The sequence below is a fragment of the Nymphaea colorata genome, chromosome 2 (assembly GCF_008831285.2).
Source record: "Nymphaea colorata isolate Beijing-Zhang1983 chromosome 2, ASM883128v2, whole genome shotgun sequence".
Lineage (NCBI taxonomy): Eukaryota > Viridiplantae > Streptophyta > Magnoliopsida > Nymphaeales > Nymphaeaceae > Nymphaea > Nymphaea colorata.
Window position 1 is genome coordinate 1,431,153 of NC_045139.1, and position 143,218 is coordinate 1,574,370.

At 37.9% G+C, this 143,218-nt stretch overlaps 13 protein-coding genes and 1 non-coding gene across 18 annotated transcripts in view; 3 read left to right on the plus strand and 11 right to left on the minus strand.

Moving 5' to 3' along the window:
- Window positions 1-2,960: 2,960 nt before the first annotated feature.
- On the minus strand, window positions 2,961-3,368 carry LOC116249088 (uncharacterized). The gene has a single exon (XM_031622214.1). It carries the CDS (start codon window positions 3,366-3,368, stop codon window positions 2,961-2,963), a length of 408 nt encoding a protein of 135 aa, XP_031478074.1.
- A 6,243-nt stretch (window positions 3,369-9,611) lies between these two features.
- On the minus strand, window positions 9,612-13,365 carry LOC116248762 (uncharacterized). Its single transcript, XM_031621727.2, has 2 exons — window positions 13,015-13,365; window positions 9,612-9,884 (listed from the first exon to the last, which is right to left on the minus strand). Exons 1-2 carry the CDS (start codon window positions 13,291-13,293, stop codon window positions 9,741-9,743), a joined length of 423 nt encoding a protein of 140 aa, XP_031477587.2. The 5' UTR covers window positions 13,294-13,365; the 3' UTR covers window positions 9,612-9,740.
- A 2,971-nt stretch (window positions 13,366-16,336) lies between these two features.
- On the minus strand, window positions 16,337-16,759 carry LOC116249092 (uncharacterized). The gene has a single exon (XM_031622220.1). The coding sequence runs from the start codon at window positions 16,757-16,759 to the stop codon at window positions 16,337-16,339; it is 423 nt and encodes a 140-aa protein (XP_031478080.1).
- A 4,562-nt stretch (window positions 16,760-21,321) lies between these two features.
- Window positions 21,322-24,597, plus strand: LOC116249254 (uncharacterized). The gene is made up of 2 exons (XM_031622475.2): window positions 21,322-21,671; window positions 24,040-24,597. The coding sequence occupies exons 1-2, from the start codon at window positions 21,403-21,405 to the stop codon at window positions 24,473-24,475; spliced, it is 705 nt and encodes a 234-aa protein (XP_031478335.1). The 5' UTR covers window positions 21,322-21,402; the 3' UTR covers window positions 24,476-24,597.
- Window positions 24,598-25,319: 722 nt separating this feature from the next.
- On the plus strand, window positions 25,320-25,393 carry TRNAI-AAU (transfer RNA isoleucine (anticodon AAU)). Its single transcript has one exon. It is a non-coding gene; the product is annotated as a tRNA-Ile (tRNA).
- A 5,744-nt stretch (window positions 25,394-31,137) lies between these two features.
- Window positions 31,138-45,059, plus strand: LOC116248895 (protein ENHANCED DOWNY MILDEW 2-like). 3 transcript variants are annotated; one of them, XM_031621923.1, is made up of 20 exons: window positions 31,138-31,240; window positions 33,270-33,603; window positions 33,692-33,832; window positions 34,012-34,108; window positions 34,917-34,970; window positions 35,302-35,414; window positions 36,111-36,207; window positions 36,341-36,439; window positions 38,016-38,263; window positions 38,387-38,470; window positions 38,555-39,022; window positions 39,169-39,307; window positions 39,405-39,506; window positions 40,682-40,774; window positions 40,915-40,956; window positions 41,313-41,423; window positions 43,264-43,335; window positions 43,471-43,589; window positions 43,665-43,728; window positions 43,925-45,059. In XM_031621923.1, the coding sequence occupies exons 2-20, from the start codon at window positions 33,335-33,337 to the stop codon at window positions 44,897-44,899; spliced, it is 3,387 nt and encodes a 1,128-aa protein (XP_031477783.1). In that variant the 5' UTR covers window positions 31,138-31,240; window positions 33,270-33,334; the 3' UTR covers window positions 44,900-45,059. The 3 variants fall into 3 exon arrangements, with proteins under 3 accessions (XP_031477783.1, XP_031477784.1, XP_031477785.1); XM_031621924.2 differs by lacking the exon at window positions 31,138-31,240 and adding an exon at window positions 32,288-32,908; XM_031621925.2 differs by lacking the exon at window positions 31,138-31,240 and having other exon boundaries at window positions 32,288-33,603; window positions 34,084-34,108.
- Window positions 45,060-46,700: 1,641 nt separating this feature from the next.
- Window positions 46,701-107,362, minus strand: LOC116247056 (abscisic acid and environmental stress-inducible protein-like). Of its 3 annotated transcripts, XM_050075878.1 has the most exons (4): window positions 107,325-107,362; window positions 62,559-62,641; window positions 61,300-61,644; window positions 46,701-46,795 (listed from the first exon to the last, which is right to left on the minus strand). In XM_050075878.1, exons 1-3 carry the CDS (start codon window positions 107,336-107,338, stop codon window positions 61,394-61,396), a joined length of 348 nt encoding a protein of 115 aa, XP_049931835.1. In that variant the 5' UTR covers window positions 107,339-107,362; the 3' UTR covers window positions 46,701-46,795; window positions 61,300-61,393. The 3 variants fall into 3 exon arrangements, with proteins under 3 accessions (XP_049931835.1, XP_049931836.1, XP_031474865.1); XM_050075879.1 differs by lacking the exon at window positions 61,300-61,644 and having other exon boundaries at window positions 46,701-47,125; XM_031619005.2 differs by lacking the exons at window positions 61,300-61,644; window positions 62,559-62,641; window positions 107,325-107,362 and adding an exon at window positions 48,067-48,226 and having other exon boundaries at window positions 46,701-47,125.
- Window positions 77,623-78,613, minus strand: LOC116248502 (glycine-rich protein DC7.1-like). Its single transcript, XM_031621331.2, has 2 exons — window positions 78,454-78,613; window positions 77,623-78,195 (listed from the first exon to the last, which is right to left on the minus strand). The coding sequence occupies exons 1-2, from the start codon at window positions 78,539-78,541 to the stop codon at window positions 77,840-77,842; spliced, it is 444 nt and encodes a 147-aa protein (XP_031477191.1). The 5' UTR covers window positions 78,542-78,613; the 3' UTR covers window positions 77,623-77,839.
- Window positions 90,424-92,044, minus strand: LOC116248527 (uncharacterized). The gene is made up of 2 exons (XM_031621376.2): window positions 91,898-92,044; window positions 90,424-90,954 (listed from the first exon to the last, which is right to left on the minus strand). The coding sequence occupies exons 1-2, from the start codon at window positions 91,992-91,994 to the stop codon at window positions 90,623-90,625; spliced, it is 429 nt and encodes a 142-aa protein (XP_031477236.1). The 5' UTR covers window positions 91,995-92,044; the 3' UTR covers window positions 90,424-90,622.
- On the minus strand, window positions 96,135-97,572 carry LOC116249097 (uncharacterized). The gene is made up of 2 exons (XM_031622227.2): window positions 97,433-97,572; window positions 96,135-96,627 (listed from the first exon to the last, which is right to left on the minus strand). The coding sequence occupies exons 1-2, from the start codon at window positions 97,527-97,529 to the stop codon at window positions 96,290-96,292; spliced, it is 435 nt and encodes a 144-aa protein (XP_031478087.1). The 5' UTR covers window positions 97,530-97,572; the 3' UTR covers window positions 96,135-96,289.
- Window positions 107,363-110,537: 3,175 nt separating the features above from the next.
- LOC116246688 (uncharacterized) lies at window positions 110,538-111,991 on the minus strand. The gene is made up of 2 exons (XM_031618507.1): window positions 111,857-111,991; window positions 110,538-110,875 (listed from the first exon to the last, which is right to left on the minus strand). Exons 1-2 carry the CDS (start codon window positions 111,954-111,956, stop codon window positions 110,538-110,540), a joined length of 438 nt encoding a protein of 145 aa, XP_031474367.1. The 5' UTR covers window positions 111,957-111,991.
- Window positions 111,992-115,612: 3,621 nt separating this feature from the next.
- On the minus strand, window positions 115,613-116,521 carry LOC116248980 (uncharacterized). Its single transcript, XM_031622052.2, has 2 exons — window positions 116,395-116,521; window positions 115,613-116,157 (listed from the first exon to the last, which is right to left on the minus strand). Exons 1-2 carry the CDS (start codon window positions 116,489-116,491, stop codon window positions 115,613-115,615), a joined length of 642 nt encoding a protein of 213 aa, XP_031477912.1. The 5' UTR covers window positions 116,492-116,521.
- Window positions 116,522-133,412: 16,891 nt separating this feature from the next.
- LOC116248894 (glycine-rich protein 5-like) lies at window positions 133,413-134,511 on the minus strand. The gene is made up of 2 exons (XM_031621921.2): window positions 134,379-134,511; window positions 133,413-134,144 (listed from the first exon to the last, which is right to left on the minus strand). The coding sequence occupies exons 1-2, from the start codon at window positions 134,473-134,475 to the stop codon at window positions 133,642-133,644; spliced, it is 600 nt and encodes a 199-aa protein (XP_031477781.1). The 5' UTR covers window positions 134,476-134,511; the 3' UTR covers window positions 133,413-133,641.
- Window positions 134,512-141,012: 6,501 nt separating this feature from the next.
- Window positions 141,013-143,218, minus strand: part of LOC116247628 (ubiquitin C-terminal hydrolase 15) — a 9,260-nt gene continuing 7,054 nt past the window's right edge. The window contains exons 9-13 of the mRNA XM_031619850.2: window positions 143,213-143,218; window positions 142,854-142,938; window positions 142,550-142,762; window positions 141,995-142,056; window positions 141,013-141,865 (exon numbers count right to left, since the gene is read on the minus strand). The exon at window positions 143,213-143,218 is cut by the window's right edge and continues 152 nt beyond it. Coding sequence (XP_031475710.1) covers window positions 141,214-141,865; window positions 141,995-142,056; window positions 142,550-142,762; window positions 142,854-142,938; window positions 143,213-143,218 — 1,018 coding nt within the window. The 3' untranslated portion in view covers window positions 141,013-141,213. The remainder of the gene's footprint in view (window positions 141,866-141,994; window positions 142,057-142,549; window positions 142,763-142,853; window positions 142,939-143,212) is intronic.

Here is a 143,218-nt window from a genome sequence, read left to right on the forward strand (position 1 = left end):
TATCTTAAGAAGACAAGTAACAAGGGCATCATGATTAGAAGAAACAATCATCTTCAAATATATGGATATGCAGATGCTGACTGGGCAGGAAATCAAGACGACAGGAGATCAACCACTGGTTACTGTTGTTTCGTTGGTGATAATTTAGTCTCTTGGAGGAGTAAGAAACAAACGGTCGTGGCCAGATCAAGCGCAGAAAGTGAATATCGAGCAATGGCTCTCACTGTGTGTGAATTGCTATGGATAAAATACTTGCTACAGGATATGAAGATGAATGTAGAACAGCCAATAAGCCTCTTCTGTGACAGCAAGGCTGCAATTTACATTGGAAATAATCCTGTGTTTCATGAACGAACGAAACACATTGAAGTAGACTGTCACTTTCTTAGAGAGAAAATTCAATCAGGAATCATAAAAACAGAACATGTTGCCTCAAGGAACCAATTTGCAGATATTCTAACCAAAGCTGTGTGTAAAGATACATTTCACAAGTTATGCTGCAAGTTAGGTCTTCAGAATTTGGAAGATCTAACTTGAGGGGGAGAATGTTAGGAGGTTTGCCTAGAAAGTTTAGAATAAACAGCTGTAATATAGTTGTCTACAGCTGTATCCCATTGACAATGGGTCTCATACATGTATATACATCTGAGTTACACTGTATATATATATATGATAAATAAGAATACGGGATTTTAATCCCTCGCATAACATTGGCCCTTTCTCCCTGTTTCTCTGTTACCTTACGTCTCCAGTCGGTCCTTCTCTCTCAACTACGATCTTCCCCAACTTCAAGATGTGTGTCACCCAACAAAGTCTGTAGTTGACGAGCTGCAACTGCAACACATCAATTTAGTTGGCCAAATAAAGTAAGGCAGTGGAGCTTCCTAAGTTTGTGATTCCCAGGTAGCTGGTGGATGTTGATTATCCATCACCAGATAGGCCATTAAGATAACCACGCCCAGTTGAAATATTAATTGCATCCAACTGATTGGCACATGTTGCACTTGCCCTTGTCAATTCGTGGCCACACCATAGATGATGAACCCATGCATGGAATTAATTTCAAGCTCAATTGAAAGAGAACGTCGCAAGGAATTGAACCACCCAAAATAAATGGTGTAAGTGTGGCTTCTCATTCTTGATGGCGCATCATAGAAACTTTTAGATGTTCAAACTTCAAAGATGATTGTATGAAGCGAGACGTGATATTTTCAGGTGGATCTATCGTCTTCTATTAATTCATTATCCTTTTTCGAACATTTGGACATAGCCAAATTCTCGTCTTGTATATCAATTCATTTGTGTTACATGTATGTATGTACGTATAGAGAGAGAGAGAGGGAGAGGGAGAGATAGAGAGAGAGGGGAAACATAGAGTTATGTATAATTAGCATGCATGCATGGGCATCAGACTAAAGAAGAATTTGAGAACTAAGTACAGTGGGAAGAATTGACTAGGCCATGTGCAGATAGCATGGGTCATCTCGTGCAATCGTTTCAAGTTGGCCAACCTATTCAAGTAGCACATGTATCTGCACATGACATGCATGCATTTCATGAACTTTCACGTTCATTCTTAATGGTTTTCCGTTTTTTGGTGCAGAAACCTGACCATAAAGGAAAGCAATCGGTAGCATTTCATGAACTTTCACGTTCATTCTTAATGGTTTTCCGTTTTTTGGTGCAGCAACCTGACCATAAAGGGAAGCAATCGGTACACTTCATCTGATTAAATTGTACAATATTGTAGAGGCAAAACCTAAACATCTGCAAGTGAACAAAGTGATGAAGAGAGAAAGCTTGTATAAGGACAAAAATATAAAAAATTTACCTTTTCATGACAAAGACTAAAATGCCCATCCAGTACACGTTGCAGCAACTCCCGAACTTTGGTGATTAAGAACTTAAAAGGATTCTGATAAGTATCATGATATGCCATCAACAACTCTTCATCTACTTCTAGTCTTTAAAATGAATTGCCAGCAACTTCGAACGTTGGTGATTAAGAATTTTTAACAAAAAAAGACCACGATAATGTGCATGATCGGCCATCAACTACTCCTCATCCTCTTCTGAGTCTTTAAAAGGCAGATAATTTGACCAGGCCCTAATTTAGTATCATCATTTCGAGCAACCAAACACGCGGGAGGTCCCTTGTTATGCGCTAACAGAGGAGGGCGCGAACCAAAATGATGCACATCCTGATGTGCCCATGAATGAAGAAGAAGTCAGTTCAATAACTACTGAATCCACCCTTCAGAAGTCCTCCGTAATAACCTTCTGTATGTTTCCATCAGCTTATTGTAAAGGCATGATAGTCTGTTTAGAAATTTTAGTTCCGCGTTGATTTTTGTTTTTTTTTTTTTTAGTTCTACGTACAGTTTTGATATCCAAGTAAGCTGGTTTTAAAAACAACTTTCAGAATCTTAAGAAGTTTCAAATTGATTTTGGGAGTCTAAATGAACACATTTGTGAATTATTTTTGGACTTCATGCTTGTGGCCCTTCGTTTGAAAATGTGATAAACAATTGGTAAAGTTGTAGCATTGTAGAGAAATTCACCATGATATTAAATCTGATGGTCAATTGCTTTTCCTTTTTTGTGATTTAAAACGGAGAAAGAGATCAGACAAGGACATTACTGGATCTGGATTCAGTTTCAAAACTTCCGTAAGAGAAGATAGACTCCAGAATATACTTGAATATTGTATTTTATATTTTTAAACGCCACTTATATACTTGGCTGAAGTTTTCAAAATATTCACATCATGAATGAGAAAATTTCATCGATCGAGTAACAGCTTTATGTGAATCATAAATATTCATTTCACTTATTGCCAAAGAAAGAAACGAATACATGGTAGATTGGAATAAAAAATAAAGAAAGTAAAGCCCGTGATTGAAAAATAGTCACAAATTAAAGTCTTCGTGATTTCATTTCACTTCTTGTCACCCTCCATGTTAGATTACAAATGCTGAAACAGGAAAAGATCGGGAAATTCCACTGTGTGTTTTAAATTGGATATTCCCAGAATTTGAGTTCTCCACCAACATCTCGGAGACCCCAATCCAGAGAAGGAGCTCCTTTGCCTTCACTCCAGTCACCTTCCTCATCCGACGAGGCTCAATGAATGCCGTGACTTCTGCAGCAAATGAAACACTCCGACCAATTTGCTCAAAGTAATGGTCCTTCTTCTTCTTCTGCCGGAGCCAAATGAAGCCCTCAGATGGGACTAACCCGATCTCGACTATGTTGTCGAGAGGGAGGAGTCCTCTGGGGATATTGAACTCATCAAGGAGCTGGATGGCTCTCTTTTGGCACTCTGCTTCTCCTACATAAATTTCAGCCTTTTCTCTCATTGAATCCATCACTTGAGAAACCATTTTCTCTCGTTGGTTCCTTCGGTCTCTCTCTCTCCCTTTCTCTTTATGTGTATGTATGTAATGAGAGAAGGCAGTGATGAGCAAAGAAGCTTTGGTCATCGGCATATTTATAGGCTTATGCTTAGTCTTATCTCCCCTCTGCAACAACCAAGTTGGCATGAGGCAGTTCCTTGGATACAGTCAAGTGAAGCCTGTTAATTCAGTTGTTTTCATGGCAGCCCGTAGAAGTGTGCGGCCATTGCTAAGTTGCAGATTTCACACGGCCTAGTCAATTCTCTCTCTCTCTCTCTCTCTCTCTCTCTCTCTCTCTCTCTCTCTCTCTCTCTCTCTCTGTGGCCACACTAATTAATTAAAGGTAGTATTTTTGGCCGGCTACCTATTGAGTCAGATGGACATCGCGTTCATGGCTTGTAGCTAGGAACATGGATATGAATATCTTTCTTGGTTGATTCCATCACTTGATAAACCATATCCCTTTCTCACGCTCTCTCCCTCTGTTCTTGTGTGCTAGTGAACTAATTGATGAATGATCATTAATCTGTCTTCCAGTGTGCCATATTTATATGCATCTCTTTCTCTTTCTCTGTCTCTTAAAAGACAAAGTTGTACTGGGTAGATCCTTGTAAGCAGCCAAGTTAGTTGTATCCATCACTTTCATGGTGCATCGTCCAATAAAAAAGTTGGCGAAAAGGACCCGAAAAGATGAATGTTTCCACATGACTATATAAGCATGTTAAAGTTTCAGCTCGCTCACTTGAATGGGCTGGCCAAGTTGTAGAGTTGGATATACATAATTAGGCTCGCATGCGGACTAGTCAAACATTATTCTTCTCACGTGTACTAGGCAGCCATCTTAGGTAACACAAGGCCCAATTACCTCTAAATTTAAGGCCGCTTTGAGTGAGACATCTTCAAATTAGGTTTTCAGTCAACCCAATTTGTATAATCTTGGTCTTCTAACTAGGTTTTTGAAAATGTAGAGACTAGGTGTTGTTTATTAGGATGGCAACTGACAACCAATTATTTTCGCCTGGTGTAACTTGGTTTCTATTTGGATGACTAACCAGGTTCTGTGGAAAACTGTGGATTGAACAAACTTGAAGAGTAAGAACGATACCTTTTCGGATTTCAGATGCACAAATAAATTGTATGTCATGTTCAGGTTCTGAATCACAGAAATTTTGTATGTATGTGTATGAGGCACTTTTCAGTTTGTTCGAAAGGAAGTTGAGTCGATTTAGCTCTTGACATAGAAAAGCAAATCAGATCTGCACCTGCTTAGATTTTGGAATTTAAGGTGCTTTTGTCTCAGAGTTTTACAATGTCAATGAGTGCAGTGTACTAACTTATGTTGCTATAACCGTTAAGCATGCATGTTAGTACTAGTTTCCCTATTGTTAGAGAAGATATAGCAGTAAACATTTTATTACAGCTAAAAATCTCAAGTAACCAAGTCTACATCTAAAATCCACCACAGTTTTAACATGGAAACTTAGAGGAAGAAAAATTGGCCTCTAAATTTACTTCTAACATGACAAATATCCATGAGCTGCTGGCGACATAAATGCTTCAACTGCTCAAATTGGGGTTCTTGATCCTCACTTTTTCTGATCATCGTACGACAGGATCCCGCATATATAATATCCTTGTTTTATCTCCCAGCATTCACATGGTCATCCCGCCACTTGAAAATGAAATATAATAAGGTCTCTCTTTGAATGCAGACAACAACCGTATCCAATACCTTGTATAAGATCCATTGTAGTTTAGCTTTCAATGGATCTCTGATCTTAGCTGAAGTTTTTTGCCTTATATCTCGGTGTTCTGCAACCCTTAATAAACACTTCATGATTGCTGTACTAAAACGAGATGCAGGTGGAAGATTTGACAAGGCCATGTCCAGCATTTATGAGCCTGGTAAGATGATAATGAAAGTTAACAAGATTTGCTTGGCCTTGAAGCTACGATTGTTTAGGGGAATCCCATCACTTAACCATCGATTCAAAGCAGTTGAGGTGATGAACAAAAAATCACCTATTCCGATGTATCAGACCTTAATATTATGCAGCTGGCGGAGCATGTGTAGTAGCCCAGGTTTCAGCATGGATTGATTGTCATCAATATCCTCTTGAGAGAACCTCAGACATGGTTGGTAAATGAGTGGAACCGGTGCAGCTTCGCTTGTTCTTCCACTAGCTGGTCTAGTTAAGCTCATTCTACCTATGAATGGACCAAGTAAAGCGAGGCTTGAGCCATCCTGTTTCTGCAAGAAACAGACGAGAGCAGGTTCTAAGAGAGGCAGGGAAATATTGAATTCCTTCATCACACCACCAATTTAAAACTTACAACAGAAGAAATATGCAGCTTCTATAGAGGATCATAACATGGAAGAAAATGTTTGTCATAACAGAACTGATTTATCTCTACTTCATCAGGTAACTGAGTGCCAACGTCCTGAAAGCTGCTGCTGATGCACTTTATCTGGGGTCTCAAATTAATTAGCTAGTGGGTAGTCATCCGACAACGCCAACCTCATTATTTTTTTTTTTGAGAGAAACAGAGAGAGATCAGAGACAGTTCCCGAACAATGGATGCTCCATCATCTTAAAATCTGTGAGCTAAGTGTGAAAGAATTGACTAATCCATCTCAGCAATGGGGTGCTTCAAATTGCCAGCCTATTTAAGCTAGGACAGAAAGTATATCAAATACATTAAATACATCAACGTTCGTTCTTATGGTGGCGTTCCTTTTTCCAGAGAAGGATCGAAAAAAAACTGTTACATTTCTCCTTATCACTAATGAAATTAATGATGATCTGCATGCCTCCTGCCAACTTTGTTTGTGTAGAGAGAGATAGAGAAAGAGAGAGGAAGCATAGAGTTTTGTATAACTAGCATACATGCATGGCGTCAAAAGATAGCATGTGCAGATAGCATGGGTCACCTCGTGCAATCGTTTCAAGTTGGCCAATCTATTCAAGCACCACATGCATCTGTACAACACGTGCACGCATGTTCATGATCTTTCATGTTCATTCTAAATGGTTTTCTACCTTTGGTGGAGAAACCTGTCTTCATATGAAAGCTATCAGTACACTACTACACTTCATCTTGTTAATGTAGTTAATTAATTAAGAGAGAGGGAGGGAGAGAATGGGAGAGGGGGAGAGAGAGTATGTACAATATTATAGAGGCGAAACCTAAGCATCTGCATATGGAAAAGTGAGAAAGAAAGAAAACCTGTGTAAGCCCAACAATAGAAAGATGATAAAAAAATTTACCTTTTCATGACAAAAACAAAAGTTCCCATCCAGTACCTTGGTGATTAAGAGCTTTTGAGCAAAAAAGGGATCCTGATAATTATCATGACTTGCCGCCAACAACTCATTCTCTTCAGAGTCTTTAAATAGGGTTGCCAAAAGAAAAGATCCTGATAATTATCATGATGGGCCATCAACTACTCATTCCCCTCTGAGTCTTTAAAAAGCATATAAAATCCGAACATGACTATGTCGAGAGGGAGATAATTTGAGGCCTCAAGTTAGTGTCATGATTTCTTGCATCCAAACACGCGAGAGGTCACCCATATACTTAATTTGTCATGATAAAAAGCTTCGAAGAGTGAACTTAATTTGTTTTCATCATAAATTATCTAGAGATTGATTCAATAAGTTTTGTGAGAACCAGAGAAAAACAGGGCAAAGGAGAGAAAAAGCAGATGCCATGGATGTGAGGCCGAGCAGAGAAACTCACATTCTTTTCATTATAGAACTTTGAATATATAAAAGTCATTAACAGCTTATTACAGAGAATCAGCGACGGGGAGAATTTTGACGGCTCCATGATAACCAACTTATATTCGTGTTACAACAGATGAAAAGTAAATGTCTCCGGCAAACTCTCGAGCTTGAATTGGAGGAGATTTGCATAATTTTCTCTAGATATTTTCTTTAAAACTTAGTTGGAGACTGTAATGTGAAATTTGAGCTCGATATAGCTTATCATACTTAACCTCCTCTTAATCTTTAATTCTTGAGTTTCAAATGCTTACAGATATCTCAACATGGGTTTAACTCGATTCCAAAATCTTGGAATCTCCTGAGTCTTTAATCAATTCAAAGTGCAAATAAGAAGGCTCAAACGTGGCTTTACTTGATTTTTTTATAGATTGAGCTTAGACCAGCTTGTGGGAGGAACAGTTGAAGCGGCAGCAAAGCCTACTTTGTTCATCTCATTTACAACCACAACTGAGATTCTCTCACTGAATTTTGATTATAGTGTACCCCTTCCCTGACCCTTGTTACAGCACATGACCCCAACTGTGTACAATTAATGTGGGTACATTTCAATCGGTGATGTCTGTTCATCGCATCAAGTGCTTTCAAACCTTTGCTGGCGGAATGGACATCCTTCATCAAGTGAGACTCACCTAATAATCAAAGGCAACAAGGCGAAGCAAATCTTGCTAACTGTCATCATCATCCTACTAGGTCTACATGTTTCACGTGACCTTGTCAAATCTTCCAACAACATCAATATGCTTAGTATAGCTGCCATGAAGATGAAGTACTTGAAGCTATTCAAAACCAAGTCATAAGGCAAAGAAGCCGGCAGCTAAGATCAAGCTTTGGAGGGAAAATTCTAAGTGATTGAAACTGACACAGAAAACTAGTATCCAATTAATCTTACACAAGGCACAATGATTGTTGTCTAGATTCAAAGCAAGACCATTTCAGCTACCATTTTTCTTGTGTCAAACTGATCATGTGATCAGCGCAGGTAACTGAAGCAACCACAATGATCTGTTCAATTAACATGAGTAGCAGCTCACAGATTATCACATTAGATGTCATTTTCCAAATAGATTGATGACAATAGGTTGTTTGCGAAAGAAATTATGTCAATCTTGATCGAGCAAGTTGCATTTTATACAAGCATCACTCTTAGATTTTGGTTCATCGTGACTGTTTGCACAGAAAAGTATCTACAAGAAAGGGAAGCCATTCTTGGATCGGTCAAAGAACAGCATTTTTGGTGGTTTGGTTGCCGACTATTTAATGAACAATGGATCAGGTTTAATGCCCACTTTTGGTCGATCAACGTCTTAGAATTCAGATTATTATGCAGTTGCTTATATGGATGTGGCTTACAATTTAAGAAAATTAGGAGTGAAGCTTGATTCATCCACGCACCTATTGAACGACATTCTGTTCATAAATCTCAAAATTTTAGTTAAGTATTTTTTTTCTTTTGAGCACAATTTTGACATCAAAGTAAATTGGTTTAAGAAGTTATTTTCAGTTCTAAAGATTATCTTTGTAAAAGAACTCAAACAAATTATTTTTAATAATGCAATTTAACAGATTTGTGCAAATCACTTTGAATTTGATCCTTCCATCAATTTAAGAATGTGAGTATGTATGTGATAGTCGATTGGAGGGTCTTACCACTAATGTAGTGAAAACTGATAAAGATGGAATGGATATAGAATGAAATTATTCAACGCAACTTTCTATAAATCCTCAAACGCCTGCTATCGAGGTAGAAAGCCGAGCAAAAATTGGAAGACATCTCATTTTCATTCCTAAAAATTGTTTGTATCCCCAGAATGGCTAAGTTCTGCAGGCAGCTGCGCTTAAACAAAAACCAACAACATTAAATTTGACAGCCAATTGTTCGTTTCTTTTTGTAAATTTGCACATGGAAAGCTGTGGTGGATTTTAAACACGATTACTCGAGTGTTTACGTGTAATAAAATTTTCACGAGTATATGTTTTCTAACAATGGATAAACTGTAAGAAAACTCGGTGATCAAGCAGACATGGCTCTCATACCATGTGAACAGAGACAAACCACGGAGCATAAAGAACAGAGGAAGAACATCGCTCATTTACCACTCGTATTATGGGTCTTACTCTGTTCATATACCAGGTGATGTTTCATTGTCACCTACCAACCGATAGAAATACATTTCAAGACTCTTAGCCTGTAAACAATTTCGTTCGATCGGTGGACAGCCGAAAGGACATCCTTGGCGATGTGGGACTTCTAATGACAGAACATCAAGGTCAGGCAAATCATGTTTACCTTCATTATCATCTCACGGCCTTGTCGAATCTTCCAACCGCATCATGCGGAGATAGTAAAGCAACCCAGGAATTAACAGTGAATTACGTTGCTTCTATTAGACTTTGGTGCAACAGTGGTATCATCAGCTCAAGCTTGATGAATTAGAATATGAAACCTCTTGTCTATTATGATGAAAATCCAGATACATATTCACGATAAAAGAAAAAAAATACGAATACAAAAGTTTATCATGATTTTCATGACGCCTTTTAATTTTTTCTCGTCTTTTCAGTATACAAAAGCTGAAACAGGAAATGATCGGGAAATCCCAGAATGTGTTCTAAATTGGATATTCCCGGAATTTGAGTCATCCACCAACATCTCGGAGACCCCAATCCAGAGAAGAAGCTCCTTTGCCTTCACACCAGTCACCTTCCTCATCCTATGAGGCTCAATGAATGCCGTGACTTCTGCAGCAAATGAAACACTCCTACCAATTTGCTCAAAGTAATGGTCCTTCTTCTTCTTCTGTCGGAGCCAAATGAAACCCTCAGATCGGACTATCCCGATCTCGACTATGTTGTCGAGAGGGAGGAGTCCCCTAGGAATGCTGAACTCCTCAAGGAGCCGGATTGCTCTCTTTTGACACTCTGTTTCTCCTACATAAATTTCAGCTTTTTCTCTCATCGAATCAATCACTTGAGAAACCATTCTTTCTGTCTCTCTGTTCCTCTTTCTCCCACTCTTTCCAGATAAGTGAACTAATTCTTTGATTTGGTGAAGAAATTGGGAGCTCCTAGGCCTATTTATAGCAACCGCGGTCTGCCTTCTATCCATATCTCTCTCACTCTCTCCCCCTGGTTATGTTGAAGTATATCAGTTGCTTTCATTGACATTCAACTAACAATATGCCAAAGCAATTTTCTAGCTGCTTCACATGGCCCATCTTGATTCCTCTGCGTACTCTCTCTCTCGTCCGAACGCCACCAGCCAAGTTGCCATGTTCGAATATCTCTACTCATTAATTTTGATTACTCAGTGAGATGCATGGGTGGGAGGTAGCAAGTTGTAAGAGCACACGAATTAAAGGTCATGCACAGTTTTGAAGCCCACCTGAGAAGAGGTTACTGTGACATGATAATATCTATCCCCTCATCAACAATGATCGTCGGCATGCAGTAGCTTTCAGAACAAACTTTCAGCATCGTGTTGGTTGGCCAGTGGCTGCGATTCAATTTGTAAGAATTAATGCACAAATTCTTGCAGTCGCGCTGGAATCATGGCAGCCATATAATACAACAGCGGTTGCAAACATAAAAGTTGAGCCATTTTTGAGGGGAAAGCAACAGAAAATTAAAATAGCATCTTTTGAGTTGTGTTTCTTAAGGGGACTGCACAAATCTGCTTAAGGGAAGTTGTATTTGCTACAGAAAAGTACATACATTTTTTTAAGCCCAAAAAATCTGATGCATTTTCAGCTGCAAATGTAGCCGTTGGTAATAACCAGAGAAATTTTAACATCCATGCTGCACTTGAGAAACTCAAAAGCTGATTTTTATTAAACAAACCCAAAAGATTACATTTGTAATGTTTGGATTAAAACTTGTTCTAGATAAAACTTTTGACAGGCGTGCACACACACACACACACAGATACATATATATATATTAGAAGGAGAGAGGTTATCATGTTATGAGCGTAGTATGTATATAGTCGGCTCTTAATTTGCATTCATAACTAATGCTGATTCGTTTCTAAATTGTTAGTTGGATAACACCCCTGGAGCTAGAAAAATTCAACAAAGGGACACTAGTCATATAATTTAAACTTTTTAAGAGGCACCTGTATGTAAATTCAAAAACAACAATGAAATTTTAATATAAAAATAACCTTTTTTGTGGGTCTGTGTGGGCAATTGCCCACACTACGCCCACGCCTCCCTCCGCCCCTGGCAGAACCCTTTCTTAGTCAGGTGAAGTGTACCAACCACTTTCAAGGTATACAGATATGGGTCTCTGATCATTTGCCATTGCCAAATTAGTTGATGGAGATCTTAAGGAAAAAAATGTTGTTCAATAAGGGCCATGCTTGAGAGGCCTGAGTGCATGATTTGTTTACCAAATTGCATGTATTGATCAAGCAATTGCACTTATTGAGGCGGTCCAGCCTAACTTCAATTGGCTCAACGCAATGGAGCTTTCCAAGCTCGTGATTCCCAGGTAGTTGGGTGGATGTTGATTATCCGTCACCAGAGACTTAATTCTTGGCTACACCATAGATGAAGCACCCGTTCATGGAATTAATTTCAATCTAACTTGAAAGAGAACGTCTCAAGGAATCGAACCACCCTAAATAAATGGTGGAAGTGTGACATCTCATTCTTGTACATGATGGTGCAAGACATCATATTTTCAGGTGGTTCTATCTTCTTTTATTAATTCATTATCTTTTTTCGAACATTTGACACAGCCAAATGCTTTTCCTGTATATTAATTTATTTTTGTTAGTGGATATATTATATATATATATAGAGAGAGAGAGTCAATAAAATGAGAATATATATCAAAATTGAAGGACAAGACGTCCCCTAAGTACAAAAATTGGGGACAAGAAGTTTCCTAGTTACAGTAACAAACCGCAAGACAAAAGCAAAAGAAGAAGTATAAATACAACGTACAGAAAAACAAAAAAAGAAATAGAAAAAAAGTGAAAGGACGGACGACTAGAGAGAGAGGAATCATAGAATTATGTGTAAATTATAATTAACATGCATGCATGGATGAACGCTGAACAAAAGAAAAAGAATTGACTAGGCCATGTGCAGATAGCATGGGCCATCTAGTCCCTACATCACATGCATGTTCATGATCTTTCTTTCTCGCTCTAAATGTTTTTTTTTTTTTTGTCTTATTTGGAAGGGAAGCCTGTCTATATTTGAAAGCAATGGGTACTTCATCAATTTAAAGAAATTAAGTAATTAAGAGATAGATAGAGGGAGAGAGAATTTGTACAATATTATAAAGCAAAGCCTAAACAACTGCATACGAAAAAGTGATTAAAAAAAAAAGGAAAACCTGTGTAAGGACAAAAATAAAATATGATAAAAAATTGACCTTTTCATGAAAAAAGCTAAAATGCGCATCCAGTACAAGTTGCCGGCAACTCCCGATCCTTGGCGATTAAGAACTTCCGAGCAAAAAAAAGGTCCTCGTAATGATAATTTGCCGTCAACTCTCATGCTCTTTTGAGTCTTTAAACAGCTTCATGTGAATCATAAATATTAATTTCACTTGTTGCAAAGAAAGAAACGTATGCATGGTAGGTTTGAATAAAAAATAAAGAAAGCAAAGCCCGTGAATGAAAATCGTCACAAATTAAAGACTTCATGATTTCATTACACTTCTTGTCATCCTCCTTGTTAGATTACAAATGCTGAAACAGGAAATGTTCGGGAAATCCCAGTATGTGTTTTAAATTGGATATTCCCAGAATTAGAGTTATCCACCAACATCTCGGAGACCCCAATCCAGAGAAGGAGCTCCTTTGCCTTCACTCCAGTCACCTTCTTCATCCGACGAGGCTCAATGAATGCTGTGACTTCTGCAGCAAATGAAACACTCCGACCAATTTGCTCAAAGTAATGGTCCTTCTTCTTCTTCTGCCGGAGCCAAATGAAGCCCTCAGATGGGACTAACCCGATCTCCACTATGTTGTCGAGAGGGAGGAGTCCTCTGGGGATATTGAACTCGTCAAGGAGCTGGATAGCTCTCTTTTGGCACTCTGTTTCTCCTACATAAATTTCAGCTTTTTCTCTCATTGAATCCATCACTTGAGAAACCATTTTCTCTCGTTGATTCCTTCGGTCTCTCTCTCTCCCTTTCTCTTTATGTGTATGTATGTAATGAGATAAGGCAGTGATGAGCAAAGAAGCTTTGATCATCGGCATATTTATAGGCTTATGCTTAGTCTTATCTCCCCTCTGCAACAACCAAGTTGGCATGAGGCAGTTCCTTGGATACAGTCAAGTGAAGCCTGTCAATTCAATTGTTTTCATGGCAGCCCGTAGAAGTGTGCTGCCATTCCTAAGTTGCAGATTTCACACGGCTTAGTCAGTCAATTCTCTCTCTCTCTCTCTCTCTCCCTCTCTCTCTCTCTCTCTGTGGCCACACTAATTAATTAATCTGTCTTCCAGTGTGCCATATTTAGATGCATCTCTCTCTCTCTCTCTCTCTCATTCTCTCTTACAAGACAAAGTTGTACTGGGTAGATTCTTGTAAGCAGCCAAGTTAGATGTATCCATCACTTTCATGGTGCATCGTCCAATAAAAAAGTTGTTGAAAAGGACCCCAAAAGATGAATGTTTCCATATAACTATAAGCAGGTTAAAGTTTCAGCTCGCTCACTTTAATAGGCTGGCCAAGTTGTAGAGTTGAATATACATAATTAGGCTCGCAAGTGGACTAGTCAAATATTATTCTTCTCACATGTACTAGGCTGCCATGTTAGGTAACACATGGCCCAGTTACCTCTAAATTTAAGGCTTCTTTGTGTGAGACATCTTCAAATTTGGTTTTCAGTCAACCCAATTATATGTCTGCTAACTAGGTTTTTGAAAAAGTAAAAGACTGGGTTTCCTTTATTAGGATGACAATGACAACCTATTATATTCATCGGGTGTAACTTGGTTTCTATTTGGACGACTAACCAGGTTCTGTGGGAACGTAATAAACTTGATGAGTAAGAGAACAATACCTTTTAGATTTCAGAAGAACAAATAAATTGTATGTCATGTTGAGGTTCTGAATCACAAAAAAGTTGTATGCATGCGTGTGAAGCGCTTTCTAGTTTGTGAGAAATGAAGCTGAGTCGATTTACTCTTGAAATAGCAAAAGGAATCAGATCTGCACCTGTGCTTAGATTTTGGAATTTAAGGGGCCTTTGTCTTAGAGTTTGCAGGTATACTAACTTATGATGCTATACCCTCCAAACATGCATTTTAGTAACAGTTTCCCTACTGCGTAGTTTCCCTACTGCCGGAGGAGATATAGTAGTAAAAAATTTATTACAGGTAAAGATCTCAAGTAACCAAGTCTGTCTAAAATATACCACAGTTTTAACATGAATAATTAAAAGAAGGAAACAAATTTTCCATTTAATTTACTTGTAACGTGACAAATATCTATGAACTGCTGGCCACATAAATGATTCAAGTGCTCAAAGTGGTGTTCTTGGTCCTCATATTTTCCGACCATCATACAACAGGATCCCACATGTATAATATCACTGTTTCAGCTCCCAGCATTCACATGGTCATCCCGCCACTTGAAAATGAAAGATGATAAGGTTTTGCTTTGAATGTAGACAGCAACCGTATCCAACACCTTGTATAAGATTAGTTGAGTTTAGCTTTCAATGGATCTCTTATCTTAGCTGAAGATTTTTTGCCTTAATATCTTGGTGTTTTGCAGCCCTTAATAAATACTTCATGATTCATGAAACTAAAACATGATGCAGTTGGAAGATTTGACAAGGCCATGTGCAGCATATATGAGCCTGGTAAGATGATAATGAAAGTTAACATTATTTGCTTGGCCTTGAAGCTATGATTGTTTAGGGTAATCTCATCACTTCACCATCGATTCAAAGCAGTTGAGGTCATGAACAAAAAATCACCTATTCGGATGTATCAAACCTTAATATTATGCAGCTGGTGGTGCATGTGTAGTATAGCCCGGGGATTCAGCAAGGGTTGATGGTCTTCAATAATCACTGACAGAATCTCAGACATGGCTGCTAAATGAGTGGCACAGAGTAAGCTTTGGCGCAGCTTTGCTTGTTCTGCCATAAGCTGGTATAGTTAAGCTCATCCTACCTATGAATGAACCAAATAAAGCCAGGCTTGAGGCGTCCTGTTTCTGTAAGAAACAGAGGAGAGGAGGTTCTAAGAGAAGCAAAGGGACATTGAATTCCTTCATAATACCACCAATTTAAAACTTGCTGTAGAAAAAATGAGAAGTTTCTATAAAGGATCGGAACATTGCAGAAAACATTTGACATAACAGAACTGATTTGTCTGTACTTCATCAGTTAACTGAGTGCCAACGGCCTGAAAGCTGCTGCTGGTGCAATTATCTCAGGTCTCCTTAATTAGTTAGTGGGTAGTCATCCAACAACGCCAACCGCATTATTTTTCTTTGAGAGAAACAGATTGAGATCAGAGAGAGAGTTGCCTGACAATGGATGCTCCATCGTAAAATCTGGGAACTTAAGTGCGAAAGAATTGACTCGGCCAAGTGCAGCTAGCACGGCCATCTGGTGGATGCAGTGCTTCAAATTGGCCAACCTATTTAAGCAAGAATAGAAAGTATATCAATAACATGAACGTTCGTTTATATGGTGGCCTTCCTTTTTCCAGACGAGGATGGAAAATCAACTGATACATTTCTCCTTATCACTAATGAAACTAATGATGATCTGCATGCCTGGTGGCAACTTGGTATATGGAGAGAGAGAGAGAGAGAGAGAGAGAGAGAGAGAGAGAGAGAGAGATCAAAATGGTTTCTCAAGTGATTGATTCCATGAGGGAGAGGGCTGAGATTTATGAAGGGGAGACAGAGTGCCAAAAGAAAGCAAACCAGCTCCTCGATGAGTTTGGTATCCCAAGGGAACTTCTCCCCTGGAGAATTTAGAGAGTTTGTCAAGAATTAACAGCAAATAACTTTCCTTCTAGACTTCCGTGCAATGGTCAGCTCAAACTCAGTCGTGGAATATGGAACGTCTTCTTGTCCTTTATATATGATGAAAGCCAGACACATATCCATAAGAAAAAGAGAGAGATGCATGCAAAAAGGCATCGTGTTTTTCTTTATTTTTATCTCATCTTTTCAGTTTACAAAAGCTGAAACAGGAAATGATCGGGAAATCCCAGAATGTGTTTTAAACTGGACATTCCCTGAATTTGAGTTGTCCACCAACATCTCCGAGACCCCAATCCAGAGAAGGAGCTCCTTCGCCTTCACACCAGTCACCTTCTTCATCCGTCGAGGCTCAATGAATGCAGTGATTTCTGCAGCGAACGAGACACTCCTGCTAATCTGCTCAAAGTAATGGTCCTTCTTCCTCTTCTGCCGAAGCCATATGAAGCCTTCAGATCGGACTATACCAATTTCTACTATATTGTCTAGAGGGAGGAGCCCTCCGGGGATGCTGAACTCATTGAGGAGTTGGATTGCCTTCTTTTGGCACTCAAACTCTCCAACAAAGATCTCAGCATTCTCTCTCATGGAATCAATCACTTGAGAAACCATTCTTTCTCCCCCTCTCTCTCTTGTCTCTTCTCTCTCTGGATACGTGAACTAGTTTTTTTGGTGAAGGAATTGGCAAGCTCCTAAGCATATTTATAGCAATTACCACCAATCTGTGCTCGCTCTATCCTAATCGCTATCACTCTCCCCCAGATCATGTTGAACTGTATCAGTTGCTTTCATTGACATTCAACTAACACCATGCGAAAACAATTTTCTACCTGCTCCACATGGCCCATCTCAATTCCTCTTCATACTCTCTCTCTTCCGGCCGCCGTCAATCAAGTTGCCATGTTCGAATATCTGCCCATAAATTTTGATTATCCAGTGAGCTGCATGGGTGCACGGTAGCGAGTTGTAAGAGCACACGAATTAAAACTCATGCTTTGTTTTGAATCCCACGTGAGAACAGGTAGCACTGTGACATGATAATATCTCTTCCCTTATCAGCCACCATCGTCGGCTTGCAGTAGCTTTCAGAACAAACTTTCAGCATCGTGTTGGTTGGCCAGTGACTGCGATTCAATTTGTAAGAATTAATGCACAAATTCTTACAGTCGCGCTGGAATCATGGCAGCCATATAATACAACAACAGCGGTTACAAAAATAAAAATTAAGCCATTTTGGGGGGAAAAGCAACAAGAAATTAAGAGACAAAATCCCTGCCGAAGCTGCTTAAGGGAGGTTGTGTTTCTTACAGAAAAGTGTATACATTTTTTGATCCCATAAAATCTGATGCATCTTCAGCTGCCAATCTAGCCTTCAATAAGAACCAGAGGAACTTTTACATCCTTGCTGCACTTAAGCAACTTAAATGCTGATTTCTACCCAACAATGACATTCGTTATGTTTGGATTAAAAACTTGTTCTAAGGAAAAGTTTTGACACACACTCAGCCACATATATATACTAGTTATTAGATTAAGCTGGATGATCAGGAGTTTTTGTGTACTATATATATTACTTTTTTATAACTTAGCATTCTAAAAATGATATTAAGTTCGGTTATGAATTTTGGCAATTGAAAGGACTTTTTGATCATACAGTATACGACCCATAACACCATTTTTTTTCTGGAAGCAACATGCGATGCAATGCCATTTTCGTGAAATGTATTAGTTTCTAAAAAATTAGGAGAAAAGTTATCATGTCATCAGCGTATATATAGTCGGTTCGTTGCATTCATAGCTAATGCTGATAAGTGATACCTTTTTAAATTGTTATTTGGTTCACATGAAACCTTTCTTAATGAGGTGAAATGTACCAATCACCTTCAAGATATACAGATATGGGTCTCTGATAATTTGCCATTGCCAAATTAGTTGATGAAGATATTAAGGCCACAATATTGTTCAGTAAAGACTATGCTTGAGAGTCCTGAATGCATGAATTGTCTACCAACTTAAACTATCGCAATAGATGCTACCCATGTTAGCTACCCACATGGCTTAGTCAATTCTTTGCCTGTATTGATCAAGTAATTGCATTTACTGAGCGGTCCAGGCTAACTTCAATTGGCTTAAAGCAATTGCGCTTATAAGTAAAGTACTGGTCCATGCATGACAATAACAACTCTCTCTCTCTCTCTCTCTCTCACCCAACAAAGTCTGAAGTTGTGATCAAGCTGCAGCAAATCAATTTAGTGAGCCAAATAAAGTAAGGCAGTGGAGCTTCCCAAGTTTGTGATTCCCAGGTAGTTGGGTGGATGTTGATTATCCATCACCAGATAGGCAATTAAGATAACCAGGACCAGTTAAAATATTAATTGCATCCAACTGGATGATGCACCCATGCATCGAATTAATTTCAAGCTCAATTGAAAGAGAACGTCGCAAGGAATTGAACCACCCAAAATAAATGGTGTAAGTGTGGCATCTCATTCTTGATGGCGCATCATAGAAACCTTTAGATGTTCAAACTTCAAAGATGATTGTATGAAGCGAGACATGATATTTTCAGGTGGTTCTATCGTCTTCTATTAATTCATCATCGTTTTTCGAACATTTGGACATAACCAAATTCTCGTCTTGTATATCAATTCATTTGTGTTACATGTATGTATGTACGTATAGAGAGAGAGAGAGAGAGAGAGCGAGAGAGGAGAGAGGAAACATAGAGTTATGTATAATTAGCATGCATGCATGGGCGTGAAACAAAAGAAGAATTTGAGAACTAAGTGCTGTAGGAAGAATTGACTAGGCCATGTGCAGATAGCATGGGTCATCTCCTGCAATCGTTTCAAGTTGGCCAACCTATTCAAGCACCACATGTATCTGTACATCACATGCATGCATGTTGATGATCTGTCACGTTCATTCTAACTGGTTTTCCATTTTTGGTGGAGAAACCTGTCTTTATACGAAAGCAATCGGTACACTTCATCCGCATAATGTAATTAATTAAGTAAGAGAGAGAGAGAGAGTTAGTACACAGAAAACCTAAACATCTGCATATAAATATGGCTACCAAGAAGGCAAACTTGTCACTAACATACTAGCTCATTCACAGAAAGAACACAGAGCGAGCGAGAGAGAGAGAGAGATCAGAATGGTACTGATTACTTTTTTGAAATATTAGTGGATGGCACTCATTACTTTTTTGGTGTTAAAAGCCAAAAAGACACATTTTCGCTTAAATAAGTGCCTGTTCCAAATCACATGATTTGACAGAAAACCCTTTTTCTGCAGCTGTCAGAAAAGTGAGTCCTATATCAGGAAAATCTTGAAACATAATATGGTATCTAAGATTACAGCTAAACTGGTGGGTTCCACAATGAAAATTTCTAATGTAGAGTGCATGTATGCAAAGAGTTAGGCATTATGTTTGAACTTAATTATGGGTGTTCTTGCTTTCTTTAGTTATGGGTGTTTTTGCTTTCTTTTGCAGCACATGAAGCTAGACCTCGGCCCGGCCAGATTAAAATAAAAAATTATTGTTTAAAATATAACATAAAATTTTAAAATATAAAATACAGTTTTAATAATAAAATATATATTATTATTAACTAAAATAATAAAACACTTGAAAAAAAAATATTGGGTTAAATTGGGCTCCATCAGGCTGGTTTTTTCGAGCCCGGGCTTAGGCCCAAAATAGAGACTGATCTCTGCAAGCTTTTGTTTTCTAAGACCTTTATTTTCATTTTCATGCATGGAATGAACAGATACAGAATGGGTCATATTAAGGATACTGCCATATTGCCGGACTTGTATTTTGGATCCTTCTTAGTTAAAAAAACCAAATGCCCCGTGTTGACAACTGCCCACACGGACCGGCTCTATCCCACTGTTTGCGTTAAGATTGTGGCAACAAATGCCTCCAGATCTAAGTTTGAAATAAAAGATCCTACTCTCCTTTGAACCTTGAATTGGATATGCATCTAGTTAGGCACACCAAATTTCATATTAGCTAATTAGATCTGGATCAGCCACCACTTCGTGCTATTCGATCTGATCCTTTTGGATCTCTCATTCTTCGGTTGGGTTCACTGCAGCGGAACAGCACCCTTGATCAGCTCTTGGTCCGCGCAACACGTTCACCAGTGGCGTCTACAAGATTAGTGTCAAACTGTCAATGTAGCAGCAACCACCACTGTACTTTTGATGAAGGAGAGAAAGAAGAAGAAGAAATGTAGATTTCTGGGTTTGCTTTTTATGAGGCTCTGATTAGGGCGACATGTAAACGTAGATCAAAGAATCACTGGGCATATATAGTGTCGTTTCATAGGTTTTTCGTATCCTAGCGAGCAGTTACGACAAGCGAGAGATTGACGGAGAGAATTAAGCTCGTAACTGCGAATAGGCTCCATTGCAATTACGAGATAAATAGGTAGGGCTCTTGGCCACTGTCCAACATCTTCTTCCGCTACATGACATGAGACCCCGCTGATATACATGGCACTGAATCCATTGATAGAATGAGGCGGACTGCGGAAATATCATGATAATTTGCACGATCTTTTATCTTCTTGTTTATAATTTGCTCGGCTTTGCCGGTTTAAATCGCATGTCCTGAGTCATGCTTCTTATTTACTTGTTTTTACGTGTTTGGTGTTTTTTTTATGCATGTATTAACTCGCGGAGGAAAAAGCGCTTTAATTAACTTGGAAAATGAATGCTTATATAATTTCATGATATTGAGTGGCGGTCTCATTTAAGTTATTTTTCATTTTACGTTCACTTTTTAGGAAATTATATACAAGAATATTTTTGTTAGCCGATTTTTATAAGCTTCCTCTTTATATACACATGGATACAAAGATATGGTTATAATAGAATTTCTTGTAATAAAACTTAACATTTTGCATTTTTCTATCAAGAGATAAATGAAGAAATAAGATTTCGTTAAATAAAGATCGAAAATAAAAATGATCCTTTTGAAAAGTCAGGAGACAAAATTATTCAAGAAAACGGCGATCTTTACGAGAACGATCCGTTGTTTTTGGATCCAAATCGGTATTTTGGATCTGACATAATATGACCGGTACCCGCTCCGTTTCGGGTGCAGTTGAAGGGGCATTTGGGTAATCTCCCTAATCGAAGTGCCGCCAGATATCGCCTTATCCCTGCCGCTCCCTCCCGACTCTTCCCTGCGGATCATCCTCGCGTTTTCCCCTTTTCCTCCGAGCTCTTGCGTCTTCGCTCTCATGGCGTCCCTCTCCTTCTTCATCTCCGCCGTCCTCCTCCTCTACCTCTGCGGCGGCTCTTCGTCTTCCCGGCTGGCCCCTGTTTGGCAGCGAGGGAGTAAAGCGGGGTCTCTGCCTCCCTCGTGCGAGCGGATAGAGTGCCCGAGCTACGACTTGGTGCAGGAGGGGAACGGGTTCGAGATCAGGCGCTACGATTCCCCTGTTTGGATGACCACCTCCCCCATCGAGGACATCTCTTTAGTCAATGCCACCAGAACAGGCTTCTTTCAGTAAGGATTTCCCGATGTCCCCTCTGTTTTTGTCTATTTCGATTCTCCTTCGGTTGAGAAAGTTCTCGTTTGCTCTGTCCCGGTTTTCTTGATTTTCGTTGCGGCTTAATGACGAGCCTACGTGAACTTTTGGCATTTGGACGGATTCAGTGCAGTTAATTTCGCGAATTTTGAATTTTGCGAATTTAAATTTCGGTTACATCGCTGTGGGTGCTCTGGGACACATGAATTCGAACTGTATAATTGATTGTTACCTGCTTTCGAGAGAGCTAAGACATTGAGTGGGAAGATGAAAATTCGAGAGAATTTTTATGCCTAATTTTTCGATAATTTTCATCCCCCATGCTTTCTTTAATGTAACTGAGAATGACGAATGGGAGTGGAAGTATAAAAATGTATTTTTTTTTTATAAAAATAAGTTTCAAATGTTGTCCTGAAATGATACACAGGTAAATATTTTTTTCTGAATCTTTCTCTGCCCATGAACGCGCTAGCGGCGTTTGATGGCGTGAAATATTTCTCATGATCTATGGAGGTCGGAATTTTTTTCGGAAAAATTTTAGCCCTCAAAGCTTCGACTGAAATTTTGGAAAAGCCAAACATGGGATGTTATCAAATGGAAATCGTGAAATCCTTCGAGTGTTTGGTATATAGCTTCCAGTACAGGGCCGGAAATTTTTTCAACTGCCCATCAAACACCCCCAGTGTAAGTGTTCTTCAATTCAACAGTTAATCTCATCATGGTATGCTGCAAAAAACAGCTCAAAAATTTCGAAGACGAAAACTTTTTACGACGCTTATGGGGATGGCATTGCGAAGTTTTTTATATTTCTGTTCATTTTGTTGATTTTTTTTTTTTTTTTTTGCCTTGGCTTCTTGGTCGTTGTAGCATCATGTCTTTGGAATTTAGTACTTAATACTAGAGAGCTCTTATTTGGACGAGGCATATCATTTTCCGCATTAAATTAAGTTGGTGTGCTCTCCAAATATATTCTTTCTTTTTACCTTTTTAATTTTTTTTGTTTCATTTAAGTTGGTCCATAGAATGGCATGTGGTGCTGCTCCATGCCACGTATGGTTCTGTTTGTGTTGTAAGAAATGATGGATCTGCTTTGTTTATTATTATTATTATTATTATTATTTTAGTGTTGTTTAGAGGAGAGCACTTTGAGTGTAAAACCTTGTAACTATATCATTATGCCTAGAATGCTGGTTTTACTTTATTGGATTTGGATTTTTACCTGGTAAACTACATATGATCGGATTTTGTTTTATCAGTTTCGGATATGAACTTTCCTAGTGGCGTGGAGCCTGATTAAGATCCGAAGTTTATATAAGTTTGGATTTCGATTTTGTTCAGGTGTTATTAAACCGAATAGCGAATGTGTTTTTTTTTTTTTTTTTGCTATTCAATTTGCAAAGTCAGAGGAATTTACAGCTTACTGTTTTAACTTTTAACAACGTTAAAATAATATCTTGACGCTTAAGAAATTACCATTTACAAGGAGTTCGTGAATGGTGAGTTGATAACATAATTTGTACACACATTGTTTATGAGTGAACAATATAAAAATATACCTAAGAATTTTTTTTAATTTTAACGAAAAAGATAATTTATTCAAAAAACAGAGTTTCGAGAATCACATTTTGCAAGTCCTTTTCTTAAAAATTTCACGTTTCTCATACGCACTCTTTTTCTCTGTTACAATCACATTCAAAATAGATATAAAATTGCCGAGATATCGACCAAAAAATGTGAACTATGGACAGTAAGAACCTCTTTACTTGCAATTATTCTTTTAAATATATTTTAGTATTTCTCATTTGGTGTGCGTGTGTTTGTGAATTATTTTGTAAGCTTAAGTGGTTGTTTGTAATGGTCTGAATGGTAGGCGGTACTCTATAAATACATCTAAAGCTAAGCGATTTTTCAAAAAGTCATCAGTTTTCAAATTTTCTCTTGCGCCAAGCTTCTTTTCTTAAATATTCTCTAAACCATGTGACAAAAAGTATCGAAAGAATGAAAGTTTTTCTTTTTCTACAATAATTTCACTGTCCATCGACTATTAACATTTTAAACCTTCACGTCTACATTTTTCAAAACCATACGAATGGGACCATACCGCTTATTGACCAACCTCTGATTCCCATCTCCGCATAATTAGTTAAATAGTTTGGAAGCTAGTTACTCTTGTCACATAGAAGTTAAGCCTTTATTTTCGAAAGAATTTCAAGGTTGAACATGTTCAAGATTTTTTTAAGCATTTAATCTGAATTACTTGGATGAGAACTTCAAAGTTCCTGAACTGCCGAAACTAGTTTAGGCTCTGTTTGTTAATTAATTAACTTGGTTGTTATTGTTGTGAAGGCTATTCGATTACATACAGGGGAAGAACAAGTACAATGAGAAGATAGAGATGACCGCCCCTGTGATGACGGAGGTCTCACCCAGCGATGGACCGTTTTGTGCATCATCTTTCGCAGTCAGCTTCTACGTTCCGGCGAAAAATCAGGCCGACGTCCCACCCTCCGAGAATCTCCACGCCCAAAGGTGGGGTGTCCGATATGCGGCAGTCCGACAGTTCAGCGGTTTCGTGTCCGATTACAGCGTTGGCGAAGAAGCAGCGGCGTTGCAGGCGAGCCTTGCCGGGTCCAGCTGGTCGGAAGCCATCAAGAAGAGCCAGAAGGCTGGAGACACTAAGTCGTCCTACACGGTGGCTCAGTACAACTCCCCCTTTGAATTCGATCACCGAGTGAACGAGATCTGGCTGCTGTTTGACATGGATGAGTCCCATATCATATAAGGGGAGAGCATGTTAATATATCTGGTGACTTGTTGCTCAGTTAGTGTTATAATGGAAACTTAGTATGTGTTTACCTGTAAGAATTTCTGGATTTTGGTAAGATTATCATATTTTGGTGTTCATGTCTGTATTGGTATTTAGTATCCCATGGTTCATGATTTTGTCAATTTCAGCAGCTGGCCTAGCATCGGGAGCTAACACAGTAATGGATCATGTCTTTTGCATCTTTATCATAATCACAAAAAATTAGCTGTTTTTCAAGAATAGTGTGATCTTATCCACAGTACCTTGAGAAAACGATAAATATATTATTAAATTTTGTATTGTCAAAATTGAGCTTTTTTCATTAACGTGATTTATGGAGGAACTTGTGTTACGTTAAGCCAGGATGTGAGTTTGGATCTGATGCTGCTACAGTCTGAGTTTCAGTTGCGGGTGGAGATTCTTTCTGTAAGTCTGGAACGCTGTAAGTTGTTGAGTTGATTTCTCAAAGGGAGCATCTTACTCTTGGGCACAATTGTATTTTTTTAATTGTTTCTTCAAATGAATACGGCTTTATGAGTTCAGCTGTCTCTTTTGTCAGGTTTTGAAGAAGAAGAAGATGTTGATAAAGATACTAACAATGACTGTTATACTCATCAATGTTGTGAGAAAATCTCTTTATGGAAGTTGAACATGTCAAAAATTTCCCATTTTATTTTTTCAGATGAGGGTGAGCCCTGACTACCAAGCCACATCTAAAGTAGTGCTTACACCCCCAATACCTCTTGCTTCAAAATGAAGAGAAAGGGAGAGTGACAGAGATCGATTATCCATGTTTTGTCGCTCTTTTCAAAACAAACAAGGCCTATTAGCTCAGTTGGTTAGAGCGTCGTGCTAATAACGCGAAGGTCGCAGGTTCGAGACCTGCATGGGCCAAACATATTGTTTGTTTTTTTTTTTCATTTGATCGGCTCTCTCTTTCTTGAACAAAAAGATGCAAATGTTGCCTTTGCGCTCCAAAAGGTTTTTGGGTCATAAAAGGTATTTCCTCTTGTGCTTCCCCGTAGCAGACCACAGGGGTCCACTAAGACAACTTTCCATGTCTTAAGAGTGACATATACCTAGCAACATCATTCATGTATATTTTTGGGGTTCTGCTAATGTTTTGTAAGACAAAAAGGAAACTATTATATATATATATATATATATTAGGAGAATGATTCATTTTTATCACCACTTTAGGGTTTAGGAGTTTGTGTTAAGATCTATTATGATTCAAAGAATGAGTGTACTAAGTCGTGATGGTAACCACGGGATTTGAACCTCAAACTCTTTTGAAGAGGACCACCTTACCGCCCATTGCATTCATGTTTTCAAAGTATATTATTAGCTTGTTCATATAAACGAAAGTATTTTTCTCCATCCCCATTTACTTACATGCATACCCCATTAATCATGGCCGCATAATTAATATCAGTGGAACATATATATATATATATATATATATATATATATATATAACATTTGCTTAATTCCTAAGAGATGAAGTAAGAAATCAGGGACTCCATTAAGGAGAAGCATCGATCACCTCGTAAACATCACCTCCAGTCATGAAGTATACGCCACGAAACAATTACGCGGAACACATGCCTTAATGCCCCAAGCCACTTTTCTCATACCTACTACCACTCTTGACGCTTGAAAATTGGGCACCCTTAACTCTTATGTCCTCATCTTTAACGATAACTTTGGAAAAATATAATGTCTACTATCGCCTTCAATAATATTATGTTCAGCCAACACAACGGATTCGTAATACAAACACGTTCAAATTAATTTGATTCCATATATATATATATATATATATACATATATATAATATATATATATATAATACAAGCATATAAAAAAAGAGAGAACGAGAGAGAAAAAGAGAGAAAGAGAAGGAAGAAGATTGTCCTCAAAATCATAACATACTTACAAAGTACTCTTGATCAAGAAAAAAAGGAAGAAAGTAGGAAAAGGATCGCAGTAAACCAAGAAAACAAGGTGGGAGATCCCCATATCTTTAGAAAGTTACAGGTACCAAGATATGCTAGATCATCTTCAACAGAGAGAATCGTCACGACTGTAACATAAAATAAAGAATATTAATTATCAGAAGAAGGAAGAAGAGAAGCTAAGGTATCGCAGAGGACGGCATGCGGCGGTCGGAGCAGTAGAGGTCGGGGATGGAGTTGTGGCCGCGGGACGGACCAGAAGGTAGTCGCGGCGTGCCCTTCGGCAGCATGGATGAGAACGTCCTCGCTCGGTCATTACTCGTCCGCCGGCCGGCCGGCGCCATCGGTGGCCTTCTGGCTCTGAGCAACTGCTGATCGGCTACCAGTCGCTGGGGGAGGAGCCCCGGACGCTTGCTCTCCGCGGCGGAGGAAGGAAGGTGGAGCAGCAGCAGCAGGAAGAGGACGAGTAACGGCAGCGTGAGGGCGTGCTCTCTGGAGTAGATGGAGTTCTTGGATCTCATGGTGAAAAATCTGGAGGTAAAAGAGAGTCTTCCCCTTGGCAATATTGTTGTTGCCAATGAATCAGGATCATCGTGGTAGAGAGAGAAAGAGAGAGAGAACAATAGGTCTTAGTTTCAAAACGATATTATATGGGCATGGACCAAAAGGTGGAATGGGCTGTCAACGGGTCGGACTTAGTGATCCAGGAAAGAATTTGGAACCTAGCCGTTCACTGAATTTGGATTTTTTCCTGGCCAAGTTAGATATAAATCTGAGATCTTATGCTAGCTAGATCTGGATTCAGCTTCAAAGAAACTGAATCCAAGTCCCGTTTTGGATCTTGGATCCTATCATTTGAGATGTTATTACCTGTTTGATGAAATGTTTGAATAGTAATTGCACATATATTTTGTTTATAGAAGTTATGAATCACATCGATCCAATGTGTAAGAACAAAAACCTAAAACAAGAAAATTAACAGGCAACTATGTGCCAAAAAATAATAATCACCCACAAAGTCGATTAAAGTTGGAACAATCTTAGTTCGAAAACATAATCTAATGCAGCATCAAATGGAGTAAGGGACATCATGGCAAGGGACAGAGAGAGACGTGCCATCAAACTTGCCAGAAGCAAAATTTGATCATCTTCCAACTCAGTTTCCATCAGTACTCTACAGATGTTACGTTCTATCCTAAGAGAATGAAAGTTTTCAGAAAATTGATTTCATCATATCACATGAATCCCTCGTTAGTTTGGTTGGCAGGTAATCCTAGCAGTTCAATTTTGATCTTTAGAATGAAATCAAGGTGTCTTCTCTCTCTCTTTCTCTCTTCCTCCTAGTTAGGAAACTTCTTGTCACCAAATTTTGTTATATATTTCCATTTTATCGGCTCTCTCTCTCTCTCTCTTAAGAAATGACATTGTTAAGCTACAAAAAGAAGATAGAAGAAATAAGGACAGCAAAAAAACTGAGATGATAAGAGCATATGATCCATCAAATCACGTCATTAAAATGCTCCAAGATCCGAAGCTCTTTGCAGTGATAAGTGGTCGCCATCAAAAGCATCAGCATGATGTCACTTGCGAATGGTTGGATGAGATTAAAGCATGGTTGGGATCAAATGAAGATAGTTTAATACGTCTGATGGATGGTTGAGAGAGAAACAATGAAAAAAAAAATGATCGACATTTTCATCATCTACTATTAGTTTACATATTTTTTTCTCTTTGCTTTTCTCTCAATTATCGGTCACAATGAATGGAGCTACCCTCGTGAAAGAGTCACCATCATTCACTGGAGCAATGAATAACCATGAAATGATCTATTTCATTTGCAGCACTGGAGCACATAATGGCGGACTTTCAGGTTAGGGGTTAGGAAAACTGGTGCAACCAACAGCATGATTTATGTATAAAAAAGAGCTAAGTGATTCCCTAACATCTTGTTCATATCACTTACTTAAATAACAAGTTGTTTCCACCAAAAGATTTAGTTCACTAAGCCAGAAAAATTCGTTGAAAGGACACTTATATGTATATATATATATATTTATAAGGATAGATATTTAAGATTCTCAATTAAAAATAAAGAAGTTTTAAGAGACTGGAGCGGACAGTTATGTGGCTATGACACTGGGGGTCGGCCAAAGTGCCCTCGAATTAAAGCGAGGTCAGGAGTTCAATACCCTAGGTGCATTTCATTGATACAATATCTAGTAAGCGTCTGCCACCAATAAGAAATAGGATGCTCCATGGTCGCTCCTAGCTAGCTAGCCAAAAAATTGGTCCAGTTTGGCTCGGTCCAATCTTGTTAACATCGGTCCCGGGTCTATGTTTTTATATAGCGTAATTAGACCAATCAAGCTAGGTTCGGCCTACCGAACCCTAGCGTTATTACTTTTAAATGCGCTTTCCAATAGTCACAAAATCCATATTTAAATCTCAATAATGCACAATCGGAGTTATGTCGGTTAAATTTGAAGTCAAATAGTAGGAAAACATGGAGAGCCCTATGTAGCTATGGTTCTACAAATATGATATCTTAAGTAATGGGATTAGACTAAGTTGGTCCGTCCAGAAAACAATGTTCTTGTAGCATATATAGTATTGCCCTTAACTTTACTAATTGATGTAACTTTTTATCTGCCCTTGATGAAATTGTTATTAAAGAACATGTCCTAAATGAGATAATATTTTTAGCGCATTATGTGCCGTTGATTTTTCTTAAAATTTTTAATTTGTTTACTGGCAAAAAAAAGTAGCCTAGAATGCCTATTCTTGTGAGTAGGTGAGTTGACTAAAATTCCCAAAGCTCAAGGAGGTTTAAACTTGAAAGCATGTGCATATATATATATATATATATATATATATATATATATATATATATAAATAAAGAGAGAGGTAGAAACCATTGTTAAAAAATTATGTTGAATGGAGTATAAACATTCGATATATTTATAAATAAGTGTCTTGATATAGAACATGCTTTGATTCAAGTTGTATTCATAAAAAATATGGATTTTCTATTATCAAAATGTTGGTGCTATGGTGGCATTCATTTTTGTTTATTATAAAAACATTATTACAATCTCAAAAATGATCAAAATATATGTTCATATCGATAAGGTTAAGTTGTAAAAAGCCCACTTAAAACTTGACATTGAGACGATTTGGTTTTTCGTCTGTGAATTAATGGTCTGGTTTCTACTAATTTTTTTTTATATTATTATTATTATTATTATATATATATATATATATATGAATGATGACAATGCGGTCAAGCTCACCATGATGATTTATTTGAAGGAGATAAATAGTTTAAGATAAAAATATTGAATATATATAAACTAATACAAGTTGACAAAAACTTTAACTACTTTTTTTTATTGTTTTTTTTTAACCGTTCATCATGTTAGATCAAATGACGCTAGGGTAAATAGCTTGATGACTTAAAAACCCACTGTCCCTATTCAATATATATAACTGCCCACACCAGTCACTATGTCGCTTTGTCACTGGGCAGTGTGTCTCTTGTTCAGTTTTTATAGGCACTACATTTTATGTGGTTTTGAGCCGCAACTCTCATCCCTTGATTCATTTAACATAACCGCTCGGCTCAGTTCTTACGCCGTCTAGGGATAGTTCTAATAGCAGTTGAACTCGAGATGTGCTACTCACTTGTTGTATGTCTTGTACTACTATACACGAGAGCCAGAGCTAGAAATTTTTCATTAATGGGCCGAAATATAGTCTCAAAATTTTTACAAGATGTATAATTTAATTTTCAAATCTTTTTATATAGGCTAAAGTGAACTTTTTAAATTACATGTAAAACTTTTTCTATTTTAAAAATTTGAGGGGGGCATAGGCCCTGCCACCCCCTGGCTCTGCCCCTACCACATGCCACCTACCACATGCCAGAGAGAGAGAGATAGATAGAGAGAGAGAGTCTCAATATTTAATATTACAACCCTAAAATACATGGGAAAGAGGATGGTATCTGTTTATGGCAAACACACTTACCTCTCATTATGGCACACCTTACCCTCTCAACATATTACACTTTTCTTTTTAGTTATAAGTATGTATTCTTCATATGTTATGAGAGAGATAGAGAGAGAGAGAAGAAAGATAAAGTAAGAATTATAATAATTATTCCCAAGAAACTACTTATAAATGAAGACTACATCAACGAGTTTTAAATCATTGGTAGCAAGAAGATTCTGATTTTCAATAACATGAGGCTTCGCCTGTTTAGATATGGAAGTAATTTGGCTTAAGAAGGAGCATCGCTTCATATGCTAAATTTCTCACATGGGTAGCATTTTATTTTATTTTTATAAACAGATTATTTTCCGAAATTTTACTAAGAGGATTTTGTATTTAAATATATCAAAGTACATTTTGAAGCAATTTTCATTTTTAATTTGAAAATTTTTAAATAAAAACTTTTTCAGGATCAGCGACTATTTAAAAGAATCGATACTATAAACAGCAGCACCTATCTTTCGGCGCCCGTTTCCTTCTTCGTCTCACGCTATTCTTTGTAGCGACCAAAAGAAAAGGGAAGTTCACCGAGAGATCCAGCCAACGAGTAATTGCACACCACGTGTGCAGGTTAAGGGCACCTAAGGAACAAGCTAGCATTGTGGACGAGAGGCTTCTTCTCTCCCTACGTTTCGGTAAGAAGCATTTTGTTTTGATCTCGCATGAACAGTCGTCGGGAAGGTGGAGGGAGTGGCAGTGGGAAGCAGCACGGAAGCTTCTCTTCTCTCCCCTGGTGAGCGTTCCGTTGGTTCTCTTCTGCATCTCTTGCTCTCTTGGTCTTCCTCTGTTTCTTCTTGGCGACCAAGAAGTCCAAGAACTCTTCCCGCAACGACGAAACGGGGGGTTGGAGTTCCCGTACTCCGTCGAAGAACAGGAAGCGCGTTTTTCCGGCGTCTACTCGTCCGGAAATCATATTCTCTCGAGAAGAAGCCCTAGCTTCTTCCTTAAGGAATTTCCTTTTGGTTTTCTTTCATGTGTTCATGTTTTGAGGGTGAGTTTACCATTACTGGGATGGGTACTTTCGTTCTGCATGGTACGGTTTTTGTCGTCTATTGTGCGGAGCGCGGTTCCATGTTTAGGCTTCTGATGGTCTGGCATTGCCGCTCGAGACGGAATGTCGATTCATGGTTGAAGGAATTTGGATAAGATTTTACTTCGTTTCCGTGTCGAAATTCTTCTTTCTCAGAAAGAATTTTTCTGTGCATGGCGCGTCCTCGTCGTAGCAGTAGCGGCTTACGAGCTTCCTTTACTGTTTCGTTGCTTTCTTTCCCCTCGGCAAGGGTGCTGTGGTCGCCGCTTCCGGTGAAACACTAGCTTCTTTGTCGGGGGTTCTTTGTTTCTTGTCTCGTTCTCTTTTTGAGCTATTTCTCAGATAATCGTTTCGATGATTTATTGAAGATTTTAGCTAATGTTTCTCGCTTTTGTCTTCACCGATTACTTTCTTTCTAGTGAAACGTAACTTGTTAGTGAATAAACTGTACAGGGAACTATTGTTTCACTGTTGGTCGGTGCATTTTCGATTTGGAGAATCCGTTTGTACACGACGTTTTTATCAGTGAATTAGCGGCAGGATTTGTGGGGTTCTTAGTTCACGGCATTGGGCTTATATGACGAATTTGATTTATCCGCTTTATCTGGATTTCTTGTTCCTTGTTTTTTCCCTCGACACTTTCTTGGTGATGAATTTTGATTGTTACATCACTGTTTCTTGGCTTTATTGGTCACCGATACGACGCGGGGATTCTCTTAGATTCTTTTTTTTTTTTTGGGAGAGGGGGCAACGAAACGCTAGTTTCTTCGTGGAGAAAATTCTGTTGTTGTCATCTGTGTTTTCCTTGTGAAGTTGAAGTTAATTCTGAAGAATCGTCCTTGTGTTGTGTTATTTCCTGTTGCTTTATGAACCGCAGTCTTCTCTGATCCATCTAATGCGTTTGTATTTCTTGGCGGTTATTGATTGCGTCTTTGGTCCCTCACTCCCACCCACAGACACGAAGACACACACACACTAAATTTAATTGTCATCTATTTTAATGTTATCCTGAGTTTCCCGGATGTCAATGATGTTTTTTCCGGGTTAAAAATTCTGATGGTTTCGTGTATCAATGAGGTCAACGTTCACATCTCAATTCTTGAGTCAGAGATTACCTTTACTTATCCGTGGAGCCTTAAGCGCCTCTTTCTTAATGGAGGTTGCGGTTTCCTTCCTGCCCACGCGCGATGTTGGGAAAAGGGCCAGTGGGCCACTTCCAGTTATACTGAAACGGTTTATAAATAACGTTAAGCTACAGATGATATAAGGCTGCTGGTTATGTGTTCAAACGTTGTTCTGTCTCTTATAGTCAGATCTCCGGTCGTGCGAACCAAACGTTCCTGTTGTTCAAGGGGCCATCATCCTTCACCAGTTGAGTTTTATGCTGTTGCTGCAACAGTTTAGACTGATTGAGACAAATGTCCCACCGCAAGTACTGGTTTCTCTGTTCTCAAGAGCAAGAAAGTTTCTCTTTTATCAGGACAAGTTGTAAAATTATACCTGATTTGCCTGGAATTGCTACATGTGAACTCATCAAATCTAGGATCATGCATCCCGTTTTTGTTTGTCTTGTCCTGATCACTCAGAAAATTCTGAAACATGGTTCTTAGTTCCTTTCTACTGTCCAATTATGTGGGAATCTGGAATTCATCGTCTTAGGATTCCATGAGATTCCAAGTATCACTATTTTGAAGCATGCCCCACTTATGACCCAGCAACTGGTTTACTGCAGAAGTGGAAGAGCAGTAGGGAGATACAGTGCGACCTTGCTCAAGTACCCTACAGCTTTTGCCCAACATGTTCTCCTCAGATGAGGAGGATGATGTTATCCTGGAGAAGGTGTCAAACTACTATTTTGTTGATGAGACTGATCAGCCAATCTCATTTACTGTCTTGCCTTTTCAAACGAGCACCAGTGAATTGAGAGGACACTTAGATAAAAGAATTTTCATGTGTGGGGATGTGGTGAGCACCAATTCAAAGATGTATGAGCCAGTTGCTGCTTGGAAATTGGAGCTCTCAGATTTGAAGCCTACCGTCTGTGCTCTGACCTCTAAAAGAGAATGGTAATAAAACTCCTTTCTTTTACTGTTGCTTTTTCTGCTCAGAAAATGATGGATAGGCTCGTTCATCTATCTAGCTTAATGGTTTCAGGATCGAGATGTTTAAACCATGCCCAGCCTATGAGGAAACCATAAGGGGAATCATGGTCACTGTTCATTGTCTTCATTTTGCTTATACAAATCCTGGAGCTGCAGGGACAGATCTGTGGCCATATTTGAGGAAAAAATTAATGTTCGGAACCCTTCCTTTGCTTTTGCTTCCAGTTTGATTGCTTTTCTTGTCATTACCCCATTAACCCACACAAATTGCTATATTCCACCTAGGCACTGATGTCCATTTACCCGTTTATTCTTCTTCGTTTGATTTTATCAATATGAATGTCAAGATCTAAATTTTTGTGCAACTGGAAGCCTGTATGAGCCTGAACCGAGTGCTAACGACTTGCTGGAACACCAATCGCTGATTAGTGATATGATCAACAGTGATGAAACACTGGCAAAATCAAAGGTTCGTAGTATGAGCCTTTTTATTACGTATCTGAATTTTAGTTGATCCTATAAGCAATATTTCCTCTTTTATGGCTTCAGTTGGACGTCACCATGTCGATAATGGTTTTTTTATACTTTTGTATAGCCTGACCTACTAAGCTTTAGTTTACATTCTTATTTACTATTTTCACAAAAATATCCAAAAGAATGATTATGATATGAATTATGGATGTTCTGCTTGTTTCACTGTAATAAGTGTTATTGACCTGATTGGAATGGGAGTAGAGGGATTTGACTGCTATAATGAGGTATTGCATGAACTCATTTACAAAATAATGTTGTCTGGTAATTTTTGAAATCATTCAGATGCTGTAGAAGAGTATTAATAGTATACTTGTTTCCAATGACGATCAGTAAGCCTTCTGTTGATATAATAATTTTGAGTTGTTTCTGCAGATAGGATGTTAGTCTTATTTGACTTCGTTTTCCTTAAAGAAGGTTACCTTGAGCCTGCTTGGTCCAAGGTTGTCTGGGTGGTCCATTGGTTCACCACTCTCTGTTAGTCACATGATGTTCATCTTGTTGATAGTTTTTCTTTTTTAAATAAAAAACTTCATAGTTTAATGCTCAAAGGCTTTTTGATCTTTCAAATTTTGTTTGTTAGCAGTTGTGTTTTATTGCAGGTGATTCTTCCTGCTTTTATACCTTCATGCTTGACCCTTTTTTGGAAAACCAAGCATCAGCAACTAGATTTCGGTTGTCTATGTACTGATCTAAATCACTTTAAGAAACCTCTTTCTTAACAATGTCTTTTGGTTCTGGAATAGGTGATACAGACAATAACTGGAGAAGTTCCTGAAAGGTGGAGATTTCCAACTGAGGTTTGTAATAGTTTAGTAGACGTATGCAAATAAATGCAGCTTAACTTCATGTAAGCATGAATTTACACATTTTATGTGCATTAGCTATATGTAGCTTGTACTTTTTTATTAGACTCATAAAATAAGTGTTCCTTGGTTGCATGTAAACATGAATTTAACACATTTTGTGTGCACTGAGGTGTATGTGATTTGTACATGTTGTCTGTTTTTACACTTAACCTGTCTGGCTTTACTTTGTCTTCTTTATTTTGGTATTATATAGCTGTCTTATTTCTTGAATAATCTACAATAGTAATTTGATAATGATGTCATTGTTTACAATAATGATAAGGGCATGAATGAAGTTCCCAAGGAAGCAGATGGAAATTTATATGATTTAGAAGATGGGATGGACTCATTTGATCATGTTTGTGCAATTTGTGACAATGGTGGTGAAATCTTATGGTATGATCCATGACTCTATGTCGTGGTTTACTTATTTTTTCTGTTTTGATAAGTCAACGCACATGTCATGTTCTTCCTTTACTCAGCATCTCAATATTCATGCTAGAGAAACATTGTGCTTGTATTTCAAATTTCAACTACTTTTTTTTGCCTAAGCTAATGTTGGAATTTCAATCTTTCTCTGAAGTGCATTCAGTGAGAGTAGAGTGAAATTGTTGATGTTAAGTAGGTCAATGACCATGGTCTGAAATTGTTTCTTGTTTTTCCCTATGGAAGAAATTGAAATTGTAACCCATTTTGATTTGGAAATTAATCTTTAAAAATCACTTGGTTTTTCATACTGTTTTCCATGAAAAAGGACGTCCTGGAGTGGAGATTTTGAGCTTAGGCAGGAAACTTGGGTACAAGGATTGCCGGAAAAACAGAGCATTGTAAGTGAAACAAATAAAAGTCAATATGCATCTTACTTTTTTGTACCTAGAATCTTAAGTTTCTGATTGCTGGATCCACAAGGATTTAAATGTGAAGCAAATTAGTATGTCAGTTTTGTAGCCAATATGCCTAGATTAAGCTTACACTTTACACATATTAGGATATTGATTATTCTATTTGTTCATACAAAAAAACTCTACAAAATTGTTATCTCTATATTATCTCTTAGGGAAATTTCATGCAACTCATTCTTTGTTGGTCTAGCTGTGAAGGACCCTGCTTGAGGTCATTTCATCCAACTGTTGAAGCAGGTTCTGATTCGTATTGCATAACACTTGGACTGTCCAATGATCAAGTGAAGGTATCTTGCCGTCGTTGCCTTTCTACCCCAAGCTGGCCTTTGTCTTTGTGCCTGTTTTTACATTTTCTATCATTGGTTTGTATACTGATGTTTTCTTGTTCTTTTTCTGTCCTGATGTTTCTTCTAAATGTAGGATACTCAAAACTTTTTCTGCTCAAATTGTCAGCACAAGAAACATCAGTGCTTTGCCTGTGGCTTGTTGGGACATTCAGATAAATCAGCAAACCCGGAGGTTTTGATCTTGTTCTGTAATCTCTTGTCAAGATAAAAGATAGCATTCCCCAGTAATTTGTATTACCATGCTTGTCCTTATCTGCTCATCCATTTCCTTGAATTGGATTAAATGTAGTTTTGAACATGATCTCCTATTTAGGGTTTCTAACTTTGTTTGGATGTATTTATTCTTCTTTGGACACGATATATCATATGTTTTATGACATGGTTTTGTTACTTTGTTTTGCATTCTTGAGATGATTGAGACAATGATGTGTGCAAATACGACTGATCCATAAGGGTATAATAAGCACACATGTTAGATTATTAGTCAGCATCCACAAAATAACATGATTGGAGTCTAATCCTCCTTTCATGGAGCAACTTTATATTATGATAAAAATTTGGTATTTAGTGAAACTTTCATGAGTCTGTCCATGTGTGGGAGCATGTAGTTGCTCTTTTTACATCAACTGTCTCCGGCTCTCCCATATTAAAATTTAAAACATGAAAATAAAAGATTTTTTTTTTCTTTATAACTAACCATAGATTGTTATCATTCCTGCAGGCATCAGGTGCACAAGACACACAAAAGCAAATGCAGATTTCACACACACACACACACACAAGAGGTGGTGATGGTTTTAGCTCCAATAGAATCTAACAAGATGTCGAATATGATACTGTGGATGCAATCAATGTCTATATAAATAAAAGTTACGTCTTGGCTTGTTAGTTAGGATCCTAACACCTAGATGACCATATAGATATGCCATACAAGTTTTTTGTGACATTTGAGATGATATTTAAATTTTCTTTCTTTTTTTTAAAGTTTTCACTATGCTGTTTAGTGCTGCTTAAGAGTTTAAGCACTTATTGAGCCTACTAGGGGCCTACCACCTAGTTACTGGCTTGCTTTTTTGTCTATGCAGATGAATGGGTATTACCACTCTACCAATTGTTTAACGTTGGCCATTCTTTTGGCTATTATATGTAATGATATCTATATCCAGAGACTGAAGTGCTGAATGGTTGTATATAATTGTTCTCCATCTGAGAAAAGCAGAAAGACTCTTTATTTGGATCAAAGAGTAAAAAATTTTCATTTGAGCTGATCGACGTCAAGATTCTGAAAGACAGCATATTTCATTGAGATTCTATTAGTATGTGAAATTTACTGACTGTTCACAATCTCCATTCTAATTAAGCATAGGGGTGCAGCAAGGGTATTATTTATTTGAGTGAGTGTTTGTTCATGTATGCATGTATGCATGTAAAATATGCTTACATGCTAATACATAAAAAATATATATGTAGATGGGTTACATTATAAAGCAAAAAACTAACAGCTGCACCACTGCAGCACCGATTTCTCCCTTGTGGCACCAGCCCCAAACTTGGTTAGGTTGCAACACCGTTTTTGGCAAACTGATGACATAGTTTGGAACTCAATATTGCATGCTGAATGTTGTGGGCCTGCAGAAGATGGAGAAGGAACAGCTTTCCTCTATCCTCACCATGCTTTCTCTTTTCCATATTCCAACATCCTAGTCTGGTTTTGCGACATTTGTGTACAATTTATTTTCTGGTTGCAGGTTTTCTCTTGTGCAAGTGCAATATGTGGTCATTTTTATCATCCAAAGTGTGTTGTGCAATTGCTGTACCCAGAGGGTGGTAATGAAGCATTAGTGCATAAAAAGAGGATTGCTGCTGGAGAGCCCTTTATATGTCCTATTCACAAATGCATTGTTTGTAAGCGAGGAGAAAATAAAGATGACAACGATTTGCAGTTTGCAATTTGCAGGCGATGTCCCAAAGTATACCACAGGAAGTGCTTGCCAAGGTTGATTGGGATATTACATCCTTTAATCTGGATGTGCATGAAATACATTTTTACATTTCTAGTATGAATTGGTCTAGTTTTCTGGTTTTTAACTACCAGTCTGTTAATGGTTTTTTTTGTTAGAAAAATTTCTTTTGAGGAGACAGAAGAGATGGCTCAGAGAGCATGGAATGGCCTGATCCCAAATAGAATCTTAATTTACTGCTTGTGAGGCTCTGCTTTTATGCTAGTTTGATTGGTTTATTACATTTCATAATTCTCTAACTATATAGAGATATTATGATTGAATAGGAACCATGAGATTGATCGAGAATTGGGAACTCCCACAAGAGATCATATCATATTTCCTAAGGCCCCAGGAAAGAAAGTTCTTCCAATCTTACATGAGAAGAAGATGAAAAATACAATATTGCAACAAGCAAAGGTGGCTTCTCAAGATTTCGTTGAAGAAGAAATGGACTCCGCACATCAAACACAAAATAAAGCTGGTTTAACTTTAAAAGGAACAAAACCTTCTATAAGAAATGGGAACATCGCATGGAAAAATGTTGCTGAATGGTCCAAACCAGAATTTTCTTCAGGTATGGCAAGCTCATTGAAGGACATTAGGATCACTAAATCAAAATATATGGCTGAAAGTCCGAAGAAGTACAAAGTACATGAGAATAGATTGATGATGAGATCAAATTGCTTGCATACCCCTTCTGTCAAGAAATCAATCAGCTCACAACCTCTTGTTGATAGTGGAACAGAAAAAAGGTAATGTATTTACCATCTCTAGCAAGGATGCAAGGGCCTTATGGAATATGTTTGTTTTTGCCATTAGAGGCATAGGCAATTGGGCTTGTCTTTTTTCAAAATGATTTTTGGTTGTGATTAAATGTGTTATTATTTTCAAACTGCAGAATAATGACATTGGTGCAGCATGTGAAGTCCTCTTTAACATTGGAAGACATAATAAAAGGGGAGATGGTGACTTCCAATTACTCCCACAATTCCAGACAAGGCAGAATCACCTTTGGGAGAGTGGAAGCATCAGTTGAGGTATGTGTTGTTAGTAACTACTAAATCAACCTCCTTCAAAGATTTACATGGAATGCTTCTCATGATTAAAGTTTTAAATCATGTTAATTATGTGCAGGCTGTTAAGATAGCATGGAAGAAGCTAGAAGAAGGATGCAGCATTGAGGCTGCAAAATCTTTTTGTGAGCCTTGGATGCTTAATGAAATGATGAAGTGGAAGGTTGACCACTTTTGTATATCTTCTCAATGTCTTCTTAAAATGATGAGTGCTTGTTATATGGGCATGTGGCAACCCTAATAGAAGGTGTTTTTTTATCATGAAATAAGGAGAAGATAGAAATGTAAGACAGCGTGCATAATCATAAGTCAAATATGGCCCTTGTTAGACCAAAGATCTAAAACAAATAAAACATTCCATCACATAGTCTGAAAGAAAGAATTGAAAAGAGAAATATCAAATATGTGGATTGATGATTAAGTTAGGAAGGTCTACACTTCTAGAAACATCAAAATAAATTAGAGGTGTCATATTATAGCAATGTACCATGTTTTTCTCGGCGGGCAGGTGGGGGATGGGGTGTGGAGGGGGAGGGGGAAGAGGTGTGTGTGTATATATATATATATATATATATATATATATATATATAGAGAGAGAGAGAGAGAGAGAGAGGGAGAGAGATCTTTCACAAGCATAAATCTCCCTCTCTCTCTCGCTCGCTATAATATATATAATATATATATATATATATATATATATATATATGCAGTCCAGTGTCACAGATATCGTGATATTTTCGAAAATATCACGATATTAACGTAAAAAATAAGAAAAAAAAGAGGAAAAACTAAACTATTATTTTCATCACTTCTATTATCATTAAAAACATTCCTGTTATGATCTTATCACTGTTATATAGTTTTATTTATGTTTTCCTATTAGTTTCTCATTTATTTCATTTATACCTATTTTTTTAGTTTTTCTCAAGATCTTTCCCAAAAAACTTTGCTGTTAAAAACCCGAGAAAAATCTTGCCGATAAAAACCCGAGAACCATATTTGTGACAATGGTATACACATAATATATATATATATATATATATCTCGTCTCTCTCTCGTGCGTATGGTCATTCTAGTCTTATGTGGTTCCTGTTACTTTTCTTTTCTGTGTGTGCCTCTGAAACTAGATGATGCTGAGAGGATTTATATGACGTTTTTTAGCTGGCAGCGTTATTGACTTTACTGCAGATTTTGGGACCTAATTCTTCTCATGTTTTGCTTCCTTTACTATATTCTGGATAATGCCTGCCACATGCGTCTTAGTTTGACCTCTGTATAACATTGAGCAAAGTAGATGTTTATGATGGTTGTGTTGATGATATGTTTTGACATGCTCAGAAGAAGCTAAATATCTATCTTGCACCTTTTCTATATGGCCCACGCTACACTTCATTTGGGCGTCATTTTACATCGATACCAAAGCTTAAAGAGGTAAACACTAGTATTGCTTTGATAAACTGACCTCTTCGTTCATGTAAATGCAATCTATGCAGTTCTCAGGGAAAAAACTTTGTTGTTTTAAAGATAATTGATTTCACTATTTCATGATTTTGTACCTGCTATATTGACAGATAGTGGACATGCTTCATTGGTATGTTGCAAGTGGTGACACGGTATGGAATACTTTCCTTATATGGTGGATGTTTTGCTCTCATTTTCTTGTAGATTAGATATCTTACGCATTTGGTCTATAATCTGGAAAATATTTTAGGGTTCTTGTGCTGCTTTCCTAGTATATCAGCCATAGCCATGTGTGCTGAATCTGCAGCATTTCATATTATTTTATTGAATATATCTTGTGCTTGAAGCTTGGTAATTAGCAATCTAATATGTATGTGCTTATGGTTACAGCATTCTGTTTACTAAGGAACCATTTATTGATGATCCTTTTAGTAGTCCTTGTCCTCTTTCTTGTTTTGATGCATTCTAACATATGATTGATTTTATAATTTTATGTAATTGCTATTAGATTGTTGACTTCAGCTGTGGATCTAATGACTTCAGCTGGTTGTTGAAGACTAGACTGGAACAGACTGGGAAGAAGTGCTTTTATAAGAACTATGATATATTTCACCCAAAGGTACACTGAAAAATAGAAAATTTTGACTTTTATGTTCTTGTCACCTCAAGCCTTTTAGAAATTTGCGTTTTTTAGATATTATTATGCAGCTTGATGCAGTCTTCTGGTTGTTCCTTCCCAGTGAAAGTTGTGTGTGAAGCATTATCACAAATATCGGGTTTTTAACAGTGATTTTTTTCGGATATTTTTTGGCAGAGTTATTTTTCTCAGGAAAATCTTGGGAAAAGCTCAGAAAACTTTAAAAAATGAAAAAAATTCAAGAAAAAGTAAAAATGAATAAATAAGAAACTAATAATAAAACATAAATGAAACTAGATAAAAGCGATAAGAAGAATGTTTTAATGATGATAAAAATAATGAAAATTGAAAAATAATTCAGTTTAAATTTAAACTTGAATCCGTGATGATATCAACATTAAAAAAGGAAAAATAAGAAAATTTAGAAAAAATAACGTGAAAATAACATGATAAACATATTATCCTGTTTTTTTCCAAATATCGGAATTTTTTCACTTTTTTTTCTCTTTAATATTGCAATATTTTCAAAAATATCGCGATGTCTGTGGCACTGGTGTGAAGTGTGATCAGTTTATCTGCCTGACTTTTCAAAAAATGATTGTTGGACTCAATCACTCAATGTTGAAACTTCCATCAAATATCCTAGAGATTGGCTTCATTATTAGCATTCCTATTTTGAGGAAAAAAGTGTGACGGTGAAGATGACAGAAAAATGTGAAGATGAAAATACATTTATATTCAATAAAGGTATATGTGAGCTAAAGATTTAGCCTTTGGAAGCTCAAGTGGTTAATGTAAACCCTTTAAGCTTTAGAATTAAATGTTGACTCATGACTTTTTTGGAACAAAGGTGACCATGGCTATGGAGACTGAGCAAGAATTGCATTGTGTTAGTCTGAAATAAGAATTATGAAGAGCAAGGGCGAGCAAGGAGGTCTTGGTTTTACCAGCTTAACTGGTTAAATGTTAGAAAATGAGGCATACCTTGTCAGTGAATTTGTGCAGCTTACATGCACAATTTTGATATACTTTCTCCTTTCCCTGTTTTTGCTTTCAATGTTCCAATCAAATGCCAGATCGTTTGATTCTCCATTTTTTTCGTGTTCATCCACACACATAAAATCGACATCGAGAAGATCTGCAAAAAATTGCTCTATCTTCATAGCCACTGACATACCCACGTGACCTAGGTTGCTTGTCATTGTTGTCTTTCTTTTCTAGCAAGCATAAGGCAGTAGTTCAGTTAATATAATGCCAATTAGTCACAAGTTGATTTTAGGCGAGGTTCTCAATTCCATGCATACCACTGGTAACAGTCTATATGTTAGTTTGTTGTGCACTGCAATTGATTTGCTGCCTTTGGAATCCTAATGAGGGATGAAGTTGAAATTATAGGAACAAACTGGAACCCTGAACACGGCTTTTGATGGCCTGGGGGCGTTAGGCCACATTCGGGCCCTTAGACAACTTTATAGGGGTAAAAGCTTGGTCCCTCCTGGGATGATGTTTTCCCCACTTCTTAATTAGATAAAATGGAATTGAGCATCTGATAACTTCTTTCTATATGGGGCAACCTTCGTGCACATCGAACATGCATGAGGGGTTTATATGCAATGTATTCTGTGAACATGCATGAGGGGTCATGACCTTTAAATACATTACTGTGGACATTTAAACATGCCAGCAGTCTATAATCAGAAAAACGTCTTTTTGATGATTAATTTTCTTACCCAGCATAGAGAGCTTATCAGTATTTCTTCTGGTTCTGTGGAAGAACGTTATGTGCAATGTATTCTGTGATTTTATTGCACCTGTACTGCAGATTAATTTTGAGTTTGAACGGAGGGACTGGATGAGTGTGTCCAAGGAAGAATTGCCACCAGGAAATGGTCTGGTACTTCTGCGAAGACCAAATTTATCAATTTCACATAAATTACGTAATTCTAATTCTGTATTTCAAGTTAGCAAATTTGATCCTATTTTAAAATCTGACTCTGATTCTTCTTTTGTTTGATTTGACTTCATTTAGATCATGGGACTTAATCCTCCTTTTGGAGTTAGGGCATCTCATGCAAACAGATTCATCAACAAAGCACTTAGCTTTGACCCCAAGCTTCTAGTGCTTATTGTTCCTCCTGAAACAGAAAGGTAAACCATCTGCTAATTGCAAACCTGTTCTTAAATGCTTGTGGCAATAATTATGTTGTGAATTTCCTTTGACAGGTTGAATGAGAAGAGGTACCCATATGATCTCGTCTGGGAGGATGCTGAAAAATTAAAAGGAAAGGTATGTCACCAGAGCTCTTGTTTGTAAGGATTTTAACTAGTTGGATTCAATTTGATCATATCAATGATGGTATAGACTTTGTACCTGGAATAGGAGTTTGGGCTATGTATCCTTATCGCTTCGTACATGACCTAACGTTTGTAACCTCGACAATCTGCTAGTGGTTGCCATCTGTTTAATCCATCAGTCTATCCAGGCCTTTTACCTACCGGGATCACTTGATCAGGAGGACAAGGAGCTTGCCCAGTGGAATATTGTACCACCAGTCCTTTACCTGTGGAGTCGTCCTGATTGGACGGATCATCACCGGACCATAGCAATACAGCAGGGACATACAACTGAACGTGAAATTGCATCTAAGGAAAGAGGCAAACCAATGAAAGTGATAAAGAAACAGAAGGTGCAACCAGCAGTGCTCGGTGTGGTGTCAAAAAGCGAGATCTCAATAATAGGCAATCAGAATAGGCCCCACAGTACTACTCATGCTTGCACAAGCACAGGATCTGGAGGACTGCACGTCTCTGCATCTGCTGGAGATTGGTACTCCTACTCTCAGAAGGGTGGCATGCCTGAAACAGGAAATCAAGATTGTGCTTCCAATAGTGGTCATGGCTATTCTACGCATGGGGAGACGCAGGTTCAACTTCCAACATTAGTGAATGACAACATTCCAGAGACTTTTACATCAACCAGCAAAGTTTATTCTAGTCATTATGGTCTTATGCATGCATCAGGTTTTGATGCTACAATGCAGCCCAGTCCCTATGGGCAACACACTGCTTATGGCTCCTCCTGTCAATTTGATGCTACATTGCATCCCAGTTCCTATCCCTATGAGCAATACGCTGCGTATGGCTTCTCCCATCAAAGCGGATCAGACTCTTCATTTGGCATGTCAGATGCTGCAGCAGGACATGGATATGCGGGGTTAACTGCTTCTGCTCCACAAGGGTATGCACCACATCCATTTTATCAAGCATCACCGTCAGCCACAAGTGGTGCCTTTGATCAAGTGAGTCGGCCTTGGCCTGGAAGTAGTTACAATGGGAGCATGCTGAGCTACCCTGTTCAAATGCCGCCTTACTCCGTGCAGCAGGAGCAATTAAATCCCCAAGTAGCAACGGCCACTGAAGACTTGATGAACTCTTCGATGTCGCATCACAAGGGTTAGGGCACTAGAGTGTTCATACCAAAAAGGTAGGTTGTATGCTTCACACGAGAGATGGTCAGTTTCATAATTTTTCTGATAGTGTTAACGTGGTCGCTCCTGCCCCAAGTTGATACTCGTTACTCTGGGTTCCCAGCAACTTCAATGCACAGAGCAATAGATACACCAAATATTAGCGTTCTTATTTGCTTGAGTTCATATATTGCTAAATTACGTGCTTTGAATTACAGTTATGGGTTTCCAAAACATGAAGATGTGCACCATTGTCGCAAGGGGAATACATAATTGGATTTAAAAATAGCGTACCCTGTTGCATGGACCTTGATTGCTGAAGGAAACTACTTTGGAAATGGCATCAGTGCTAATGAAGGATATATGTGTGTGGTCTCACCACATTACAGTAAAACCTGAGGGCATAAATGAGTTTGTCTTTCCATTCCGTCATAAATGCATTTCCCTTGACCATGTTTTTGGAAAAAACATACAAGCTCTTATCGCATTCCAAAGCCATCACATGCACATATCCAATAATTTCGTAAAGAAAAGAAAGCAATTCAACTTCTCATGGCAACGGGAAAGAGATCTCCCAGTTCTTGAAAATGGTGTGAGCCAACACATCACGCTGAATTCAGACTGTACCCATGAAAGTATCATGCATAAAGTTCTTGGTTTCAAAAGCATATGTGAAGCAAAAGCCGAAGAGCAACTGAAGTACTTAAGGTAGCCATGTTTGGCCTATAACAGGATAAGAGCGTATATTTTTCTCATTTGCGTCAACTGAGTTTCTCATTTCAACTCTGTCATTATTCCGCCATTCGACAACCATGAGAACTGGTCTTTGCATTAATGAGTCGTATAGGATCTCACCCGTCCAGATCTTCTGCTATAATTGCATTCAATTGCAGTGTGAACGGGGAGAAACTTTTGCCATCTGCTCTATTCTGAAGTCACCATCAATAAGGAAGATGGAATTGACTTGGGGCCGATTCTGAGCCAAACAACATGCAAAGATGGTGGACCATTAGAAAAAAGAAAAAAAAAAAAGGAAAAGAAATCTCTAATATAATAGCTTTCAGTATTATCCATATGCCCATATCAGCCGACATGGTGCAGATTTCTTTGAAGAAAAAGTTTTCTGCGTCTTGTGTGGAAGTTCATTCAAACATCGAAAGTACTTGTCGCTTCCTCGCTTGAATTTCTTATCCAGTTGAATGCCATCGATGATGCCTAGATTTTCAACCTTAAAGTCCTCCACTTATTGAGTTTCAGGTGTATTTACCAAACAGCTCAATTTTGGGGGACGCGCTTAGGATATATATATATATATATATATATATATATATATATATATATATATATATATATATATATATATATATATATATATCTCGTTGCCGTTGGATAATTGCGAGCTGATGACTAAAATTTAAAAATTCATCACTAAAAGGACCATAAATCTTTGCTGCACTCACCATTATAATCTGTTGTGGTACTATAAACCGTTGTTAATATCAAAGCAGTGACTGTTTTTTAGTGATAAACTTTTAAATTTTAGTCGTTTGACAACATCCATACGGTTCACAAGGCTTTTATATATAGAGCTTACATAAATAACCAACTTGGATTTCATCTTGTAAAAAGTAACTTTATGTGTGAATTAAGCCGATCAGATAACTCATGACTCAGTCTAGGTATTCCGCATTTTGTTTATTATTTCGCGACCATTAAGGCGGTGTTTCATAGAATACGTCCAGTTCCTCCAAATGGGGATACTGCATAGGAGTAGAAGTTCAGCGCCAGCAAATATTCCAAAGCAAATATACTTTGAATAACAGAGGGGTACATGCACTATAATAAGAAGAACATTGGCCTGCAGGGCATGAATCACTAAGGCCGCACCTCAATAAGTGCATTTATTTAGAAGCACAACGACACAGTTGACACGCAGTTCATCACAGACACAGAAAAGGGCTTAAAGGAAAGAAGGCCCTCTCTAGTTGCCACCCTGCACAAACTCTGCGTACTCCTCAGCCGAGCAGCACCTGTACCCGCACCGGTAATAGCAACCGCGCCCATGTCCATATCCATATCCGCCACCGTGTCCATATCCACCGTATCCACCGCGTCCATATCCATATCCACCGCGTCCATATCCACCTCCTCCATATCCTCCGTACTTTTCATCGTTGAACTCATCCATCTGCGTCTGGGAGAGAGCATCCCTCTTGTCTGAATTAAGTCAAAAGAGATATATCATCAAGAAAAGATACATGTAATCAGTAATACATGTACAAAAATACAAAAGAATCTGCAACTGTTTAGGAAAATAGCTGAGAAATTAACAAGGAAGGAACAAAAGAAAAGACAAGAGATGGATTTTCCACAGATCATGCTGGGAAAGTACAGGTACTCAAAAAAAAAAAAGTGCATGATCTAATATATAATCATTGAGATAAAGGAGTCACAAAGTATATATGCATGACAAGTAGAGTATTTCAGCATCTCGCCCAAGACATGAGCTGAAGTTACCCCTTCCCTACCCCAGGATCCAAACCTGCATCGCTAGCTATACATCTCAGCTTATACATCATTTCTCTTCTATTGGCACACCCTTTATTGGCTTACGAAGTGAGTGCTCATGACATACGAACCAGAGAACAGCCGCCTAATGGCCGGTGAGCCACTGACTTGAGATCAGAATTTGCATCCTTTTGAAAACAGTAATAAAGTACTTTTATTCTAAATAGTATATAAATTTGACTTATCAAAGGAGTGGTACTCCTAAGAATCAGAACCTCTCAGCCTGTTTGCTCACTCACAGTTATCACCTGTTCTATGCCCACAACTCTCTTTGGAAATTTCTGAGATTTGATGAAAATTCTGAATACGATTATCACTTGTTATACTTAGTCAAACAAAGATCTAGTGAAGACTTTCCATTGATGTCCCCACTGCACAGAGATCACACCTACCATAGAGTATGGTTTGGTTCTAGGAAATTAGCAACAGAGTTATATGAATCTGTATGGAAGATTGGAACATAATAGTGGGACAAGGTTTGGAAGAGGATTAAGAAAACATTGAAAGCATGGTCTGAATATGGCTCTAGAACATATAAAAAGTACTTGTCGGCAAAGTATAACGAAGAAGCAGAGAATGAGAAACCCCACCAGCAACAGGTTTCTCTTCCAACTCACGAGCAAGCACTTGGGAAAAGAGCAAGAACGCGGCAAAGATAACGAGGAGGGAGATCCTTCTCAGTGCCATGGCTAACTGCTATGACTAATGATCAAGGGAAGACGAGATGTGTTTCAGGCACCACACCTTGGCCTATTTATAGTGTTTAAGTGCGATATTTCAGTTTTACACACAAAGAGAGAGAGAGAGTACACTATTGATTATTTTGTGAGTGAGAGCTCACTTATTAGTTGTGCCAGTGGTAGTTGACACCATTAAATGTAGTAGTTACCAAAAAGGCGCTTACTTTAATGAGTTGGGTGCCTATGGAGCATCAACGCGAGTCTAATGTAGGGTCCAACTCCATAATATAAAAAATTTTCAAAAACTGGTTGTGGTTAGAGTGGGCAATGGCCCACACTAGCCAACATGTAGCTCTGCCACTGATTAAATGTATCTTATCATATATGGCCCATTTATAATGAAGGGTGATGTAATTGGTCGTCTATTCTCTCTCTCTCTCTCCCTCTCCCTCACAGGCACACTGAACAATATTACAGTCGAAGTTAATACTAGACTCTGAAGATCCATTGAACATACAGTGCAGCAAGATCTCAGCGATGCAAAAAGGTGTCTAAGTGTTCGCCTACCCACGGCCATTCATCTCTTGCACTTACACGTGAAACCATTTGTTTCCACAAGAAAACAATTGAAAGGCAAAAGGAAAAAACGGTGCAGGTAGGTGATATAACCTAGAAAATAACCAAAAGGCCCCTACTGGTTGAATGAAAGACCCTCTCTCCTACGAGAGTGAAAATGAAATTCAAAAATTTTTTCTTCCGGTAAAATGATTGGAACATGTCTCAGAAAAAAAAAATTATCAAAATCTTTCTTCACCACACGTTCTCGTTAGTAAAAGTAAACTTTACAAGCAAGGTGAAGCCAGGATTTTTTTTAGGGTCGGGCCAAGACGATTTGTGGGCCGGGTTAGGGTTGGGTCAAGAGGAGCGACCGGTCGAACCAAACTAAAAAAATTTAATTTTTTCAATATAATTTTTTTTTTCCTGAGGTAACCCGGGCCATGGCCACGACGAGCCCCCCCTCCCTTCGCCCCTGTGTACAAGGACTTCCATATGGAAAGACGCTACTGAAATGTTTCCAAAGAAACAACGGACAAGGTGCTAGAGCTTATTAAAGAGTTAAGTACTCGAATCCACCAATATTTTTTCGATTTCTTGTCTTTGTCATTATTTTATAATATAAACAATGCATCAGGACATTCATAAAAAGGCTGATGTAGATTCAATGCATGAATAAGGGATATTAATTGCGTAATTGTCAAGTCTATTGAACTTGAAAAGGAGATTATATTTAAAAATCAGCTTTTAATTGTTGAAGAAGTTGAAGGTATCGCTATTTTTCCATATGCTACGAGAAATTAACCGAACATCATATAAATTGGGGGATACCATGGGCTGAGGTGAGACAGCAAGATAGTATAATGAAAAGATGAAGAATGTGTTGAACTAATACTAGTTGCTGTTTATGGAACGTAAACAACGGCTGCGTGGACACTAAATATGGCCATGGAAATCTTACCTTGGCAGACGCCCGGGCACATCATTTATGGGCAAAAAAATGTGGAAAAGATGTACATTCAAGCCCACCCTATTTTTGGCTGTAAACCAGGAATGCCGCCTACGTTACTGAACTTCTGAGTCATAACAGACATGTGTTCGCAGTACCCCTTAACATAGCTCAAAATTCAATTTAAGCAACTAACTGGCTTTACAGTATCCATTAACTTTGGTAAAAGTTCAATTTAAACGACTAACTGCTGCTCAACTTAGTAAGTAGGAGGTTGTCTCCGACCATCCAAGCAGGAACCAAAGCCCCCCTCCATTCCACTCGCACGTACATTGGTCTAGATCTACATCAATATCAGGCAATAAGATCTCTACATGCATCAACTTGCACATAAGGACCCACTCCTTTTGAAAGTACAAGAACATAGCCCCCGCGGGTCACACGAATATGTGCCACATAACATGTCCCAACCTACCCATTTGAGCCAACTGCTGCTCAACTTGAAAAGAGAAATTAATTGAGAATTGTGAGTTCCGTAATTTAGCCAATAAATTAGGCCTATAAATGGAAATTTTTTTATATATGTTTCTATCTATAGATAACAAGACCGAGTTGCGTGCACCACCCCGATGCACACAATGCATTTTTGGAGCATCTTTTTCCATTTAAATAAAGAAATGGATATTTTGTAGGAGGGCTTTATCTTTGGCAGACCATGCACACTCCTGTAGTTTCAAAGCCCTCTGGACCATATAACCAAAGATTTTGCTTCTTTCATATTAGTTCATCTAATGAATGGAGTGCGAAAATATGAGCAAAATAGACCTGGTATGTCAAAGTAAAAGCCCTCTTATAAAAACAAAATCTGTAAAGAAAAATAAAATTCCTAAAATTCTTCTTTCTTTTTCAAAAATAGCTAAAAATAGTACCCCTCATAATTATGTTGGTGCAAACAATGGGGTCGAGCTTGTGTGTGTTGGGGCCAAGCTACCCGCACCGGCACCGGCACCCGCACCCCGCATTCAGGTGACATAGCCTACAACTCTAGCGATCCCCTTTAAAAGTAGATCGGAGTTGCATACACCCCACAACAAATATGTGCTAAAGGAGTTTTGGGTATTTTGTTTCTTTTTAAAAAGGAATTAGATATTTTTATAAATTTAGTTTTGCAATTTCCATCTCTTTACATGACAATGAGTTGCGTGCACCAGGGTGGTGCACAAAATATATTGTATGCACTAGAAAAAATAGGAGAGAGTTGATGTACTTACAAAATTTTCAGCAAGAAATGTCTTTTTTAATACTTTTACTTTTTCACTACTACTTTTTTTTTTATTTCGTAGGAGGCTCCACTTTTTACTGATCAGAGTTATTTCTTATCATTATACACTCTAATGCACATTTTTTTGTGCACACAGAAGTGCATATATAACTCTTCATAGGAGACATGGGCACATTCTTCTGATCATTTGTCATCCCACGGGATGTTGCACATAACCAGTTTGATCTCGTCTTAAAACAAGTCATCTTGTCATATTCATCAGCCCATGACCCAAACTCTTTGTTTGTTGAGAGATATTGAGGTTCATTTATAGGCCTTAAGTCTTTTCTGAAACCCAATCTCTGCTAGTAAACAGAACAGTGTAGATGTGAACTCAACTACTCTCAACTACTCATGCAGTTTGAGGCACATCGATCGATCCTTTTATTGGAAGACAGCAAACGAAGAAGACACATCACATCTACGAGCTTACAAGCAGCCATTACAAACCCAAGTGCATGCTTTTATTTTAGGCGCCCAGATTAAGATGCACTACTGCATAACTACAGAGAGGGAGCCATGGAGGTCGCAGAGCCAAGCGATCAACAGACTCTCAGCCTAGCTAGTTCCCTGCCTGCACAAACTCAGCATACTTCTCGGCTGAGCAGCACCTGAAACCGCAGTAATGAAGGCAGTATGGTGGACGCCCGTAAGGGGGGAATCGAGGTCCAGGTACATAGATATGTGCAGACTGAGAAAAGGCAGCAAACTCTTCCGCAGAGCAGCAGCTTTTGCCACAGAGATGTGGGCACGGTGGGAAGTCGCGGCCATACCCATATGGGAATTTGGCGTGACCGGCGCCCGCTACATTGGTGTCCTTGTTATCTGCAGCCAGAAAAGAGTGTTACAGATGATTTGGTCCACATAAAGACGGAAAAAAATAAAAGAATCTGCAAATGCTGTTTGTGAATGTGTGCCAAGAAAACTAGAAAGGGAAAGAAGAAGAAGAAGAAGAAGAAGAAGGAAGCACTTTGGATGGATTATAATGATACAAGGGAGTGAGTTGGATGAAGATGCCTCTTTCAATGCATCCATGAATAAGAAAGAATCCTCCATAAGCCGTCAACCATGTGTTACGGTTAGCCTAAAAGAAATTAAAACAGATCTTAAACTAAAAAAGGCACGAAAATGCATTTTACTGTATTTTCATCTGCAAAGAAGCACCGAAGAGAGTGAATCTAGAAGGGAGAAAATTTTACGAGTAAAAATAGAAAGAAGGGAACACATTTGATGCCCTTGCTTGATGCACATAGTAAAAATGAGCATTATACATTTCAAATTTAAGAAAACGCAAGCCCCTGTACATAAACAAACAAAATAGAATGTACAAATGTGAGCAAAAGCCACAAACAAGGAATGCACAACCAACAACACAATTCCAGATGCAAACGATCTACAATTTCCCACAGGAAGATAAACTAAGCCGAATCAGAAACCTACTGAAAGTAAGACGACAGACGTGCTCACCGCAGCAAATAAAATCACCATGCTCATAAACAGACTATACTTATAATAAGAAAGCAATGTAATTTCCTCTCTCTCTCTCTCTCTCTCTCTCTCTCTCTCTCTCTCCCCTGTGTGTGTGATTATGTGAGCTTGTGCGTGCATGCATTCATGGTTGTGTGTGAATGCAAATGAGTATAACAAGTATTTCGAGAGTAATAAATGACCAGACCAGCTTGCAGACACGAGGGACAGGAGAGGAGAAGTTCACCTGGCTTCTATTCCAAGTCACAAGCGTAGACTTGGAAGAAGAGCAAGAAAGCAAAGATAATGGGAGGGCAAGCCTGCTCAGGGCCATGCTTAACTGGTATGACTAGCTAGCTAGCTAGAGAAGGAGGAGGGAACTCGGTATGAGTTTCAGGCACCTGCATCTCTCCTATTTATAGGGTTTCAATGGGATACTTGTGTGACGAGTTGGGACATTGTGTATTTTACCTACGTATACACTTGCGGTAGGAAGCTTATCGCTACTAGATCTTATCATGGCACCAAAAATATGTTGGCCCATACCTTCAACATTTAATATTATACCACTTATCCTTACCCTCTCTCTGAAAAAAATAAATAAATAAATAAATAATCTAAGATATAAGAACGATTATATTTACTTTCATACCCAAACATGCATGAGACGATAAATAAATATGAAATAACAAATAAATATGAGATAATGGGTGTAAGTTAACAAAAAATTTATGAGATAATAAAATAATAGTGAGATGTATAAGATGATGCTAAATACAACTATGAGATAATAAAATATTTATGAGATAATGAGATAATGTTATGAGCGACACAAGAAAAGGAAAACTGTTTTTTTGCTGCTTAAAGGGGTATATTAGTCATAATAATATACATATACAAATTATAAAATTTACTTTTATCGAATCCTCAAATCGTTTGAGGTTTTTTTTTCTACAAAAATTTTTCTTTTGTATTGATCATGAACATTTTTTGTCATTATTAAAATAACACATAAACTTTTATACACTGGAACAACATATATATCCAGCTTTGCGTTCAAAGCATTACTGACGGCCAGAATTCTCGGGCCTAGTGGAGGTAGAGCCAGTGGCTTGCTGGGGGCCATCGCCCCTCTTGATATTTTGAAAAACACAATTTCACCTACTAAAAGTAAAAAAAAAAATCATTTGACATGTGTAAAAATTTTGGATAACATATTAAAACAAATATAAAAATCTTAGATTCATTTTAAAAATAAATAAGCCTCCGACATGGCAGCTTTACTATAATTCAATGAACCCTCTAAAGGATTTTTATCTCTTTCTTTTTTTTTTCTCTCTCTCTTCTCTCTATGCCTCTCCTCTACCTCACCCATGTCAAAGAGCGAAGCTTAGCTTATAAGACAGGAGACATGAGATGAAGCACGTCTACTACTTGATTTTAGTGGGTGTTGTTAGTCCTTGTGGTGTTTGAGATAGAGTTGAAGGCTCTCAGAAAATGAGCCATGCAAACACACGATTGTTGGAAGGTGGGGCTTTCAAACTTAAATAGATGTGAACTTTTTTGTACTTTGTTACTGCCAATTTATGCATAGTTATATTCAGGAGCTTGGGTTTCACCTATATGTTTAGTAGAAGGAAATCAAGGAGGCTGTTAGTTCATTCAATGTCTGAAAATAAATTCTATATACTACTTTGTGTACATAATGAGTGTACCCTAGATGTAGACATTATTATCAATATGTATATTTCTTTTTATGTCCAAACATTACATACACATGTGCATGAGATAACAAATAGGTATAAAATTACAATTAAGTATGAGATAATATGTATGAGACAATAAAAAGATTTATGAGATAATGAACAGATGTTTAAAGTACGGTAAACATAAATATAAGATAGTGTTTATGTGATAACAAAAAATTTATGAGATAACAAATAGATTTATGAGATAATGCTAAGCATAAGTATGAGACAAATGTTTATGAGATAATAAATTTATAAGATAACATGCAGATGATGAGATAATGCTAAACATAATTATAAGATAAAAAAATATTTATGAGAAAATGAGATAACGCTATGACCACGATAAAAAAATGAAAACGCTTTTTTACTATTTAGATGAACATATTAGTTATAACAATATGCATATACAAACTAATGAATTTCACTTTTATCGAATCCTCAAATCTTATTTTTGTAGTTTTCTTTTTTGTCCCTACAAAAAGTTTCTTTTTGTATTAAACATAGACATTTTTTGTCATTATTAAAATGACACATGAAATTTCACACATGAAGACGACGTATATAACAAGCTTCGTCAGTGTCTAAGGGGCCTGGTTATTATGAAAAAGTTAAGTTTTTACAACTGCAAAGGTGGTTATATGTGCAGGCCAATGTGTATGACACCTACCCCTAAGAGTGGGACAAAACTATACTGAAAGTGTGTGAGGGGTCCACATTTCATGCATTGGGGGCTGTGCATGGTGTTCCAAGATAAACTTAACCACACATTAAATATTTACCTAAACCATTAGGTCCATGAGTGAATTGCATCTTACCCCCAAGACATTCTCGGCCCCAAAGAATTTAGAAATAATGAGGTTTATAGAGGTCCAAAAGTCAATTGCTCAAGTATGATCACTTGGAGGACTGTTCAAGGAGCCGAACTAACTCAAGCTCGACTTGAACTTGCTCAATAAGCTTGACTCGAACTCGACTCGAACTCGACTCATTGATTAAACGAGTCGACTTTGAGTTAAGAAATGAACTCGACAACCTAAATGAGTCGAGCTCGAGTTAAGTAGGCTCGGCTTGGTTAAACTCGGTTAAACTCAAAAAAGAAAAATATATAAAATAAGTCTCAATAAAATTATTAAAAAAAGTAGATTGCTGAAATGGGTATGCATGTGATTGGTATATGGAAGGTTCTTTCAAGACACTCGAGGCAAGATCGGGCTAGCACAACTCTGCCTGAACTCGCTTGTGAATCGCCCAAAGATTCACTTGTATGGTTCTTTTAAAAATGAATTATAAAAGTTCAATTACTTGGCTACCTTCAAACACATGAAGCAATAACTTTTTTTGTGTGTATGTGCCTGTGTGTATCTCTCTCTCTCTCTCTCTCTATATATATATATATATATATATATATATATACCTTGTTTGCACCCCCAAAATTTTATTGGTTTTGGAGTGCTTCATAAAATTGAGTTTTGTTTTGAAATAAGAAAGAAAAGGGACTCGCTCGTCGGTACGAGGATTGACCATTTCCGGTACCTTTATCGGGGGTAATCAATCCAATGACTATGTTCATCATTGATGCATTTAATTTTAACATAAACGTCCTTTTGATTGTATATGCAGTGTAGAAAATATTGAAAATTTGATGTTTCAAACTTTTGAAAAGACTCTTGAAGAGCTGCTTGAAAATATGAAATGTTTTGAGGAAAAAGTAGAATTAGTAAATATCATTTGAAAAGTTTGTGAAATCATTTTGAAATCACTTTAGTATTCTCTTAAGACTTTAAGTAGGTTTGAGATTTTGCTCTAATTTGGTTACCACCTATTTAGAGCTCCATCCTATCTTGCTTAAGTTTTTTTTGAGAGGTGCTTGTGATAATAAGTGAAATAAAGTGAGTGAGAATGCATGGATGCAATGTAACATTCCTACCACAACATTAATGTAAAGTCATTCATACCACAACATACATATAAGATTTTGTTGTTATAATTATTATATATAAGAAAGAAAATTTTTTGAAAAGAGTTAGGAATTGTAGACCATCAAGCATGATTTCAACATTGGGCCATTACTTGGTTTGTGATCTTAATGAAGTTGGTAAATAAAAAGATCGTGAGAGGAGAATGTTAAAAGAATACAAGAGATGAAACAAAGATAAAGAAAGACATACATATATGTATACATACCATCACGTATACACATATATGAAAGCTTAAGAGAAAAAAATGTATTAATTTGAAGAGAAAAAGAGTAGTTTTAGAAGAAAAGAAAAATATACATATGTATATATGGGTATGTATAAGAAATTTTGTAAGTAGAGATATTTGTCTTGAAAAGAGGAATAAAATATTCGAAAGAGAGGAAATAGAACACATATGCATATACATTCATGCATATATGAAAATTTGTAAAATGAAAAGTGAAAGCATAGAGAAAGAAAGATGGAGGGATCATCATGTGTGCACGGACATATATAATATGTATATACATACGTGCCTTCACAAGATTAGAAATCAAAGAATGACTTAAGATTACCATCTTCAAGTTTAATATAGGCCGGAGGAGGGCTTGGACTCATGCAAGAGTCTAAGCTAAGTCCCTAAAGTCGTATTAGGATACTAGTTTTGAAAATGTTTTGGAAACTATGATTTATATATAAACATAGAATGTTATTACTTAGTTATTACAAAGGATATATTTCTTCCATCGTTGGGTATGAAAGCAAACAAGCAATATAACAGTATACTCATTAGGATTCCTAATGGGTGATTAGGAAGGAAACTTATATGCAATGACATGAGAATGCATTTTTAATATGTACATATTCGTGAAAGTTTCCTCGGATTGGACAAGTCCCAACCTCAAAAATTAATATGAAGATAAAAATGAAGAACCCCAGTCCAAACTCTCGTTCTCATCATACATTCACATATAAATGGAAAACCAAACAATTATGCATGGGTGATACATAGACAATGTTCAAGGAAGGAAAGAGAGAGAGAGAGAGAGAGAATGATAGGAAGAGAAAGATTCAACTAGGAAGAAAGACATGATATAACTATGAAATGAAGGATTATCTCATCTTTCCATGCTTCCGGTGCACTTGAGTATAGCCTCTTGTCTCTAAGAGAAGATTGAGTGCTATTTCCTTTGGCCATGGAGAGATAAAGATGAGAAGAAAAAAAATGAAGAAAGGAAGACAATGTTACATTCAATAAAAGAGAAAACATGATTCAATCATGAAATAAAAGATTATCTCATCTTTCCATGCTCCTAGTATACTTGAGCATAGTCTCTTGTTTCTAAAAAGAGGTTGACTGTTATCTCCTTTGGCCATGAGGGGATGAAGATAAGAAAAGAAAATGAAAACAACAACAAGACTATATTCAAGGAAAAGAAATAGCAAGAACATATTAATGAAGAGAAAGAACAACAACAACAAGAATACTTGAAAGAACATGATTTAATCATAAAATAAAATAACATCTCGTCTTCTCATACTCCCAGTGTATTTGAGCATAGCCTCTTGTCTCTAAAAAGAGGTTGAGTGCTATCTCATTTGGCCATAAGGAAAGATGTTGAGTGCTATCTCCTTTGACCATGAGAATATGATGATGAAAAGAGAAAATGAAAACTATCATCTCATCTTCTCATGCTCCTAGTGCACTTGAGCATAACCTCTTGTCTCTAAAAAGAGGTTGAGTGTTATCTCCTTTGGCCATGGAGAGATAAAGTCGATAAAAGAAAGAAGAGAGAAATGAGAGGGATGATGATTACATACCTCTAATGAAAAATGACCTAAGGAAGATGAACACCTTCACTTGAAGATTCCTTTTGAGTGAAGCTCAAAGATGATGCCTCCAAGAGGGTTATAGTTTGCTCCAAGTTAGAGGGAAAAATGGAGAGAGGAAGAGGGAGAGAGAGAGAGAACTCAAGAGAAACTCGAAGTTTTCAAGTGAGAATATACTAGAGTTTCTTCCAAGGGCCAATCTTGCCCGAGGGGAAAAGTGGGTTATTTATTTGGAGCCAAAACCCAAAATTTAAATCTTTTTTAATTTCACCTCATTTTCATCAAAATTTCACATAATTTTGAAAAAAAAATGGTTTGAAAATGGATATGATTGGCCATTTTGCTTATATATATATATATATATATATATATATAAATGAGTTGGACATTTATCCAGCCAAAAAGACCAAAATCGCTTTTTAAAATGAGTTTTTTTGTGAAAATGAGGGGCAAATGAGTCTTACCTATCAAAAAGACCAAAACCGCCTTTTGAAAGGAGTTTTTTTTTTTTAAATGAGGGATAAATTGGTCTTACTTATCAAAAAGACCAAAATCACCCTTTAAAAAGAGTTTTTTTATGAAAAGGAGGGGCAAATGGGTATGAAATGCTCGATTTGGATCTAAACTTGGGTTTTAGATCTAAAAGTTATATTTTAGATTTGAATCTTGCGCCTAAATTTGAGTTTCACGCTTGGATAAAATAAGTTAATTTTTCGAAAACTTTAGGGTGATTATATATATATATAGAATGGCCCACATGAACTTAGAAGCCCTATTTCATAGCTCGTTCAAGAGATGATAGGCCTATATCAAGACATTTATAAAATGAGAACTTCTTTTTGAAATTATGGCCAAAAGATAAGCCCTAAGATAGAGATTTCTTTCATTAAACAAGTTGGATTTGAAAGTAATTATATCTTTTGAGAGCTATGTTCAAGATGCTGCAATCAAAATGTACATTCATATTAATCAGTACTAGACAAGACCACCACATGTAATAAGAAGCTTTTGTCTGCCATGTTATTTGTTATATCTATGATCGACCTTGATTTACATCACCATATGGTAAGCCTAGTGTACCACCCAATAGTGCAGAAATCCATCCACATGGGGATTTGAACTCATTTAATGATCCCATTCCAAATTGGCAAACTTCTTGATACATAAATTTCATAGCACATGGACATTTTTTTTCTGGTTTTAAGAAAGAAACTTAAACCTTTTATATATATATATATATACGCACGCGCGTGCGCACACACACACACACACACATATATATATATATATATATATATATATATATATATATATATATATATATAATGGATTTGGATTTTTCATTTTTGTGTAGTGTATTAAAGAAACTCATTCAAACGTTGCAACGCCAAAACGTCAAATTCAAAAGGAAACAGCTATGATGATATTGAAAGCAATCCTTGAAATGTTGCAACGTCTAATTCAAGAAGAACCAACTGTGACGTCGATGAAAGGGCAACGTCTCACAGCTATGGCAATATTAAAGAAAATCATTCAACCCATAGCTATGGCGATATTAAAGGAAAACATTGAGACATTGCAACGCCAGATTCAAGAGGAACCAGCTATGGCGTCGACAACTGTAAGAAAAGAGCAACGTCTCACTTAAATGCAAAGTGGAAAAGGAAAATGCAACGTCCCACTCAGCTTCCTCCAGCGCAACGTCATTCTATTGTGACATCAACAACAGCAAATGGAAAGTGTAAATCCAACGATCAAATAAATTCTGGTCTGGTTCACGTTTCTCAAACTGAAGCATTAGGAGGATAAGAGAAAAAGAAAGATCATAATAATTCTGATATGGAGCGTTAGAGAAAAGATTTGATATAATCAGTATCATTATGACTCCTGTTGCTTTATATATTTGTATTGTTAGACAGGAAACAACAATAAGAACAACGGCAAGAAAGCCTTTCCTGGTGTGGACATAGGTTCTTTTGAACTGAACCAGGTAAAACCTTGTCTTCTTTCTTTTTGCCTCTCTTTCCTTATTTTTTCTCTTTATAGTGTTTGCATAAGCTTGTATCAGTTTTATATCAAGGCTCATAAGAAAAACAGGAAAAGTACGGTTTTGTATGGCTAGGTTAGAAGAAGTACAAGTTATTGGCAACAGTACGAAAGAGCAAAACGAGAGAGAGCCTTGAATACGGGTGTGAACCACTTACCTGCGCAAGTTGATTTGAATATCATGCTTTCTTTCACTTAATTTACTAAATATGATCATATGTTTTCTCTCCTTCTTAGCATAACGGGCCGAAGATTAGTTTAAGTCTTTGTGAATATGCAGGAAGAGGCAGAATGGCTGATAAGAACAAGATGGTGCACCATTAGAAAAAAGAAAAAAAAAAAAGGAAAAGAAAGCGGTAATATAATAGCTTTCAGTATTATTCATATGCCCATATCAGCCGACATGGTGCACATTTGTTTGAAGAAAAAGTTTTCTGTGCCTTGTGTGGAAGTTCATTCAAACATCGAAAGTACTTGTGGCTTCCTCGCTTGAATTTCTTATACAGTTGAATACCATGGATGATGCCTATATTCTCAATCTTAAAGTCCTCCACTTATTGAGTTTTAGGTGTATTCACCAAACTCAGCTCAATTTTGGGGGACGCACTTAGGATTTTTTCGTGGACTGAGAATGCTGAACTACTGAAGCAAATATTTTGGCTCCAGTTATAAAACCTTGTTGTGAGATTCAAACCAGCTAATTTCCTTTACAATTGCGGATTATCACAGCTCAGATTCTATATATCATATCGATGCTGTTGAATAATTGCCAGCTGATGACTACAATTTAAAAAATCATTATCAAAAGGACCATAAAGCTTTGCTAAACTCGCCGCTATAATCTGTGGTGGTACCATAAACCGTTGTTAATACCAACTCAGTGACTATTTTTAAGCGACAGACTTTTAAATTTTAGCCATTTGACAATATTTATATATACACAGGGTTCACAAGGCTTTATATATAGAGTTTAGATAAATAACCAACTTGGATTTATCTTTTAAAAAGCAACTTTATATGTGAATAAGACGATCAGATAACTCATTACTCAGTCTAGACATTCTGCATATTTGTTTATTATCTCACCACCATTAAGGCGGTGTTTCATAGAATACATCCAGTTCCTCCAAACGGGGATATTGGATGGGCGTAGAAGTTCTGCAACAGAAAATATTCCAAAGCATATATACTTCCAATACTAGAGGGGTACATGCACTATAATAATAAGAACATTGGCCTGCAGGGCATAAATCACTAAGGCCGCACCTCATTAAGTGCATTTATTTAGAAGCACAACGACACAGTTGACGCGCAGTTCATCACAGACACAGAAAAGGGCTTAAAGGAAAGAAGGCCCTCTCTAGTTGCCACCCTGCACAAACTCTGCGTACTCCTCAGCCGAGCAGCACCTGTACCCGCACCGGTAGCAACCGCGCCCATATCCATATCCACCACCGTGTCCATATCCATATCCGCCACCGTGTCCATATCCACCGTATCCACCGCGTCCATATCCATATCCACCGCGTCCATATCCACCTCCTCCATATCCTCCGTACTTTTCATCGTTGAACTCATCCATCTGCTTCTGGGAGAGAGCATCCTTCTTGTCTGAATTAAGTCAAAAGAGATATATCATCAAGAAAAGATACATGTAATCAGTAATACATGTACAAAAATATAAAAGAATCTGCAACTGTTTAGGAAAATAGCTGACAAATTAACAAAGAAGGAACAAAAGAAAAGAAAAGAGATGGATTTTCCATAGATTATGCTGGGAAAATACAGGTACTGAGAGAAAGGCGCATGATCTAATATATAATCATTTGAGATAAGGGAGTCACAAGGTATATATGCATGACAAGTAGAGTATTTCATCATCTCGCCCAAGACATGAGCTGAAGTACCCCTTCCCTACCCCAGGATCCAAACCTGTATCAATAGCAATACATCTAAGCTTGTACATCATTTCCCCTCTATTGACTCAAGAAGTGAGTGCTCATACCATTTGAACCAGACCAGCCGCCTATTGGCCCGTGAGCTGCTGACTTGAGACGGTCACAATTTGCGTCCTTTTGAGAATAGTAATAAAGTACTTCCATTCTAAATAGTATATAAATTTGACTTATCAAAGGAGTGGTACTCCTAAAGAATCATAACGTCGGTGACTGCTTGCTCACTCACAGTTATCACCTGTTCTATGCCAACAACTCTCTTTGGAAATTTCTGAGATTTGATGAAAATCCTGATACGATTATCACTTGTTGTCAAACAAAATCTAGTGAAGACTTTCCATTTATGTCCTCGCTGCACAGAGATCACACCGACCATAGAGTATGGTTTGGCTCTAGGAAATTAACAACAGAATTAAATGAATTTGTATGGAAGAGTGGAATATAATAGTGGTACAGAGTTTGGAAGAGAATTAAGAGAACATCTAAAGCATGGTTTGAGTATGGCTCTAGGACATATAAAAATTACTAGCGCTAAAGTATAACGAAGAAGCAGAGAATGAGAAACCCCACCAGCGACAGGCTTCTCTTCCAACTCACGAGCAAGCACTTGGGAAAAGAGCAAGAACGCGGCAAAGATAACGAGGAGGGAGAGCCTTCTTAGTGCCATGGCTAACTGCTATGACTAATGATCAAGGGAAGACGAGATGTGTTTCATGCACCACATCTTGGCCTATTTATAGTGTTTAAGAAGTGAGATATTTCAGTTCTTCACACACACACACACAAAGAGAGAGTGTATACCACTGATTATTTTGTGATCGAGAGACCACTAATTAGTTGTGCCAGTGGTAGTTGACGCCATTAAATGTAGTAGCAGAGATAGAAAATTTTATGAAAAGAGCGCTTACTTTAATGGGCTGGGTACCTATGGGGCATCAAAGCAAGTCTGGTGTAGGCAGACCCTGGTCCAATTCCTTCATACTAAAACTTTTTCAAGGACTGGTGTTGGTTGGCATGGGCAATGGTCCACACTAGCTGACATGTAGCTAGGCCACTGATTAAATGTATCTTATCTTATATGATCCATTTATAATTAAGGGTGATGTAATTGGTCGGCATTTTCTGATTTTTTCTCTCTCACACACACACACAAACACATTTTGTTCACATTTAGCTAGTACCCACTGAACAATATCGTAGTAGCAGTTATTACTAGACTCAGAAGATCTATTGAACATACACTACGGCAAGATCTAACTGTTACAGAAATGGTTTCCAACATATGCGCCTACCCTTCTAGTTTCGGGTGGCCATTCATCTCTTGCACTTACACGTGAAACCATTTATTTCCACAAGAAAAAATGCAAAGGGAAAAGGAAAAAGACGGTGCAGGTATGTGACACAACCTAGAAATAACCAAGAGGCCCCTACTGGTTGACGGAAAGATCCTCTCTCCTACAAAGGTGAAAATGAAATCAAATTTTTTTTCCTCCGGTAAAAAGATTGGAACATGTCTCAGAAAAAAAAAAAAACCAAAACCTATCTTCACCACCGGTTCTCGTCAGTAAAAGTAAACTGTACGAGGACTTCCATCTCCAAAGAAGCTACTGAAATTTTTCGAAAGAAACAACCGAGAAGGTGCTAGAACTTATTAAAGAGTTACGTATTGGAATCCACCGATATTTTTTCGATTTCTTGTCTCTGTCTTTATTTTATAATATAAACAATGCATTTGACAGTACACTTGATAATGAGATCAATAAAAAGGGTGATGTCGATTCAGTGCATGAAAGAGGGAAAGAGATATTAATTGCGTGATTGTCAAGTCTAACAAATTGGTAAACTTGAAAGAGAGATTACATCTAAAAATCAGTTCTTAATTATTGTAAAAAGTTGAAGGTACCACTATTTCTCCAAAAATTAACCAGACATCATATAAATGGGTGGATGTCATGCTGAACTGAGACAACCTCAATCCTATTTGGTTTTGAGTCAATAAGACGTACAGTGACGTTTTTCTATATCTAAAGATAGTATAATGAAAAGATGAAGAATGTGTTGGACTAATACTAATTGCTGTTTATGGAACGTAAACAACGGCTGCGTGACAATCAATATGGCATGAAAGCCTACCTTGGCAGTGACCCAGGCACAGCATTTTCGAGCAAAAAAAATGTGAAAAAGATGTACATTAAAGCGCACCATATTTTTGGCTATAAACCAGGAACGCCACCTACGTTTCTGAATTTCTGATTCATATGACAGGCATCTGTTTGCAGTACCCCTTAACTTAGCTCAAGATTCAATTTAAGCAACTAACTGGCTTTACAGTATTTCCCTGAACTTTGGTAAAAGTTTAATTTAAACGACTAACTACTGCTCAACTTCAGGAAGTAGGAGGTTTATTCTTACCATCCAAGCATGAACCAAAGCCCCCCTCCATTCCTCTTGCACACACATTGGTATAGATCTACATCAATATCAGGCAATAAGATCTCCACATGCTTCAACTTTCACAAGGACCCACTCCTTTTGACAGTACAATAACATAGCCCCCCGCGTGTCACGCGAATATGTGCCACATAACATGTTTCAGCCTAGCCATTTGAGCCAACTCCTGCTCCACTAAAAAAGAGAAATTAATTGAGAATTGAGAGTTCTGTAATTTAGCCAATAAATTAGGCCTATAAATGGGAATTTTATTATATACGTTTCTATCTATAGATAACAAGACTCATTGCATGCACCACCCCTATGCACACTCTCTGCACCATAAAACCAAAAAATTTGCTTCCATATTAGTTCATCTAATGAATGAAGGGCCAAAATATGAACAAAATAGCCCTGGTATGTCAAAGCAAAAGCCCTCATATGAAGATAAAATCTGTAAAGAGGAAAAATAAAATTCCTAAAATTCTTTTTTCTTCTTAAAAAATAACTAAAAATAGTACCCCTCGTAACTATGTTGGTGCATGCAATGGGGTCCAGCCTGTGTGTTGGGGCCAAGCTACCTACAACTCTAGCGATCCCCTTCAAAAGTAAACCGGAGTTGCATGCACCTCACAACAAATATGTGCTAAAGGAGTTTTCGGTATTTTGTCTATTTTTAAAAAGGAAATAGATATTTTTATAAATTTAATTTTGCAATTTCCATCCTTTATCTTCACAGGACAATGAGTTGCGTGCACCAGGGTGGTGCACACAATAAACATGCACTAGAAAAAATAGAAGGAGAGAGTTGAGGTAGTTCACAAATTTTTTTCAACAAGAAATGTCTTATTCCGTAGAAGGCTCCACTTTTTACTGATAAGATTTATTATTTTGATCATTATACACTCTAGTGCACAATTTTGTGTGCACCAGAAGTGCATAAATAACCAGCTTAGTCTTCAGCAGAGAGCTTTACTCTTGAGAGATGGGCACATTCCTCTGATCACTTGGCATCCCACATCTCACTTTAGAGGGATGCTGCACATAACCAGTTTTGCCTCGCCTCAAAACAAGTCATCTTGTCATATTCATCAAACCATGACCCAAACTCTTTGTTTGTTGGGAGATATTAAGGCTCATTCATAGGCCTTGTAGTCTTCTCTAGAACCCAAACTCTTTGTTTTTTGGAGACCCAACACAGAATCTGCGCAGAACAGTTTAGATGTGAACTCAACTACTCATGCAGTTTGATGCACATCGATCGATCCTTTTATTGGAAAACAGCAAACAAAGAAGACATCACATCTATGAGCTCACAAGTAGCCATTACAAACCCAAGTGCATGCTTTTATTTTAGGCACCAACTGGTTGTGGTTGGCAGATTAAGATGCACTACTGCATAACTACGGAGAGGAAGCCATGGAGGTCGCAGAGCCAAGCGATCAACAGACTCTCAGCCTGGCTAGTTTCCTGCCTGCACAAACTCAGCATATTCCTCGGCTGAGCAGCACCTGAACCCGCAGTAACGATGGCAGTACGGTGGACGCCCGTAAGGGGGGAATCGACGTCCAGGTCCATAGATATGTGCAGCCTGAGAGAAGGCAGCAAACTCTTCCGCAGAACAGCAGCTTTTGCCATAGAGGTGTGGGCACGGTGGGAAGTCGCGGCCATACCCATATGGGAATTTTGGCGTGACTGCCGCCCGCTACACTCGTATCCTTGTCATCTGCAGCCAGAAAAGAGAGTTACAGATGATTTCGTCCACATACAGAAAAAAATAAAAGAATCTGCAAATGCTGTATGTGCCAAAAAAACAAGAAAGGGAAAGAAGAAGAAGAGGGAAGAAATTGTCATGGATTATAATGATACAAGGGAGAGAGTTGGACGAAGATGGTTCTTTCAATGCATCCATGAATGCAAAAGAATCCTCCATAAGCGGTCAACCATGTGTTATGGTTAGCCTAAAAGAAATTAAAACAGATCTTAAAGAAGGCATGAAAATGCAATTTACGGTATTTTCAGGTGGAAGTTTGTATGACAATGGTTGTTGACGTGAACCATCAAAGTTGTGAAACAAGTGAGATATGGGCTTCATGTATCGGTCCAAACTGTTGGACGCAAAATGAAAGCATGCCGGTCTCATCAGTAAGCGAACGTTGTCTACATGGCATGGTTTGACGGATCGAGTCGACTGAAATTGGCTGGATTAGGAGCGGGTCCCCCTTCCAATTCAATCATCAAACAACAAAAGAGGTTCCAATGTACCATGGATTAGACTTTTAGAAATTATTTGGCACAGTAATCCAACTTTATATATATATATATATATATATATATATATATATATATATATATATATAAAAGACCATAAATCTTTGCTAAACTCCCCATTATAATCTGTGGTACTAATAACCGTTGTTAATATCAAATCAGCGACTGTTTTTTAGCGATAAACTTTTAAATTTTAGTCATTTGACAACATTTATAGGGTCTACAAGACCTCATATATAGAGCTTAGATAAATAACCAACTTGGATATCATCTTTTAAAAAGTAACTTTATATGTGAATAAACCGATCAGATAATTCATAATTCAGTCTAGGTATTCCGCATATTTGCTTATTATTTTTCACCACCATTAAGGCGGCGTTTCATAGAATACATCCAGTTCCTGCAAATGGGGATATTGCATGGGAGTAGAAGTTCAGCGCCAGCAAATATTCCAAAGCAAATATACTTTGAATAACAGAGGGGTACATGCACTATAATAAGAAGAACATTGGCCTGCAGGGCATGAATCACTAAGGCCGCACCTCAATAAGTGCATTTATTTAGAAGCACAACGACACAGTTGACACGCAGTTCATCACAGACACAGAAAAGGGCTTAAAGGAAAGAAGGCCCTCTCTAGTTGCCACCCTGCACAAACTCTGCGTACTCCTCAGCCGAGCAGCACCTGTACCCGCACCGGTAATAGCAACCACGTCCATATCCATATCCACCGCGTCCATACCCATATCCAGGTCTGCCATATCCATACCCAGGTCCATATCCACCGCGTCCATACCCATACCCAGGTCCACCTCCATATCCTCCGTACTTTTCATCGTTGAACTCATCCATCTGCGTCTGGGAGAGAGCATCCTTCTTGTCTGAATTAAGTCAAAAGAGATATATCACCAAGAAAGAAATCAGAAAAGATATATATAATCAGTAACACATGTACAAAAATATAAAAGAATCTGCAACTGTTTAGGAAAATAGCTGAGAAATTAACACAGAAGGAACAAAAGAAAAGAAAAGAGATGGATTTTCCACAGATCATGCTGGGAAAGTGCCGGTACTCAAAAAAAAAAAAAGTGCATGATCTAATATATAATCATTGAAATAAAGGAGTCACAAAGTATATATGCATGACAAGTAGAGTATTTCATCATCTCGCACAACACATGAGCTGAAGTTACCCCTTCCCTACCTCAGGATCCAAACCTGCATCGCTAGCTATACATCTCAGCTTATACATCATTTCTCTTCTACTGGCACACCCTTTATTGGCTTACGAAGTGAGTGCTCATGCCATTCGAACCAGAGAACAGCCGCCTAATGGCCGGTGAGCCACTGACTTGAGATCACAATTTGCATCCTTTTGAAAACAGTAATAAAGTACTTTTCTTCTAAATAGTATATAAATTTGACTTATCAAAGGAGTGGTACTCCTAAGAATCAGAACCTCTGAGCCTGCTTGCTCACTCACAGTTATCACCTGTTCTATTGCAACAACTCTCTTTGGAATTTTCTGAGATTTGATGAAAATTCTGAATACGATTATCACTTGTTATACTTAGTCAAACAAAGATCTAGTGAAGACTTTCCATTGATGTCCCCACTGCACAAAGATCACACCGACCATAGGGCATGGTTTGGCTCTAGGAAATTAACAACAGAAATATATGAATTTGTGTGGAAGAATGGAATATAATAGTGGGACAGTTTGGAAGAAAATTAAGGGCACATTTAACGAAGAAGTATAACGAAGAAGCAGAGAATGAGAAACCCCACCAGCGACAGCTTTCTCTTCCAACTCACGAGCAAGCACTTGGGAAAAGAGCAAGAACGCGGCGAAGATAACGAGGAGGGAGAGCCTTCTCAGTGCCATGGCTAACTGGTATGACTAATTATGACTAATGATCAAGGGAAGGCGAGATGTGTTTCAGGCACCACACCTTCGCCTATTTATAGTGTCTAAGAAGTGCCATATTTCAGTTCTAATCACACACAAAGGAAGAGTATACACTATTGATTATTTTGTCATTGAGAGCTCACTTATTAGTTGTGTCAGGGTAGTTGACACCATTAAATGTAGCAGCAGAGCCAGAAAATTTTACGAGAAAGGCGCTTATTTTAATGGGTTGGGTGCCTATAGGGCATCCACGCGAGTCTGGTGTAGGCAAACCCTGGTCCAAATTCATAATAAAAGAAATTTTCAAAAACTGGTGTTATGGCCCACACTAGCCGACTTGTGGCATTAAATGTATCTTTATCTTATATGGCCCATTTATAATGAAGGGTGATGTAATTGGTCGGTATTTTCTGATTATCTCTCTCTCTCCCTCACACACACACTCTCTCTCTCACGCACACACACGCACATATTTTGTTCACATTTAGCTAGTACGGTGTCGGGCCGAGAAAAACCTGGCCTGGGCAGGCCCTGGGCCCGATAGCCCGGCCCGGCCCGGCCCAATACCGCTCCGTCTCCCCCTCCCGCCCTCCGTCCCCGCTCCCCCTCCTCCTCCGTCTCCCTCTCTCCCTCCCCCTCCGTATCCCCGCTCCTGCTCTCCCTCCTCCTCCGTCTCCCGCTCCCTCTCCCCCTCCTCCTCCGTCTCCCGTTCCTCCTCTGTCTCCCTCCTTCCCTCCTCCTCCGTCCCCCGCTCTTCCTCCCCTCCGTCTCCCGTTCCTCCTCCGTCTCCCTCCTCACCTCCGTCTTCCTCCTCCGTCCCCCGCTCCTCCTCCCCTCCGTCTTCCTCCTCCGTGTCTCCCTCCTCTGTCCCCCGCTCCTCCTCCCCTCCGTCTCCCGTTCCTCCTCCGTCTCCCTCCTCCCCTTCGTCTCTCGTTCCTCCTCCGTCTCCCTCCTCCCCTCCGTCTTCCTCCGACGCCGCCAGGTCAGCAGGTTGAGCACCAGGTCGAGACCGCCGGGGAGGGGGAAAAAGAGTCGGCGAGAGAGAATAGGCGCCGTGGTGGGAGGAGGAGGAGGAGCGCGGCCACCGGGAAGGGGGTCGGCCATCGGCGAGGGGAAAAGGCGGTCGACCGTCTACGGTCTGCCATGGGCTCGTGAGCGACGGGGCGGGCCGGGCCAATTCGGGCCGAACTGAGCCGGCCCTAAAGCCCCTACTGGTTGAATGAAAGACCCTCTCTCCTACGAGGGTGAAAATGAAATCCAAAAAATTGTTCTTTCGGTAAAAAGATTGGTACATGTCTCAGAAAAAAAAAAGATCAAAATCTATCTTCACCATAGGTTCTCGTCAGTAAAAGTAGGGCTGTGCATCGGGTCGGGCCGCCGACTGGCCAGGCCGCCGCCGGGCCGGCTCGATATGGGCCGGGAAAATCCCGGCCGGCCCGTTTAGGCCCGATAAATTAAAATATATATATATATATATTTTAATTTTTTTGTTTTAATAATATTTTTTATTCTTAATAAATACATTTTATATTAAAAAAATGTTATTTTATAATTAAAAAAAACTTTTTAATTTAAATGGGCCGGTCCCGGAACGAGAACCGAGCCGGGCCTGGCCTGGCTGGGCTGACCGGCCCGACGGGCCGGACCGAGCCGGCCGATACCCACCCTTAGGGCCCGTTTGATGGGCGGGTGAAATTTAACGCGGTAAGTTTATCATGGTAAATTTTTCTAGAAAAATTTAGTGGATAAAATTTCACCCTCTTCCAAAATGAGGCCCTGTTTGATTGTCGGGTGAAATTTAATGTGGTAAAATTTTACCTTGTTTGATGAACATGAAGAATTTAACGTGGTAATCTCCTCCCCAATCTGACGTTGAAAGGAGTAGGAATGTGATCTTCCAAAACAATAAAAGATCACCACTCAAATAAATGCCACAAAAGCTTGTGTCAAGAAGCCGAAACATCTAATGAAAAAGATCATCACCTCATCACCGATTCTTATATGTACAGATTACCCAAGCACACCACCAAACGAGAAAGATCATCACCTCATGGAACCACCACCAAGCCAAAACCAATAAACAGAAAATGGACTGCAGAACCCATATTATTTCTTCATGAATCATCCCAAAACAAATCACCATACAGCCAGTTCATTAAGAGACGGCCATTCACACGATATATATAACAAAAAGCAAAAAGAAATATCCAGCAACACATTACAACAGAAAGCACCTTCTTGAGAGCATCTACAACTGCAAAAGTTATATATTTCCCAAAAACATTAAACAAAAATTGTTGATGAAATGAACTTTAAAAGGATAACAAAGTTTTATCCACAAAAGTACATCTCCACAAAAGTTACACGAGTACGAATCCATAAAAAGGTGTATTTTCTACTAAAAACAAAAAAAAAAGTTTAATGAGTACATATCCAACAAAGAAAACATGTAATCACAAAACAAGTAATCCAACATTTGTGGCTGCACTTCCGTTTTTCAAACTTCGTGTCTTCTATATCTTGCTTTGCGATGACATCTTCAATGAGTGGAGACATGCGTACTTGCACACCATACTTGTTCTGGACATACTGATGCATGTGATTTTCTGCTACTTCTAATGAATCAAACGATGTGAAGATGGCACCCTTGTACCGATAGACTAATGATTGGCACCGCTCCCAGCTGTCATATATGCCTCGCTCACGCCCTTCGAAAACCACATAGTACTTTTGGCGGGGCATCATCTTCGTTGTCCTGTTGAAAAGAAAACAAATGTCAAACAATCAAACTCAAGAAGTTGTCAACATTTATAAACAAACTTACTATTCAATTGATAATCTGTTAACATTTGAGATGATATAGCTGCTCTCAAAGCATTGTTGCTTCCTCGTTGATGTGTTTGGCTTGCAATTTCAGGTTCGCTTAAGACGAAGTTATCAGTCGAAGGTGCATCTTCATCATCAAATTGCTCGGCATTTGGATTGTGTTCAATTATGAAGTTGTGCAGTACACATGTAGCAAGAACAATTTGAGCTTATTTTTGGAAAGGATACTGAACTTGCATTTTCAATATTGGAAAACAACCTTTCAACATGCCGGAAGTTCTTTCTACTGTATTTCGGAATGATGAATGCCTATGGTTGAATAATTTTTGTTCTGTACGTGAGCGTGCTCCCCGAGTGTTAAACTCAGACATATGATAAGGATGTCCTCGATAAGGTGTAAGCAAACTAACAATGTTTGGACACCCCCCATCAGCCAGATAAAATTTGCCTACAATTGAACACAATTTATTTATATATTGATACATGCTTCTTAATAAAAGACTGAACTGGTTGGTGGAACTACGTACCTTCTGGGACAACAAATGGGTCTGTTTCATGATGTAGTGTATTGTACAATACTCTTGAGTCTGTTGCACTTCATTCCCATCCAACCAAAACGTAGTGGAATCTAGTATCTAGGCCGATTACAGCCATGACGTTTTGAGAAACGAAACCTTTTCTATTGCGAAACCTTGCTTGATCTGAAAAAGGGATTCAAGCAGGTATGTGTGCCATCGATTGCTCCTAAACAATTCTATATGACAAAGCAACTAGTTAGTCATGTTGTAGTTTGTCATGTTGTATGTGTCATGTTGAGTTCAAGATGATGAAATTACCTCAAAATATGAAAAGAATCGTTTAGAATGTCGAATATGTGCTCGCATCATCTCATCATTGGGCCGGCGAACGTAATCCTTACCCAGTATACATATCGCTCGTAGCACTAGGCTAACATATTTACTTATTGTTTGTCCGGAATGTTGAAACGTATTTTGAAAAGCACGATTCCGTTCATTATGTACAATTGTCAAAATCAATATAACTACTTGTTCTTCTACGGTAATGTCACGAGCATCCTCCAACAAATTTCTGTCCCTTAGAATGTTACACAGTCTCATATATATATGCCCTTCCATACAGAGGAAGTCCAAACAATTTCTATGATGACCGCGAAGCATTAGTTGCACAAAAGATGTACCAGCATCTCGAAATGGATGAACAATTTCTAGGTCTCATATATATATGCCCTTCCATACGGAGTAAGTCCATACTTTTGGCCCTCTGTACTTTTTCCTATTCGGATATTTCTGAAAAAATTCATGTGTTCAAATATTGCATAAGCAAATACATGTGAGACAAAACCTAACAATATTAATTTTATAATTTAGCTCAATGTAGTCGTTCCATACTTGGGGGTCTACCTAAATGCATTTGTTAATTGGGTCGTAGCCAAACCCACTTATGTTCAACATTTCCTTCATCACTGTCAAGTTGGGTTTGGAATACTTCAATTTGTTTTTTATTTTGTCTTTCGTGAATTCTGGACCGAATCTATCCATCATTCCTTTTTCAATAGCTGTGTATGCTTTGGGCTTAAAACTTCCGCCGGATTTCATGCCAGGGATGCGTGATTGCTCCACAAGAAGCTGGACTAAGTAATCCATTTGTGGTTCAGTCCACGTAAGATTTTCTCTTGAAGGACCGCTGTCTTCCATATTAACGTTTTGTATAATAATTCTTCACAGTAACAGTAATATAAATCTAGCATGAACAACAGTTGGAAACATGTAAGTGCATCATGCCTCTTCAGCCAAGGCATGTGCATTGTCACGACAAAAAGAACTGGAGGAGGCTATGGAGATCAGTTATGCAAAACATATTGTACTATGTTTTATACTCTTCTATGATAAACCCATGTGCAACATATAAAAACTGAAAAGTAACTGGAATATTATAAACTTCCAACAACATTAAGGGGCGCCTAGGCTAGGAACCTTCCGAGAAAAAAAAAACCAACAGTTCAAAAAAGCAAAGAGGAAACATAGCTCGATGTCAGAGAAAAAAAAAAAAGATAACCAATGCTACACCTTTTTCTTTCCAAGAGAAACTAGTGAAGTTTAACAAGGGTGTGGAGGAATTAACTCGACAAAATGAAGAAGTGCTGGGACATGTGCATATGTTTATAACTTCATACTTTATATAAAGTATAAACATATACATGTGTGTGCTTGGGATGCTAAAATATGAGAACAATAGAATGTCTCATTAGCACTATCATGTTAGCACTATCATGAGCCTTCTTATCAAAGATCATTTTTTGACAAGCTCGCTGAGAACCATTGATGGCTGTCTTTTTCCACTTATTCAAGTCATTGATGTATCTGATGGGCTTACTTGTCTCATTTAATAATGTAATTCATTGAGCTTGCACTACAATATATTCAGGATGGGGAGAACGAGGACACCATTTGGCCTGTTTGCTAAGACTAACTATAATTTGACAAAACAAGTTGTTCGTACATGACATTCCCTGTGAAACCCTTCATTTTGCTTGAGCAAAAAAAGGGTAGTCCATATGAACTGTGCTGATTATGGAACTTATGAGTCATGATATTAGCTGAAAGCCTGAAACATAAATCAGATTTCTCAAAAACAGAAATCAATCCTCCCACATCAAAGATTTTAGAAAGCTTTCCATCACCAAATTAAATGTTCATCGTCATCATAAAATGGCATGTCTATTTCATAGGAAAACTGAAAAATTACGAACTGACTGTAATGAGTTACAAACAAACTGTAAATAGACAACTAAATATATTGTAATAAAAAAATTTACAAGTTACGGACAGAGTTACAGACCATATAATGAAACAGAATTTATATAAGCATTATGACAGTGTGAAATTATGTGCCGAAACAGGCTTACAAAATTTATACAAGTTTTCGAGCGCTGCGGAAAATTATGTGCCGAAACATATATTTCGAGTGGGTGAAATTTCACCCGCTCGAAAGTCCGAGCTCCGAGCTCGGACTTTCAAGCGGGTGGAATTCCACCCGCTCCCTTTTCGGTTAAACGGGTGGAATTTCACCCCGTTTGATGGGTTTTCAATCGGGCGGGTGAAATTTCACCCGCCCGTACAAATTCTTCCTCCCCCACCCACTTTCACCCCCCCATCAAACGGGCCCTTAAGTAAAAGTGAGGACTTCCGTATGCAACTGAAATATTTCAAAGAAACAACCGAGAAGGTGCTAGAGCTTATTAAAGAGTTAGGTACTGGAATCCACCGATATTTTTTCGATTTCTTGTCTTTGTCATTATTTTATAATATAAACAATGCATTTGACAGGACACTTCATAATGTGGTCAATAAGAAGGCTGATGTTGATTGGGATATTAATTGCATGATTGTCAAGTCTATTGAACTTAAAAAGGAGATTATATCTAAAAATCAGCTCTTAATTCTTTTAAGAAGTTGAAGGTATCATTATTTTTTCATATGATATGAGAAATTATCATATAAATTAAAGGATACGATGCGCTCAAGTGAGACAGCAAGATAGTATAATGAACAGTAAGAATGTGTTGGACTAATCCTAGTTGGTGTTTATGGAAAGTAAACAACGGCTGCGTGCACAATCAATATGACCATGGAAGTCTACCTTGGCAGACACCCGGGCACATCATTTATGAGCAAAAAAATGTGACAAAGATGTACATTCAAGCCCACCATATATTTTTGGCTATAAACCAGGAACGCCACCTACGTTACTGAAATTCTGAGTCAGATGGCAGACATGTGTTTGCAGTACCCCTTAACTTAGTGAAAAATTCAATTTAAGCAACTAACTGGTTTTACAGTATCTCTTAACTTTGGTAAAAGTTCAATTTAAACGACTAACTGTTGCTCAGCTTCAGCAAGCAGGAACCAAAGCACCCCTGCATTCTTCTTGCACGTACATTGGTCTAGATTTACATCAATATAAGGCAATAAGATCTCCACATGCTTCAACTTGCACATAAGGACCCACTCCTTTTAAAATTACAAGAACATAGCCCCCGCATGTCAAAGGAATATGTGCCACATAACATGTTCCAGCCTATCCATTTGAGCCAACTGCTGCTCAACTTGAAAAGAGAAATTAATTGAGAATTGTGAGTTCCGTAATTTAGCCAATAAATTAGGCCTATAAATGGAAATTTGATTATATATGTTTCTATCTATAGATAACAAGACTCAGTTGCGCGCACGACTCCTATGCACACAATGCATTTTTGGAGCATATTTTTCCATTTAAATAAAAAAATGGATATTTTGTAGGAGGGGACCATGCACACTCCTATAGTTTCAAAGCCCTCTGCACCATATAACCAAAGATTTTTCTTCTTTCATATTAGTTCATCTTATGAATGGAGTGCGAAAATATGAGCTTAATCGAGCTCGAATCGAGTAGAGAGGTCAAGTTAATGAAATCGAACTCGACTTGAGCTCAAGTCGAGTTCGAATTTCTTTCAAGACACTCCAGCCAAGTTCGAGTTTCTTTCAAGACACTCGAGCCAAGTTCAAGCTGGCTCACCTCCCCCCGAACTCACTCATGAACAGCCATAAGATTCACTTGAGTGGTTTGTGATATATTTAATGCTTCAATTGTAAATGAATGTCATCCTATATTTCCAGCAATGCTGATCATATTCCAACTTTATTATAGTTTTTTATTAGGGTTTGAGCCCCTGGAAATAATTCACAAAAATTACAAAACGTTGTCCCCTAAAATTCCAATCTTCTGCAAAGACGCCAAGGAAGTCTGTAATAGTGCTACCCAACCCCTCTTATAATGTTCAAAAATTCTAATTTAGCCACAGAACATTCTTGAAAATTATAATTCAGCTCAGATAAAAAGTTTGAAAATATAGTTCCGTCTTCCAACAATAAATGTCTGGCTTTGTTTCTGGTCTCTGGTCTCGAGCCAATGGCCATATGATGTAAAGGTCATTTTTATGCTAAAGGCAAGCGAAGAATATTTAGAAGTTTGTGAAGATGTCCAAGCCTACTTTAAATGACATTTTACCGGTGCCTTGTACCGGATATTGACGGATAGCTAAAACTTGAAGAAATTTGTTGCTTAAAAATAGCCAGTAGCAACGTTTTACAATGGCACAACAGTTTTTGGGTGGCTTTAACCATGATTTATGGTTCTTTTAGTGATGAATTTTAAAAGTTCAGTTACCTGGATACTTTCAAACACATGCAGCAATAACTTGTGTGTGTGCATATATATATATATATATATATATATATATATGTATATATATATACATAAAATCAGGGATAATCTTCCATAGAACGGATTAGTTCTTAGGGATCAAGGTAATTGAATCAGTTGATAATGTACTGTCAGAAACACAGCTTTTTTGGCGATCCTTTCCTTCCGTCGATAAAAGCCTGCTTTACTATCATGTTGTCGATCTCGTCAATGAAATCAAACTTTTCCTAAGAGTTTACATTCTAAAATTGGATTTTTGTGTAGTGTTGGCATGAGCTTGTATCAGTTTTATATCAAGGCTCGTAAGGAAAGCAGGAAAAATAAGGTTTAGTATGGCTAGACTAGAAGAAATACAAGCTATGTGCAACAGGACGAACAAGAGCAAGAGAGGGAGAGCAGTGAATACTGGTGGGAACCATGACGTGCACAAGTTGATTTGAATATCATGCTTTCTCTATCTTAATTTACTAAATATTATCATATGCTTTTATTGTCTCTTAGCATAATTGAGCTGAGCCGAACCTGATTATGTGCGTCATACTGGATGCAATTTTTGTATGTCAGCATAGTTAATGACTTCCCTTAATTCACACTAAAAAAACTTTTTGTAAAAATAAAAAAAAAAAAAAACTTTTTTTCTCAAGTTTTTAGAAAGATGTCCAAAGTTGTGTTGTTAAAACCGATTTGTGGATCGAATCGGTGAGTCTGCTGATCAAATAAATGAAAAATGTTCACATCGATTGAATACGAAAATTTTAAAATATATGAAGAAAATGTGAAACTTAACATGCGGCAGTGGGTCACGAAACCTAATCGTTTTGCCATCGATTCCATTCGAATTAACTCATCGATCTACGCGAATTCAGGTGGATTCTAAGAACACTGTTTCAAACTCATCGCATAGAATTAACCAAGATTTGCTAGACTCGAGCTCACTGATGCACATCGATCCATCATTTTCATTAGAAGATAGCAAACGAAGAAGACACATCACGACTACGAGTTTACAAGTCGCCGTTACAAACCCAAGTGCATGCTTTTATTCTAGGCACCAACTGGTTATGGTTGGCAGATGAAGATGCACTACTGCATAACTACAGAGAAGGAGCCATGGAGGTCGCCGAGCAAAGCGATCGACAGGCTCTCAGCCTAGCTAGTTCCCTGCCTGCACAAACTCAGCATACTCCTGGGCCGAGCAGCACCTGAACCCGCAGTAGTGGTGGCAGTAAGGTGGACGCCTGTAAGGGGGGATTCCAGGTCTGTAGGGTCCATAATGCTTGTCAGCATTCAAGTCGCCGGCGTCAGCTGCCTGAAAGAGGGCAGCAAACTCTTCGGCAGAGCAGCACCTGCCATGACAGTAGAATCGGCAGTACGGCGGGCCACGGCCATATGGGCCACCGCCGTATGGGCCACCGCCATGGTATGGGCCCGGACCATATGGGCCACCGCGAGGGTCTTGGCCCGGACCATATGGGTATTTGGCATCTTCTACATTGGCATCCTTGTTATCTGCAGCCAGAAGAGAGAGTTACAGATGATCACTAGTTTCTTCCACATAAAGCCGAAAAGAAAGAATCTGCAACTACTGTTAGTGAATATATGCCCAAGAAAGAGAAGCTTGCATGGATTATATGGATATAAGGTCGTAAATTAGATGCAGATGCATGTCTTGATGCATCCATGATTGCAAAGAATCCTCCTCAACTGGTCACTAGCAACGGGAGCAGGTGGATCAGAGAGGAGTTAGTTTCAGAGGTAAAAGCTCACCTGGTTTCTCTTCCAAGTCTGCAGCAAAGATTTGGGAGAAGAGCAGGAAAGCAAATACGAGGGGGAGGGCAAGCTTGCTCCGTGCCATGCTTAACTGGTATGACTAGCTAGCTAGAGAAGGAGGAGGGAACTGGGTATGAGTTCCATGCTCACACTTCTGTCCTATTTATAGAGTTTCAGTTGGATACTTGGGTAGAGAGAGAGAGAGAGAGAGAGAGAGAGAAAGTACTCCCTGATTAACAGTGACAGTGGGTAGATGGGACCATTGAATATCTCTTAATGGTCTTATCTAACCAATGTGCTTCACTGGTTTTTCTGGCTGGCCTTGCAGAAACTAAGGGTGATGTGTTGGTTGGTATTGTTCTATTTATATATTTCTATCTCTCTCTCTCTCTCTACCTCTCGTCGGTAAGGCTTTATTAATGTATATATTACTCCATGTCTGCCAAATAAATTTTATATTATATAATTGACATGAAATTCAAACACATGAACTTTGAAGCTTATCACTATTACTCATCATTCATCATGGCAGCTAAAATCTGTTGGGCCGGACTTCAACGTTTAATATTCCAAGTTCTTTCATTTACAAGTAAGGATTGGCTACTTGGCTCTATTTGAATGAAGAAGGAGAAAAGTAAACCAAGTTTTGCTCGAAGCGTCGACATGAAAACCAAACCCGCAAAACCCGTTTCTCTTTTCTCTTCTCTCATCCCTAACCCATAGCAGTCAGTGATGGCACTGACATGCAGATCCATCCCAGTGGTAAAAGCCTGGTGTTTTCGGCCGACGTCTGATGTGGGCGCTCTGTACTTTTAAGTCATCATAATGTCATTTGTTATTTTTTCAATAAAACTTCTGATCGGTAGGTGTGGGCGGTGGCCCACACTAGCCCCATATATATCTATGTAAAGCTGGTTATATGCACTGTCTATTGTATAAAAAATTATGTACCAGGCATATGTGGCCCCTGCTGCCCGTAGCCCTGTCCTTCTATATGAGACTCATGGCTGTGGTGATATCGATCACCTCCATGCTGTATATTTTAGTAGGTTTCTAGTTACTTTAGTCTAGCAAAGTTACCTTAATTAATTGCAGCTTATTTTGCAGTAATTAGCTTCTATCTTATGATCTCTCTACAATATATATTATGAGGCTATAAAAATCTGGCGATGTTGGGAGGAGGTTCATTCACGTGAACATAACTCTACAAAAGCCTGCATTAAAGCTCTTCACGTTGAGAGGATTAAGATTTGAGTTTATTTTCCAGAATAAGAAAAGAGTGAGCAAGAAAAAGAAAGGTAGCGAGGAATTTTATGCATCGAGGGGTTTGCCAATTTGGAATATTTTCATGAAATTTGTTAAATGTCCATGTGCGGGCACTCTCTATTGGGTGAGGCGCTAGGCTGACTATATGGTGTTACGGTATATATAAACAAGATAAAGCCCACACTTACAAGATAAGTGTGGGCAATTGCCCACATCAGCCCAACAAAACAAAAATCTTATTGTAGCATATCAAGATCACATTATCGTGACTCAAAAATTACATGCTATCGGCAGTGTAGCCAACTCAAGTGCCCCGGCTGAGGTGAAGTCTATAATATATAATATAGACTCAATTTGCTGTCAAAACCCTATGGGCTTCTTTTTTTATCGTTCCCATTTCTAAATTTCGTGACATATGCCTAACTTCCCCCGACGAATGATGTTAAGTTTCCCGTTCTAAAAAGTGAAACTGTGTTCTTATTCCTTTTCTTTTTTCATATTTTTGTCTCTTTGGGGATTTCCACAAACACTCCAAAGTATCATTTCTAGTTAAGGGGCAGTTTAAGTTTACATTTCAAACTTTAAAGGGCATACTTACGTGAAAAGGTGAAAATTTTGTAGGGTGGGCGCAGTTCCGCCACTGTTCTTCCCCTGTTTGACTGCAACATATGAATGACCTTGATCTCTTCCTCGGAATGCAGATCACAAGGACACATCTCGGAATGCCGATACAGATGCTTAGGGATGGTAGGTAGGTTCATAATCAATATGATCATGGCCCTTGACACTGACGATTCTACTGTGGCCACAGCTGCTGGTCAGAGTCAGAGTTTACTGCCTGCTCCCAGGCTGATCTGGTTGACGACATGAATGTATTCATGAAAAGGGTTATGGATATAAATATGCGCCGGGCTGTATATTGCGTCGAGAGGCCCAGATACCGATACAGGCTGCCGTTACTACTGCGGCCATCGTTGCTGCTCAGCAGAGGACTATGTGTGAGTTTGTAGAGGAGATGAGAATGGGGAATGTCTCTAATTTGCAGCTGTTTCTGTAACCAATGTGCATGAGACAAAATTTCTAATTTGTAGCTGTTTATGCAACCAATGTGCATGTCGATTACCATATGGATGTTGGCTGCGCTTAAGTAAGTGAATGCAGTTATGATCTGGCTTGAGTCCATATAAGATCAGAGGTTGCATTAAAAGGTGTGTTTTCTAAGATTCTCAATTTAAATTGATGATGTCAGTAATATGGATCTTAAAATCTAGGTTAGATGTTAAAAACTATAGACTTAAGGTTGGGTTGGAGGCCGGGGGATTGACATTAAATCCATGGAACCGAAATCCCAGTTATCTTATACCATCATAGTGAAGCAAACACAACCTTGAAAGTCTTTTCCTTGGGTGGGTATTGATTTGGCTAATCTTGATATGCATTTGCACAAGTATTTTAAGAAATATGCCATTTGTTGGTAAAATAATATCCATTGCTAATCCCGTTTGAATATTTGTTGAAAAACATAAAGCAATAAGAGAAAAGAACTTAGGAGATTAACGTGGAGCATATTTTCTTTACCCACGGCAGGCCATCGGCCTTAACATTGACAAAGTATGCCAATCCCTTATATAGGCATTACAGATGAGATAACTCTTTATTTGGAGCTATTACAAGATATTCATTATCAACAAAACCGTTCCTTGATTTTTGCTGTAACTGTTTCCATAATCCATCACCTTGATTTTTGCCATGATCCTTTCCAAACAATCCTTACCATGATGCTGACATCCTTATCATATGTGTCTGCTGTTAACCATCTTTCTTTTCAATATTGAATGGACCCGAAGCCATGTAAAAAACATGGCTCGTGGCATCGAAGGAGGTCTTTAATTAGAAAAACTGGTTTTTTGTCTGCTTAGTTGATGACAACCAGATTTTCAAGTTCTAAAGAAACGAGAGAAGCATTGGCCCCAATAAAAAGCATTTTAATGAGTTTGTTTTACTCTTAGTTTGCTGCTATGTTCCAGCCATAAGTTTGATGGAAAACGAGTGACCAACGAGGCGATGTCGATGCTCTAGGGGGCAACGAGTTCCACTCGGACCCTCCATGACATGAGTCCCCTGGCTCACCTTAAGGTTAAGGATGTTAAAAGATTACGATTTGAACTGAATATATTCTTTACGGCTTTGACTGTGTTTATTTTACTCTTGTTTTGCAGAAGTTTGACTGGATATGCTTTATCCTTTTCCCTTGATTAAAATTGTGTCGACTGCAAGACTGTAAGCAAAACTGCGTGTCTGCAATCTCGTTCTCTCGATGATCTTGAGTTCCACAATCGCAATCATATAAATGAATGTAGAATGTCAAAATATGTAGGATTAAACAGAATAAATATCTGAAAGTTCCAAATGCTGCAGATTTTCGTAAGAGCCTTAAGAACAGGAATAACACTTTTGGTTCACAAAAATCTTCTCTAGACATCAATTTTATTGATTTGCATCACTTTATTTCTCTCTCCCTCTCATATATATATATATATATATATATAGAGTGAGGTTAGGTAGAAGCTGACAGACGGCCTGAGCAACGATCACGTGGAAAGGAGAAGCTTGTCGGCGCATTGCACCGACTAGAGAAATTTTTTCGTTTATGGGCACACCAGTGTTGACCAATGCGTCCTTTCAATTTTAGAAAGAAATTGAAAGAACCTTCACTACTTCATACCGACTTCTGCGCACTAGGTCTTTACCGACTGACCACCCTGCGCCGCTGGTATCTATCTGGGCTGCCTCCGCTGGTATCTATCTGGTCTGGAGCTGAGTTAGGATTTTTTTTTGTTTTCTTTCTCACTCTTTTTCTCTTTCTCTCTCATAGTGAAATAGTAAAAGGAAGTTAGTCAAAGAGAGTTGGTGTAATTTCCGAATCTGAGAAAGCCGGAAAAAATTTTTGGGGGGTTATCATTCAGAGTTTTCTATTTTAAAGGAATACTATGTACACAATTGAACAAATATTTGACATTGTTAAACATTGAAGGTTTGATGTGGGCAACTGCCCATACCAGTTTACTGTAGGGGCTCATACCAGTTTACTGTAGGGGCGGAGGTAAGGAGGTAGGGCCTACATGGGCCATGGCCTCACCTCAATTTTTTTTTTTAAATTTACATATAAATTTTAGAAAATTTTACTTGAAGATTTTAAAAAATAAATATTTCGGTCACAGTCAAAATTTAAGAATTTTAATTTAACCCCCTCATAAAAAACTGCACATGTGGCTCCCCTTCTGCTTCGACTCCACTCTATCCCCTTGCATGTTTAACAAATTTATATGTAAAAATAATTAAAAACTAAAGCTTGTTTCAAAAAAATTGCAAGAAAACGGCCTTTTCAATGTTGCGAAAATAAAACTGAATACAACTTTCGAAAAATTGTCATTAGGGCCCATTCAAATTTTCATGTGTCTTCGATCTATTAATTTGACATTTTTTGTTCAATATATGTAAACAATGATTTAATCTGTTTATTTGTTTAAAAATATTTTTTTAAACATACATGTTCAAGGAACATTATATTACAGTGCTCATACTCAATTGTTGGGACAGACTTGCGGACCCAAGCTAAAATCACTAACTCTAAGTGCATGATTTTATTTAAGTGTAACTAACATATGGCAATTGACATGCACATTGGTTACAGATACAACTAAAACAAACATGTCTTAGTTCTCATCATGCACAAACTCAGCTTACATCTCAGCTGAGCAGCAGCGCCGGCCACAGTAGTAATGGCAGTATGGCGGCCTGTATCCATATATAGGCCTTCCATTCCCATAGTCTTAGTTCTCATCATGCACAAACTCAGCTTACATCTCAGCTGAGCAGCACCGCCGGCCGCAGTAGTGGCAGTATGGCGGCCTGTATCTATATATAGGCCTTCCATTCCCATAGCGCGGCGGCGTCCATATCCATATCAATACAGCTTGTTATAATCGAATTCGTTGTCAACCTGGTCTGCATGATCTTCAGTCTGGGAGTAAGCAGCAGACTCTGCCTCTGAGCGGCACCTGCGGCCACAGCAGAAGCAAGCGGCAGCGCCGGGGGAAGCCGCTGTATGGACCGCTGTCTCAATCTACTTCAGCATCACTATCCTTGAAAGCCGTGTCGTTCTTATCTGCACTTAGACGGCAAGGTCATTACTCCTTCATTTGATACAGAAAAACAGGGGAAGAATAGTTTAAGTCTTTGTCAATATGCAGAAATAGGCAAATACTGAGTGGGCTACAAGAAAATTCACGTGTTAGTAGGCTATAAAAAATAATTAATGAATGTAGACAGCATTTGTAGCTTTAAGGGGCATAGCGTAGCTGGTTGAGATAGAGGTCTGTACTAAGGCAGGTCTCTAGTTCGATTCCTGTGGGCGTTATGTTCCTGTGTCTTAAGGCGGTAGGACGCGGCAGCTGAAGGGTGCACCGTTGCTATCGCTGACACCGACGCAGCTCAGGACCCCGGGGGGCTTTCAGGCCTTTTTCGAGTGGTGGAATTAATACTCCCTTGTTCACCCGAAATGTAGACAGCATCCGTAAGTGGTTGTTAATAATATATATATATATATATATATATATATATATATATATATATATATATATATATAGTAGTATTAAGGGGCTATAAAAAAATTAATGAATGTAGACAGCATCCGTAAGTGGTTAACAACAATTATATATATATATATATATATTTATTGAAGCACGATATGGTGATATATTGACGAGTGTTGATTTGGGTTAAGTATTATTTTAAATGTGAAATTGACCGGTCATGTCCTGGTCCCCCTCTCTCTCTTTTTTTTCTTTCCACAAGAAAAGAAATTTTCGTTTGATGTGTAAGAGGACAGTTGTTGAATCTGGTCCTCCACTACTTGGCCGGCGCATAGTTTGGCATTTTTTTTATTTTCTGAAAGAAAAAATCCTCCTCATAATGTACAAAATTATCTAAACAAATTATGAAATGCATTTTTTATAGTCCATATTTTATGTTGGTAACCCAAGGATCGAAGACTATCTACATCGTTACCAAATTGGATGTATGAATCCAATTCACATAATTCTCAATTCTATAGCTTCTTTTTGTCCATAAGCTTGATGGGGAAAGATCGAGGCCGACCCATTTGTCACTATTTGGTGGTTGACACTTGCATATCAATTTATCATTGATGGACGCTCTGGCATGGACCATAGTGTTGGGTAGCTCACAAAATTAACACCTTTATTATAAACAATGTACACAATTTAGACCATTCATTTGGCAAGAGGTTCTACACCAATAATCCAAAACGCTAATAAGTGTATCTGTTTTGGAATCTAAACATGTTGATCTGCTCGACTTAATACAGGGGCATAGTCAGGAAATTTGACTGAAGTAGCACTAGTTATACACTTTTAAATTTTTAAGGGGCATCTGTATGTACTAACTAAGAAATTTCAAAATAAAAATGACCATTTTTTGTGAGTCTGTATGGGCAATTGCCCACACTATGCCCACACCTCCCTTTGCCCCTTACAATATGTTAATCATTATAAGTGAAGTCCCGGAGGCAGGGGTGGAGGGAGGGGGGGCCCGCCCAAGCCATGGCTCGGGTGAGTGCAGGAAAAAAAAATTATATTGAAAAAATCATTTCTTGTTAGTTTGGTCCGGTCCGTCGCTCCTCTTGGCCCTACCCATCGCTCCTCTTGGCCCGACCCGCGGATTGTTTGGCCCGCCCCTGAAAAAAATCCTGGCTTTGCCTCGACCCAAAAGTAGGTCATCTCTGTTCGGGTCGACGCGCCCACCCTGTCCCCTAGCAACTGGCATGACACGTGCCCTTTACTGGTAAACCAGGGGGAACATGAGAGCCAAACACGTGTTCAGCTTGAACATATTTCATATTTAGGGAAATCTACACGATATCAAAGTTTGCAACCTTCATACTAACTCGTACATCACCTCAAATCTTACATCCAATGCAATTAAATGCCACCTAAAAGTTAGGACACCTTGAACATTTAATGCTGCATCTACTGTTTGGGTTGAGTGTGCGACTAGGACTCTAGAAAAATGCGGCCAAATGAGTGTGCTAGGTGGAACCCGCAAGCACATGGACGGCCAGCTTCGTGTGCTCTAGCTCGACCCAAGTCATGGCGGACGTCGTCTTCCCAAAATCCCTTGAGAAGGCAGTGCTTCACATGGAAGGACCCAGGCCAGAAAATTTCTCTCATAAGTTAATAGTTGCAGGGCTTGAAAAAAGGATTGCTATGAATTCTTATTGATGGAAAGGGTGAGCCTAAAGTATCTGGACAGTGCTCTAGGACCTTCGGAATGAGCCTTTCGGATGTATTCTATTCCTCCATATGTCCTTCTTAAGATCTGGCTGACTCCACCATAAGCATATACAGTATGTATACTTGCTTTTAAATGTAGAAGACCTATATATATATATATATATATATATATAGACACACACACCAAATATATATATATATACACACACCAATGGTTTAATATCTTGCAATAGACTCGTAAAAGGAATACATATATGCTTACTTTGTACATCTTTCTCGATATGATGTTGAAGGCTATAAAATTATTCAAGTGTTTGAAGAGAGAGAGAGAGAGAGCATGATATTGAATAAATTAAAGAAAAACGATAAAACGCATCGCCTGAACTCCTGCAGATCATCAGTGGTTCCCACCGCTAATTAAGAAATACCGCAATTAATTGATATGTATGAAATTTTGTTATCTGGCTGGACTTAGCAGTTTTGCGATGTTACTGCCCTTTAAATTAACCCACAATTTATCAGGCAGCAACTTCAATTAGTGTGAGGTAATAAGAATATAAAAATATAATAGCAACAATTCATCAAATGAAAATCTCGGTAAAAGGCAAATCCATGCTAAGCTGTTTTTAGTTAAAAGTTAAAGTTTGTGCTCTTCAAAAATCATTTACTTCGTTTTTACAGGTTTTTTGGTAATAATAACAAATTGTTATTGTTTAGAAGCAAATTCATAAGTCCACCCTAAACTTCCAATAAAAATGTGGAACAGCAATGTTTTGTCATTGTCCTGCCAAATGACCCGTTAGTATATATGGCTGTTACCCTAAAAAGGATATTATATATATATATCTATATCTATATATATATATATCTTGTCACTCATTTATTAACTTGATATTCAAAACAGCATTAACATTTGCCTAGACATTAAGTGGCTGGTCAGCACAGGGGCATGGCAAGAAAATTTTCATGGGAAGGATCAAATTATAGTTTTAAAACTACGGTCAGGTGGAAAGGCGAAGCTTTATTGCACCGACCACAGTAATTTTTTCATTTTCCCGGCACACCAGTGTTGACCAATGCGTCCTTTCACTTTCAGAAACAAACTGAGAGTACTTTCACTACTTCATACTGTCTTCCACGCACTCCCTGCATCTTTATACCCACCAGCGCCGCTGGTATCTATGTGGGCTGCCTTTCTAGTGGCTGAGTTTGGATTTTTTTTCACATTCTCTTTCAGTGAACGAGAGTTGGTGTAATCTTCGACTGAGTGGCAACAGTTTTCTATTTTCGAAGGAGCACAGTGTATATAAATGAACAAACATTTAAAATTGTTAACATAAAAGCAAAGAAACATTAAAAGGGTTGATGCATTTGGCTCTGCTCGAATCCATCCCATCCTCCTGCGTGTTTAACACAATTATACGTAAACACAAGACTTTTAAAACTAAAACTTGTTTCAGAAAATTCAACTAGCTGGTAAAGAAAATCGTCTTTTTCAAGGTTGGAAAAATAAAACTGACTAAAACTTTCAAAAAATTGTCACTAGGACCCATTCAATTTTGTCAAAATTTTTACAAGAGCCAAGTTGAAAATTTTTCAAAACATTTATTCATTTACTTTTTGTGTGTGTGTGTGGGGGGGGGATCTTTGTAATTTTTGGGTATATTTTTCTAATTTTTATGTGTCATCGATCTATTATCTTTTTTTGTTCAGTAATATATATTTTTATAAATGTAAACAATGATTTTTTGTGTTTGGTTAGTTAAAGTATTTTATATCCATACCCATATTAGCATTGGTGTGTACTTGATGTTTGGATTAAGACCCGCAAAAGCATACGGTTTCCAAGCCCGAGCCCAGAATGTATTTCTCCGATATGTATTCTCTCCATAATCCTTTCATATTTGTTTACTTTTGTAAATAAATATCTGTTAGCTCAAGTCTATTTGTAGGATAGACTTATTGTCCAACTTCTTAAGGGTACGCACATATTCTCTGGTTTGAAATTAAGTTTTTATGTATGACTTTGTTTCTGCATGTGTTCGGTTAGTTGAACGCGAGCTACGCTATGCGATCATATGTCAATTTCTGATGATTCGACAAACATGTCTTAGTTCTCATCCTGCACAACCTCAGCTTACATCTCAGCTAAGCAGCACCGCCGGCTGCAGTAGTAATGGCAGTATGGCGGCTTGTATTCATATATAGGGCGAAGGGAGGGGGCCGTCTAGGCCATGGCTCCACCTCGGCTAATGAAAAAAACAATTACATTGAACAAAATAAAATTTTTTAATTACACCATGTATTTTTTAGATTTGAATTCAGTTGGTCTTACCCGAAATCAGAGGTTGAACTGTCGTCTCGCTCTCGAAGAAAATCCTTGCTCTGCCCGGCCTTCCATTCCCATAGCGCGGCCAACGTCCATGTCCATATCAATACAGCTTGTTGTAATCGAAGTTGTCAACCTGATCTACTTAGACGTTCAGTCTGGGAGTAGGCAGCAAACTCTGCCTCTGAGGCATTAGAAGCGGCAGCGCCGGGGTAAGCGGCTGTATAGACCACGCCAGTACCTATATCCACCTACTTCAGCACCACTGTCCTTGACAGCCGTGCTCTTCTTATCTGCACTTACAGAACGGTTTCGACAGGGTCATTATTACTCCTTCATTTGTTGCAGAAAAACAGGGGAAGAATAGTTTAAGTCTTTGTGAAAATGCCGATCGAAGAGGCAAAATGGGTAATAAGAACAAGAGAAAAAAATGATACCGAAAATACTGAGGGGTCTATAGGAAACTTCATGTTTAGGGACTATAAAAATATTAGTGATTGTAGACTGTCTCGTTAAGTGTGTAACAATATATATATATATATATATATATATATATATATATATATATATATATATATCACCTTTTTTCTCTCTCTCTCTCTCTCTCTCAACAAGAAATTTTCTATTGATCCACAATAGGGCAGTTTTCAAATCTATCACGGGTGTGCCTCTTGACTGGTGGATGAGGAAGGACATGTAAGGTCAGCCAAACAGGCGTTCGGCCAAAACATGTGTGTTTACCAGGTTGGAAAATATTTTCATATGTAGGCAAATTAGCCATATAAGATATCAAACGTTGCAACCTTCATAGAGTTCATATTTTTAATAATAGAGCATCTCATGTCATCAAACATAGAGGCGTTGCCAAAAAATTTTTATGAGGGAGGTCGAATTAAAGTTTATAAATTTTGACTAGTGTCGAAATATCGTTTTTTATAATTTTTTATATAAATCAACTAAAATTTTATAAAAATTTAAGAATAAATCTTTTAAAAAAACTTTTTGAGTGAGGCCAGAGCTCTCTGCCCCATCAAACACAACCTAATGGTTTGGGCACCTTATATATTTAAAACTAGAGCTACTATTTTGGTTGAGTGTGCTACTCGGACTCTAGAAAAATGCAGGCAAATGAAGTCTGGTCCCCATCGGTCTATGTGGGTGGAACCCAAAAGCACATGGACCGCCAGCTTCCTGTTCTCTAGGTCGACCCAAGTGTAATGATCGATGTCGCCTTACCATGATCCCTTCCCCTGAAGAAGAAGGCAGTGCTTCACATGGCCCAGAAAATTAATTTCTTTCTTGTAAGTTAATAGTTGCAGAGCTTGAAGGGTGGATTGTTACGAATTTTTGTTGATGGAATGAGCCTAGGACCTTCGGAATGAGCCTTTTGGATATATATGCTCTTCCTCCATCTCTCCTTCTTAAGATCAGGCCGACTCCATCATATATGGTGAAGACTTTTTTCAAGTTCATATATTAAAAATTCTTTAGATAATCGTCTCTGGATTCATTTCCTCTACTGACAAAATGCTATAATAATATGGTTTTCTGTGGAGAATAATAGTTGGACGTTTACTATACAATATTCAGAATGTAATAGTATTTGGACTCTTAGCCATAATAATAATCCTCATTACAGCTATGCATACTTTGGATTTTTAATTAAAATGATAGTTACATTGTTATATTTTTTACTAATTAAAGAATATGTTGCAAAGATCCGTTTATAGAAAGCAACCACCAATTTCCATTTACATGAATGATGCACAAATCTCAAAGCCATGAGAATTCGTGAGTGTGAGGATAAGAGATGAGGAGGCGACTTCGGCAACTCATTTTCACAAAAAAGATCATGAAATGCATTTTCTCCAGGCCAGTGTCTTCTCTAGCTTCTTCAAATCCAGATTTTCAAAGAAAACCTGGTTTTCGGCCATTACTAATAAGATAAGAAGCCAGTTTCTGCTATAATGACCAGCTTTGATGCCACAGACCATGTTTCCGATATGGGCTTCAATTAGTCTGTTGGAAATTGGATATCTTTTTATCAACAAATGGAAATTAAGCTTAAAATACTTGGGGAAATATTTCATTGAAGTTAGACAAACAAAGACCCTTACAACAGAGAGCAACTGTAATGGATCCAAGCTAGCAAGAACTCACTAGACCCTCACAAGCGCATGCTTTTATTTAAGTCTAACCACAGGTTATGGCAGTTGACATGCACTTTGGTTACAGATACAGCAGCAAAGAAGATTTTCTAGTTCTGATCCTGCACAAACTCCGCATACTCCTCTGCTGAGCAGCACCGGCGGCCGCAGTAGTAACGGCAGTATGGTGGCCTGTATCCATATCCGGGCCTTCCTCCGTGTCCATATCCATAGCCATACTGCTTCTCGTCACCGAATTCGACCTGATCTTGAGCGCCCTGGGAGTAGGCATGAAACTCTGCCTCCGAGCAGCACCGGCGGCCACAGAAGAAACGGCAGCGGCCGGGGTAATGGCCATATGGACCGCGCCCATATGGGCCATGCCCATACCCATATCCATCTACTTCAGCATCACCGTCCTTGACAGTCGTGTCCTTCTTATCTGCATCAGAGGAAGACATCATGGTTATATATATGCTGTCAGGCAAACAGGGGAAGAGTATTTTAAGTGTTTGTGCAAATGCCAAACAGAAAAAATGGCATAAGAAGAAAAGGAAAGAAAAACAGAGAACATATGATGTCTACCAAAGTATTAATGGGGAGTTAGGAAACTGCATGTTTTACATGGTAGTTATATAGTTTTTTTTTTAAAAAATAAAACTGCCAATTAGGTTCCCATAAATATGCTGAAAAGTAGAAAAATTCACAATTTAGGACGACAAGCTTCAACATAGGAACTTAGAAAATGAGAACTGTCTTTCAAATTTATGAGCTGAAGACAAGCCCTTTTTGGTAGGAGCCTTTTTTAAAAAAATTGGTTTTGTATAGTGATCTCTACTTTTTAATCGCTTTACTACAGCCCGCTGTATGAAATATATCATCCATTATTGGATAGAGAAGCCCACCTATAACAAGCACTCTCTGCTTAGTGCCTGCACACTTTTGGCATAATGTTTTCTGGTTTGGAAAAGAAACTCGAACCTCAATCCTTTCAAGAAAAACTTTTCGTCTTTCACAGAGTGACCATGTAATTTAAACTGTGATGACTGCTTATTTAACAGTGGCAGCCCTCCCAACTACACCAAACTTCTATAGCGTCACATTAATATACAGATTTGTAGAGATACCGACGAAAGAACGCAAGAAATAAGATGCAATTAATCAATATAAGTTTCCTAGATCGCTAAAGTAACCAAGAAATACAGCATGCAGGCGTCAGCACCACAGCCAGGATCATCAGTGGTCATACAAGGGTTCATTTACAAGGAACAACGTAATAAAATCAGTTTGCTTTGCATAAAGGAGTGTAATAGGCTTTATCGCAGGCTCGTTAAGAAGCTATAATAGTGAAGAAGAGAGGGAGAGAGATCAAGGGGAAAGCCCACCAGCAGCAGGTTTCTCTTCCAAGTCACGAGCAAGGACTTGGGCAAAGAGCAACATGAGAGCGAAGAAAATGGGAAGGGAGAACTTTCGCAATGCCATTGCTGACTGCTATCGCTACTGATGGGGAAGAAGAGAAACGAGAACTGGGGATGGGTTTCAGGCACCGTAGCTTCGCCTATTTATAGAGTTTTCAGTGTGATATTACAGAGAGAGAGAGAGAGAGAGAGCATGATATTGAATGAATTAAAAAAAAAAAAATGAAACGCATCCCCTGAACTTCAGCAGAGCAGTGGTTCCCACCGTTTCCTGCCACAACTAAGTAATCAGTCTCTCTGTCTTTCTGTCTCTCTCTCACTCATCTGCTGCATTTTAATTGATATATATGAAAGTTTGACAACCTTGCTGGACTTGGTAGCTTTTGCAATATTACTGCACTTGCAATTAACCTACAATTTATTAGTCTGCAGCTTCAATTACTGTGAGCAAATCATAATAGTAATGTATAATATTAACAATTCATCAGGTGAAACTCTCGGTAAAAAACAAATACATGAGCAGTTGTTTTTAGTTAAAAGCTAACGTTTGTGCTTTTCAAAAATAATTACTTCTACTAATTTGTTCTAAAAGTTTTTACTAGGTAGACATCAATGTCAAACATTTCCTATATATATATAGTCCATCTTCAAATGTTCAGCACCTCTTTATGTAGCTAGCAGAGTTTGGTAGAAGCTAGCAGACTGCCATATCCGGAGACCTTAAAAAAAGAAGATCTATCGAAAGGGGAAAAATAATTGAGGCCGGAGATCACGTGGGAAGGCTGATATCCCTTGTGCGGGAAGATTGAAGATAGTCTTCCTCAAGGAGTTCTGCCGCCCGACTTTCTTGACTCCATCGCGTTGTTACATGATTTTTAAAAGCAAGTAGACAGTCGTTAAGTACTACTTCAACATCTATTCTTGAATTTTGCCGACTAGATCGATCCTTCTTTTGGAATAGATATCAAAGATTACCTCACATTTCGCAGGCTGCAGCTGCAAGAAATCGCACCTACAGTGATGCAGAGGGACCATTTTAATTCAAAGAAAGAACATTTTGGAAGGAAGCGCAGCACAGAGCTCCTCGATGGACTGAGTTTTACGCAGACATGTTCTGTAAACTCAGAACTAAACGACTATTTTTAGACCACACTCTCATGTCTAAGTTTTACTCCCTTGTTCTAACATTGGTCTCAGTTTCACACCCCTGTACTTCTAGAAGCCTCTGGTTCACTTTTCTAGAGATGCTATCTTTATGTTTGATGTAGTGGTTCTCGACATGTTTTCTTACTTAAATAATGTCTTTTTAATAGTAAAAAATTGAACGACTTTTATAACATAAAACTTTGATAGTATAAAGATCAATTATTTTTTTATAAAGTTGACTTAAAAAAAGCACTATTTATATTAGATTAGTGGTTATAAACACATTAAACTTACATTTTGTTTAAAACACTTTTTAACATAAATTTAAGAGTAATAGTTTTTAACGCTATATATATATATATATATATATATATATATATATATAATGTTCAAAGAGAGAGAAAGAGATTACTGACAAAATGAAAATTCATAGCAAAATTTGAAGACAAGAAGTCTCCTAATTACAAGAACAAACCGCAAAAACAGAAATAAAATACGAATATACAAGATAACCACACAGTAAAACGAACGGAAGACGACGCTGTAGTCGAAAAGTAAAATGGACATCTTCCTATGAGCCACAACATCCAGTGATAGTGATGAGAAGGTGCTTCTAAAGATCCTTTTGTTGCGCTCTTTTCAAATACGTCACCAAGAGAAAATGAACCACAGTCTTCAAAAAAAAAGAAAAAGAAAATGAACCACAACCTTCAAAAAGACAGAAAAAGAGTGAAAGAACTGATGAAAAGTGATGTTCGTGCATTTTAAGAAAGAAAAAAGTAATAAAAAGTTGTAAACATGTTGTAATAAAGATGAAACAGATACCACATGCACACCGTTGATATGGTCAGCGATGGCTGGTTAAAAAAACCGCAATACTCTCTCCCATTGCGCGCCCTGCATTTATTTGTCGACAACTGCATCCCTAGATTTCCGAAGCAATTTGATAATTTTTTATTCCTTCAACGTCCTAAGTTTGACGTTCTTTTCCATCAAGAAACAGGACTGTAGTCTTACTATTAAGATTTTATATATATATATATATAGCTATCCAAAGTTACTCAACTCATTCATTATTCATGGGAGTTATCTGATCTATTAAAAGATTTAGTTATGTTGGCAAAAAAATGATCGGTTGAGTGCGAAGAAGACAAGAACGGAAATGTGTATGCACCATATTCATGGGCTCTCCAACTCCAACTTCCAACTTTTTAAGAGTAGGTATTCAGTCATTTAATTGCCCTAAATTTGCAGAGTTCTTTCTTGTTGTCAGTGCTTTACTTTGACGCTTAATTAAATTTGGATCGTTCCTCATGGGAGTATCACGCCACATATATATATATATATATATATATATATATATATATATATATATATATATATATATATATATATATATATATATATATATATATATATATATATAAGATTTATGTTGTTTGTCTTATTAGTTTGACGTTGAATGAAAATTGTGATGTACAATGAATGAGCCAAACTCAAATTCAACTTGAGTCACGTATAGTTAGGCTGGAGCGCTATGAGGTGAGCTCGTGCTCGACTTGTTTAACTTAGTCCGAGCTTGAACTCAACTCATTTAAGCTTGTGTCTCTTATTATATATTTTATGTTTTTCAAGTGATCAATGTATGATGAGAGGATCCCTTCCTTTTGTATTATAAAAAAATAGGTATTTACACAAAACTAAAACTCTAGCTCTACACAAAAATAATAATAAAAAAAGATAAGAAACCAATGAAAAGCACATCTATGCACCAAATCTATTGATTTTCTTACATGTTTTAACTTGTTTAAAATTTTCACATTTTTGTTTAAAAAATTTTAAGTTTTTGAAATTACAAAAATAAGTAATAAAACATACAAATAATAAACGGAGGAAAAAGGACTGACGGGATCTTCATACCAAGTAAACGCTCATTTGAGTAACCTAGTGACAAAAACTATTTAAACCATACATTTGGTACATTGCATTGAGAGGAGTTCACATAAAGATCAAAATTAGGTCACCATGTCGCCGAAAGCTTGAAGTCCTCTGGATTGGTGAGAGTTCACTGAGAACTCAAACAAACGGCTCTCATGATTAGCAAAATGAAAGGCATTGAGATCCCTATTCCCTTGAAATATAGATTTTTCTGCCCAAACTCATCGACTCTAGCTGATTCAAAAAGGCTTGTTTGGCAATAGTAATAATTGTTACCTTTTTCCCGAAACTGATATACATTTTAGTTTTTTAATATTTTCATAATTTCATTTTATCTTTTCAAAAGTCTTCATGTTTTCACTTGAATGGGGGCATCTTAGTCATAACACTCCCTTCACATAACTGATAGTGAGTTGCAAGAGCAGATGGAACATTTTAATAATTTGTCAAAAAGAAATGTCCTTTTATCATCTTTTTCCTTTTCGCGATTTTCATTTTTATCTTGACAAAACATTTTTTTTTCAGTGTGAACTGAAGGTATTTTAGTCATTAATCACCAGCACGATGCATATAGCCAAGTTACACACATAATCACTTCTCCAAATTAAAGGGTAAGTCCCATTAACATTGGTGGAATCACAATAACATAGATGAGAGTGAATTGAAGTACTACCACCAAAAACAAAAAAGGCGGAGTTGAGGTGTTTTGGGAGATTTTAAAAAAAAAAAACCTTTTTAGATAGTTTTTTACTTTTTTTGTCACCTTTTTTTAATCCTTATTAGGGGCTCCCTTTTAAATAACCTAAGGCATTCTAGTCATTACGCTACATATAATTAACTTCTCACATGGATTGCCTTATAACTCGATCTACCCAGGTAATAATAGATGTCGTCTTCTTCTAATCCCTTGAAAAATGGGAGTGCACATGCATCTATGGAGCCAACACATTTCTTTAGAGCCATCGTCAACTAATTAAGAAGATAGAAAACCAGTTTCTCCGTGGAGATCTCTTCGATGCAAAAAACCAACGAGGCTGGCAAATGCATGTCATTTCACCAACTTAGAATGCTCAAAATACTTGGGCAAATACATATCATTTCATTAACAAACGATCGCCGAACAAAGAACCATACAACCAGATCAACGCTGTTATATGGACCCAAACTAGCTAAGAAGTCACTAGACCCTAAGTGCATGTTCTTATTTAAGTGTTACCGACATATGGTAATTAACATGCACATTGGCTACAGATACAACCAAAACGAACATTGTTCTTAGTTCTGATCCTGCACATACTCAGCGTACTCCTGAGCTGAGCAGCAATGGTGGCCGCAGTAGTAACGGCAGTGTGGTGGCCCGTACCCATATCCGGGCCTTCCTCCGTAGCCATAGTAAGGCCCGCGTCCATAGCCATATCCATATCCAGAATGCTTCTCGTCACCGAATTCATCGGCAGCCTGGTCTTGAGCGCCCTGAGAGTAGGCAGCAAACTCTGCCTCCGAGCAGCACCGGTGGCCGCAGAGGAATCGGCAGCGCGGGGGATAATGGCCATATGGACCACGCCCATGCCAATATCCATCATCACTGTCCTTGATAGTCGCGTCCTTCTTGTCTGCACTCAGAGAAAACATTATAAGTTGCAGGCAATGCAAACAGGGGAGGTGCGTTTTTAAGTGCTTGTGAAAATGCCCAACAGGCAAAAAGACAAAACAAGAAAAGAAAAGAAGATGACATTCAAGAAAAGAAAAAGAAATGTATGATATCTATTGCTGGGAAGGTAGGAAACTGCATGTTTTACATGTTACGTAACAATGTATACAGGAAAATCGATCATTTCACGTCTTAGGACGGCCAACCATGAAGATAAAGCCCTCATTAGCAAGGGCCTGTATCTGAAACTTAGAGAATTAGAACTGTCTTCCAAAATTATGACAAAGAAGGTGAGCCTTGGGTAGAATGGTTTATTTCAGAAATCGAACTCTGACTGCTCCATTTAACAGTGGCAGCCCTCCCAACTACGACAACCTTTTGTAAACTCATACAGATTTTGTAGAGAGATCAGATAAAAGATCATAAGATACAGGCTGCAACGTAACAAATAGACGTTTGCTAGGCTAAAGTAACCAAGAAATCTACTGAAATAGACGGCATTGTCGCCAGTCAGGATCGTCGCTCATACATATAATGAATTATTTGTAGATATGAATAACGTAATTAAATCTGTGCATGCTTTGCTTTACATGAGAGTATAATGGACTTTATTTCAGTCTCATTAAGTAGCTGGAAAACTAAGGTCTAGCATTGTCATGAAATCAATAAGTTATTTTCAGCAGTCGTATGAAGCAGAGAGAGAGAGAGAGAGAGAGAGAGAGAGAGAGAGAGAGAGAGAGAGAGAGAGAAAGAAAGGGAAAGCCCACCAGCAGCAGGTTTCTCTTCCAAGTCACGAGCAAGGACTTGGGCAAAGAGCAAGATCACAGCAAAGATAATGGGGAGAGAGAATTTGCTGAGTGCCATCGCTGACTGCTAAGGCAAGCTACTTATGGGAGAAGACGAAAAGAGAAATGTGGATGAGTTTTGGGGCACCAAAGCTTCCCCTATTTATAGGGTTTTGAGCGTGATATTTCGGTGACGATGGAGAAGAGAGAGATAGAGAGAGTGCCAGACTAAGAGTGTCAGTGACCGGCGACCGGCCGGAGATTTTCAGTCGTGTTTATGCAACTGAGGGGATGCGCTTATTTTTTTACATTAATTTATTGCACATAATGCTCTCTCTCTCTCTCTCTCTCTCTAGATCTCGCCCCTACCCAACCATGTGCAACATATAATAGTCCCATATACTACCAAAGTCTAAAACAAAAAATTATGTTAATTAGTTTTAACTATAGTTTTCTAACCCTAGGAGTAAACCTAACCCTTCATAAGAATGACATTTGACATTTCTTCAGAGTACATCATTGCCTTTTTAAAGTTAAAAAGCTAAAGTTTTTGCTTCTTCAGACCCAAACTTTTAGTTTGGTTAATTATCCCCCAGAAGGAACACCCTTTATCTTGTCATTAATCCATTATTACCTTTGTATTCAGATCACCGTTAAAGTTTCTGATATATGTTCCATCATTTTGATAGAGTTAAATTAAATTACTGAAAAAGATAGTAGCTAGCTCTATATTAAATAAACGCCACAAAAACTATAAGATCTCTGGTATGCATGTGGATTGCAGTACTGTCGACGGGTTTAACTGCAACTAAGTTATCATCCGAGCATTTTTTTTTTAAGAAGATCAGATCACAGGTACTGCAGCTCCAGATTATAATTGCATATTTAACTGGTACTGCGCGCACACCATTTTTAATCTAGTCCCAGACACTAGGCTTCTTTTCTACGATTGCGTTCTCGCATGACCAATCTTACCAACATTTTAACCAATCTAACCATTAACAAAATTTGAAAGATGCAAATATTTGTAAGATTTCTTGGCAGAGAGCCAATCTTGCCTTTCACTTTTATCAGACATGCATTTATATCTCTTGTTTAATCTAATCGTGTAAATGGATGTAGAATGTGAAGAACTGTATGAAAAGAATAAGAAAGTAGTAAGTGTCGCAGATTCATAATGATACGAGTCTTAATTAAGATAAATATGAGTGACACTCTTGGTTCACAAAAAATTTCTCTAGACATCATCTTCGATGATTTGTTTTTCTCATAGCTGCATGTGTTTAGTGTTTCTTCATGCAACTAAATTTATGGCACAAGAACTTAAAATATTGAGAGATAATATTATGTATAAAGGATTAGGTAGAAGCCAGCAGACTGCCTTATCGGGACGCCTACAAAGAAAGATTTACAGGGAAAAATTAATGGAGGCGGACTGATATCTTGGATCGATGGTAGATAAGGACAAGGAAGATTGCGACAGGGATCACGTGGAAAGGTTGGTATCCTTTGTGCGGGAAGCTTGTCAATAGTGTATTGAAGGAGTTTTTCCGCCTGACTTTGCTGACTCCGGTGCCTCTTACATTTTCTCAGGCAAAGAGAGACGGCTCGCTCAGTACTTCACCATACAGGAATTTGCCGACTCCATCTTTTAGAAAGGATCCCGATGACACAGTCACAGTCTTGCTGATATACAGGCAGTCGCAGGTCAATTTCAATGTTCTTTCTAATGGCAGAAACAAGTACTAATTAACAGGACGTGGATTTCAATGGCCAACGGGATGCCATGGACTCCTGGACTCAGACACGCAGCCTGAATTACTCCGGTAAATGAGAGAGCTTCTCACTCAACCTGACCCTAGTTCTAGCAGGGTAGCTTGCACAAATTTTCAAAAAGAAACTAATTGCTTACTGGTCACCGTTCTATCTGTTGGCATCCGGATGGCCGGAGGATTCAGGTCCTCATTTATCTTCAAATTAAAACATAACAATAGGTTTGAGACCAAATGTGTATGATTTTTTGCTTACTAAATATTTCAAGTAGCATAATTCACCCCATTCTTAAAGATTGAACAGGCGCAACTCTTTAACTATGGTTACCGATTGGGTACGATTGTGAATTAATGCAGTAGAGTAAAGAAGTTTCAATACAACGACCAGTCACAATTGAACTTAATGAGAAGGGAAGAAGACGTTCCTTATAAGAACATAATGGGAAGACAGTAAAAAATTCTCGAAAGACAAGATTACCCATAACAAACGAGAAAATACTGCAGAAAAGAGAAGAAAAGTTCTCCCACCTTAATCTTTTGCACGTTGTATGAACATGTTGCTGGGAGGCGGACCAGAAGTCTTCAACGAAAAGGAGTGCTGATCTATTTGGGACGGTCTGATCCAACATGATGACTGGTTAAGAGAAAAATAAAGAAAAAACGTTGATGGGTATTCTGATCATATAATATTAATTGACACATTTTTTTTCTTGTTTTTCTTTCAACCATCCATCTGTTTCATATGGATGGCCTAGGTAAAATGGTTGGTGACTTTGAAAGGCTGAAGTTATATATATATAGACACACACACATGTGTGCATGTGTGTGTATGTGCATCCACTCTGTGCTGCTTAGCTGTATTATATGTCCATTGAAGAATGAGTAGCTAATTAAAGGTGGTTTAAGCTATCATTGATGTACACATTAACGTTTGTTTAATAAAGGGCACATATTAAGGAGCTTCTAAAAGAACTGGGGAATCAATAGTTTATAAGATTGCATTGGATTTAGTTGATAAAATTTCACTACTTTACTTTCCTGTTGTACCAGGTCCAATCCAATGCATGTCACGGTCGAATAAATATGCAACTACAAATATATCTAATCGTTTTACAAGTAATGCGGCCCTAAGTAAAATGGATCCTAAGGAACACATATATTCTCTGATATATAAGTCATCAACAAATTTTATTAAGACTTAGCACGACATATAAAATACAGAATATGCTTGTTTTCCAAGTCTGTGGATAGATTTTCATTACCCTTTTCCCAAGAATTAAACACCCTTTTTGCTCTATGTAGTTCAGTTAAGAATTTTGAGATCATCTTGGTGATCGTCAAGGATTCAAGAGATTCCAATGCAAACAGAAAGATGATGAGAAAATGTAAGAAGATGGGGAACTTAAAGATTAAGCAACAACATTGTAGTTTATCTAAAAGAGAATAGTGAAAATATGGCGGATATGTTGCTTTGATGAAATGAGACGACCAAAGCATACTCTCATATTTCCATGTACAAGACCACACGCTAGGAAGAAGAAAGGAAAGAGAGAGAGAAAAGGAGAAGACAAGGATTTTAACGTGGTTCGACCTTTGGTCTACGTCCACGAAGGAATGTGTCTCTTTCTTATCAATTTACAAGACAAGAGACTCTTTTATAGTCAATTTTCATGACCATCAATCCCATATTTGTTGGGATTTGATTTGATTACAGAATCGCTAATCCCATATTTGTTGGGATTAGATTTGATTACAGAATCGTTAATCCCATATTTGTTGGGATTAGATTTGATTACAGAATCGTTAATCCCATATTTGTTGGGATTAGATTTGATTACAAAATCGCTAATCTCATATTTGTTGGGATTAGATTTGATTACAAAATCGCACGTTTCCTCTTTTTCAGTTGCTATACATAGATGATCCTCATCTTTTGTAGCATTCTTAATAGCCAGGGCGTTATCTTTGGTATGGACATGATTTGTGGATCTGATATGGGCGAGATTTCCTCCAGCTGTAGACGTGCGATGCAGTGGTTTAATATCCCCCCTCAAAATGAACGCTCGGGAAAGAGCGTTAAGCTTAAATCTAAGATTGTCAAAAGTAGATTGAGCAAGTGGTTTGGTGAGGATGTCCGTGAGCTGATCAACACTAGGTATATAGTGGACTTGAAGATGATTCTTGGCAATATGATCGCGAACAAAGTGAACATCAATCTCAATATGCTTGCTTCTATTATGAAAAATCAGATTAGCAGAGAGAAAAGCAACACTGATGTTGTCACACCATAGACGAGGAACGTGTGGAATATTAATATGTAATTCCTTGAGTAAAAGCGGGAGCCATAAAACCTCAGAAGAACAGGGAGCTAAAGCACGGTATTCAGCTTCGATGCTAGATCGAGCAACAGTAGGCTATTTGCGGGCAGACCAAGAAACAAGAGATGATCCTATAAAGATGGCAAAGCCGCCAGTGGACTTACGATCATCAATGTTGCCAGCCCAGTTCGCATCAGTGTAAGCATCAATGTGAAAAGTAGTGGCCGGCTTTAACAGAAGACTGCAAGATAGAGTGGCCTTGACATAATGTAAAATGCGCTTGACAGCAGTCATGTGAATAGTAGTAGGCTGTTGCAGGTATTGACACACTTTGTTGACAACAAATGAGAGATCAAGCCATGTGAGCGTAAGATATTGCAGTGCACCAACAAGTTGCCGAAATGGAGTGGGATCAGAAAGAGGCTCCCCAGCGTGTTTTGACAGTTTTAAAGTGGTCAACATAGGCATGCAATGAGGTTTTACATCAATCATATTTGCTTTCTTCAGAAGATCAACCATATATTTTTCTTGAGAAAGAAATAAACCTTTGGAGGAGAAAGTCACTTGAATGCCCAAAAAATAGTGCAGGAGGCCAAGATCTTTAATGCCAAATTCTGGATCTAGAATATGCATGATATACTTGATCATAGTATCATTATTTCCTGTAATAATAATATCATCAACATAGATTAAGATATATAAAATGGAATCAGATCGCACCTGCAAAAAAAAGAGAGGAATCCACTTTTGAGCCGATGAACCCCAATGTGACCAAAAAATTAGTAAGTCATTGGAACCAAGCACGGGGAGACTGTAAATAACCTTATGCAGTTGACAAATATGATGAGGAAAAAGATCATCGATGAAGCCCGGTGGTTGAGCCATATATACCTTGTAAGAACACCATGAAGGAAAGCATTGTGAACATCAAGTTGTCGAACAGTCTAGCCAAAAGTAATGGCGATAGTGAGAAGAACACGTATAGAAGTGTGTTTGACTACGTGACTGAATGTTTCAAAGTAGTTAATACCATGTTCTTGAGTGTAGCCCTTAGCCACTAAGTGAGCCTTGTATTTTTCTAAAGTGCCATCAGCTTTTCTTTTAATATGAAAAACTCATTTCGACCCAATGATATTAGCAAAGGGAGGCGGTGATACAAGAGTCCGTGTGTGATTCTTGTGTAGAGCTGCAAGTACATCTTTCATGGCTTGAACTCAATAAGTGTGCTTCAAGGCTTGAGATGCAGTACGAGGTTCAGTTTCAGAGATTAGATGGGTGAGATGAATTGCAAGAAGGGGATATTTAGAGATGGTGTAGGTTTTTGGCTTAAGAGAACCAGTTTGGGACCGAGTGAGCATGTGATGAGAGCGATGTGGTCTAGGGGGTGGTGAAGGGTTCGGCGGTGAAGGGTGAGGTGGTGAATCGGTAGGTGAGGGTGTAGGTTCAGATTGTATATCCTGAACGATGTTGGACGGTGAATGAATGGGAGGGAGTGGTGGTGGGGGCGATATAATATTTGGTGAATGGTGCACGGGTTTGAGAGATGAACAATTTAAGGGATGTGGTATGTTTGGGGATGGCATAATAATGACTAGAGGCAGTGGAGGTTTACTTGGTGTAGGTTGAGCTAGTGATGCCAAGGTTTTAAAGGGATATACACTTTCATCAAAAACCACATGTCTGCTGATAAGAAGTTTGCTCGTATCCCGATCAAAGCAAATGTATCCTATGTGCATGCTGCTATATAAAAAAAAAACATGTTGCTTGCTGCAAAACTGCAGTTTATGAGTGTTGAAAACACGTAGACAAGGATAGCAAGCACATCCAAAAACTTTTAAAAACTTATAATCATGAGATTGTTTGAACAAAACTTGATATGGTGACCTCATTTTGAGAACCCGTGTTGGCATTCTATTGATAAAAAAAACAGCAGTTCTAAAGGCAAAGTCCCAATACTTTTAAGGTAAATTTGCAAGTGCAAGTAGAGTTAATCCAATGTCGACAATATGTCTGTGTTTGCTTTCTATGATGTCATTTTGTTGGTGAGCATGTGGGCCCGCAACTCTATGAACAATACCAATTTGTTTGAAATAGGTGGAAACAGTGTGATATTCTCCTCCCCAATCACTTTGAACAACCTTAATTTTTTGATCAAATAGACGTTCTACCATAACTTGAAACGTTTTAAAGACGGAAAGAACATCTGATCTACTTTTGATAATATATATCCAAGAGAAACGAGAGAAGGCATCCATGAAATTAACATAATAGCTTTAACCATACATAAATGTGATAGCAGCCGGTCCCCAAACATCAGTAAAAATCAAATCAAGTGGAGCATTAATCTTATGTAATGTCTGAGCAAAATGAAGAGCATGACTTTTCCCTCTTTGGCATGCATCGCATGTTTGATTATGAGATTTGCCATCAATAGGTAAGTCAAATTTATTCAAAACATGCATCACAATTCTAAAATCAGGATGTCCCAAATGACTATGCCAATTGCCAACCGAGACTCATTCTCCTACAAGTGTTGTTTTTTGGCAGGCTTCATGTTGTTGTAACTTCAGCTGATACAATCCTCCTTTATTTGCTCCCTCTAGAAGTTTCTCCCCTGTTGTCTGATTCTTAACATAGCAACAATTTGCATCAAATTCAAAGACAACATTATTGTCACAGGCAAATTTATGCATAGATAGAAGATTTTTAAAGATGGTGGGAACATGCAGCACATTGTTTATAAAAAATTTTGAGGCTGGGCTGTAGAGAGAGACATTACCAACATTCTTGATTTGAAGACCAGTACCATTTCCAACTCTCAGCTGATCTTGCCCACGATATTCTGAGTGAACGGAGAGTTTGTTTAAGTCAGCCGTCACGTGATGAGTAGCACCGGTGTCGGGATACCAGAATCCATAATCTGTTTGAGGTATGGTTTCCATATGATAAGCTTCTGGGGATGAAGATCCCTTTTGGAACTTGTATAACTTGCAGCTCAATGCACCATGTCCTGATTTCCTGCAAGCTTGACATACGATTTGGCATTGGGAAGCGAAGTGGCCACGATTTTCGTAGGCATGACAACTGACTTTTTTATCCTGAGGACGGATTCCTGAACGCCCTTTTTGCTACTCATTTCTTCCACGGTAATTGGGAGTCTTGAAGTTTTGTCGGTGGGCTACATTGGCTGAAGGATCATCAACGTTTCCAAACTTTGAAATTTCAGATTCTTGAATAAGAAGCAATGAATATAATTCTTCCAAGTTTATGGGATTGACACGAGTGCGCAACGAAACTTTCAGGGTGCCATATTCATCAGTAGGAAGACCAGAAAGAATATTCATGACAAGATCCTCCTCATCTACTGGTTTGGAAGCCATGCCTAGCTGATGAGCTACGCCTTTAGCTTTGTGAAAATAAACTGTTATGGTTTCATTTCCCTTTTTCAGGTTTTGCAGGGCAGATTTAAGTTGTTGCACCTTTGCTCTAGATTGAACAACATAGATGCGTTTTATGGTAGTCCAGACTTTGTATGACGAGTTAAGACCTACAACTTGACTATGGACGACTTCACTAAGCGACGAAATGATCCAACTTAACAATAGTTGGTCACCTCGATGCCATTCCAAGAAGGCTGGATTTAAGATAGTTCTTTTGCCATCTTCACTAGGCAAGAACTCGTATGGGCGTTTGAACGACCCATCAATATATCCCATCATATTATAACTCTTAAGCATAGGAATGAATTGCGATTCCCAAAGCAAGTAGTTATCGGAAGACAGTTTGATGAATAAAAAATGCTGAAGACTAGTTGAGCAGGTATGACGGACTAAAAATGGCAGATTCGTGTTGTCGAAACCAGACTTGGTTGATGCTGCAGTTGTGCTGTGGGAGTCTCCTTCTGGGATTGTTTGTTGATTCGCCATAACCAGCTCTGATACCATACAAGACCACACGCCAGGAAGAAGAAAGGAAAGAGAGAGAGAAAATGAGAAGACAACAAGAATTTTAATGTGGTTCGACTTTTGGTCTACGTCCACGAAGGAAGGTGTCTCTTTCTTGTCAATTTTACACGACAAGAGACTCTCTTTTATAGTCAATTTTCATGACCGTCAATCCCATATTCGTTGGGATTTTATTTGATTACAGAATCGCTAATCTCATATTTGTTGCGATTAGATTTGATTACAGAATCGCTAATCCCATATTTGTTGAGATTAGATTTGATTACAGAATCGTTAATCTCATATTTGTTGGGATTAGATTTGATTACATAATCGTTAATCCCATATTTGTTGGGATTAGATTTGATTACAGAATCACACGTTTCCTCTTTTTCAGTTGCTATACATAGATGATCATCATCTTTTGTAGCAGTCTTAATAGCCAAGGCGTTATCTTTGGTATGGACATGATTTGTGGATCTGATATGGGTGAGATCTCCTCAAGTTGTAGACGTAGACGTATGATGCAATGGTTTAATACCATGAAGAGAACTCGATCATGGCACTATAAACCAGATACCTTATTTTTGGAAGGGAATCCTCTGATTAATGCACGTCAATTCCTTGAAATCTGTACTTGCAAATTTCTTCTCAATTTTTTACTGTGGCCATTAGCTGCAAATTTTCGTCTCCCCGCCACCGGTATATTCAGAAGTTAGATTAAGACGAAAGAAAGAAAGAGGAGCACCCATGATCAGGTTCCTGTACTTATGCCATGCATATGTATGTTTCATTCGAACAACAAATGGAAAACAATACTCAAAGTAGCTTGGAAAATGCAAAACATTTCATTGCAAGATAGCATATCATAGGTCCATAGACCAACACTAGTCTGTCAAGTTTGAAGCAACTAGTAAATCCCAAGTGCATGCTCTTATTTTAGGGTAACTAACTTATTGGTTGGCATGCAAACTGATGCATAGGCAGCAGATGCTGCAAACCAGCTTATCTAGTTCTCATCCTGCACAAACTCTGCATACTCCTCGGCCGAGCAGCACCGGTAGCCACAGTGGAAGCGGCAGTATGGTGGGTGCCTGTGTCCATGCGTAGGCCCATGGTGGTGCCTATATCCATGCCCGTACCTGTGTCCGTGTCTGTACCTATAGTGCTTCTCATCGTCGAAGCCATCCGGTTCAGCCTCATCCAGAGAGGAGGCGTAGTCTCCTTCATTAGCCTTCAAACTGGCATCGTGCTTCACTGCAACATGCATCTCATCTGCATGCAGGGAAAGATATCATGGTGATCAAACTGCAAGTGTTTGTCAAAATGCCCAGGAGAGAAAAGAGTAAAAGAAGATTCAGCAGACAAAATTTCAGTAATTCACATTGTGAACTGATGGTGTCAGAAGAATGATAAAGTGGTTTTTATCGCAAGTTCTGTTCTTGACTTGCTGTGTTCCAAATGGGGGGATACAAGCTATGCAGCAGAGAGTGATATAAATGGGATTCATACTGTGCTTTAACTATGATATTATGTAAGCTATAAAGCTAACGACGGTGATAACTTGCTGATATCCTCTCGACGGCAAAGATTAAGAAAATCAAAGAAATGATTTGGCAATTTGCATATGTGCAATTTAAACTTGGACAAATATTGCATTGGAGAGGGAAACTAAAGTGGGGTTTGAGTTTGGCTGTGGGTCAAACTAAAGGTATTGGCAGAAAAGCATGAAGAAGAGGCCAAGGAAGGTGAGACCGCACCGGCAACTGGTTTCTCTTCCAGCTCACGGGCAAGGACCTGGGAGAAGAGCAAGACCGCGATGAGAATGGGGAGGAAGAACCTTCTCAGTGCCATGGCTAACTGCTATGACTGCAGAAGGAGGAGATGAAAACTGGAGACGGGTTTAAAGCACCACGACGGGGGCGTATTTATAGAGTTTCAGTGGGGTACTTCAGTAGAGAGTGAGAGAGAGAGAGAGAGCTTTAAATCACATTAAAAAGAGTCTTGGCCTGCAAGAAGTGAACCAAGAACTATGGGAGAGAGAGATTTGAGTGGAGAGAGAAGAGAAAGAAAGACTGCTCACAGCTACTTTTCTACTCAAGTTTAATCTGTTAAGAAAAGTAGCGTTTATGGGAATCAAAGAATAGCGCATATGAGAATCAACCGGAGACGTCTGCAAGCCCTCACCTGACCAGCTAACGTAAGTAAGAGAGATAGATAGATAGATAGAGATAGATTAAATTGTCGCATTGACTGATAGTTGACGTTCTGAATTGAATTGAAGGAGTGTTAATGTGATGAGTTGGTTCCCTCAATGCATCAGAGATGTTATTAAAGCAGAATGACGCTTAATGGGTCCAAAAATAGTGTCCTTGGTCCTTTTTCAATGCAATTAATTAATTACTCCGTTTATTTTTGTAGATCATGTGGTCACAAATTCTCAGTGGGTAACAAAACTTTTGCGCGCAAGTCATTCATATAGTTCCAATGATCATAGAGTATTCACAAGAATGATCAAAATGTCACTGGTAATTATACTTTTACTGCATCGTTCACGGCATAAAACAGAAATTTTTCACATAAGTAAACAAGAACGATGACGCTTTGAAGCTTATATCTAGTACCAAAATCATGCTATCTTCATCTATTGATTAAGAACATGTTCTGAACAAGATAACATTACAAATAAAAAATTACAGAGAGAGTTATCTTTGGTTCACATGATCGGCAACTCAAAAGCCCGTGGTGCACAGTTATCTTTGGTTCACACAATCGGCAATTCAAAAGCCAGTGATGCAAAGCTGCCGTGTGACGGATTACGACTGAATTGTTCTCCCTTTCTTCTCTCACTGACGAACTTTAGCAGATCTGAAGCAAAATTAATCAACTTGCCAAATTTACAATTACAGATTAGGTTAGCAACCGGCTGTACTTTGCGCAGAAAAAATTATTAGGCCCATCTCCAATTAACTAATGCATGTATGTTCAAACAGTGAATCAATAATAACATATTAATAGTAACAGCAAAGTACTGTTGAAAGATGCCCACATTAATAGAGACCGATGGACGAGCATTTAGTGAGACGATTCTTAATCCAGTTTAAGAATTTAAGATGCTTGTTCCTATATTTACATTTTAGTGCAATCAATTTGGTCTTTAGTAAACATAAATTTCTTGAAGATTAGAAAATCGGAAACCAATAGGTGATTCATCACTTACTAGCCCATAGTATAAAACCCACAAAAGTCTGCCCGGAAGTTTCTCATGCATGATGATTTAAACCATTGAGATTAAAATCAGTGGCTGGCCTTTTACTAGCTACTGTTCAAATCAGACATGCCAAATTCCTTTGGGACACTGAAGAGCGTGTGTATATATATATATATATAAGAAAAATTATAAAAACCAGATCATTTGGGTAAGAGACAAAAATCAGATCCATTAGAATTAATTATTTAAATTTTTTTTTACAATCTAATGTTATGGAGATGATTTTAAGAGTGATTTCGTGAATATATATATATATATATATATATATATATATATGAGAAATTGGTAGATCCCAGTCTGCTAGGTTAGGGATAAAAACCAAACTCTTAAATTTTTTTCTAAAAGAAATATCTTAAACAAATTAAAAACATCTTAATATATGTTTACAAAAACTAGTTTGATACAAGACACGTTTTAGTTTAAGTTGTTTTTACGAAAATGAGATTTTCCCCACGATCAATATATGAGCCATTCAGTTTTACTTAATATTAAAATATGGCTAAATTCAAAAATGGATTAGCTTATATATGTTTTTTCATCAACTTCAGATAGGTCAGATAGCCAAAAGAAAACGCACCTTAAAAATTGCATAACAAACTAGTTTTTGTCCCTGACCAAGCAGTGTGGGACCTACCAATTATTATTATTATGATTATTATGATATATATATATATATATAAGACAGTCAAACTCAGTACTGATTACTTTAAGATTATCAAGTAGCCTGGAAAATAAGAGGACTCATGGTTAGCGACAAAGTCGCAAACTGAGAAGAACTTTTTCAGTTGGTAGCTGACCATATCAGCAATGCATGTGATCTCTGTTTGACCTTTATTGTCACATTCACTGTCAGTCTAACATATTTATAATTCATTATCACTTTCTCCTTTCATAAATATACATATTTACTCTCTCTCTCTCTCTTTCTTTCTCTTTTATATATATATATATATATATATATATATATATATATATATATATATATATATATATATATATATATATATATATATAAAAGAGAAAGAAAGAGAGAGAGAGAGTAAATATGTATATTTCGAAGGAGAGCTGATTAGTTAAACAAGAAGAAATGGTGGATGCATATATATATATATATATATATATATATAAGGCCAGATAGTTGAAGGAAATAGCCAAATTGGTGGTAGGTGGTAGATCTGGAGTGCACGTTGTGCCACTAATTAATTAACACAGAAGAAGGACAAATCTTATCGGGAAGAGGCAAAATTTAACCAAGGTCATGGCTACAACTTTTTCAACTATGACATTGATTTGTGGTTTTGGGTCTTAAGAGTCTTTCTGACATTCACATCATATTTTTAGAACTTCTAAGATATCTTGAAAAGCAACCTGTTTATTTTTTTTTGGCGGTTCTCTCGAATATTTACATATTCTTAAAATTTATATTGGTACTTTCAAAATATAATTTTCATTGCATTTTGAAATTTTTACATTGCTTTCCAAATGGAATATTTTGAAGCTGGACTATGTTAGATGAAAGGAGGTATTGTTTGTTACTTTCTTGTGTAAAAAATTTGAATAATATTCTCTGAAATATTGAGTTATAATTATTAATTGTATAATAACTGTATTTCAATCTAAATCTGTTCCAATGATAGTAGATCTGCGTTCAAGTAGTGGCTAAGCCATATGTTCCAATCAACACCTACGTGCATGTTTTTATTTAAAGAAACCAACATATAGTTGACATGCACATCATCACAATTTAAGGCAGCAAAAACTGCAACTTAAGAAAGAGGCTCTCTAGTTCCCAGCCTGAACAAACTCAGCATATTCCTTGGCCGAGCAGCACCCGTATCCACAGGAGTAACGGCACCGTCTCCATCCAGATCCGTATCCACCCCCGTACCCAGGTCCATATCTGTATCCACGACCATATCCATATCCAGATCCGTATCCACCTCCGTAGCCACCATACCCGTACCCGGGTCCATATCCAAAACTATGCTTCTCATCACCGAAGCCATCAACTTCAGCATCATCGGGGACAATAAACTCAGCTTTTCCGGAGCCATAGCCATGAACGTTGAATTTGGCATCATCAGCCTTCACATTCGCGTCCTTCTTGGCATTCTTCTCTTCTACAAGCCAAAAAATATATATACATATATATCTCCATCAGATCATCAATATATATGTGTGTGTGTGTGTGTGTAGAGAACACAAAGAAAGAGGAACTTGGCATTCTTCTCTTTTATATATGTATATATCAATCAGATCATCAATATATAGAACACAAAGAAAGAGAGAAAACATTTTGTGTTCATCAATATATATGTGTGTGTGTGTGTGTGTGTGTGTGTGGCTTTCTCTCACTTGAGGCATGTGGCATATACTTATTCGTGTTCCGACCTCAAACATTACTGAACTTTGAAGGTTTTCTACAATCTAAATATAGCACCAGGCTTAATCACAATAAGAAGCTTTTTAATTAATAAAGTCTCATATTGGAGGTGCAGCTTGCGTTGCTATTAATTTGCTAGGGAAAAGTAAGCTAAGGTAAACTCAAGATCTACTGAAGGTGATAATAAACAAATATAGTCAGCACAACAAAGACCATCAAGGATATAATACGTACTTGAAGCAAACAACATAACTAGATCAGTTTGCATGTGTATGTGTACATGTGTGTGCATGTTAACAAATGCACATGCAGGTTCCCGTGTGTGTGTGTGAAAGGAGGATTCAGTAACCAGAGATGTGTTTCCGGAACATTACTATCCCATGAAAAGCGGAGCAGATTCATGCAACACTTATCACTATGGTTCACGAATCTGCAAGAATCTGCAGATTAGTAGGACAGTAGCAACCAGTGATTGTCGCCAGACAGCCCCATTGAGTACTTTTCCATATAAAAACATAATGCAGTTGGAGAGTCTTGTAACTCAAGAGAAAGAGAAGCAGTATAATGAAGTTCAGCCTATAATGCATTAAGTTTGGGCAGTGCGAGTGTTTGGATTGAGAGCAGCTAAACTGGATTTTACTTGTGGCTGTGGAACAAATGAAAGTTATCGAAGAAAAAGCTAAGTATGAAGAGGAGGTGAAGCATATGAGAAACCCACCAGAAGCTGGTTTCTCTCCCAGCTCACGAGCAAGAAGCACTTGGGAAGAGAACAGGATTAGAGCGAAGATAATGGGCAGGGAAGACCTTCTCAGAGCCATGGCTAGCTAACTGCTATGACTAGAGAAGAGAATTGATATGGGATGGGTATCAGGCACCACATCTTGGCCTATTTATAGTGTTTCAGAGGGATTCTTTACGTAGAGAGAGAGAGACAAAGAAACAGAGACAGAGAGATCCAACACTCTGGTATTAAGTAATCTGGACTTGATTTTGTCTCTTATTCAACGTGCCGCCTGTTGTGCAGAAATTAACTAGGACATCTCTCTCTCTCTCTCTCTCTCTCTGTGTGTATATATAACCACACACATGTGCAGGGCTTTAATTGATCAGAAAGTCAACTATTTGATAAGTTTGTATGTAACAGCATTGCTTATACAATATTACCGGTTGGAATCATCTGTGTTTTTCTTTCATAAACTCAACCAAGGTGTGATCTACAAGCTAGATTTGTTCAGTGAAGATCAATTTTGAATGACTAACTCCGTACATGCACCGAAATCCTTTTGGAGTATAGTAATAGCTGGTCTGGAGGTGCATCAGATTTTGTAGGCTGAAAAAAAAAAGCAGGTCTTTGAACAAAAATTTAGCAGTTAAATTTATAGGTTTTCCATCTTTCTGGAAGCATCTACACCATCAGTACAGGTCAAGAAATTAAAACCTTCATTGTGGGATTCCAACAAATTAAGTGTTTGATATTAGTCTGTTATATATATGTATATACAGTCGTGTTTCTCCGACTGGATTTCCAAGACCTTGGCCTCCTTAGAATTTAGAATCGTTGGCTAGAGAGGATGGCTGCAAAGAAAAAGAAAATTAAAATAGGAACGGGATGAAGAAAAGAGTAGGTGAGAGAGTGAGGAAAAAGGTTAAAAAAAAACACGTCCCACATGGGAGTACTATATATAGTTGAACCAATATATATATGTATACACTCACTGTCACCGTGGTACAGCGTGGCATGTGATAGTTCTCTACTCATATGGTCTAAGTCCATGCATCTACAACTCACTATTGTCAAACATCGAAATGTAAACAATAATCATGAAGATGCCATTACATGTTTTTATCTGTTGTCATCATGTTGATAAATCATTTCTTGTTATATATATATATATATATATATATATATATATATATATATATATATATATATATATATATATATATATATATATATATATATATATATATATATATATATATATATATATATATATATATATATGTCTGCCCAAATTATATTTATGTCTACTCTTTTTGTTCAAGGGACACTGTGAATTTCACTTTCGTAAGACGATACATGAAACCCTCAAAATTTTGACAAAAAAAAAATATTTTTGCACAGGCCACGAGGAATAAGATGAAAGTATAGAAGAAATCTGGAGGGGAAGAGTAGATCCCAAAGTTATCAGACTTTAAATGTAGTTGGGAGATTTCCAGTTAAGTTGCTAATAAGGTTTGGACTGATTCTTGGGCAGATAAGGAATATTGGCGCAAATTCATCAGGCTCACATGATCTAAAGCTCTAAGTCATGAAGAAGAGGTTCTGTGAAATGACAAGGTAAGAATGCCTTGGATTTTTATGAGGGGCATTGTGATGACGTTAATGTTCAAATTGAAGCGTTATGCAAATGACGTTTTCAAATGCTTTTATTAAAAAGATTCGTCATCCCGTTGTCTTCTAGAAGATTTGTTCAATGGGAATCGTTTGACAGGAGAAGAGATAACAAGGCTCTGCACAAGCCAATTTCGAATGAAAATTATAGATCAGGGCTCATGCATTGGTCATGGAAGATTTTGTCAATGCTGATTCAAGAAGAGAGAGCGGGTATCAGGAAAATTTGGGTAGTAAATGTTCCTTATTCACCTTATATTGGATTTTGCACTATGACAAAATCAGAGTCATTGGGCTAATACATATAGAATAAGTATTCAAAAGGCATAGTGCTTGCATTTAAAAAATTGACAAAAGACATTCCTATCGATGGGAGGACATTTTGAAGGCCTGGAAAAGAATTCCCTATTAACTAACTTGGAAAGTAAACTTCAGAACAATGGTCAAATTCTGGATTGATCCTTGGAGAGGAGAACCCCTTATGAATTCCACTTCAAGTGATGATTAATGCAGAAATCAAACCAGACATTTATGTAACAATTCAAGATCCCCATGCGCCATATAAAAACAGAAATAATAGGTTGGAAGATATGAACAGGGTGAATTTGGGAGAGTTGCCAAGTGATGTGATTGTTTGGCAGGGACGATTTTTGCAGGTTTTGGACAATTGTCCTACAAAGTCTAGAAACTAAATCTGGCAAAGAACTAGAACAACGGGGACTGAATTAAACAGCAAAGGATGCCTCGGATTTCTGAATCAATTCCTAAAACCTATTGGTTTGCACATGTAGCTAGCTTTCACAAGCTTCGAACTGAATCTAGATGTCAACGAGCAGTCGGTGTTTTTTAGCCATCTAGATGTTCTTTATGCAGCAAGCAACAGAAGACCAACAACCTGTATTCTGTTTTCATGCTTCTCCGCGATTAGTATATAGTGGTTTATGGTCATCTGGAATGAAATTTCGATCATTTCATTAAGTGATGTATGCATGGAGTTCCAATGGTAGATTAGACAACATTTCTCATGGAAGGGAGAGGGGTATGTTGGTTGCGGTTGGTTTAATAACATATTATAGAAACCATAGGTATTTGAAATTTGGCAGTTCATAGGGGGCCGTCATGAAATTAATTGAAAATGCTAAGGGAAATGTCTGCAAACATGTTATGAGGTAAGTTTGAATCAGAATTGAACAGATCAAGTGTCAAGCTTTATAAGACTATAGCTTTATGCAAAATTTCTATATGTTTCGCATGTTAAGGCATCTGCTTGATGGGTTATCAAGATTGCCTCCTTCATAATTAATGACGCCTCATTTGACTATACCGCTGCTATACTTTGAGACGAAGGAATGATGAAATCAGCGGAAATATGGATCAAATATTTTCGGAGGCGTATGGCAACTGAATGATATGTCAAGTAGAACAAGTACTAAAGTATATCAAGCGATCAAAGTTTGATCCAATAATGGAAGAGATGGCTTACTTCAAAGAATGGCCATTCTTAACTATCAACTGTCAAAAGAGATTATAGCTCAGATGTTCGATAATGTGGGTATTTCTTTCTTGATGTTCTTTCATGCTTGTTTTGTTTCCTGTTGAAAGTATTTTCTGTCCTTTAATTACTGCTTTCTATCACTAAATAAAAAGAAAGGGCCTACAGTGTTGATCAAGGGGAAGATGCCTCTCTCTCTCTCTCTCTCTCTCTCTCTCTCTCTATATATATATATATATATATATATATATATATATATATATATATATATATATATATAAAGAAAACTCACATTTCCATGTACCCTTGGAATCGACAGATGAGATGACTTGATCAGGAAACAAAGGTGAGGATCGAGGAGGTTTGAAACTGCATGCTTTTATTCAAATGCACCAACAGTAGCAGACATGCAAAAGAGTTACATAGAGCATCAGAGCTTGCAAACAAACGGTCTCACTAGCTAGCTACTTAAGGGGGTTGCAAATGGGTCGGATCTGGTTTGAGGGTCTTGTTTAATTTATTTGCTACAGGATCCAGCTCGGGCCTTTAAGGGATCTAGCTGCTCCAGATCCAACCTTTTTGGGACCTTAGTGCCCATTCTGAGCAAATTTGGCGTACTCCTCAGCAGAGCAGCACATGCCCCCGCACATGAACCCGCAGCCCCGACCAAATCCGCCCCCATATCCAGGCCCATATCCCCGACCAAATCCACCCCCATATCCAGGCCCATATCCACTCCCAAATCCATATCCACCACGCCCAAATCCATAACCAGGTCCATATCCATATCCCCTGCCACCTCCAAATCCACCACCGGGTCCACCCCAACCACCAAATTGATCAGTATGGTCCGCTGAGGCAGAGCTGAAGACGGCAAACTCTTCCTCGGAACAGCACCTCCGTCCACAGAAGAATCGGCAGCGCCCAGGGCCACGGCCGAATGGGCCACGGCCGAATGGGCCACGGCCGAACGGGCCACGGCCGAACGGGCCACGGCCAAACGGGCCACGACCAAACGGGCCACGACCGAATGGACCCCGGCCAAATGGACCGCCACCGCGTGGGCCGGGACCAAACTGATCAGAGCCAAGTGATTTCTCATCATCAATGTTCACATTGTCATTCTTCTCTTCTGCCATCCAAAAAAAAAATGCCAATTACGCCAATCATATAAGAGAAGATTAACGAATGTGTACGAGCACGATAAGATATACATATATATGTATATATATATATATATATGAACAAGTAAGATGTATGCATGGAGTTCTAGAGAGTGAACAGCTAATTAGGGTTTAGTATCATCGCTACGGAAAGTTGAAGTGAATGAAAGAAGCATGAAGGTGAGGTGAAGAAGAGGAAACCCCACCAGCGGCTGGTTTCTCTTCCGTCTCGCGAGCAAGGACATGGGAGAAGAGCAAGATAACAGCGAACGCAATGGGGAGGAAGAACCTCCGAGGCGCCATGACTGGAGGAGAGGGAGCAGAGCAAAGAGAAGTAAGTACCGGAGATGGGTTTCAGGGATCACATTTTTTGTCTATTTATAGTGTTTAGCTTCATACAGTGGTAGTCCAGTCTTTGATCTTGAGTTGTACTCAACGTGACTGTTTGATTTTCTGTAGTAAACTGTGATGTGGCTTGCTGGTATGATTCTATTAGTTTATAGGAATAATTCGTGTATTATGAAGCTTATTCTCTTTCTCTATTTGGTTGTCTGCTATTAATTTATAAGATAAGAATCTCTCTCTCTCTCTCACACATGTGCAACTCTTTAAATAATAGGAACTTAGAAACTTTGCTAAGACTGATTAATTTATTGAGTTACTGTTATTCAGTAGCCGCCGTGGTACTTATTGGGACACAGCCACAATGTCCAAACTTACTTTCTCTCACTCTCTGGCTATTAACAGTCACAGGCTAACAAAAATAACAATACAATAACAATAATAATATATACAAATAATTGAGTTTATTGAAGCTGGACTTTGTGGTTTATCACTTCTCAAAAAGATCCAATGAAACTGGAAAATTTTAAAAATGCTCTATTTTCAAAAAAAGACTTAAGACAACAATGAAAGCAGAAAAAAAGAACAGCCAAAAAGGGTGGAAATTAAAAAACTATTGATCATTGTTAAGATTTAAGGAACTGAGAAGAAGTTGATTGTAAAACTAACTAAAGTAGTTAAACATAGTTAGAGTGCTTGCATAATTAAAAAAAACAACATATCTTTTGGTCAATCCAAAACAGAAATTATGAATTTTATGTTTCAAATGCATCTATATATCCCATCAAATTAGGTTGAAAGAACTTGTGTGTGTGTGTGTATATATATATAACAACATATCTTTTGATCAATCCAAAACAGAAATTATGAATTTTATGTTTCAAATGCATCTATATATCCCATCAAATTAGGTTGAAAGAACTTGTGTGTGTGTGTGTGTCTATATATATATATATATATATATATATATATATATATATATATATATATATATATATATATATATATATATAAAAGAAAAAATTTGAATAGTGACTCTAGTTTTTTAAGTCACTCAGCCATTTAATCTATACAGTTCAATCCAATATTATGGACAATTAAGAGAAAAATGAAAAGAAAAAGGTGATGAACATGTTCATCATCTAATATTAGTTTACACATATTTTTTCTTGTTTTTCTCTCAAACATCCATCTACTTTAGATGGACGACCTTTATTTGATGGATAGAGTAACTTTAGATAGCTAGAGTCATTGTTCACTCACTATAGAGCATATAAACATTGATTACATGCGTATAGATCATATAAACGTGTTGATAAATTACTTTCTCAAACAACTTAAATGTGCCTAACATTGGGGGAGCCAAAAAATTTGGTCTCGATGCTAATTCAAAAACTTCATTATCTATAAGAGCACTTATATAGATAAATAATCAAACATTTTAAAATATGGCCTACACTAGCTATAACATTCCGACCCACTCTTGGGCTCGGACCCCTGATTCAACAGATCCCAAACCGCCCCCTAGCAGTTTTGGTCCTAACCTGAAAAAGGATAGAAACTAGGACAATCATCTCATTAAAGCTTCCCTTTATAAGTCTTTGAAGATCCCTCACAATCTTCGGTACAGGACTAAACTTCTAGGGTGTTACAATCCACCCCCCTTAAGGCACACGCGTCCGCGCATATGGGACCCAGGTCTGAGTGTTGAACCGGCTCTGAATACCACTATAACATCCCGACCCACTCTTGGGCTCGGACCTCTGGTTCGACGGATCCCAACCTGCACCCTAGCAGTTTTGGTCATAACCCGAAAAAGGATAAGAACCATGACAATCATCTCATTAAAGCTTCCCTTTATAAGTCCTTGAAGATCCCTCACAATCTTTGATACGGGACTAAACTTCTGGGGTGTTACACCAACCCCCATGTGGAGACGCTGCTGGTACTTAGCAACTTTGACGTATCAGGAGACTCATATTCTACCTCAAATATCATCCGACTTTTACATCGGTCAAATAATACAATTAAAGGGAGACAGACGGGCACACACACTTTTCTGTTCTTCGTTGAATAAATAACTTGTTCATATAACTCTACTTACTTGATCGAGCAATATCGAATGGAGAAATTGTTTAGTGTGTGTATATAAAAGTTCATGATAGGCACTTAGATATTAGATGGATAAAAAACAATTTTATCCCTTGTTCTTTTATAAGTTGAAGGTTGAAAATAAAAAGAAGTGACCGTTAAAAGAAAAAAGAACTTGTCATCTAAGTATTAGGTTACACTTTTTTTTTTTTTGCTTTTTCTCAAATACAAGTTTAGAAATGATCAAAGGTATGATTTTCTCTATCTAACTAGCATCCAAGTGTCTACAGGCTTACCATGCAAGAGAGAGGGAAGATGATAGAGCAGCACATGCTATGGTGCTCGTTGACTCAGATCTAATCCCCATAACAAAATAATGAAACCTCAGCTCATCACATGCGGTACACTTTGTTTACTATTTTCACTCCGCCCTGGCCATATGCTTTATTCAACACAAACTCAGTTAATGAAAATCAATGATCTATCTAACTACATAGATGATAAAAGTATGGATCCACAGAAGTCAACCACAAGGATACATTTGTTAATTGACCGTGGATCTAAGATCTGCAGTGATTTCTGAGTAACGTATATTGCCCCCATCTAAGAGAGTAGGTTCAAAACTGATGAAAGAATTCCTTACTAAGAAATACGAAATTATTTTCAAAAAAACAAATTTTAGATTTTTTTAAAAGTTTATATAATATGGAAGCTGGGTTTAGGCATAATCCTCACTTCTTATCTTGAAAATACAAAGTTTAACCAGGAAACCGGCAAAGCTTTTGTTGGTGCCAGGGCCCAAGTGACCCCTACCAGCTTCCATGGTTTCAGTTGGTTTTCAATGAAATATGTGTGAATGAGACGTTGTTTGTTTTATTGATTAGTGCAATTAAAACATTAACCAAACACAGAGCCTGATCGTGCTTGTAAGACAAAACTAATAAAATTCAATGTGATTGAAGTCAGCGTCAGGGGCGGAGGGACCCACCCCAACTAATTGAAAAAAAAAAAGATACATTAAAAATTTTGAAAATTTTTAGTTGCGTAATGTATTTTTTGGTTTTGAGTTTAATTTGGTCCTACCCAAATAAGTTCATTGGACCGTTTGACTCACCCCTAAAAACGCTCCACCCCTGGTCAGCTTGCTTTCTTTCGTACGAAAGTCCAGTGTTCCAGCATAGAAAGGAGGACGAGTTTGGGCTGTGTCGATGCCTAATAAGAAAATGATCGCAATAAGATCTCATCCCCTATATGGCATGGAAAGATATGTGGTGGCACATTGTATAAGTAACTAAACTGAATATTTTTGCAGAACAGAGTCCTGCTGATCGGAATACTGTAGGTTACTTAACTTGGGGTAGTGGGATGAGAAGTACTTTTTCCTCTCACTCAAGTGGTGGGCTTAATAAAAAGAAAAGTAATCTGAACTTGTCTATAAATTAATCATTTGATTTTGGATGTCTTTTCCTTTATAGCGCTTTATCATTTGATTGCTGAAATATGAATATTCTGATAAGATTGATCAACGTTGGTCAGCAGAAATCCGATGTTATTGTTTGGCAGGACGATTTTTCCTGGTTTTGGACAGTTGTCCTCTAATGTTTAGAAACTAAATCTGGCAAAGAACTAGAAGAACGGGTGTTGAATTAAACAGCAAAGGATGCCTTGGATTTCTGAATAAATTCCTAGAACCAATTGGTTTTTAGTTACATGTAGCTAGCTTTCACAAGCTTCGAACTGCATCTTGATCTCAACTAGCGGTTGGTGTTTATTAGCCATCTAGGTGCTCTTTATGTAGCAAGCAACAGAAGACCAACAACCTGTATTCTGTTTTCATGCTCCTCTGCGATTAGTATATAGTGGTTTATGGTCATCTGGAATGAAATTTCGATCATTTCATTAAGTGATGTATGCCTGGAGTTCCAACGGTAGATTAGACAACATTTCTCATGGAAGGGAGAGGTCTATGTTGGTTGCGGTTGGTTTAATAACATATTATGGAAACCATAGGTATTTGAAATTTGGCAGTTCATAGAGGGCCGTCATGAAATTAATTGAAAATGCTAAGGGAAATGTCTGCAAACATGTTACGAGTTAAGTTTGAATCAGAATTGAACAGATCAAGTGTAACGCTTTATGAGACTATGGTTTCATGCAAAATTTCTGAGTCATATACGTTTCGCATGTTAAGGCATCTGCTTGATGGGTTATCAAGATTGCCTCCTTCATAATTAATGAAGCCTCATTTGGCTATACTGCTGCTATACTTTGAGACGAAGGGATGATGAAATCTGCAGAAATATGGATCAAATATTTTCGAGGCCTGTGGCAACTGAATGATATGTCAAGTAGAACAAGTACTAAATTATATCAAGCGACCAAAGTTTGGTCCAATAATGGAAGAGATGGCTTACTTCAAAGAATGGCCATTGTTAACTATCAACTGTCAAAAGAGGTTATAGCACAGATGTTCGATAATGTGGGTATTTCTTTCTTGAGGTTTTTTCATGCATGTTTTGTTTCCTGTTGAAAGTATTTTCTGTCCTTTAATTACTGCTTTCTATCACTAAATAAAAAGGAAGGGTCTTTAGTGTTCATCGAGGGGAAAAAAACGGATGCCCTCTCTCTCTCTCTCTCTCTCTCTCTCTCTCTCTATATATATATATATATATATATATATATATATATATATATATATATATAGATATATATATAGTGGTGATCTATAGTTAAAACTTTCAACCTATACATATATGTTGGCTGTGGTTGGATAAAAAGAAAATCTCTTATAATTGACATCACAAAACCATGGGTCGATGGACCTATCGATCATGCGGCTTGTAAATTATAATCTTCTTATTAGCAATTAATGCCTTAACCTACTTTATTTTAAAATTGTACAATATTTAAGTTGAACGGATTGTGGGGACAACTGGATGTGGCCAAAGTTGGGTTGATTAGTTGGCCATGTGCTCCACTGTTTAATCTACTATGCAGATTGAATACCGGGAGAGAGAGAGAGAGAGGACAATAACATTAACATAAGTCCAACAAAAAGTTGAACCTAAAAAAGAGACTATATCTTAAAATCAGCTCTTAATTCTTGTAAGAAGTTGATGTTAAAAACATAAAAAAGGGCGACACAAGAATAGCAGAAAGAATTTACGTGGTTCGGCTCATAGACATATGTCCATAGAAGAAGAAGAGAACTGGAGATTCTTTTATTTTTCTTGACTGTTACAAATGAAGGAAGGAAGGATTTATACAAAGCAATTGACCATAACCAAGTAACATTTGTCTTGACCTTCCAAAAACAAAGGGAGGATTGCCTTACTTTGATAGAGTGGTTGCAAGATCTCATCGTAACTACAAGATTTTACAAATCTTAATGATAGACAGCATAAATCTTCTCTTCAACAAATCTCGCAACAATCTCCCCCTCAAGTTGGGAAACAGATGTCAATCTATCCCAACTTGTTTGTAATGCTTTCATGTTTCTCACGTGCTAGGTTTTTTTTGAAAATATCAGCCAATTGATTTTCGCTTTTGACATGACATGTCTCAATGGTTTCATCTTGAATTTTTTTTCTAATGAAATGACAGTCAATTTCAATATGTTTGGCCCTTTCGTGAAAGACCGGATTTGCCCCAATATAGATTGGGGCCATATTGTCACATACAAGCTTTATAGATTCTCACATTTCAATATTTATATCCTTTAGAAGAACTTTCATCCATACAAGTTGACATGTGCATCCTGTCATAGCTCTATATTCTGCTTCAACACTTGATCGAGCAACTACAGATTGTTTTTTGCTTTTTTAAGTTACGAGATTTCCTTCAACGAAGGTGCAAAAATCTGAAGTAGATCTTCTACCATATGGATCCCTTGTCCAGTCAGCATCAGTATAACCCACAACATCCAGTGGCAGGTCACATTTCATTGAAATTCCTTTTTCAGGGCATCTTTTCAGATACCTCAAAATTCTGTGAGGAGATTCAATGTGAGATGATCTAGGAGCATGCATGAATTGACTAATGAGACTTACAGCATAAGAACTATCTGGTCTTGTAATAGTCAAATATATAAGCTTACCAACTTGTTTATGAAAGCTTTGAACATTCTCGACAAGTTCCCCTTCATCTTTCTTTAATTTACAATTGATCTCAAGGGGAGTCTGTGCAGATTTTGCTCCCAAGCATCCAATCTCTTTCAATAGATCTGATGTATATTTTCTTTGGCAAATGAAGATTCCTTTATTTGAGTGAGCAACCTCGATCCCAAAGAAGTATCTTAGTATTCCCAAGTTCTTAATTTCAAACAGCTGATTGAGATAGGCTTTCACGCAGGGCATGGAGTCGATATCATCACCTGTCATTATTATGTCGTCTACATAGACTAGAAGAAAGCAGATTTTAGAATTTCTCAAAGACGTAAACATAATATGGTTAGCACTGCTTCTTTTAAAACTCATTCCAACAAGAACATCATTGAGACGGGAGAACCAGGCTCGTGGTGACTGTTTCAACCCATATAGAGCTTTTTTTAACTTACACACATACTTGTGTTCATTTTTTATACCTTTTGGAGCCTCCATGTAAACTTCTTCATTGAGTTCCCCATGTAGAAAGCCGTTTTTCACATCAAGTTGAGTTAGGGGTCATCCCTCGTTTGCTGCAACTGAAATTAATACTCTGAGAGAACACTTTTTTGCAGTGGGAGCGAAGATTTTAGTATAGTCAATACCTTTGTTTGAGTAAATCCTTTGGCGACTAGGTAAGCTTTGTAGAGATCTACACTCCCATCACTATTATACTTTATTCATAAATCCACTTACATCCAACAAGCTTCTTACCATCAAGTAGAGAGACTAGATCCCATGTCTTATTTTTTCTCAATGCCACAAGTTCCTCTTTCATTGCGTTATGCCACTTTGGGTCAGAGTTTTGGTTCATGGTGGGAATATGTATTTACGATATAGGATAGTGAGCAGGCATGTTTTCAAGTGATAGGTATTGGTCAATGGAGTGGCTTTTGTTTGCTGTAAGGTAAATATAGTAATCACTAAGTTTGGTTGGTAATCTAGTAGGGCGAGTGGACCGTCTAATGGAATTTTCTTGAGGTGTTTGGTTTGAGTTGATGGAATTGAAATTTGGTTCAGTGAGAGGATTGAGAGGGTTGGTGCTTGTTTTTGGTTGTGCAATATTTTGAGGTTGTTGAGTGCTTTGAGGTGGAAGCAAGAGGAGTCATTTGAGACGTTTTGCTCAAGTTCAATTTGTGGCAGTATCATGCAAGGGCCTTCATTGATGATTTCAACCATCGGCAATGTGGGCTGCTTGATAGAATCAGTGGTGTTTAGCTCTCCCCGTCTTTGATCATCATTCATCTCCTCGTCTTTGATCATGAAAAAGAACTCCTGTTCAAAAAACTTCACATCACTAGATATAAGTAATTTTCTAGTAACTGGATCATAACACTTATATCCCTTCTTTCTATTAAAATAGCCAAAGAAGATACATTCAATAGCACGTTTTTCTAGTTTGTTCTTCAATTTTCATTGTATGTGAGCATAACACTTGCACTCAAAAACTTTAAGATGCTTTATAGAGATCCTTTTATTGAGAAGAAGTTCAATAGGAACTTGATTTTCTATGCTAGAACTTGGTGTTTTGTTGACAATATAACATGCAGTGGCAATGACGTAATTTCAAAAATGTTGAGGAACATACATATGAACCATAAGTGATCAAGCAATATTCAGTAGTTGCCTATTTTTTTTGTTTGGCAAATCCATTTTGTTGTGGGGTACCTGCATATGAGTACTGAGGTTGTATTCCTTCCTCTTTTAAAAAGGTTTCAAGAGCAGATTCTCCTCCATTATCAAAGCGATGTTTTTTATTTTTACTTCATATTGAGTATGCATCATATTGAGGAATTCTTTGAAAGCACTAAAAACTTCACTTTTGTATTTAAGAAAAAATAACAAAGTCATGTGAGTCTTATCATCAATAAAAGAAACATAGTATCTAAATCCAGAATATGACACTTCCGGGGTAGGTCCCCAAACATTTGAGTGAACTAAATCAAAAATTTCCTTTCATTTTTCAATAGAGGATTGAAACGGTAGTCTTGTGGATTTGGAAAATTTACATGCATCACACGCATTATTTTCAACTTTAAGATGAGATAAGGGATGAGTTAAATTTTGGTCAAGTCTGACATGCCAAGTCCAATAGTGAGAACTTTTAATTTGTTGATCATTCACCATGAAGCTACAAACACTGGCGTCTATCACATACAGCCCATTCTGCTCGTGCCCTCTACCAATCTCCCTATTTCGTCAAAAGATCCCAAAATATTACATCCTTTGAGGAAAAAACAGCTAGACAATTATGAGACTTGGTCAATTTGCTTACCGACATAAGATTCGCTGATAATTTTGGAATATATAAAACTTGGGATTTCTGCCTAAGAACCTAGTCTCTCCATATCTTTCAGAGTAATGAGTGATCAATCAGTTGTAAAAACAGGTCGTTTTTTTTTGTTTTGTTTAGATTGATCAGTTTGGTTGAGTCGCTAGACATATGATCTATAGCCCCTGTGTCAATGACCCATGTAGAACGATTTAAAGTAGCAGTAAGAGTAAAATTGTTACCTTCAGAGTTGCTGACAGGCTAGGATGACATTAGATTGGTTTTTTGAAAGAATTTTTCAAGGTCCTCTTGGTGACGAAGTTGGCTGAATCAGAGTTGAAGGAGGATGTTGCCTTATCTCTTGTAGGTCTTCCAACCAACTCCCAGCATTTTTCACCGGTGTGACTAGATTGCTTGTAGTGAGTGCATCTAAATTTATTTATTTCTTTTTTATTACTGAAATTGTCATTTGGGAGTTTGTTGGAGTTTGGGAGTTTCTATTCCCCTTTAGCAGAATCGGCTTGAGCTACGTATACCATTTTTTCTTTGCTTCCTTCTGAAATGTCAGTTCTAGTATTGGAGTTCATAACTTATCTTCGTGTAGCCTCCCTTGACATTGTTCAAGTTAGGAAGAGGAGTACTGTTAAGGATTTGACTTCTAATACCCTCATATTCAGCTCCTAATCCCATCAACAACTTAAAATTTTTGTCTTCCTCAAATTGATTTTTGTATGTATCAGGATCAGTTGTAGAAGTTCATCAAACCTACTTCTGAGTTCACCTATGTAGAGATTTAGCAGTTTGTCGCCCTTCATAAGATTGGCGATCTCGACTTGAATCTAATAAACTTGTGCTAGATTGTTTTGTTCATAAAATAGTTGCTTTAACTCATCCCAAATCTCCTTTGCAGTTTCTTGATACAAGAACAGATTTGCTACATGGAGTTCATCAGCCATGACATCACCGTATCGTTTTTTGATTGCCAATCATCGAATTTGGGATTTGAACTGTCTACAGGACTGGTCTTCCCATTTATGTATCCAATCTTGGTCCGACTGCTTAAAAACAATCAAGCCGTCTTTGCCCAACTCAAGTAGTTGGCACCATCCAAGAGAGTATTGGTGATTTTCAGAGGTTGGTTACCTTGCTCGTTGTTGTTGGAGTGTCTTTAGTTTTCTGTGATACCTTGTCTTTCATGGCTTGCACGTTGATCACTTGATAAGAGATGAATGTAGGAGGGCTGCACAATAACAGAAAAGAAAGCCAAAATTGCAGAGGAGAAAAACAGTCATAGCTTCACAAAACTTGTTTTGATACCATGTTAAAAACATAAAAAAAGGCAACACAAAAGAAGGCAGCAAAAATTTACGTGGTTCAGCTTTTAGGCCTACGTCCATAGAAGAAGAAGAGAACTGGAGATTCTTTTATTCTTTTTTTACTGTAACAAATGAAGGGAGGAAGGCTTTAAACAAAGCAATTGACAATAACCAAAGTAACATTTATCTTGGCCTTCCAAAGAAAATAGGGGAGGATTGCCTTCCTTTGAAAGAGTGGTTACAAGATCTCATCGTAACTGCAAGATTTTATAGATCTTGATGATAGGTAGCATAAATCTCTTCTTCCACAAATCTCGCAACAATTGAAGGTACCACCATTTCCCCATAGTTATGGAAAATTAACCTAACATCATACAAATTGGAGGATGTCATGTGTTCAACTGAGACAGTGTGATTCATATAAATAATATCGTTTTTGGAGTTCCAAATGATCTACCAAAATGTAAACAGTGAAATTCTCTAAATGGTATGTCATTTCCTTTTGTTTTTCACTCTAATTGGTCCATAGATGAGGTCTTGATTGTGTCCCTTTCTTTATAAGCGGTATTGTTTGGCATGGGTCGGCCGATGTGCTGGACAAGGGAGCAGATTGCAACAACAATCTCATCGGACATGCGCATTTTTGCTTTTCCAATGGATAAATGAATTCTTTCAAATTTTTTGATGTACTGAGTAATAGAATAGGTTCTAGTTGTTCGTCGTTCAAGAATGAATTGGCAATTTGGTTGATGAATAATGGCAGCTTCTGGTAAATCAAAGGGCAATCTCTCACATTTTGCTAGTGACAATTGCAATTATATGTCATTAGTGTTGACCATACAAAAAAATGCATGCCATTAATGCTGACCATACAAAAAAATTGCATGCCATTAATACTAACCATACAAAAAATTGTATGTCATTCTTACTTTCAAAAAATAGTGCATATGTTTGTGACTTCAATGGGAGGCATAGACCAGGTAAGTGCATAAAAATCTTAAAACACTCGATAAAACCACATCAGGTGACTAGTAGTTTCCTCGGCACAACAACATAAAAGACATCTACTTGCAAGGTGAAAACTAGACCTTTTGAGGTTATTTTGAGTCTGGACGCGGTCCAACAAAATGAGCCATGCAAGAGTTTTGGATCATCAAGTAGGACCTCTAGCCCAAAGGAGATTATGAGGAAACCAATTGACACGAAGAGGTTGAAGTAATCAATATGCACGATATATAGAGAAGTGTCTTTCACAATCTCTTACTCATGAAGAAAAAAGCTCTATGAAATTCGTCTTCGAACTGCACTTAATGAAGGTAGATATCCAAGATTTCATCAAATGAGATACTCTTCATTTATTTGGGAGTGAAAAGAAACTATGCAAATTATATTTGTGTCACAAGGCTATCGCACAAATTCAATTGGAGTCTTGGATGAATGCCCACCACTTTAAATGAATGCCCACCACTTTAAAATAAGAGAAATATTTCTTTCCTGACATATGAGATTCCTAAACCTCCACAGGCAAAATGCTGAGTAACATATTCCCAAGCCACAAGATGTTTTTTTTTGTCTCTAGGTTTGTCCCACACCACAACAATCTTTTGAGAATATGATTGATCTCCTTTTCTACTAGTAGGGAGAGCATCGATATAAAATAAGAAGGCAGAGATGAGAACACATGCTTGATCATGGTTACCTGCATTGATTTCCAAGAAGCCAGTCTATTATTAATATTATCTATAATTGGCAACCAAGAGGGTGTCTTGATTGCTTGAACTTGAAGGGGAAGGCCCAAGTACTCGATAGGAAGATCCACAATTTGACATTGAAAAATATGAGAGGCCACAAACTTAGTGAATGCATCAACATTGAGCAATGTAATAGACGTATTACCTTCATTAATATCAAGACCAGATGCTATAGAGAAGATATGAATAATGCACAATGTTACCATCATTTGTTGAGAAGTTGTTTCCCTAAAGAGAATAAAGTCATAGGCATACTGAATAATCTTAGATGAGAACCCATCCACATTGATCCGTTTAAGCAATCTGCTTGCGACTGCCCTTTTAGTTAAGACAGATAAACCTTCTATTACAATATTGAACAAGGCAAGGGATAAGAGGCAGCCTTGCCGAACTCCTCATTGTGGTATAATGGAGGGCCATCGACCTCCATTGACAACAAAGATGCCTCTAATTTGGTAAGCAACTCTTTGATCCAAGAGATATATCGTCTACCAAAATTCATATACTTCAATGCTTGAAACAAGTAAGCCCAGGATAAGCAATCAAAGGCCTTTTCTAAGTTCACTTTGAGCATAAAAAAAAGGGCGCTTTGACTTTTTCATAGAGCAGAGGCCATAACAAAAGTATGATAAATGCCTCTACCCGATATAAATGCAAATTGATCATGCGAAATTAATTGAGGGATAAGTGGTCTAGTTCTTGCATCAATTACCTTAGCAATAATCCTTCTCAAAGCCTCCATTATGGAGATTGGACGATAGTTTGAAATATTGTTGTCTGATCCATGCTTAGGAATAAGTGTGATTAAGTATTTATGCATATTTATGCAAAAATATTGCATGCATCTTCATCAACTATGTCCCAATGCCATTTAAAGAAGTCAACAAGAAAACCGTCTCGTCCTGGTGCCTTGAGCTTGGACATGGCACTAATAGCTGAAAGAATTTTTGTGGGGGCAAATGAAATTTGCAATGCTTGTGCCTGAGAGGGAGGTAGAGTATGAAAGTCAGATGGACCAAGAATGCACATTTCTGAATCTTGTCATGCATACAGTTGCATAAAAAAATTGGTTGCAGCCTCTAATAGCTCCTGTTGTTGATAAGTTATCCCTGCAATGTGAAGAGAAGTAATACAAGAAACACGATATCTTTCAGAAGCAAACTGATGAAAGAAAGAATTGTTGTTGTCGCCCAATGACAACCAAGAAACACGCGATCTTTACTTCCATCGAACCCCATCACGCGATCTTTGCTTCTATCGAACCTCATCACCAGATCTCCATTCTGCAATTAAGCTGGCAAGCTCATTGATTTTATCTCTAATCTCTAATTGCTCACTATAAAAAGCTAGAAGTGTAACATTGGACAGATGCGATAGTTTATGCTCCTAAGACTTGGTGTTATCAAATTTGGCCACTTTATATTCAACCAACCACAACCTGATATCAGACGCGAGTCTTCTGAGTTTCTTACAAACATTAATGGTGATTCTTTCGTGTAAAAACGAAGTTGAAGGAAGAACCCTCAACCAACTATTCTTGACAATATCTTTAAACTGGAAAATGGTATTCCACCAACACTCATAAGTGAAGGGTCTCGCTCTAAGAAAACTAGAGCTCTAGGAGAGAACGACGGCTCCATGGTCTGAAATAGAACGAACATGAGAAGACACTGCAATGTTTGGGAGGAGCTGCAAAACATCTGGGCTGACAAGTACTCGGTCAAGAATTTGCATGCAAGGGAGCATCCTATTGTTAGACCATGTGTATGCCTCACCAGAATGTGAGAGTGCGCAGAGGCCATGCTGTTGCACAAAGTGCTGAAACAAGTGAATATAGGGTTTCATGTTGACTGGCTGGCTTGATGCACTAGTATGAAGAGGACAATTAAAGTCCCCTGCAAGGTTGTGGGGAAGTTCTGAGGATGCCAAGATGCACGACAGATCGACCCATAATAAGCGTCCGTTAGTTGATGTTGTTGGTCCATAGATGAAGGAGAAAACCACCCATGTATCAATGAAATACAACTTAGCCCAAAGAGATATGGAGAAAGACCCAATATTGAATACTTCCACTGGGATGCCCGTATGCTATAGAATTAAAATCCCCCTCGACCCCAATAGCGGGTCCAAATGAAGTGCACGGTAGACATAGTAACACATTCCATTTTTGTTTCTAAAACCGCAACAAAGTGTGGTTGAAGTTGTCTAATATAATTTGCTAAGAACAATCTCTTTTTATAGGAGATGAGTCCCCGGACATTCCAAATCGAAGACTTCATTGCAAATGGTCCATGTAAATCTGAGGTCGCTTGGCATGCGAAAATTGCCAAGGAGATCTGTTTACCCGAGTGATTTATATGGTCCTTCTTAAACTGTTTGTTTTCTTTGAAGCTTTGTCCGCACACTCCAAAAGTTAAAGAGTCAATGATTGCACTTGAGAATGAGTAACAGACAATTGGAGGTAGTTAATGACATCCATCAGGAGGCAACCAAGGATCTCTCTGAGGGAATCAGGAGAGGTAGAAATGCATGGTGAATACGATGTCGTATTGGAGCTTTGGGGAACGAAATTGGCTGCATCTTGAGAGGGGTGGGATGATGAACAATAGGATGATGACTGCGCAGAAAGCATCTTCAGGAAAAAGGTGTCGAGGGAGAAAAGATAATGAAACCCTGTTAGAAACATGAGCAGCCGAAGCGCCGTCCCTCCAATCAAATTGTACGCACGCCTGGGTTAGTATACTCTCATTATTAAAAGACAGTGTGGCAGTACTACAAATCCTCGTAGCAATCCTTAGAGCATGTAAAGGAGTTTCGTTCACCGCCATAGGCATAGGGAAGAGAAAGTCTCCTGTTATCGGGACAGAAACGAGGTGCCTGAGAGGATTAAAAGCAGCAAACGACGTGCATGTTCGTACAAGTATCGACTGACTTGGAGCTAGGGGTAATATTTGCTAGGCGTAAGCACCATCCCAAAAGAAACGCCACCTTCATTCCTCGAGCATGTGGCAGCTGGGCAGATGGTGGAATGAGCCAGTGCGAGTGCCGTTGGTTTGAATTTGTCTAGTGGTGGCCACTGTGATGTGAGACGGCGAAGCTGTGAAGGGCTCAATGTAGCAGGTAGACCTGTCGGCGTGTAATCATCCGCCAAAGACATGGGCGACGAGCTGCAAGTGCAGCTGATGGGGACCCAAATGTCGAAAGACCAGTGTAACCTTTTGCTGAGATTCAAGCGGGCGGAGAATATGGACCTGACTGAATGGTACCTTCTTATTCTTATTCCTGTGCTCATTTTCATAACAGCATGAAGGATATGAGCTTCCACCTAAAGGCCGAAAAACATGGAACAGGACAAAGAGATGATGCATGCTGACCACAATGAAAACAAATAAATCTCTTAGCAAGAATTTAGGTGGCGCATGCCAAGCACCACCAATCTCCAGGGCTAGCAGCATGAATGAAACAACGCTTGGATATAAAATGAAATGATGATTGCCATGGCGGCGAGGGTGACTCCCATCCTTCTCCTGGATGAAGAAACAAATAAGGGGGTTTAAGGGAAGCGATAATCCCATTATAAGACAACACCTCATGAAGAATTCCACGAACAAATACATGAACATCTGCTGCCTTTAAAGCTCCCCTCCAAACACATCGACGCAAAAACACCCCAAGACTGGTAAAAACCCATCTGACAGCCGGAAGACAACTGAACTGGAACCCCCCATGTCCTCAGCATTCATGCCAGGCCCCAACCATTCAGATCAACTGCGAGTCTCTGCAATGCATCCTTGTTGATGGAAGGAGAGCTAGAAGCGTAAACGCCCCAGAAGCGGTCAGCGCTGCGACGTGCTTTGATAGAGAAAATCCTGCGAATGCTATGACATCGCAGCACCGAGAGACTGCCCAGGGATCAGATGTTGAAAGAGAGAGCGAGAGGGAGGAGAGAGAGAAAGAGAGAGAAAACAGGCCAGTGTTATACTGTTATATATGATTGATGCCAGCATCTGTAGCTTTCTATACTTTTGGGTGAGCGAGAGGGTCAATCCCACCTTTCAAAGCGAAGCCCGCCCCCATTCCCTCTGCCTCTAGAGTCCTGAGCTGTGTCAGTGTCAGTGATAGAACGAATGGGACACCCTTCAACTTGGATGTCGCGCCCTATCTCCTTAAGACACATGAACATAGTGCCTACAGGAATCGACGGGAATCGAACTAAAGACCCAGCTACGTTATGCCCCTAGCTTTTTATACTTTAAAAGAGTATTTTATGGTCTTGAAAATTTCTTATTTTTTACAGTTTTTGAAGTACAAAAATGGCATCAAACATGGTTGAAGTTTACAATGGTAAACATCATCCGCCATAAATTATTTTACCTCAATTGCCGTCCAATAAGTTTGGTCAGTGGAGTTTAGCCTTTTTTGTGTTTAAGCAAGTCCAAGTACAAAAAAGGACTCACATATTTCAGGACAGTTTATCAGGGCTGATAACAGTATGAAGATGAAGTGTACACGAATGAGACCTAAGGAAAAATTTCAGTGCACCAGGCATTTTTTTTTTTTTAGAAAGGTCAGCCCTTCAACGTGCATATCATATGAAATTGAATTTATTCACAATGTTTTATAAAACGTGGACGAAAGACTAGATGTATATGTCTTCACTGATTACGATACACGGTACACTTAACCAGTGGATGTACTCAACCTTTCACACTACTGAACTACTACAACACAGGGTGACGGCATCTACATCTCTTAGCAATAAAGAGCTCTTTGACATCTAATTAATTAGATTGTAAGAATCTATCATCTCTTAGCAATAAAGAGCTCTTTGACACCTAATTAATTAGATTGTAAGAATCTATCCAAGTTTGCTGGTTGGACTTAATCCCTTCTTAATCTCCAGTTGGTTGTTTAATATTTTCCGCTTGGATAATCTATAGGGGCAAAGGTAGGTGTGGGTAATGTGTGGGCAATTGCCTACACTGAACCACAAAAAGTACTTGTAGAGTAATTTTTCTCAATTACATGTTGATGCCTCATAAAAATTTAAAATCTATTATTAGTGTCCCTGAAGTAGAAATTTTTGGCTCTGCACTTGATAAGTAAGGGATAATAACATTTCAAGCCCGGACATCAGTTAGGTCTCTCAGTCCTAGATTGCTTCCTCCTATATATATATGTATATATATATATATATATATATATATATATATATATATATATATATATATATATAAAGCAAACTCATATTTCCATGTCGCGACCCGATGAGATGACTTGATCAGAAAACAAAGGTGAAGATCGAGGAGATTTGAAACTGCATGCTTTTATTCAAATGCACCAACAGTAGCCGACATGCAAAAGAGTTACATAGAGCATCAGAGCTGGCAAAGAAACAGTCTCGCTAGCTAGCTACTTAAGAGGGTTGCGAATGGGTTGGATCTGGTTTGAGGATCTTGTTCAATTTGTTTGCTTGCTAGAGAATCCGGTTCGAGCCGTTAGTGGAACTAGCTGCCGCAGATCCAACCTGTTTGCGACCTTAGTTCCCATTCTGAGCAAATTTGGCGTACTCCTCAGCAGAGCAGCACATGCCCCCGCACATGAACCGGCAGCCCCGACCAAATCCACCCCCAGATCCAGGCCCATATCCCCGACCAAATCCACCTCCATACCCACGCCCATATCCATATCCACCACGCCCACCTCCATAACCAGGTCCATATCCATATCCCCTGCCACCTCCGAATCCACCACCGGGTCCACCCCAACCACCAAATTGATCAGTATGATCCGCAGAGGCAGAGCTGAAGATGGCAAACTCTTCCTCGGAACAGCACCTCTGTCCACAGAAGAATCGGCAGCCCCCAGGGCCACGGCCAAACGGGCCGCGGCCAAATGGACCGCCACCGCGTGGGCCGGGACCAAAGGGACCGCCACCGCGTGGGCCGGGACCAAACGGACCGCCACCGCGTGGGCCGGGACCAAACTGATCAGTGCCAAGTGATTTCTCATCATCAATGTTCACATTGTCATTCTTTTCTTCTGCCATCCAAAACCCAAAAAAAAAAACAAAAAGAATGCCAATTAGAAGAGAAGATTAACAAATATGTAAGAGTACGTCAAGTTGTATATATATATATATATCACCAACAAGTAAGATGCATGCATGGAGTTCTAGAGAGTGAACAGCTAATTAGGGTTTAGTATCATGGCCACGGAACAAGTTGAAGTCAATGAAAGAAGCATGAAGATGAGGTGAGGAAGAGGAAACCCCACCAGCCGCTGGTTTCTCTTCCATCTCGCGAGCAAGGACGTGGGAGAAGAGCAAGATGACAGCGAACGCAATGGGGAGGAAGAACCTCCGAGGCGCCATGACTGGAGGAGAGGGAGCAAAGCGAAGAGAAGTAAGTACCGGAGATGGGTTTCAGGCATCACATTTTTGGTCTATTTATAGTGTTTAGCTTGATATCTCAGTAGAGAGAGCACTGAGAGAGAGAGAGAGAGTACAGTGGCAGTCCAGTATTGATTTTGTGTCGTACTCAACGTGATCGTTTGATTTGCAGTAGTAAACTGTGGTGTGGCTTGTTGGTATGCTTCTATTAGTTTATAGGAATAATACGTGTATTATTAAGCTTATTCTCTTTCTCTATTTGGTTGTCTGCTATTAATTTATAAGATAAGAATCTCTCTCCCTCTCTCTCACATGTGCAATTCTTTAAATAATAGGAACTTAGAAACTTTGCTAACACGGATTAATTTATCGAGTTGCAGTTATTCAGTAGCGGCCGTGGTACTTATTGCGACACGGCCACAATGTCCAAACTTACTTTCTCTCACTCCCTGACTATTAACAGTTACAGGCTAACAAAAATAGCAATAATAATATATACAAATAATTGAGTTTATTGAAGCTGGACTTTGTGGTTTATCACTTCTCAAAAAGATCCAATGAAACTGGAAAATTTTAAAAATGCTCTATTTTCAGAAAAAAACTTTATACAACAATGAAAGCAGAAAAAAAAAACAGCCAACAAGGGCGGAAATTAATTAAAGAACTATTGATCATTGTTCAGATTTAAGGAACTGAGAAGAAGTTGATTGTAAAACTTATTAAAGTAGTTAAATATAGTTAGTTAATAGTGCTTGCATAATTAAAAAATAACATGTTTTTTAGTCAAATTAAAACAGAAATTAAGAATTTTATGTTTTCAAATGCATCTCTATATACTACCAAATTAGGTTGAAAGAATTTGGATATATATATACATATAGGAAAATTGAATGGTGACTCTAGTTTTTTAGAGTCACCCAAGCTATCTAATTTATACCATTCAATCTAACATGATGGACAGATAAACAAAAATAAAGGAAAAAATGTTGTGGGTATTTTCATCATCTAATATTAGTTTACACATTTTCTTTCTGTTTTTCTCTCAACAATTCATGTACTTTAGATGGACAATCTTGATTAGGTGGCTAGATGAGTCTAGATAACTAGAGTCATGGTTCACTCACTATAGAGCATATAAACATTGATTACATGCATATTGATCATATAAATGTGTAGATAAATTAGTTTCTCAAACAACTTCAATGTGCTAGCATTGGGGGAGCCAAAAAATTTTGGTCGGGACACTAATTCAAAAACTTCAATATCTATAGGAAATGAGTTCAAATAAGTCAAACTCATGTAACTTGAACGAGTCTGAGTTCAAGTTACACGAGCATTGACGTCCAATATCGTCCAACTTACATCGCTCAAATAATACAATTAAAGGAGACAGACACGGGCAGACACACTTTTATGTTCTTCCTTGAATAAATAACTAACTTGATCGAGCAATATCGAATGGAGAAATTGTTTAGTGTATGTGTATAAAAGTTCATAGTAGACACTTAGATTTAGATGGATAAAAAACAATATTTATCCCTTGATCTTTTATAAGATTGTCATCTAAGTATTATTTTACACTTTTTTGTTGCTTTTTCTCAACCACAAGTTTAGAAATGATCAAAGGAATGATTTTCTCTATCTAGCTACCATTTAAGTGTCTATAAGCTTATCTTACAAGAGAGAGAGAGAGAGAGCCGATAAAATGGAAATGTATATCAAAATTTGAGGACAAAAAGTCCCTTAGATACAAAAATCAAGAAGTCTCTTAGTTACAGTAACAAACCGCAAGAGAGAAAGAAAGAGGATGATAGAGCAAGCCATGCTGTGGTGCTCATTGACTCAGACCTAATCCCCAAAACAAAATAATCAAACTTCAGATCATCACATGCAATACCTTTTGTTTACTATTTTCACTCCGCCCTGGCCATATGCTTTGTTCAACACAAACTCAGTTAATGAAAATCAATGATCTGTCTAACTACTATAGATTATAAAAATATGGATCCACAGAAGTCAACCACAGGGATACATTTGTTAACTGACCGTGGATCTGAGATCTGTAGTGATTTCTGAGTAACGCATATCTCGGATCTATAACCCTCTGTAAGAGAGTAGGTTCAAAACTGGTGAAAGAGTTCCTTACTAACAAATTCCAAATGTTTGTCAAAAAAACAAGTTTTAGATATTTTTTAAAAGTTTATATAATATGGAAGCTGGGTTTATGCATAATCCCGGCTTCTTATCTTGAGAATCCAAAGGTTAACCAAGAAACCGGCAAGAGTTTTTGTTAGCAAATAGTCCTTGAATCTTCTTTAATTAATTGCATCTACTTATTTATTTATTAATTTCCTGTACCAAGATCGTGTTTGACATAGGTTAGTTAAACCATATCTTTTTTATTCGTCGGCTAATAGCATTAATTTCTCAACATATCGAAATTCGAATCCTGTAGTATATGTCTTCACTGACGTCGGTGACTATAGTACACCATGGCTTGCATCTTAGGTTAACATATTGATTAATTAGCATGTCATTTATATATAATAATAATAATATTCATACTTAATCCATGGAGCTTCTATATAATTTTTAAAAATTGTCAGTACATAACAAGATGATTGGCTACTTCGATGGGCGCCATTGCCTCCCAAGTCACACTGAGTTGGCCATGTGAAGTTTAAGTTATGATGATAATAATATAAGAGAAAATAGCGGTCGGTGTGATCCAATTGGATGGAAGCTGGACGGGATGCAGGACTCCTTGAATAATATTTTTCTTTCTACGGAATGAACAAGAATCTCAGTCAAAGAGGAAACCATGGAGGAAAAAAATGACTTCAAATTAAGGGTTATGTGCACATTTTTATGTATAAAAAATTATTTATTTGAGTGTATAATGACCAAAATATTTTTGAAAGAATCTAAAAAAAAGATAAAAACACTAGAAAATGTTAAAAGTTTAAAATGCATATTTTTTTATTCTAAAATACCCCAACTCTCTCTCTCTCTCTCTCTCTCTCTCTCTCTCTCTCTCTCTCTCTCTCTCTCTTTTTGCTTGTACACTCCTTTGCTTGCTATAGCCCATCTCATTCTCGATTGGACCTACCAACACGTGACTCAAATATTATTAAAGGATTGAGTGGTTGTATATAGAACTTATTAAATAATCTATGCCCTCTTGTCGACCATAGTTAATGTGGGATTAGTAAGATATGCTTTGGGATGTCAATGAATCAGATTTAAATTGAATATATCCTTAATCATGTCTTTTTTTTTTCAAATATTCACGTAATTTTAATAAAGAAAAGTTGTAACCAAATCCGAATTTGAACTCCAATTTTACAATCTGAATTCGATTTTTATATTTATATCTGAATCTGAATCCAAATTTTGAACCAGATTTTGCCAATTTTCAAAATTTGATTGCGTTAGATTCAGGATATTTGTCTAAAAATAATTCGATCTGAATATGTATATGAATCCGATCGTATATTTATGTATATTTGAATCCAAATCCAAATCTGAATCCAATCGGATGCCATTTATTAAATCTGAATATTTGATCTGATTTCTTAATCAAATATTATTTTTTTTTTCATATCCATTTTTTTGTTGATCGATTCAGTCGGATATCTAATTCAAATTGGGTAGTTTGACAACTCAACTCAAGCCGAGCTGGAGCTCAGACTGAATCAAACTGTTGATGAAAGGAGGACCAAGATTCAAGTGGTAAGCGGCCAATTGCGGATTCAAGTTGTGTGGCTTCAACTTCTTGTGTTAGCTGGAGCCATGATTTAGTTGAGGGGCACTTTGAGTCACGGACCAAGGCATGGCTTGGGCATTCCATGCAGAGGCGGAGCCAAGGTAGGGCCCACATGGGTCTTTGCCCTATCTCAAAAAAAAAAATTAATTTACATGTAAATTTTAGAAAAAAACACTTGTTGTATATAAAAAATTTAAAAAAAAAAAGATATTTCGGTTCTAATCAAAATTTAGAAACTATAATTCGGTCCTCCTCATTAAAAATATCTGGTTTGGAGCCCCTAATCGCATAGATTTTAAAGAGCTGGTGTGGTCTAACAAACATGTAGCGCGCGTATTTGGAATTTACTCAAGGTGAGGAAGCAAATGAAAATTGTCTAAAAATTGAATTCAACCGATCTTGCAGAATCGTAAAAAGAAGTGGAGATGCTTGAGTTATGGTTTTAGGATTTTGGGCTTTTTCAGCAGTGTCGAATATCAATTTAATTATTTTTAAATCATCGTCATAAATACCTTTTTTGCATTTTAAACAGTGAGGTTTTCTCTTAGGCATATTACGGTGTAAAAAGACGAGAAAAAATTATACTAAAGTAAATTTTTTAAAATTAAAAAAATGTTAAACATTGGAGAAAATAAAGCAAATGAGAAACTAATAAGATAATATAAAAGAATTAGTAGACAAGCAACAAATAAAAATGAACACAAGCAATTTGCCATGAAAAAATCGTAAAAAATCCTAAAAAAAATAACTGGAAAAACATTATTTTTGTTTTGCGTTTTTAATTGTTTCGATGTTTTTTCAAACAAATTGTGTTTTTTGCTGTTTTATGGATTGGTTTATTGTTCAATCTTAGCGTGCTTTTTTCTTTTTCTTTTTTTGAAAAAATGTGTTTTGTGATTATGGTTTAAACTATCCCTAGTCCAAACCATTCACATCAATATTAACCTAAAAAACATGTTAATTCTTGTTAACTTTAATTGTTCATAATCTTAAACCAATTTTTTGGTATTTTCCTAAATGTTATATATATATAACTTTTCATTTACAGCAATTTGCGTTGTTTGGTTCGGCATCTATAACTCTGAATCGGCCAACACGTGTCAGATTTTGAATGTTTGATGGGCTTATGGAATTTTTTTGCTGCGTGCGATTACGAAGATAGCTACGTATCATCGCGTCGCGACATAGACATGAAGTATAGATCTGGTCAGGTCCCATGCCTGCTGGACATGGCCAAAGTAAAATCCCTGTGTAAAAGATTGCATGGCATGCTGAAGTTCTTTACATTTCTTCACGATTGAATAAGAATGAACAGATTTTACTTTTCTTTCATGAATGGATCAAGAGCATATTTCACAGCATATGCTCATTATCTGACCGATTAAAAAGGAAAAGATGATGATGTCAATCCCTATCAACGATCCGCTTTCTCATCCTTCTCTGTTTTAATGAACAAGCTCGCGTTATATAGACACCTACCAACATATACGGTTATTGGATTCTTGATCTTCTTCAACTTAATGGTGTTAATCAGGGGAAAATACCAGGAATAAAATTTCTGATCACGGTTTTTATTACAATCCAGGTGCATTTCCCTGCCACCCACCAACAGATTCAATCCATGCAGAATGAGATCTTAAACAAGTTATATAAAATTTAGACACTAAAATATGTTGTAGTCACAGATCAATGCCGCGAGACTTCATCCTGTTCAGCTTCTTCAAGGTCCGGTTAAGTTTATTCAACGTTTAACTGTATAGACGTGACCTCTACCGTTCGAAGCTCAAAATGCCACTCATGGATGGCTTCTATCCTGATTGATGAGTATGATATGAAAGGACCAAATATCCAACAATCTAAAATTTTTGAAATTTCAGATATAAAATCTTATCTAAGCATCAAATTGAACAAACTGGTATGAGTGAATTTAAGTTTCTAGTGTATGAAAGCATGCACCTGCTTGTGTGTTTAATCACATTGCACTCCATACTCATCTAACTGAGGGAGATGAGCCAGGCAGTTCAAGCTCCACTGGACATGATACAAGCCGCACCAAATTCGAGCAGGTCACTACATTGGAAAACAAGAGTAAATCAAATCTGGGAACCAGCCCCAGCCCATGATTTCTTGATAGGGAAAGCACTACAATAAAGCATCCCTTCTGTTGGGATGTACGCAAGATCTTCCGCAGAAAAAATATGTGATTATTGAGTTTCAACACTTTTATACCGGTGGCCAAGGCTTACTAGTGAAGTTTATGCTTCATAAAGCTTGGATCTTCCGACACATTCTTACATGCTTAATGATTCAGACTATAGGGGGCACATATGCATGTTTCATTGATCTGCTTCAAAAGGAAAACTGAAAAGATTTTGGCTTTCCTGAAATATGCTGATGCACCAATGAAGAAGAGTATTTGCCTTCCCGTGACATGCTGTAATTTATCACAAAGGCTACAACCAATGTGTTCAAATTGGACATATCACTCTCGCTTATGGATTGGATTGCTTTGCCAAATGAGGCAAGCTTTCTGTGTTATCACAAGATTAATTTGTTCATCATCCCATGATAAGAAAACGAAAGTTGAAGACAAAGATTACTTTCTGAAACAATTAGCAGCTTTCCTTTGTCGCCAAGAAAGAATAATACATAATATCCTGAGTGTTTCTCTAAGGGAGATTAAGCAAGTCACTTAGAGAGCATTAATAAAACAAGAAGGTAACTATCATCCAACAGTAGAAATACTATGTGAATTGCTCTGAGAAAACCAAAAAAGCTTATCTTATATTTAAAAAAAAAAAAACAAAATTGTTCAGCATCCCATGATAATTTAATTTATGGCCCCATAGGACTAAAACACATGGGGCCTGCTAAGCTCCTGTACCAAAGGGATGCACAACATCAAGGGTATGCGCTGATACTACAAGAATGTAGAGATGAAAAGCCACTATCAGTCAGAAAGTCTGAGGCAGGCCATCTTTTGGGTAGTTTCTTTGCCTTAAAGACATGCTACAATTGCTTCCAGGGTTCATTGACTCGTTCAAAGAAGCACCAACCTGTTCCAGACGCTTTCCGGTATATACATTGCCAGGTAGATGAGCTGGCATGGAAGCATCCAGAACATAAGCATTTCTCTCTGAGAAGTATCTTGTCTCCATTCTACAAGGAGGGAACATTTTACAGGAGGTAGCACGATGGAGATAATCCGGAATGTTGAAGCTGTTAAATATTGCATCAGTCTCAGAATGATCCATGGTACTGACGGAGTATCTATCACTGTCTGTAGTAAAAGATCCATCATCTGAGCTTGTGAATATAGAACTGCTATCACTCGATGTAACATCTGAAAAGTCCATGGTTAAAGATTTTGAATCTTTCCTAGATGGCAACATACGGTTGGAGGCTTCCCTCATGTGATAATCAACAGCTTTGCTAGTGCTACTGTTTTCCGTCTTTTCACTGCTTTTAGTATAGGGAGGTGGTGGCAGTTTCAGGTGCTTGTTCTGTGGAGGCTTTTCCACAGAGGTTCTGCAATAACTACCAGAAGCAGAAGAACGCAAGGCATTTGCTTTGCCTGTGTGAACCCTTGGAGGACGTGGACAAGATCTAATCCATATTCAGATAGAAGCAAATAAAATCAGCAAGCAAGAATTGCTTTTAAGTTTGTTGGAAAAAGAGGTAGAATGGGGAAGACAATCTCAATACAGGATGGTTCCAAATTTTAAAAGTTCTCACCTCGCATAGAATAGGATGTAGGCCCCCTCAGACATAACCTGGCTAAGAGGCACCGGTTCAACCTGTGAACATTCAACTTTACGCAGTTGGTCATACAATCAATAGCAGGCAGAAGACGTCCACAGCATGCACCAGAGAGAGAGTATGAATTCAACTGGTGATGAGAGAAATTTCACATTAAAGTAACAAAACCTAAGACACACAAGTTTCTCAAAATCCTGTGATCAAAAGTATTTCCATCTCTTTGGAGCTCAGATACTAAAAGAGTGTACTAAAAGAAAACCAAATATTTTGCAGTGGCTATGTAAGCCAATGTCAGCTGCTAAAGCCTCCACAGTCCATTAGTTGACATGAAAATATGCACATGCAAAGAGCATGACACAAACAAATCATTTGAGCATATTACTGTTGATTTTCGTGTTGTTTTTTTACCATGGGAAGTTTGTGAACTCCTTTAAGAGCATGCAGTCAGACAAGTAAAACTAAAACTCCAGACATATAAATAAAACTAAAACTCCAAACGTATGACAAGAAATTATGAGGAGATAAAATTACCACTGTGTCATCAATCCTGTACCAAGAATCTTGCAGATCCTTCACATATGATACATAGTGCCCAGAAAATGAGGCATTTAGTGAATCCAAATGAACAACTACACCATAGAGCATGTAAAGAGGAGGACTATCACCGGTTCCTGTCATGAATGGAATCATGTCCAACATTGCTGGGAAAGTGATGCATTTAGTAATCTTGCCATATTTCCCGGTCTGATTCAGAAAGCAGAAACTTCAGATTCATGAAGCAAAATGACTATAAGTGTATGCATACACACTTTCAGGTGAAATATACAAGAAGTACCTGGAATCTTTTGAGAACAATAGTCAACACATTTGGTGCTTCATGAATGTTTAACTGCTTCCTCGCTCTCACATAAGTGGAACACCTTATATTATGAAAACAAAATCATAAAAATTAATGATGCAATGGAACTGTCTCAAAAACAATGTGATAAGAATTTTAAGATCATGCAAACAATTTAGAAGCTGACTCCAATGGCAACCCAGAACCGAGTGAAGGTGCTTAATGACAAGTCACACTTGGTTTTCCAAAATTTTTATGGCATCTCAGGTTTAACAGGATGAGCCTTGGTCAAATATATATTGTCCTAAGCTCAGCAAATTGCAGCTTATTAAAATTTCTGTAAAGCACAATCATACCTTCCA

What these genes read in the sequence shown, in the direction of transcription:
- LOC116249088 (XM_031622214.1), bottom strand. Translation starts at nt 3,368, where the DNA reads ATGGATTCAATGAGAGAAAAGGCTGAAATTTATGTAGGAGAAGCAGAG.
- LOC116248762 (XM_031621727.2), bottom strand. Translation starts at nt 13,293, where the DNA reads ATGGTTTCTCAAGTGATGGATTCAATGAGAGAAAAAGCTGAAATTTAT. An exon ending in AGCCTCGTCGGATGAAGAAG is followed by an intron (nt 9,885 to 13,014) that starts GTGACTGGAGTG and finishes AGGATGAGGAAG; the next exon opens with GTGACTGGTGTGAAGGCAAA.
- LOC116249092 (XM_031622220.1), bottom strand. Translation starts at nt 16,759, where the DNA reads ATGGTTTCTCAAGTGATTGATTCCATGAGAGAGAATGCTGAGATCTTT.
- LOC116249254 (XM_031622475.2), top strand. Translation starts at nt 21,403, where the DNA reads ATGGCGTCCCTCTCCTTCTTCATCTCCGCCGTCCTCCTCCTCTACCTC. An exon ending in ACCAGAACAGGCTTCTTTCA is followed by an intron (nt 21,672 to 24,039) that starts GTAAGGATTTCC and finishes ATTGTTGTGAAG; the next exon opens with GCTATTCGATTACATACAGG.
- LOC116248895 (XM_031621923.1), top strand. Translation starts at nt 33,335, where the DNA reads ATGTTCTCCTCAGATGAGGAGGATGATGTTATCCTGGAGAAGGTGTCA. An exon ending in TATTTGAGGAAAAAATTAAT is followed by an intron (nt 33,833 to 34,011) that starts GTTCGGAACCCT and finishes TGCAACTGGAAG; the next exon opens with CCTGTATGAGCCTGAACCGA. An exon ending in CGATACCAAAGCTTAAAGAG is followed by an intron (nt 40,775 to 40,914) that starts GTAAACACTAGT and finishes CTATATTGACAG; the next exon opens with ATAGTGGACATGCTTCATTG.
- LOC116248502 (XM_031621331.2), bottom strand. Translation starts at nt 78,541, where the DNA reads ATGGCACGGAGCAAGCTTGCCCTCCCCCTCGTATTTGCTTTCCTGCTC. An exon ending in AGACTTGGAAGAGAAACCAG is followed by an intron (nt 78,196 to 78,453) that starts GTGAGCTTTTAC and finishes TTCTGGCTGCAG; the next exon opens with ATAACAAGGATGCCAATGTA.
- LOC116248527 (XM_031621376.2), bottom strand. Translation starts at nt 91,994, where the DNA reads ATGGCATTGCGAAAGTTCTCCCTTCCCATTTTCTTCGCTCTCATGTTG. An exon ending in GGAAGAGAAACCTGCTGCTG is followed by an intron (nt 90,955 to 91,897) that starts GTGGGCTTTCCC and finishes CCTCTGATGCAG; the next exon opens with ATAAGAAGGACACGACTGTC.
- LOC116249097 (XM_031622227.2), bottom strand. Translation starts at nt 97,529, where the DNA reads ATGGCACTCAGCAAATTCTCTCTCCCCATTATCTTTGCTGTGATCTTG. An exon ending in GGAAGAGAAACCTGCTGCTG is followed by an intron (nt 96,628 to 97,432) that starts GTGGGCTTTCCC and finishes CTCTGAGTGCAG; the next exon opens with ACAAGAAGGACGCGACTATC.
- LOC116247056 (XM_050075878.1), bottom strand. An exon ending in GGAAGAGAAGCCTGTCGCTG is followed by an intron (nt 61,645 to 62,558) that starts GTGGGGTTTCTC and finishes GACTTAATTCAG; the next exon opens with ACAAGAAGGATGCTCTCTCC.
- LOC116246688 (XM_031618507.1), bottom strand. Translation starts at nt 111,956, where the DNA reads ATGGCTCTGAGAAGGTCTTCCCTGCCCATTATCTTCGCTCTAATCCTG. An exon ending in GGGAGAGAAACCAGCTTCTG is followed by an intron (nt 110,876 to 111,856) that starts GTGGGTTTCTCA and finishes TTTGGCTTGTAG; the next exon opens with AAGAGAAGAATGCCAAGAAG.
- LOC116248980 (XM_031622052.2), bottom strand. Translation starts at nt 116,491, where the DNA reads ATGGCGCCTCGGAGGTTCTTCCTCCCCATTGCGTTCGCTGTTATCTTG. An exon ending in GGAAGAGAAACCAGCCGCTG is followed by an intron (nt 116,158 to 116,394) that starts GTGGGGTTTCCT and finishes TTTGGATGGCAG; the next exon opens with AAGAGAAGAATGACAATGTG.
- LOC116248894 (XM_031621921.2), bottom strand. Translation starts at nt 134,475, where the DNA reads ATGGCGCCTCGGAGGTTCTTCCTCCCCATTGCGTTCGCTGTCATCTTG. An exon ending in GGAAGAGAAACCAGCGGCTG is followed by an intron (nt 134,145 to 134,378) that starts GTGGGGTTTCCT and finishes TTTGGATGGCAG; the next exon opens with AAGAAAAGAATGACAATGTG.